Source organism: Chrysoperla carnea, chromosome 3, assembly GCF_905475395.1.
Source record: "Chrysoperla carnea chromosome 3, inChrCarn1.1, whole genome shotgun sequence".
Taxonomy (NCBI): domain Eukaryota; kingdom Metazoa; phylum Arthropoda; class Insecta; order Neuroptera; family Chrysopidae; genus Chrysoperla; species Chrysoperla carnea.
The window spans coordinates 3,398,522-3,542,700 of record NC_058339.1 but is presented as its reverse complement, the minus strand read 5'-3'; the positions used below and the strand labels follow the sequence as shown (position 1 = coordinate 3,542,700).

Here is a 144,179-nt window from a genome sequence, read left to right as displayed (position 1 = left end):
GCGAGTGAATGCTCCTTGTTCAAAAGGGCAGGGAGGTTGCCTGGACGAAACGGAAGAGCGGCAATGCATCGACATGTTGAATCACGCGAGTGCGTATCTTTAAAGTGGCGATCAGCCAAAGTATCTAATGGATTAGATGGGATAGAAACAGAAACTTCTTCAGTTTCCCAAAAATGTTGAAGCTGATTACTAATTTGACCAGTACTCAGAAGTGAAATGGGTTGAGTAGGGGGTTGCCCTCAACAGGACCGATAATTAACCACCAAAAATACTATTAATAGCGGATGGAAATCCCTGAATGGGTTGTGAATCCGTACAGGATAATATTGAGGGGAATAAATCAGCCCCTATTAGAAAATCCACGGAGGATGGATCTGTAAAATTGGCTATCAGCCAATTTGAGTGAATCGAAGTGCCTGATGACTTCGTGAGACAATTCGACTGAGAGTAAATTTAATTTATTTTATTTTTTTAAGTTGTTGACATGACATTTGCTGTTGTAGAAACTTTTATGTCGGAATATTTGGACTTCAAAACGCACGAAACTGTACCCGGACAGGAGATTTCCGTGGCGCCAACATCAGAAATTTGAGTTGAAGTGGGTTTAATAGGTAAACCCAGAGCACGACAACATGCTAGTGAAATGAGCCAGAGTCCACAAGTGTCCGAACGGAACAATAATTACCACTAGGGGTATGAATTAAAATTTGAGCTGTGCCCAGTAAGAACCCTTGAGGGTTTTGGGCATACGATGTGCAAGATAGCGCCGGGATTAGCGCCGGGGTGTCATCACCGGTTCTGCGAGGGGATTGAAGAGCCGGAATGGACGTGTTCGAATTCGAAACGGAGGATTGAACCCCTAAATGAAGGCTAGTATGATGTTGGTTTGAATCACACTTGCAACATACATTTTTTGAAGTACCTTGGCTTCTTAATTGAATGAGAACCCAAACAGTTGAAATACCGATTGAGTGATTGTACATAACGATATTTATCGAACAGTTCCATTTTTAAATACGATGGAAAATTTGCTAGATTATGTTTCCTTCCGCAACGTATGCATTTTGAGATTTGAGTGTTGTGTTTTAACGAAGATTTGTTTAAATTATGAGAGGTGTTTACTAAGAATGATTTGGGTTTTCTTGTTTTTGAAAACGTTGAGTTACTAGTGCTAGTAGTGGGTGATTGTTATTCTGTAGCGTTGTGGTGTGTATTGAATGAATGAAATGTTTTAAAAATAAAAAAATTACTTTATTAACAATAAATTCGCTACACTATTTTTATAACAACTTTAATGTATACTATGGTTCACTATTTGTATTACACTTTTTGTTGTTCACTTGAAGACTTCCTAATTAATTCTGTTCTTGTATCGCCGACTCTCACGCTTTATATACACATCGTAAGGATGTCTAGAACCTTCCAGCATGTACGTTTAGAACATGAAGAATATGATGGAACTTGTATGAAGCATAACGATACGGTGTCGAATAATAATTATGTGTACGCTAGAGTGAGATGCATATTGTTCTAGCATTTACTAGAAAATGTATATTGTGCCGCGCGCGTGTGTGTGTGTGTTGTTTGACGAAATGTTTATATCGTCGGTTTAAATTTAATAATTATATCGACGGATTATGTGTAAATTGTGTACATATAAAACTCATCACTACAATTCTAAAGAACGAAGCAGATTTGTAACAAAAGTAATTAAGTGAGTATATGACGGAATCTCCTTGTCTGCATGACGAAATTCAAATTCTCGGCGGATGTTAGCGTCAAGATTATTTAATGTTAAATTAAAAAAATGAAATCAATCAAATCTGGAAGATCCATGGAACGAATAGACTTTACAGCGGTTTCATAAGTGGTGAGAAATAAATTTAAGTTATTTAAGTTCTGGCTTTACGCCTTTTTTGTTGTAGCGAAAACGTAATACTTCGTGAGCCAACGGATAATTCTCGCTGGTTAAAGCGAAACCGGAAATTACAGCTGCCGCATCACCCTTCAACGAAGTTTTTACGTAACGGAATTTTCAAATGTTGTCCATATTTTTTACATGGACGAGACTGTCAAATATAGAAATAAATTCTAACCAAGAATCTTTATCGCCATGAAACTGAGGTAAAGTAATTCGCTCTAAGCTATTGTCATGTTGAACATGTTTAACTGAATCAACCGATGTTGAATCAGAAACTTTGTCTGACATTAGTGCCTCCAATTTATGATACTGCAGCTCGGTGTTGTAAATGTCAACTGGTCATATGCAATTTGAGCTGAAACTATTTCGATTCACTTTCGATTTTCTTGTGTAGAATTAAATTTCAAAATATTGTTTTGAATGCGTTTATGATTTTCAATAAAGGATGGCACCGTTTTGTATAATAATTCACATTGCAAGAAATCGGCTTGCGAAAGATTTTTGACTGTGTCATAAATGGAGCCCACTTGTGCAAAAGCACTTTCACGATGAAGAATAAAGTTTTCCTTCACCGCTTCCATGCTTTCCCCATATTAGAGGAAGCTATCACTAACTTCTGCCATAATTGCGCTAAAAGACGAATAAAGATTTGAAATGAACTGCTGATTGACTTGAGAGAACAATCAAATGAAAAGTTATCAGCTACCAATTACTCAGACACTCAGTACAAATGAGTTAACAATTGAAAATTTTTTTTTTTTAAACCCGAAAACAACAATTTAAGTGAATGATAAATGAATTTAATTGACACCCTAGTTCAATAATTCAAGAAACATGACGCCGTCAAAAAGCATGTATGGCCCTCTTGAATACTTAAATTTTCAGAAAAATCTAATTAAAAGAAACAAAAAAAAAATTAAATTGATTGAAATCATTAAACAACCCAACCCAACCCAATGTATCAATGTAATGGTTGTATTTAACACAACCCCATGTATTCTAATTTTGTTTAAATGAAATTGAAATTAATAAAATTTATTGAATATATTGAATAAAACACTAAATCGTATGCGCTTTAGTGAAATAATTTTTGAAAGTTTTTGCAATAAACAAGTCGTGTTTGATACCAACATGAATGTTGTTTAAACTCTGACAGTTAAAAAAATACAATTTAAATATTTTGAATTGACAGATAGATGACTAGACGGCCATCTATTAGTCGATTAATAGAAGTGTTCACGCCAATTAAAATGGCGGCATATGTTGGTGGTTGAAAACACGGATTGTCTTTGCAAACTTGTTACTTCAAACAAAATAGCAATGAAATCTTGACAAATTTTGAATTATGAAATTATTGAAATTATAATGAGATTGATTACTTATGAAATTATCCAATACTGGATTGGAGAATATGGTTCGACTGGACCAAAAAGATGTTGGGGCAAATGTTCCCAAACAAAAAACGAACGGGCGGTGGACGGAATGAAATATGTAGTCACGTGTTGGTTATGCAATCTCGTGCACTATGAGGTCTGGTTGGGAAAATAGGATGGACAGCGGGGGTGATCTAAAGGAAAAATCAAACCTCAATGATTTAAGCTTTTCGAACGGTGCACATGGGATCACTACGATATATTTAGATTTGTACACGTTGGAAAAGATATAATAATTAATTTTATTATCGAACATGTGAAAGTAAACAATTGACTGAGTTAATTGTTGAAATACCATGCATAGACAGTGTTGATTACTCTATGACATTACACATGCATACATGTCACACATACATAACTAATATAACTGATATTCCCATATATAATACCTACTATACAATTTACTCCTAATTTGTGTCCTCAAGGGTAAACAGTGATGTTAACGAAAAAATGTATCAAACAAAAGTTGTTTTATTTTTTATAAGGAACATTTTTTATATTTAAACTTTGGTTCTATCTCTAACGGTTTACAAGATGGGTCCTACGAACTCATGACCCAATTGGCCTATAATGCTCATTTACGAACTCGACCTCACTTTTTACATCCTGAGTACGCTATAAAAATTTCATCTTGATATCTCTTTTCGTTTTTGAGTTATCGTGTTGACAGATAGACGGACAGACAACCGGAAATGGACTAATGTGATTCTATGAACACCTATACCAAAATTTTGTTCGTAGCATCAATATTTATAAGCGTTATAAACTTGGGACTAAACTTAGTATACCTTGCATATTACATATATGCATGGTATAAAAACACACCGGCTTGCACGTGGAATTACTCGAATCGATTTACCAAACACATCAAATTCAATCAGATAAATTACGCAAATTACAAAAATATGACTCATGTACGAAAAACACTTTTAATAGAGAATAATTAATGTTGGAGAAAATATGATTCTTCAACGAAGAAAACGATTCAATTAAAATTAAAATAAAAAATTTATTCTAAAATAATCGGACGGCCCTTGGATTAAAATTCTTATTGAAATAATCTTGGTTTCAATGTAAACTGTGTTTTAGTAGATAACTTGATTACATTACATTATTCCCCCCTTCTTTTCAGAGGAATAAGGGAAGAGCAGAATCCGAAAGCGAAGAAGAATGGTGCAGCACAATTCATTGGAGCAACGATCAATAAATAAAAAAATAATGCATTTTGACTGTAAGTTGATGCTTATAATCCACTGGGACATCGATCAGTGAATAATACCACTATAGCTGTGTAGCATCCACAAAAAAAAAAAAAAATGGTGCGTGCAGATCGCCCCCTTTGACATAACTGAGAGTATCTTTGTCCATGGTGTTAATAGATCATCATAAATGTGCATTCCGAATCTAAACATAATGACTCCCATCATCGGAGGCTCCTCGAATCCATTTTCAATCAATTTGGTACCGGAACCATTTTATAACACCGAAGATATATCTTTAAATTATTTATTTAATGTATATAGAAAGTTACATAATGCTTATGTATTTGAAGTAGATGCTTGCTTGTCGATGTAAATGGTCGAACTGAATTATTAAATTTAGATTCTTACTAGCTGTTAAACCCGCTTCGCTGGGTTGTTTTTGCACATTTAAATATCAAAATTGTTAAATGAAAGACTTTTTTTTTAATTCTCTCTGTGTGTACGGAACAGTAAGATTTTTTTGGCCGATCCCAATATTATGTCTACACTCTCTGTGTGTACGGAAAAGTAAGGGAAAGATCGATAGAAACCCATGGAACATTCCAGAATATTCGAGAAAGTTCAAGAAAAATCGATAGAAATCCATAGAACATTCCAGAATGTTCGAGAAAATTCTAGAAAATTCGATAGAAATCCATAGAACATTCCAGAATGTTCGAGAAAATTCTAGAAAATTCGACAGAAACCCATGGAACATTCCAGATTGTTCGAGAAATTTTGATAAAATTCAATAAAAATCCATACAACATTCGAGAATATTCGAGAAAGTTCTAGAAAATTCGATAGAAATCCATAGAACGTTCCAGAATGTTCGAGAAAATTCTAGAAAATTGTACTATTGACAGTGGGGCCTATTGTACTATTAGAACTATTTTTTTAATCTATTTCCTATGAATTCCTAGATCATTTTTAATTCCACCCCCACCAAACTCCCTTATTCACAATGGGAGCCTAAGGGCTACCCAATGGCATAATCCCCTACCGAAGGTCAATGGTTAGTTTTAGGGAAAATCGGGGACATACAAACAAACACTCTCTTTTTATATATATAGATTGAAATAATCTTGGTTTCAAGGTAAGCTGATTTTTAGTAGATAACTTGATTCCATTACAACTGGTACCATAAAGCTACTAAATTCAATGTTTGATAACTTGTACTCTTAAAGTCCCTTGTGAGCCATATATAAATTGTCGCTTTTAGACATAATTTTATCAGAAAACGATTTGGTAAAAATACTAATGTCTTTCAATTTCACTAACCATGCCCTCACTTAGTATCATTTTGTTCAAAATTGCAAACTATATTTAACGTTTTTATTTAAATCAGACATTTGCACGCATTCCTTATACTGGTTATACGTGTTTAATAGACTTTGAACTGGTAACATTGAATATGTACAATGTTCAATTCGTTATGTTTTTGGTGGAATTTGGAATTAAAAAACTAACATAAATCACTACCAAGTAAAAGATAGAAAATATAGTGCGTAACTTCTCTATTTTTATATTACATTTTTGCTACTCGCACTAAACCCAACGGACTTTAATTTGGAACTTGATCGGGTCACCATCGAAATTTAGTAACATCATCATCATTGTAAAAACAGCTTCGGATGGTTACATCATTGTAAATTTTAATACCACAACAAAAAATATTTTCGTAAATCGTACCATCATTATTGATTCGATATTCCTATCAACTACATCTATCTTGGAAATTGTACGTATTCGATTTAACTTATTTTTGGGTTTCATTAATAATTTTCTGAAATTAATCAAGGTTATAGACCAGGGTAGATAATTTTTGAAACCAAAAAATATTACAGTAGGATGAAACCCATTAGAAAAGCAGGGGAATATGATCAAAATGAGAGGAAACATAAATTACGGTCGATCCGAGTTGGGGAAGTGGGAGGGGGTGAGTTTTTAAGGGTAAAAAATGGTTTATCTTGATTTCCGGCAAAACTACAAGTTTTATGGAAAAAAGTTAAATGGCAAAGTTGTAGGCAATAAAAAGATCTACAACTTTTGTATTTGCAATTTTTTCACATAACCTCAAAATTTAGGTGAAAAATTCAAAAAACCAAGTTTTTGGTTTTTTATTTATATCTTATTCAAAAAAATTTTTTTTTATACGAAATTTGGTGAAAACTTACCTTATCATGTCCCAAATACACTGTAATTTATTTGATTAAAAATATTTATTTTTTCGCTTCATTTTAACTTAATATCAAAGAAGCACCCTAATTTTCAATCGAAAATTCTGACGTCAAAATATCAGCTTTTTTCAAAAAGTTTGGGGGCTTTTTGTTCGTTGAAATATCTACTTTCTGATGGTGTAAAAAAAAATATACATTACTATAGGAAATATTCTTAGAAAATGCAAAAAATTGAAAAAACCTCAAATTCGAATTTTTTTTTAATTACTATGCACAATTTCATCAAAAAAATGTGATTGCTGCAATTTTTTTTAGTTAAAAAGTTTATTTATTTTACTCGAATTACATTAATGTCATAGAAAATCTCATACAAAATAACTATACATGTAAATCGTACTATTGAATTTAGAAACTTAATTCTGATTACGTTATTCATTAAATTTTTTTTAAAAAACGTTAATCTTGTTATTTATAAATACCTTATCTGAAATTCTAATCAGTTATTCATTAGTTTTTGTCTCTTTGGAGGCATTTCTTCATCGTCAGATTCGACAAATCTTTCCAACTCTAGTTGATCGTCGAAATCTTCAAGACTATCATCTTCGTCTCCAATGTTATTTCCAGTCTGCATTGGTTCTTCATCCATAATTTCATCTCATTTACTTCCTCGTAGATTCTTTCTTCCATATTGGAGCAATTTTCAGAACCATGACAATTAGTGCATAAATTTGTGCATTTTAAACCATGTTTTCGGCAGCCACATTTTAAACTGTTACATCCAGTTTCACAGCTGCAGCAAATAGTTTTGAGCAATACTTCCGGAATTAAATCCTTTTCTGTAAATTTGGGCATAATGCCACGCTGATGTTGCTTCCAGCCCCAATCTGTTGCTGTCAATTCGTTACCCAACCAAGTTTGAAGCTGATAATATGCTCTGTAACAATGTTGTTCTGCTGCTCCTGCTGTGGGTGGGAGATTTGCCAAAATGAAGGATGATTTAATTTTTGCCAATTGATATTTTTGAAACCTTAATTGATTCAATGTTATTTTTTCTTTTTTACATTTATAAATAGATTTGATTAATTGTAATCCATTTTTGTTTTTTTCTTTACTTTCATCTTTTTTGTAAAAAACATTGGCCAAATTTGACATATTTTTCGCGTCTAATATAGAATTAACGATACTTTTCTTTCCTTTTCCGGCAAATCCAGATGTTGTATCGCAACCAGAAAAACAATGCAGAAATGCAACAACATTTTTGAAGGATTCATGTTTGAAACTATTAGACGTGAAAAATAGATCCTTTCCATTTCCAGAGCCTGGTTTGAGAAAATAAATGTCATGATTATTTGAATTTAATTGATTTAAAAGAACCAAAAGATCAATATCTTGATCCACAACTATAACAGTTTTATTAGTATCTCTGGCAACTTCTATCGAGGTCTTAATTATGTCGGCATCAGCATCTTCTTCAACTTGTTTACAGGAAAATTTTCGAATTTGAGGTTTTTTCAATTTTTTGCATTTTCTAAGAATATTTCCTATAGTAATGTATATTTTTTTTTACACCATCAGAAAGTAGATATTTCAACGAACAAAAAGCCCCCAAACTTTTTGAAAAAAGCTGATATTTTGACGTCAGAATTTTCGATTGAAAATTAGGGTGCTTCTTTGATATTAAGTTAAAATGAAGCGAAAAAATAAATATTTTTAATCAAATAAATTACAGTGTATTTGGGACATGATAAGGTAAGTTTTCACCAAATTTCGTATAAAAAAAAATTTTTTTGATTAAGATATAAATAAAAAACCAAAAACTTGGTTTTTTGAATTTTTCACCTAAATTTTGAGGTTATGTGAAAAAATTGCAAATACAAAAGTTGTAGATCTTTTTATTGCCTACAACTTTGCCATTTAACTGTTTTCCATAAAACTTGTAGTTTTGCCGGAAATCAAGATAAACCATTTTTTACCCTTAAAAACTCACCCCCTCCCACTTCCCGAACTCGGATCGACCGTAATTTATGTTTCCTCTCATTTTGATCATATTCCCCTGCTTTTCTAATGGGTTTCATCCTACTGTAATTTTTTTTCATTTTTTAGCATTTTTGAAGGCTTCGGCACTGGTCTATTAGTAAAATAAAACTATTTTCATGATATTTAGTTACTATGCAAATAGTTTCTGGGATTTTATTAAATTTAATTTAATCGTGTTAATATTCAAAACATTTTGTTAAAATTATTTAATCAAAAAATATTTTCTAGTATGGTTAAATAATTATCGATGTAGATTTTAACTTACCAATGATGGTTTGTCGTAATTTAACGTAGTACCAGCATGGTATTTGCAGTTTCTATGTTAAAGCAATGGTACAATTTTTTTTTCGACAGAATTTAACGAAAAATTAAATTTAAGAATTTAATAATGCTTACTATTAATTCCCAAAGTTTCAGAAATTTTGACCGTTTAAAATGGGAAATAGTTATGCCAACGTCCCAATTTCGATCAATTTACGTCAAAATTAATATCTCGAAAGTGAAAATTAATTTCTAAATTTTTTTTTTAGAATTGTATTGTATAAACATTTTTTTCTACTTTTTCTTCAATATATAATATTATCATAAAAAATAGTTGGAGAGACCGGACATTTTACATGCTTTAAATGGGACATGACCCTCAAAATCGCGAACTTTGTCTTTAAATATCTCGCGATCTAAACGGTCAAAAATTATGAAATTTTAGGAATTCATAAATAAAGCTATTATAAACCCGAGAAAAAAAATTCGGCCAAATCTGTCGAAAAGTGATTTCATGCTGGTACTACCTTAATTTAGTAACCCTTTTAACATTGTTTCTTTTGTCGAAAACAATTATTATTGAATTTTGTCTGGGGTTATACACGATTGCTGTATGGTTTTTTATATATAACCGAATCCTGTAATATTCAAAGATTTTTGAGATTTACGAATGTTAAAATGAAACTTGATTTGATTCTAAGTACATCATTCGTATTTCAATAATTTAATTAATTTTCTACTTATTTACTTACATTTATTGAATATTGTGAATGTATTTTCACTTTTCATATAGGATAGTTGTTTTTGATGTATGTAGCATGAAGGTTATAAAGAAGGAGAACGATCGCAATAGCAAATATTGTCCCCAATATTTTGAAAAAATAAGTGAGGCGCTGGGATCGCTAAGTTGTATCATTAAATGCGGGCTGTTGTGCGCTAATATACTACTTACCGACGACAGCGCGGCTGGTGGCTGAAAATGAACTATAAATTCTACAAATTTTCAGGGACAGGTGCGCTAATGCTTTAGTACATAGTGATCGTTCTCCTTCTTTATAACCAATTCATGGTATGTAGATTTATTTTGAGGTTAAACATGATCTGACGTTAGTTTAATGTGTTATTTGGTATACAGATATCTAAATTTGTAATATAATATTCAATTTTTATAGATTATATATATGTACGCTATTTATGTATTTATATTTTATTTTTGAATTCAAAAAACTATTTTAATATTTAATAGTTGCTTGTTTAAAAGATAATACAAGCCAAAATAAGTTGTTACAGTTTTCTCATATAAATAACTTATTATTGTTACAGTATGGTGACAATCAAATATATTTTTAGTCTTATTTGTGTATATATATCTTTTCAGATCCAATAAGTATCTTTAAAAGCGCTAAGCAAAAAGGATTTACGAACGTCTGTAACGAATCGGCCGGGCCCAGCGATTACCTTCTACGTTTATTTTAAGTATCTTTAAACTTAAATACAGTATGGTTCACTCTCCTAGACTTTCAAATGGGTTTTCTTATAGATTTTGGGACTTAGCATCAATATGTATGCCTTTACCAAATTTACACACCCGCATCTCATATAATATTACCACTTAATATTATCCTAAATTTACAACATATCATGTCCTTTAATTATTAAAAGATCCTGACTTTCAGCTATTTTATTGGATATTTAATTATTTAAAAAAAAAATATAAATTAAAAATTCTAAATTTAATAAACTGTCTAAGAAATAATTCTTTATTTTCCCTGTGACGTAAAGTCTAGTCTAGTTTGGGGTTAACATGTTCTAATACAAATACCATTGAAAAAGTGTACATTGATTTTTTTTATCTTGACATTTTTTGAGAACAATAATTTGTTTCATTTAAATTTAAAACAATTTATTATGTATTGCTTTATTTTGCACAAGTATTAATTTTCTCAAATAAACTGGAAAGAAATTCTTATTGATAAAAACTTTATTATTGTAATTATTATTATTTTTTATTAAAATGAAAAAGTTTATTCAAAGAAAATTTTATTATTATTTTAAAACTAATAGGAATAATAATTTAATTTCCTAATACAATACGTTCATCATATTTAATAATTATTTCTATAGTTTTATTCTCTGAATGAATTTGAATACCATTATTCCTATAAAAGTAGGAAATTTTATTTAAACGATTATTTAAAAAAGCCATACGCATATTTTCATTTGGCTTGGGAAAAAAATGCAAATTTACAAATTGCTAAGTCAAATTGTTTTAGCATATAAAGCACAAATGTACATTGAAAAATAAGACTGTTCTCTTTAACAACTAGGATTACATTAACATTAAGAAAATTAAATTTATTGTACACATTATCGTAAATGAAATCCATTGCCTTCATATTTAAAAAAAAATTTTAATATTTAGGTTGGAATTTATTTATAAAGGCAAATATAAATATATTAATGGTATTGATATGCTCTAAGGTGCGATTCAAAAAATACAAAACAAAATATTTACAAAAAGTATAACAAGTTAAAAAAAAATTATAGAACTTTTCTGATATTGCTTCAAGTTTACTAAAATTTACGATGTTATGAAAAGAAGCAACAACTTAGAATTAATAAAACAGTCTGATTAGTTTCTACTAGCCAATAGGATAAATAGAATGAAACATATTAACAAAAGAAAAATAATTATAAGAAAAGTAACGATGATATGAATAACAATAACAACAATATGAATAATGGTAACAATAATACCAATAACAATAATATGAATAACAATAACATGAATATCAATAACAGCAGTATGAATAACAGTAAGATGGATAACAATAACTTGAATAACAATAATATAAAAAAATATTAGCAACATCAATAATAATAATGAGAACAATAACCATATTAAAATAAAATAATAATAATGTTGAAACGTTTCACGGGATCAGTGTAAGTATATGTCACTTTTATTTAAAATAAAGCGCAAGTATTTAGCTACATCCATTATTAATTTATGATCCCCAACATTAAGAATGTCTTCAGAATTAAATAGGTTATGCCTGTTCAATACGTCTCGTTCGTTTTCTAAAGTGCCTTGACAATCTTCAATAAGGTGCTTAACGCTTTCATTTTTCCCGCACAATGGACATACTCGTACCCCTCCACTTTTAGACTATTAGAGATGAGGTGATTAATTTAGCCAATCATTGTGAAAAGCTAACATATCCAAGCATGGATAGATTTTGGTGATAAAATGAGAAAAAACAATATTAAACAACACAATGCTTTTATTCTTAAACAAATCAATAACTCAAATAATATTGTTCAAATTAATCAATGTTCAAACACAAAATAAATAATTAATTTAACACGAAATGTAATGAGCAGGAAATAATTAGTCCATCCACAATTAATTCAAACAATTACAATTAATACGCTCAATTGTTTATAGATACACCAAAACACATGGAATTCTCTTCAACACTAATGTTCAAAAAGCACGCGTAACTATAAGAAAAAATAGATTCACTATCGATAACTAACGATACACAAATTATAAGATTGTTCACAGAAAACGTAAAAATGTTACAAAGCACTTTTATACAGATAAACTAAAACTTTGCTGAGCGATGATTCGTTACAAAGCACTTTTATACAGATAAACTAAAACTTTGCTGAGCGATGATTCGATTGATTATATGTTAATGGTGCCGATTTTCAATGCTCTGCGCACTACGCACAGTTGTTCTTGTAGATGAAGAGGGTCAATTTCATTGGCCCTGCCATTTTGAACTAAATTAGAAATTGACGCAAGCATTGTTTTTAATGATGAAAGTCAAAAAGAAAATTTGAAAAATGTTATCTGACTTGAGTCAAATTTGAACACCGGACCTCCGGTATGGAAGTCCGATGCGGTGACAAGCTGCCACCACAGTTGTAAATAAGATTGTCGTAATCATCGCACAGATCAGAAGTGTTTCAAACGTAGACTATACCATTTAAAAGTGTAAAGTCTAAACTTGGCAGTTAAATATCAATCGCCTCTTTTAGCCACTCGTTCTTACGAACTCGACTTGTTGATTATGAAAACGGGGCACGATACTTACGGTGCTGTTTATATTATTAATAGCCTTCAGTTACCGATATCTTATAGTTTCGTTGTTATTTGTTTGAGATTTTTCGTGCAAAATCCTATTGATATATCGATTGCAACTTCTAGGAGAAAATGATTCGATTCAGTCATGTTACCCACTGTTATAACTTCTCCCAAATTGAACAAATCAGAACTTCTCCCAAACATAATCAAGGACACTTTTTCCATTTTTTAGAGATAAAAGTCCATTCACCACAAGCATCAACAGACTCTACCATTCAGCACTACTAATTCATTCTGTTTAATAAGCATAGTAAATTTTTTGCCGTAGTTGTTTTCAAGGACGTCCATACTTTGCCTTGGAATAATAAATTCATTTTCTATTGTTGCCACCAGCATATTAAGGTGATCACCAGTGGGTAGATTACCGTTCAAGCTAACCTTTTAGTCACTAGATCTATTTATAGTTCTTTTAAGAACTGATAATAGAAAATTAGGAATTAAAAAAAAAAAAATGTTGCCACCCAAATTTCTGTTATTACCATGTATTCCGTCCCAGCCACTTCCCATTCTAGCGTTAATATATTAATTAGTATATAGATTCTGAACATGTAGCTTCTAATAAATACAATATTGAAGGTGGCAGCACTGTGTAATCGATTTACTATCACACTTCCTCCAAAACACTACATCCTAAATTTTTCTTTACATTCCAATACAAGATCAAACATAATTGGGCCTGCTTCTAAAGTACAGGCAAATAGAGTTTTTAAAATAAATTTTTTTGAGAATAATCTGATTTAGATATAATATGGCCCATTTTGTTCGTAATTTAATTAGGAAAAAATCCATACTGGGGATATAGAATTTGCATCACGACCGCCCTTTCATTACAAACGCTCGCTAAACCCCCAAAAACGGTTATCATATTGTTAGACATATAAAATATAAAATAAATCTATGTAGAAGGTTTAGGCAGCCGGCGAATGTTGCTTTTCGCTGAAAATATTCATGTTTACCACTACCAAAATGTGATTAAAAAAAAAAAAATAAATGAATAAAAAAAACAACAACATGGGAAACAGTACTTTCATGGGGGGTTTTGGGGTCACTGAATCCATAATATCTAAACTCAAAAAATGTGCAAATTCAAAATGGCAGTCGATGAAAACTCTACTTCTAGCCAAAAATACACATTTCGTTAATATATTTATAAAACAATGATTTACTTATTTCATATTATTTCATTACATTTTATTTAATCAATGTTTTTTTTTTCTATTTTACTTTACTATTCACATATTCACGGTCATTAATTTCTGGATTATATCCATTATCCATCGATAGTTAACTTTGTACTATATTCTGGAGCAGGAGCAAGTAAAGTTATATTTGTTTCAATTTCATCTTCGCATTCAACGCCTTCTTCTTCTTATACTGCTGGAATCGGTATGTTTGAACAATTTCCTTGGCAATTAATGCAAAATACTCAATAATGAACCCCTTTCTTACACCACAAGAGGGGCAAATTTTAAAAGATTGGTTTTTTTTTAATTAAATTACGAACGAAATGAGCCGTGGTGTATCTTATTTGGACTCTTCTCAAAAAAATTAGATACTCGACCCTGATATTGAATAAATAACCTGGCTAATCAAATGACTTTGTAAACAAATCGGCGAGCTTCATCGATATCAGCTCTTTGGCTCCTTCACGTGCAGCAATTATTTTGGCTTCATTGGTCCTCAGTGGAACTCTTCTTTGGAGTTGATTAGTTCAGGAAACTGCTTCTCCAGATCTACGTGTTGTGGTATCACTGCCAAAATCAGCATCACTATATACTTTTACAGAATTTCCATCACTTTTGTATTTTATACAATATTGACTAGTACCTTTTAAATACTTAAAGATACGTTTTACGGTATGAGTATTATCGAAGGTAATAAATGAGAATTCTAGGATATTTGGAAATAAATTTCGATTTTTGCCCCAATTTCCTAGATCTTAATTATTCTTATTGTTTATGTTACTCGTTGCTAATTTGGTGGCGGACTGCACATTCCGAAGCGTTTTAAAATTCAATTAGAATAACCTTCTTGATTGATACTAATTGATTCATGATACTTCAGGTAATATAGAAACTCATTACTCTTGTCCATAATGAGAAGTTATTTTATTATTTAAAAATCCTTAGAAAAATAGGCAATGGAATTTCTTGCCTCCATTTCAAGAAAAACCGTTTTAGGCTTTATCTCCATAATCGTGCACTTAAGACCAATAATGTTAATAATCTATATTGTAGATAAATAAATTTACCTACCTTTTTTGTAAAACAATTTTTTTTACACTACTAACCGCATATGACTTATACGACTATGACGATTTACTTTTTGACTATTTGACCGAAATCTCTTCTAATATTTGTTTAAACAAGAAAATAATAATAACTTAACTTTTAAATCTATAAATTTTTGCAATATTATAAAAGATAGGAAATTTAACTATCTACAAAAAAGGTTATTACCATTTTCGCTTAAAGTGCACGGTTGCGGGGTTATAAGCCAAGGCCGTAACAGTTTTTCTCAAAATGGCGGCACTTCCCCCTCCAAATTTGTAAGGATTTTGTGTATTTACATTCAGTACGTTATAATAAACCTATTTTTAGAAAAAAAAAAACTCCTGTAAATAAGTGTGAAGAAAAATTCTCATTTATATCTGTAGCTGTAATGCAACATTAAGCGCGTTAAAGCAGGCCGTTGTACAAAATACCAAGTATCAAAGACTCAAATTCATCGTTCATTGCTTTTTTCCAATTATATTTTTTACGAGTTTTAGCTTGAAAATAGGTTTTTTGTTTTGTCATCATCATTTTCTTACAATGAATCTGATAGCATTGTGAAATCACCAAATGTCATTTCAATTTGGTTGTTTCCTATCAAGCGTTTTTTGTCGAAAATTGTTGTTTTAATTTTTACTTTATTATATTATAAATATAATAAAGTATTGTGATCGAAAAAAAATCGATATCGGGGTTTCAACGGAAATACACGTGAGGGTCCCTGATTCCAAAAGAGTGGTTTTTAAAAAATGTTGCGTCCGTCGGTATGTCGGTATGTCTTGTACCAAGCTGGAGCCTTCAATTTTCAACCGATTTTTCTCAAACTCGGTACATAAGTTCAGTTTGGTCATAATTCCAGACGATTGTTTCATTTTTTCCCTAGACTTTTTTTTAAGGGTACTTCCCTCTAGGCCAAAACAGGATTTTTGGGGGTTTCTCAAAAACGGCTCTAACGATTTCGATTAAACTGGGCACAAGGCTAGACCTTAAGGTGTTCCTAGAATTGGTATAAGCCACATATCCGGGAAAATTCGAGAAGGCCCACACTCTTGGGAAAAACTTTTTTTTGGGTTTTCTCAAACTTGGCTCTAACGATTTCGATTAAACTGAGCACAAGGCTAGACCTTAAAGTGTTCCTAGGATTGGTATAAGCCACATATCCGGGAAAATTCGAGCAGGCCCACATTCTTGGGAAAAACTTTTTGTTTGGGATTTTCTCAAAAACGGCTCAAACGATTTCGATTAAACCAGGCACAAGGCTAGACCTTAAGGTGTTCCTAGGATTGGTATAAGCCACATATCCGGGAAAATTCGAGAAGGCCCACTGTCTTGGGAAAAACTTTTTTTTGGGTTTTCTCAAAAACGGCTGTAACGATTTCGATTAAACTGGGCACAAGGCTAGACCTTAAGGTGTTCTTAGGATTGGTATAAGCCACATATCCGGGAAAATTCGAGAAGGCCACACCCTAGGAAAAACATTTCAAAATACAGGAAAATGGGATTTTCTAGGGACAGGGTGTTGTGACTGCAGTGAAACTTCGTATCAGGATTTATATCAATAAGGTCTTGGTTTGATATAACTACCCTCTGGGACCCCTTGCCCTGGAGCCGTGGAGCCAAAATGAAAGAATAGAATTGGTTGCTTTCAATCAAAATATAACAAGAATAATATATCAATTTAATAATAAATTAAAGTCCCTTCTGATGTTTCGGACCGTTTATTTTCATTGTCGATATTTATATTCATATCAAATGTGCAATGCTTTAATAATTCCAATATTAACATATGGAAACGAATTGTGGGTTGGAAATAGTAATAACTGAGGTCTAATTTAATCGTAAGTTCCGGACGCGTTCGATTACTATTTTTACCGTCGACATCTTATTTTCGGTGTCTTCAATAATGCCCGTCGATTTATTAATAATTGTATCTAAAACGTCTGTAGGTTTTGTTGAAATAATGAATAATTATTCTACACAATATTATATCTTTGATTTATTAAAACAAAATTAAACCGATTTTTAAAATAATACAATAAAAATACAATAAATAATTTGAACTTGACATACGAATATTTTCTTAGAACTAAATTTCGGAAAGTTTTTGTGTCTTCTCGATTTTGTGGTGGTCCCCTTCTTGATTAGTTTCCAAGTTTCTAGAGTTTTATTGGTCGAATTGTACGTCGGCCTGTTATATTTGAGCTGGAAGTTGATCTTCTGCGATTATTTATTAAACAAGTTTCTGTTGTGGGTTCGTAAGTTACTTCTGATGATATCGGTTGTACTTGGTTGTGCTTGTTTTCACCAAAAAGACAATTATAAAAATTGAATGTGTCTCTATTGCCGCCCTTTTTACATGGAATGAGACAATTAAATAATTTTGATTATAATTTGATTAATACTTTGATGATTCCACATTTGTAGATGTAATAAAATAATAATGCTCATAATAAACCAATTCCACCATAACATGCCCATTGATATGTCGTACTTTCATATTTTATAACAAATGGTTTATTTAATTGCGTTTGTAAGTTTTGATCCATTTGTTCCAGTTAGTGATGAGTATATTTGATGTCATTTAGATTCAGGTACTTGCAGTAATCGTCTTCAAGGATATCTACTTCAGGAATTTGTATGTAAGAGAAAATATTTTTAATGGATATTTCAGGTTGTAGGAGAATATTGGTCGTGATTAGTCGACAGTTGTTGGTGATTTTCAATAGTCCAATACCATATATTGTTTCATCTTTGTCTTGCCCATCAATACAGAGAAGGTTTCCTTTTGTGGGTTTACTAAGGACGAATAACCATTCATTTTCTGATACAGTTTGCCAAATTTCAGGAACTGCGTTGATTGTTGTTTTTTGCATACTTTTGGAATTTTTTGATCTTGTAGATCGAATATTTCCAATTCGCAGACGTTGTTCGATCTTCTTTCCATTATTTCCACTTTGGTACAAATTTAGGTGAGATGTACTAACTTGCAATTGTCTATTTTTTTTAGTTAAGCGAATTGACTTTTACTTCTACTAGAAATTATGTAAGGGTAATCAATTTCTATGTAGGGATAATGAACTTGAATTTTTATGATGAAGAGTATATTCCATTATAGTGCGATTGGAATTTTGATTAGTACAACTCATAAATCGTTTTTCATAAAAGACTTAGTTTCCATTATTTTGTAATAATTTTCAATGTTTTCAGGATTAACTTTGAGTGGCAATTGAAATTGCTTGAGAGAATTTAATTCTTCTATTAAGCTCGTGGGGTTAATGATATTATAGTCAACAATACCATGTCGAACTAATGTTAGTGTCATGCTATACTGTTCTAGTTGCCTAAAATTAAGATCATTTAAGTGTTTGATTAATAATAAGTGGCCTAAAATTTCTAATTGTAGATGGTCATTATTAATAACCTGAGTAGAGTTATTAATAAATGAATTAAATGTTTGTACGTTTGCATTTAATTCGCGTTCAGTGTCTTCCACGGTAGTAAGTGTTTTGTTTAAAGTATTCATTGTTTCTGATAAAATTTTAATTCATCATGAGATGTGTTGTCTTTCTATCTTCGATTAATGAATTAATAGAGTTTGTATAAAATATACCATCATCAGCTGATGGGGATCCTACTAACCATTTTAATACACTTGAACCGGCATTAATTAAACCTCTTTTTTGTATAGTATGGCTATATGTTTGATGATGTAATTGTATAGACTTTAATAACGTTCTTATCTCTTGTATTTGTTGACTTAATAATTTCATTTGTAATATGCATGTTGCTGCGTTAGAATTATTATGAGGTGTCAGGTTACAGTAATTGTAAGATTTTTGATAATGCTTTGTAGCTAATTCTAAATTATTTTTAAATATAGTAGTATTAGTGTGGTGGATTAAAGTTAATTTTTGGCTACCTACTTTTGCTTAGCCTAGTTTCTTGAAATATATGCCCGATGATTTCGGTATTTGTTCCACCAGTATGTCTGTCATCACGTGGTGTAGTAGTATCGATAAAAATCAATATTTTTCACATCTTCATCTGAAACATACAGTTTCACATTATTCATGTGATATGTTTTTTCACACTTTTTCATTTTAATTGTTACAGTATGTGTTTCAGGATTGACTTTGGATATTTGGAAAAAACCTTTATATCTTTCGGAAAGTTTACCGGGTGTACATTATACTTCCTTAACTAATACGTAGTCGTTTATTTTAAAATTTCTAATTTCGTTGCTTGCTGATTTATCGTACTGTTGCTTATTAACTTGTTTTGATTGTTTTAAATTATTTCTAGCTACTTCTCGAATTTTCTTAATTTTGTCTTGTACCTCTTCTGAAAATTTTTCCTAAGTTTTCCCTGTTACTGCTTTGTTGAAAGACATTGGTATATTTGGTTCAATTCCAAAAACTAATTTAAATGAAGTTTCATCTGTTGATCTGTTTGCGTGTGTATTATATGAGTAGGTAGCCAAATACAACATTTCGTCCCAATTGTCCATTGCTTCGTTAACTAGTTGCTCCTAATGGATTTGCTAACAAAAGTGGCTGGATGCAGGAACAAGATTTTATGTTATACATGCAACATTTTAAGTATACAAAACCAAGCTAAGACAATCGTTTATTAGTAATATTGGACAATCATAGCTCTCACATTAGTCTTCCTATTATTAATTTTTGCAGGGACAATTTCATCACAATATTATCCTTCCCTTCACATACTTCAGATAAGCTACAACCGTTGAACAGATCAATTTTTGGGTCATTTAAATCAAAATTTAACGCTACCGCAGATCTCGGGATTGGAAATTCTCCTGGACAACTCATGAATATTTGGATTTGCACGAATTAGTAAAGACTGCGCTAGTAGCATCAGCAACTGTAGCTAATATAACGACTGGGTTTCAATGTACGGAGATATATATCCTTTTAATAATTAAATTTTTAATGAAAATCATTTGGCTCCTCCTATTGTTACAAACATTTCTTGTGAACCACCACTAAATGAATCTTAAATGAGTCTTAATGTTTGGTTAAAATCTACCATCCCGGAGAGTGTATATTCCGCCATAAATGACAATTTAAATGTCTTGGGAATATTTTTGAAGGGAACACTAATTTCTTCTTCACTGGTATTATACGTTTCTATTATGATGAACCTTCCTGTAAATAATTAATAAATATACGCTTGCGCTAGCGATAAAATACGCTTGCATTATTTATATAAAACTGAATTTTTCTATTAAAATAATGTAATTTTTTTTTTTTAATTTGTGAAGTGTGAGTACTTCATGACGTAAGTCTTGCAATACGTGTGAAAAAATTATCTTAGAATGATACGCACCTATTTCCGAAATTGTAGTGGTTTCAAAACCTTTACATTCTTGTTGGCAGCATCTTCGCAACCCTTCGATGGTAATACTTTTTTCTATTTCAGAAAAATTGCCTTCTAAAAGTTCCGATAAAGTAACAGGTTAAATTTACAAACATTTTCGTTTTTCTTCATTGCATTCGCTGCATTTTGACACCTCTTTTAATGAAGGATACTTTTCAAACAATTTTCTACATAATGTGCCTTCACTGTGACTTCACATTTAATTATAATTAAATCGTTTGTTGAGTTTAGATTTTCAAATATTTCTCGAAGGATTAACGCTCGCAATTAATAAGATCAAAAAATTTTAAATTAACATCTATTTTAATTTAAAATTTGAATTTAACATCTATAGAACGGATTTATTCTGTGGTAGTAAGGGAAGGGCATGCATAGGTTTCACTGTAAACGGTAGACTTTTTCGTAAATGTTTTACCGGATTTTTAAAGCACAAAAATAGCAAGTTATTCCCATATATTCACTTTTTGGTGTTGTGGCTTTTGTGCCTTCATTACGATTTGGGGGGGCCACCGTGTTGTCAACCTAGCCCCCCCCCCCCCACCTTTAATTGTTCATTCCTGTTAATCGGCTTGAGCAACAAAATCGGGAATAGAGCAACTAATTAGCACATAAATAGCACTTAAGTTTTTAGTTAGAGCCAATTTGGTTTGTGAGGGGGGGGGCTAGGGTGACATGGGTTAAATGTAATTATGTATTTTTATTAAATATAAAATAAATTAATTTTTATAATAAATATTTTGTATATTATTTCAATATTTATTATTTCAGACTACAATACAGTTGCAGTTTATGTGCTTTACATTCCTACCACTCTGGGTAATGTAATAATTGCCCCTTCCAATGTGGCAATTGTTACAATTGTTACATTCACAGTTGATGTGTAATATTTCTATCACTCTAGATACTGTAACAATTGTCCCTTAAAATGTGGCAAATGTTAAAGTCACAGTTTAATGTGTAACATTTCTACCACTCTGAGTGGTGTTGTAACATTTGACTTAAGGTACTGTTACAATTCAATTGTCCCTATTAGTGTGATAATTGTTACAGCCCCACCTGGGAAACAAAATTGTAAATAAAATTTTTCTTGTGCATTATTTCGAATTTACAATATCAATTATGTAGCTGATAAGTTATGGTATTTTGTCCCTAAAACACTATAGTTCTATGATCACTCTATAAAAAGTTATGTTTATTTAAACATTTTTTTAAACTAACGAGACACCTTTCCCCTACTATTAAATGTAATAAACGATGCCGTTTATCAAGACAGTTTGATAAACCAATTAGCTTCTCCTGAAGGTTTTTAAAACGCCTACGCTCATTTTTAAATACTTGTATTATGTATGAACTTTGTTCGACTGGGGTACAATTATCATGGTAATTCTAGTAAAAACTAACTGAAACAACAACTCCATTTTTCATAAAAACAGAGACAGTATTGGAATGGTTTTCTATTATTTATCGAAAACTACTGCAGTTTTTATAATTTTACAAAATTTACATTATATAACCGTTTAAATCAAAAAATCAAAAAATAATTTTTTTTAAATATAATAACATTTCGGAGACATACGTCTTTATCTAACACGCGTTGTAATGAAATACGCTAAATTATTCATTCAATTTTTGTTACAACCATATATATGTCGTGTCCCAAATATACTATACTTCGATGATTAATTCCCAATCACTTTTGCCCGAATTATAATACTCGAGAACGACTTGGCAATCTTGTTAAAAGATGAGGAGGATCGCCACTTTAGTTTTTTCGAGAAACGTTAGAAACGGCGCTCTAATTTAATCGTAAGTTCCGGTCGCGTTTGATTACAATTTTTACCGTCGATAATTTATTTTCGGTGTCTTTAATAATGCGCGTCGATTTATTAATAATTATTCTATCTAAAAACGTCTGTAGGTTTTGTTGAAATAATGAACAGAGACTATATCAGTAAGAAAGACCATTCACTTTAATAGGCAACTTTTATGCCCCTTTTATTTCACCTGAACGTTCATAGGTGGCTTAATTATGAATAAAAACCATAAAACGCCCAGAGATGTCACTAAAAATCAATATACTACACAAAAAAACCTCCATAGATGTCGCGTTCATTCACAATTTATTTTCTTTTTATTATACTCAGTTATTTGAATCATGCTAAAACTTGTGTTTATTTAATAACAAGTCTATATCATTATCAATAAGTTTTCGATATTTTCTTGAAATAATGAATTCTCAATATAATAATTGTGTAGTGTGTAACGCTACGGAGGAAAATGGATGTATGTTTTATTTTCCAAGAAACGAAAACAGGCAAGTACAAAAAATTTCATTTCTAATATAACCTAATTGACAAAAGTAGTACAAAAAAATTGCATTTCTAACCTAATTGAATGTCATTACTTTCGAATAATATTTCTTTTAACTTATAAATCAAATACCGAATATATTTTTCTATGCATATGTCGGTTAAAAATCGGCATATTGAGTTAAATATTTTTAGAGAACCTATTACTAGCCTGAATTATTTTTTAGGTTGATGTATGAACCTGCCATTGGACTACATTCAAAACTATTAAATAATCTGTTGTTTGTTGAGAAACATCATCAAATTCAAATCAATTTACTTTAATGATACAATTTCGATTTTCAATTTGGTTAAACAAAAATCACATGATCACTATAATCTAAGTAACGTTTTGCAGTAAAAAATTAAAGGTACTATTATCTTTTTTACTAAGAATATTGAAGAATTACGATATCGCAAATTTTTTTAAAAGCTGTTGGTGAGACTTTAAAATTAATAAATTTCATTGTTTGGATTCAAATCGAAATTTTTATGTTCGGACATCTAATAAATCTTTATTAAAAGATGTATTCCATCAGTTCTAAACAAGAAAATTTTCTAGATCGTGAACTTGTTTCTTTGAATTTTCTGGACCAAAATGCATTTGCTATTGGAGAAAGTAGCAAGATTATAAATTAAATAGCGAATATAATCTTCCGCTTAAATATAGAATATATTTTTAGAGTCTATTACTAACCTAAATTATTTTTTAGGGTTGATATATCAACATGCCTCTGGACCAAGATCAATTCTATTCAACGGGCGATACATCCCTATTGTTTGTTTTTAAATATCACCAAATCCACCTGGAGTCGGTCTTCATGCTTCTCAATTTTAGTGAGTGTTTTAGTGGCTCAATTTAAGTGAGTGGTTTAAAGCCAATTATTGTAATTGCTGTATTTTATTTTTATATTTAGAAAAATATGTAAAATTAATTTTCAAAATTCTTGATATTTTCATATCAATATTTCTTTTCTACATATCAATTTTTTATATTTTTCATTCTTTTTGCTGTGTTCACGTGTCCTTTTCAATTATTTTCATTTTATTTTAATCCAAAGGATTGAGGTTTTTTTACGCGGTTTTCCTCTAACCACGAATAATCATTATTTCTTTTCTTTATGTTTCTTATGATTTAAATATTTTTTACATACTCTAGAAACAACATTCAATCAAAATTTTAATTATTCTTGGTTGGTTTCCACGATTTTTTCTTCGGCCGCGAAGTATATTCCTTAATACGGAAATAAATTATTTAAAAAGAATCTCTTTGTTTCAATTTATTATTTTCAGGTTCATCACAAAATAAAATGGAAAGTTGATTTTTAAAATACATTTTATACTTAATTATATATCTATCCAATTAAATTTTCTATTTTTAGACTTAGTCCATTGAAATGTTACATTGACTGAACATTTTTGGGAGGACGCGATTTTATTTGTGGAACATGTAGGGCGGGTCAATACAACCTTAACCCCAAGTTTGTGGGGTTGGCGCCCTTGTCCCCCGCCCGCCATCTTGAAAAAAGGGGTGGAAACATATTTTTAGCTGTATCTTGTAAACTATTGATTTCTTAAAAAATTTGTAAAGGCATAATATGTAGCAAATCTTTGTGGCTTTTGTTTATGTGACTTTTTGCGATAAACTTAAAATTTAAAAAGTTATGAGCAAAAAAGTGACAAAATTTTGTCAAAAATTTCTTTTTATGCTTATTAACTTTTTTTCCTGCCATTTTATCATAAAATTAGGTCAGAACAATATTAAAGAGAATACGTTTATGAACATTTCCCCGCCAATTTTTGTTAATTTTTATCATAGTTACAGCGCTCCAATATCTTCTACTTAAACATATTATTAATAAGATTTTAAAATAGAATAGCTAGCTATCCCATTCTACTCTTCTTCGATGGTCCAGGTTGTCGTTCAGATTCTCGAAGTTGTGGCTTAGATTCTCCAGGCTGTGGCTCAGATTGTAACTCAACATCGAATGTGAATGTTTGAGGAATGGCAGGAGTTAAAGTACTTAGTACCATTTCTCATACCATCCTCGGCGAATAATGCTAACGGAAAAGGTGCTAATTCATATGCTAGATATTGTTTCATGTCACCAACAGTTTCTCTTGAAATGCACATACGTTGGAATAAAAGTAGAGGATTGATGACGACAGGGGATTTTTCTACTTCAATAGTACTTGTCATAGCACTAAAAGGAAGAATCTTCGACTTGCGATTGAATGACAGCTTTTGAAAATCCGATCCTATGATGTTTGTCATTAATCCTTCTCCTATTTCAATAGCACGGTGACAATTTATCATTTCAGATGCAACAATTACATTAGCTATACAGATTAATTCATGACGATCTATAGTAAAATCATGGGATGAAAGCCAATTGTCAATTTTTTCGAGATCTTCATTGTCACGTTGAACACGAGAATCCCTGTAGTCAATATGCTGTTCTGAAGTATCCATCGAAATGTTACAATATTCTGTAAGCTGTTCGCAAACATCTTGTAACCGTACCATTCCAAGAGTCCATGATGCCAACGTACTCTCAGTTATGCCACGCCCATGTGTTAATCCTCCAGATGATTTGAACATTCTCATGAGAGTTTGTTCAATAGTTTGGTCTGACATTATTCCGCTCCAAAATTTGTCTGTCCGTCTAATAGTAAAACATCCCTTAGCAGTGAAAGAGTGGTATTCTTCAGGTGTCATGATTTTATCAAGGCTCAACATATCTTGTAGGTAAAGTTGACTTGACTTAGCGTACAAGAAATGTCCACTTGAATGGAAAACTGGGAGCATTTTCCTTATCGTTTCTAAATGAAGAGACTAATTTCCAGATCGCTCTGCTTCGATAAAATGTTTTAAAAGAGTCACTAATCTGTAATATTGGATCCATAAGGTGGTAGTTGGTCCTCTATTCTCCAGCATGGTCAAAGTTTCTTCAAATTTTGTCGTTATCATTTCGAACAAAGGATTATTAATTGATTCTAAGATGTTGGTTCGATCAATATCAGTAATAGCATCATCGAGGAAATCACGTTCTTCATCAGTGAACTCCATTAAATCCATAATTATTTTGCTTATCGACAAGTGCACCAATATATTGTTACGACGTAAATGCGTCTATCGTGTGTAACTGCTTTTAGATCGATCGCTCCTACAGTATTAACCTACATTTATATATATATTACTGTATTCGTTAGTTACTAAACTGTCAAAGTTTCAACACTAGTGACTTTCACGCTATCAGTTTGTTTGGAACCAGACATGCTTTCATGTTCAGAAATGGTAGACAGTGAAATGGATATTCGGAGGGTATCACTCATGTGTTGAAGGTTAGATCAACTTGGTTTTTTTTACCGAAAGTACGTTACCCAAGATGGAGCAAGCGTAATTAGTTTTGTTTAAAATGTGGAAACATCATCTCTAAACATCTGATTCAAGGTCTGATTATATTTTTTAATTTCGTTATGGTTGTGATCGCCTGGTTCGCGTGTTGTTAAAACACGAAGCATTTCTTCTTTTTTTTAACCTAAAATAATTTAGCCACGTTTTGTAAAACAGAACATGCTGTATCCAGGGAAATCTCACATTTCTTTGAACAAAATGCGATATTCATGCTCGAGGTTCATATTAAAAATTATCGCGTTTAAATATATAAATATAGGAATTTAAAAGGCTACATGAATAAATTTAATGTATTAATATTTTTTGTTCGATGTTTTGTAGTTGCGTAGGGTAAACTTATTCATAATGTACGAGCGCTATCGTATTTAAATAAATTTTATTAGTTGTTGATATTTTAATGTGAAAAGTTCTTTGGCTTTTCGGTTATTTTTTTTAGTTAATATAAATATCGTAACATTTAAAAATTTCAATTGTTTAATTTTAGTGCTAAGTTTAGTAGTTCGTTAAAAAATTGCTTTGGCTAGTTTTTAGTTCATATAAATATTGTAGCAGTAAAAATTCCAATTCTTATTTTTAGTGTTAATTTAATAGCTCGTTGATAGTTTGTTTTAGCCTGATGTTTTTGTTAATATAAATATCGTAACATTTAAAAATTTCAAATGTTTAATTTTAGTGCTAAGTTTAGTAGTTCGTTAAAAAATTGCTTAGGCTAGTTTTTAGTTCATATAAATATTGTAGCAGTAAAAATTCCAATTCTTATTTTTAGTGTTAATCTAATAGCTCGTTGATAGTTTGTTTTAGCCTAATTTTTTGTTAATATAAATATCGTAACGTTGAAAAGGTTACAATGGTTAACCGTTAGCTCCGATTGTAAAAGTTAGTGGTTAAATTTTAGATTAATTAACTGTCAAGATAAATATCGTGACAGTTAGGTCAAGTTTTGATAACAAAAAATGTTTCATTGAAAAAAGCAAAAATATAATATTTGGATGTATGTATTGATACTGTTAAAAATTGCTATCAGTTGTTAAATTTGTTATTCTTGTACGTGGTAACTAACTTATATTGATTGTATAATAAATGTCAAATTCGTTACATTTAGTTATTTCTTTGGACTGACCTTCGTTTACGTTGCAGGTATTTTGAAATACTAAAACCATAGTAATGCCCAGGGATTCCTGAACGGGAATTAGGTTGGCGGGTAATTCCTCTGGAAAAGGGTTGTTATCAACCCCTACTAGGGCCCATTTAAAGACCTATGCCCGTACGCTAAAGCTGCGCTAACTCTGCGAACCGTTTAACATGGTAATACCCGGTCTTAGAGTTCAAACGCTCTTCGTAATTTCGAATCAATAAATATCAATCAGATAACCCAATTTCCGTGTAAATTCTTTTTTGTTACATTTGATACCAGAGCCAAATGGGCATTACTCTATTAATCTTATTAATTTTAGCAACGTTGTCTTAGAGTAGGCATAATACTTATTTTTTCAAAGAATTTTTCTAAACATCCTTTCATTTATTTTCCGAGGTACATGGTTGATTATATTTTGCGGTCCAATAGTTAGATTTTTTAATGAAATACGGTTAAGGAGTTCCAAGCCAAGATGCCTGAAACAGCGAACGACAGCATATCCAGCGATTCCCGAAGATCTGCAACAGCATCTACTCTTTTAGTACTAACACAGAAGATGGACACCCTAGTGGATTGCGTCAATCAACTTACAGCTAACGTTTTACAACAAACCAACAATGTCTCAAAGATGAGTATTAAAAATAATTCTGACTCTCTTATCTTAATACGAGAATTGTCGACGCGTATACCTACGTTGAACATACTTATTTCTAGTTCGGTTGTAGATTTTTGTATCGAGGTCGAGGATGTAGTTAATTTGAATATACTTAAGCAAGATGTACTTCTTAAATTTTTAATGTCAAAAATGTCGCCTGACTCTAGGCAGTTATGGTCCTCATTTATTGTTCAGGATTTGTCGTGGGGTGTCATTAGACAGAGACTCTTGTCATTATTATCCTCGTCTGAACTTCATCAGGTAGTCGACAAAAATATCCGTAGAAAACAAAATCCTAACGAAAAATTTTTTACATTTGCATCGGATATTCGTAGATACGCAAGAATACTCTGCCCTAAATTTAGTCCTGTAGAAGTCATTGAAATTATATTTTCACATCTTAATCATTCTACATTTGATCTATTAAAATTACATTCTCAACCAAATAGCTATGATGAATTGGATAAGCTCTGCGTCAAGGTTGAAGAAATTCAATCCCGCGTTAGAGATTTTTATCAAGGTTCTGAGCTTGCAACTTCATGTCCGTCTGTCAGTAATTCGTCAGGTCATACGCTGTCTGTAGCTAATAGTATGCCTAAGGTCGACACACCTTCACCGTCGACTACAGATTCGTCTGCTTTACCAGCCCATTCGGCTATATGCAACGCTAATGCGTGCACTACTTCGGATCAAAGTCCATGTTCCTCCATGACCAATAATGTTGTTTCTCATGGAAATGCCCCTCAGGCTACGTGTAGCTCTTTATGTTACACTTTAACGGGACATAATTGCCCAAATAGGGTTTCGAATATAATTTCGGCCCAAACGTCGAACGCAAATTCGGTCTGTGGATCCGGCAATAGTTATTCTTGTACTCGAGATAACTCTCAATGTTTAGTTTCAAACATCAAGAATTGTAATTGTGCTAATGCTACGAGTAACTCTCATCCTAATAATTATCGTTCTGTTACCTGTGCCTACTGCAAAGTTAGAGGTCACCATATTTCGGAATGTCGTAGAAGACGATATAACAATTCCCGTTACTCGTATTCCAATAATAATCATAGCTCCTCAAATGCAAACGTAAACGCTCAATCTTCGAATAACAAGCCCTCTATTGCCAGATCCAATACACCGAATCCAAAAAACTAGTTACTGAACCTCGATATCCTCGCGAAAACAATACATCCATAGCAAAACTTCCGTTAGTATATGTAGATTTTTATAATGATCCATTTTTAACCCTACTCGATTCAGGGAGTACCTTAAATTTAATCTCTTCAAGATGTTTTTATAAAATTTTCGATCCGCGTTATACTAAAGTTAATGTATCTAAAATCGAAGCATATTTACCTGGAGCTCTGTCTTTAAAACTGAACAAATATTCGCTCTTACATTTTAAATTAAATTCGTATTCCTGGACTGCTAAATTTTTCATTACTGAGTTTTTACCATACGATGTTATCATTGGGTCCAATACTATGTCTAAATGCGGTATGTTATTAGATTTCTCAATTTCACGCGTAAAGTTTTCATTTAATCTTGCTGCATCCATTCCTTTTGAAAAACAAGGATTTGTTCAAAACTCTATTGCGCTTATTACGGAATTTCAGGCGGATTTAAACGATTGTCAAACTAAACGTCTCAACAATATCATTAATAGTTATCCTATGGTTCTCACCAAAACACCGGGTCGCGCTAGGAATTATGAGTACAAAATCATTTTAAAAGATTTCGAACCAGTACGAAAGGGTCCTTATTATTTGCCTCCAGACAAGTTACCTTTACTTGAAGAACATATCAATGAGTTAGTTGATTCTGGGATACTATTCCCATGTCAAAGTCCATACGCCTCACCAGTATTCTTCGTAGCTAAAAGTTCGGGTGGTGTTAGGCTATGTGCCGATTATCGGTTCTTAAATGCAAAAATTCAGTTCGATCCCTTTAGTTCTTGTAAAATGAATACTATTTTTAACAGTTTAGGCTCCGCAAAATACTTCACTATATTGGATCTTAATCAGTCATTTTATCAGATTCCGTTGACCCAAGACTCGCAGCACATTACCGCAATCATTACTCAAATTGGACAATACGCGTTTTCCGTTTTACCCTTCGGTTTGGTAAATTCAGCACAAGGTTTAAATAGATATCTAGTCAGAGAGTTCGCTCAATTTAGACGAGAGCAATTTTTCTTACAATATTACGATGACTTAATCATCTATAGTTCGTCCCTGGATCAGCATATATCTCAAATTGAAAGAGTTTTATCAAAATTTAAAGAATTAAACCTAACAGTGAATCCGGATAAGGTTAAATTTTGCATGACACGTTTAAAACTTCTAGGTCATATCGTTTCGAATCAAGGTCGAATTCCTGATCCGGATAAATGTTCAGCTATTATAAATTTAGCATTTCCTAGAAAACTTAAAGACCTACAAAAATTCATTGGTATGTGTGCCTTCTACTCAAAATTTATTCCAAATTTTAGCTCAATAGTCGCTCCTTTGAACGCTTTAAAAAAGAAAAACGCAAAATTTATTATAGAGTCAGCTCATTACGAATCTTTTGAAACGTTAAAAAAAGCGTTAATTTCACCACCGCTATTAAGGTTTCCTGATTTCAATAAAAAATTTATATTAACCACGGATGCTAGTTCCAAAGGTATAGCCGGCACCTTGAGTCAGGATTTTGATGATGGCAGGCATCCAATAGAATTTTTTTCAAGAAGACTCCAAGGCGCAGAAGTTCGATATTGCGCTCATGAACTTGAACTTTTGGCAGTCGTAAAATCATTAGCACATTTTAAAGATTATCTGTTGGAGAGGGAATTCGTCCTTGAAACGGACGCTAGATCATTAATTTGGATATTCAAACAACCACAAGCCTTCAATAAACTTTCGCGCTGGATACTCCAGATGTCACGGTTTAACTTTACCCCGATTCATGTTCGTGGTCAAGACAATTTTGTAAGTGACGCTCTGTCACGTTTATTTGATGATTGTTATAAAAATGTAAAAGATGAAGATACTTCAGAATCCGACCCAGTCGCTTTATTAAATACGTTAGTTCATTCGAACCCTCAAGGGTATTTGTCTGTTCGCGAAGCACAAAAGCTTTCGGAATATTGTAAGTCCGTTTATGCTGACATTAAGTCAGGCAAAAATGTCAAAAACTTCTTTATTCGTGACGGTTTACTTTGTCGCTTCGTCGGAAAAAATCGTAACAAAAGAATCGTATTACCAAATACTATGTTGGGTTTTATTCTGGAGTATTTTCATTCTACCATACACCACGGTACTTTAAAAACTTACAGGGACATTGCCAAGCGATTTTGGGCTCCCGAATTATTTAAAACTGTTAAGAACTTTGTGAGTGAGTGTAAAATATGTGCTTCTTCAAAACCATCGAACTTACCTGGTGCTCCAAATCTGGCCTTAATTCCCCCAGATGAAGTGTGGTCCCACCTCTATATAGACTATATTGGTCCCCGTATAACATCTACTGATTCTTCACGTTTTATTCTAGTTGTTGTGGACGCTTTTTCGAAGTATGTAATCGCAAGAGCTACTCGCAGATGTACAGCTGAAGTTACTACGAAAGTTTTAAGAGACATTTTTCTGCAATATGGATTTCCTAAATTGTTAACGTCAGATAACGGATCGGCTTTCAAATCACAAAAGCTTGCAGATTTTTTAATGCAACATGGTATTAAATCTGTTTTTACATCAAATTATAACCCGAAGAGTAACATGTGTGAAAGGTACAATAAAAACCTTAAAACAAATTTAACCGCTATCATGAAGCAATGTAAACTTCAACATAAAATGTGGAGCGATATGCTTCCATATGTGATCTACAACTGTAACAGATCGTATCATCAAACTACAAAATGTACTCCAGCGGTTGTGTTTTTTGGAAGAGAACTATATACCTCTCTGGATCTGTCTCTTAACATCGATTTGGGCGAAGAAAAGCCAAATTTATCCGTAGTTTTCAACAATTTAAAAAAATACTTCGTTAAAGCATCAAAACCCACGTTAAACTATGCTTCAAAGTTTCACGTTAACCAATCAGTCATGGTCAAGAATCACTCTTTAGTTTCTACAACAGAACTTGACAAAAAGTTTATGGACAAGTATAGTGGTCCTTATCAAATTTTAAAGTTTACTACGCCAGTGTCTGTGGATCTTCAAGAGATCGGCTCCAATTCCATCAGAAGGGCACATATCAAGGACATTAAACCGTATGGAAGTGTTACATAATTTAATCTTGTTTAAGCTCCTTCAGAGATCATTTTAATTTAACTTGCCGTGGATGTATTATATTTTCTTGAAAACAAAGTTAATTTATGTTGGGTATGTTCTTACGAGTTCGCGAGGCAGGTGATGACAACCAATTTCTTTATTCTTGTGTACGTATGTACATATATATATATATATAAAAAAAAAAAAAAAAAAAAAAAATTTTTTTATAAAAAAAAAAAAAAAATTTTTTTTTTCCCTTAACCCGCTTGGGATGTTACGACGTAAATGCGTCTATCGTGTGTAACTGCTTTTAGATCGATCGCTCCTACAGTATTAACCTACATTTATATATATATTACTGTATTCGTTAGTTACTAAACTGTCAAAGTTTCAACACTAGTGACTTTCACGCTATCAGTTTGTTTGGAACCAGACATGCTTTCATGTTCAGAAATGGTAGACAGTGAAATGGATATTCGGAGGGTATCACTCATGTGTTGAAGGTTAGATCAACTTGGTTTTTTTTACCGAAAGTACGTTACCCAAGATGGAGCAAGCGTAATTAGTTTTGTTTAAAATGTGGAAACATCATCTCTAAACATCTGATTCAAGGTCTGATTATATTTTTTAATTTCGTTATGGTTGTGATCGCCTGGTTCGCGTGTTGTTAAAACACGAAGCATTTCTTCTTTTTTTTAACCTAAAATAATTTAGCCACGTTTTGTAAAACAGAACATGCTGTATCCAGGGAAATCTCACATTTCTTTGAACAAAATGCGATATTCATGCTCGAGGTTCATATTAAAAATTATCGCGTTTAAATATATAAATATAGGAATTTAAAAGGCTACATGAATAAATTTAATGTATTAATATTTTTTGTTCGATGTTTTGTAGTTGCGTAGGGTAAACTTATTCATAATGTACGAGCGCTATCGTATTTAAATAAATTTTATTAGTTGTTGATATTTTAATGTGAAAAGTTCTTTGGCTTTTCGGTTATTTTTTTTAGTTAATATAAATATCGTAACATTTAAAAATTTCAATTGTTTAATTTTAGTGCTAAGTTTAGTAGTTCGTTAAAAAATTGCTTTGGCTAGTTTTTAGTTCATATAAATATTGTAGCAGTAAAAATTCCAATTCTTATTTTTAGTGTTAATTTAATAGCTCGTTGATAGTTTGTTTTAGCCTGATGTTTTTGTTAATATAAATATCGTAACATTTAAAAATTTCAAATGTTTAATTTTAGTGCTAAGTTTAGTAGTTCGTTAAAAAATTGCTTAGGCTAGTTTTTAGTTCATATAAATATTGTAGCAGTAAAAATTCCAATTCTTATTTTTAGTGTTAATCTAATAGCTCGTTGATAGTTTGTTTTAGCCTAATTTTTTGTTAATATAAATATCGTAACGTTGAAAAGGTTACAATGGTTAACCGTTAGCTCCGATTGTAAAAGTTAGTGGTTAAATTTTAGATTAATTAACTGTCAAGATAAATATCGTGACAGTTAGGTCAAGTTTTGATAACAAAAAATGTTTCATTGAAAAAAGCAAAAATATAATATTTGGATGTATGTATTGATACTGTTAAAAATTGCTATCAGTTGTTAAATTTGTTATTCTTGTACGTGGTAACTAACTTATATTGATTGTATAATAAATGTCAAATTCGTTACATTTAGTTATTTCTTTGGACTGACCTTCGTTTACGTTGCAGGTATTTTGAAATACTAAAACCATAGTAATGCCCAGGGATTCCTGAACGGGAATTAGGTTGGCGGGTAATTCCTCTGGAAAAGGGTTGTTATCAACCCCTACTAGGGCCCATTTAAAGACCTATGCCCGTACGCTAAAGCTGCGCTAACTCTGCGAACCGTTTAACATGGTAATACCCGGTCTTAGAGTTCAAACGCTCTTCGTAATTTCGAATCAATAAATATCAATCAGATAACCCGATTTTGGTCATAATTTTTTTTGTTACAATATGTGCACGCACAGCTCTACTGTAAGCATGTCCAGATATAATGTGCTGAACACAGTTATCTGCATAAATTAGTTTGAATATATCCTCAAGTCCACTGCCAGACATTATGTACCCAATTCCACCAATAAAAGACATGAGTAAATGAAACCCACCCAAACGAACGACAACTTTTGAAAGATCTGAAGTAGCATCTGCCGCTGCAGTAGTATCTCGAGCTTTCCAATATAAGGGTTGATCAAACGATACAATGCACGTTCTTTGATTGGAAGCTTTACATTTTTCAATCGAAAGAAGAAGTGACGTTAAAATGGTGTCATAATCTGTTGGAGGAGCGTTTATAAATGGCAGACATACAATCCTACTTTTTGGAAAGGTTTTTCAGCAGTAGCTTCAATCATGAAGCTGTTCCATCCACCAATGTTCAAAGCAAAAGACCATTTACCATATAGCCACATTAAATCACAAGGGCGAGGAACAATTTTTTTGGCTTGTAATGTAATGTTTTCAATTAATGAAAAACCTTTATTTTACCCAATCCAATTGTTTTGCCTTTTGAATAGGACGCAAGAGGAACCAGTCCTAAAGTAGATTTCGCTGAAGCTGGTAATTTTTTTGAGACACGTGGTAAACTGCTATCAGCTTCAATACTATCATGAGGTGTAACACATTGAATACTACCCATCGCATGAAAAGTATTTTGCCCATCAATTGTGTTGCTGTTGAAATCGGCATTGTCAAAAACAAATTGCGAGAAGGCATGAGGTAAAATATTACGTGGAGGACGAAAAGCACAAGAATCTTCGAACAATGAAATAGAATTATAAGATGCAGAGAAACCTAATGTTGATAGAACGTTGATGAGATTACTGGAACCATATTTTTTTATATAAAAAAGATCCAATTCCAAGTAGTAGCGGTGAAATGAATGAAGCAGGTCGAGTTGCTGCAATGATAGAATGAGCAATGGATGTACATTTCCTCTGTGCTGTAGCCAATGACTTACGTTTTGATTGACAGATAATTCCCGAAAGTAGAACTGATAATGATTCAGGAATTACAGAATTAACTTCTTTTAAGAAATCGTCTGAAGGTGGATAATTATTCGTTTCATAGGGCCGTGAACGTATGTCTTCCAAAATAATTGCAGCTGCATCTCTGACTTTTTGCAATCTCTCTTCTTGCGGATCATTTTTTTTAGGAGATGATTTTTTCGACATTGCTTTAAATATCACACTTTTGAAACAAACAATGCTATCTTGCCTACTTTCGGTAAAGATAACAATGCCATCCTTATACTTTGCTTTCAATCGTTCAACGATCGTACGCTTCTCTGGAACGTAATCTCCCTTAATTGATTTCATCAAATCTGTAATTCGAAATTGGCACTCTTCACTATTTTCATGCAAATAAGCAAAAATATCCTCCATGACATTGTCAATGGTATTCTTGCGATCATGATGTCTATGTTCTTTTTTCCATTTTTTTGCATACAATTGCTTACTACAATCCTTGTGATACCGAGCTTTAATATCAACTAAACTGGAAACATTAGCAATACGATCAGCAATGCTCTTTGCTTCGTCATCCGAACGTTTCAAAATAAGATCCAAAATGCTTTTTTTTGTATCTTCATAACGTACATGGCACATCTTTTTATGACGGCTGTGACGTAAATTACTCTGATCCTGGATTTCTTTGCCGCAAATAAAGCAATTGTGTGAGAAATCAAAATCAGTATTTAGGTTTTCTGATACTGAAGACGATGAACTGCTACTACTGAGACGACTAACTACATTATCTGTTCGACTATCACTATAATAATGGTAGCAGGGAATATGAACAGTTACTTCAGAAACAGTTTTCAAAAATAATTCATTGTCCACATCGTTTTTGGCTCTTGCTCGCTGAAGCAAAGTTTGAACACCTCTAGCTTTCACAGTCCGAACTCTAATGTCCCCAAGAGGTTTTTTTACATATAAAGCAATCACTCATGATTCACACAGAAAATCACAATTTTTATAACTAAATGAAAATTTTAACACACAAATTTCTCAATATTTAAGTAATTAAAATAATAATTAAAACAAAATTTGTTTATAATAAATATAACAAAATGATCACCATGGTTTTATAAAAAATTTTGACGTTAGTATCATTACCTTTTAGCAGAGTTATCATGCGCATTGATAAACCCGGTCAACTTTGGAGCACTGTAACTACGTTAAAAATTAACAAAAATTAAAATTGGCGGGGAAATGTTCATAAACGTATTCTCTATAACATTGTTCTGACCTAATTTTATGATAAAATGGCAGGAAAAAAAGTTAATAAGCATAAAAAGAAATTTTTGAAAAAATTTTGTCACTTTTTTGCTCATAACTTTTTAAATTTTAAGTTTATCGCAAAAAGTCACATAAACAAAATTGTAGCCACGAAGATTTGCTACATATTATGCTTTAACAAATTTTTTAAGAAATCAATAGTTTACAAGATACAGCTAAAAATATGTTTCCACCCCTTTTTCAAGATGGCGGGCGGGGGACAAGGGCGCCAACCCCACAAACTTGGGGTTAAAGTTGTATTGACCCCCCTACATGTTCCACAAATAAAATCGCGTCCTCCCCAAAAATGTTCAGTTTGGCCCTAAAATTGTAACATTTCAATGGCCTAACTTGTTAGACAAAATTAGTGTGTTCAATTATACAAAAAAAATTTTGCACTTCAAATCTTTTCAATAAAACAAGGAAATGTTTTTAAATGTAAATTTCAACCAAAATTAACTAAATAATTTTACAATATCGGTATATCATGAGCTTAATTTTTATTTCTTGATAAATTGTCTATTTGTCTTTAATGTTAATTTTGATGTGAATGACAAAATACAGCTCAGAATATTTTCACATTTAATTACTAATCTGTTCACACGACAAAAAATTTTATATTCCTAATGAATAAAATAAACCAAATTTGAACACAGACTCCAAAGACTATATAATTTGAGTTATTAAAAATTGAATACAGGAAATAAAAGATAAAAATTTAAAATGTATAAAATATATGAGCTTGTATGAAAATTGTATTTATCCTATTTGTATGACATTAGAAAACTTTTAATCTTTAATTAACTTTGAAAAATTATCTAAAAAATTCAATTTTAAAAATTACATACAACTTAATTATTATAATTGAATTTTAAAAATAAGTTTTCAAAGCTAATTAAATATTATAAGTTTTCAATGTGATGCATATGGGATAAATACAATTTTTTTGCAAGACAGTAACCCTATTATTCAAGGTGAGAACCTTATTATATAAGGTAATAAAGAGATCTATATAGTCGATTATGCTAATTTAGTTTGCCTGTATATTCGGAGATGGCATTCGATGGCATGCGATAAAAATTAGCATTGACTTTCGGTTCTGTTTTACCGATATATTCTCTGTCATGAATTATTTTACACAATTCTTCGATTTATTAAAACAAAATTAAACCGATTATTAAAATAATACAATAAAAATACAATGACATAATTTGAACTTGACAATACTTATATATAATCCTAATATATATATATATATATATATATATATATATATATATATATATATATATATATATATATATATATATATATATATATATTGATGAACAACTGTTCATCATCCAATTTTCTAATTGAAAACAATACCTCAAAATTACTTACTACGTATAATATATAGGAGGTGTGTTCAATACTAATGACAATAAAAGTAATAATATTTCATTTTCATAATATTAAAGGAAAAAAAAAATTATTACAAAATGAACTTAGTACTTAGTTCTAATCTATAATAAAGTATTTTATGTTATTTGAAACTCGTTGAAAGATAAACAGAATAATGAAATTTTTTTATTAATAATACTTTATTTTTCATTTAGACTCCTAAATTTCATTTTTTCGGGAAAAAGTGAACCAGGTAAAATTTATTTTACTTGGAGGTACAGTACATCTTACAAATTGGATTTTGAAAAAATGTTTACCAGCAAAAGTTGTTATTATTTTGTAATAGAAATGAAATGTATTTTAAATTTCAAATTAAAGGTATATCAAATTTCTCCTTTGTGGAAATAATGGAATAATTTTTTTTTCTATATTAATTTACGATTCACAAACGGATATTTATGAATATATTCCGAATTTAATTTTAAAAAAAATTGCAGGGCTACTTTATAAAGCTAGTTAGGTAAGTGAATTGTATAACGATTTCGTTAAGTGTAATTAGTTTTGAAAAGTGACGGGCTCGTTTGTCTAACTTGTTTTACTGATCTTAATGAATTGTATCTGCGCAATTTTCAATGAATTAATTTGAATTACTCAATAACTAATTAATGACAATAATTTTTTAGAAATTCAGGGCAAGTATACTCATTGTTGCACATAAGATGGAACAAATTCCATCTTGCCCTCAGCTCGCTTTGACACACTGATGTAGTGTCTATGCCATTTTTTTTAAAGAAAACTGATAGAGTAAAATGGTCTGATATAGATATGAACAATGCTATAGAAGAGGCTCGAAAAAACAGTAGTAGAACCACTTCAAGGCACTTTAATATACCTATTGGAACTCTACATCGAAATTTCAAAAAATGATTTACAAACAGATATTTGATCGATTTACAACAGTTTTTAGTGGAGAAATTGAAAGACACATAGAAGTAGAGCTTCATCTTTCCCAATTCATAGTTCTACAAGCATAATTAGATGTATTGTATTCAATAAATCTAGACTGAATGGTTTTATGATAATCTGTGGGTAATGATGTAAAGATTTTTGGGTAATGATGTAAAGAAATGGTGACCGCTGCTGGATTCGAACTCGGAACTAGTAATCACTAAAATAATTTAAGCTAGCGCCTTAACGGCCACAGCCATGTACCACGCTTGACAAAAAGACATAACATAAGATATATATTCAACAAATGTCATTTATTTTTCATAACTTTTAGGCTGCGCAGTACTAAACGCAACCACTTCCGGCAGCCAGACCGCCCAAGCTCTAACAGAAAGAGCAAGGGGAACAACATATCATAAAATCAGCAATAATAAAATTCTTTTTTTGCCGACGTTGCGAGCTCCTGTACCAGTCATTGTAGGTCATTTAGCTTACTACGGTAATTCTTAAATCTTTTGACAGAGAAAATATGTCTCTCCTCAATGGCCTAGAGTTTGCATCTGTGGAAGTTCATTTTATGATTTTGTGGAGGAAAATTCTTGAGTACAAAATAGTCTTATCCAAACAAAAGATGGTATTATACTAACTCAGAAAGACGAAAAAGAAAGCACACCACCTACGGAATTACAAAATTAAAAAGAAACATCTGTAAATCTAAATTTAATCGTTGGTAATGGAGGGTGCTGTTTTCTTATCGCCCAAGGATATACGAACTATACCAATGTAGATAAAAAAGGTCAATGAAAAAAGTGAAAATTATTATTAAAAACCGATATTGAAGATTCCTAAAACCTGAAATTTAAAATACTTTCATCTTTCCTCCCCTTACCTTGCCTAAAAACCATGCACGATTTTTCTGAATCCAATTCGCTGGTTTCTTTTTTGCTTTTCTCAGATATTGGTAAAAGTCATTATAAAATATCTTAAAAAGTACTCAACGCATTTTTTACGATAAAACGATTTTTTGAATTTTAAGAAATTATTTTTTACCTTTTTGTTCAGCCAGTTACAAAATGTGTTTTAAGTTTTTTTAAACCACTATTTATTTTGTGTTTTTTTAAACTATTTTAATTATTTCTCAAAAATTCAGTATAAATATGGTGGGAGCGCAAATATATGTATATGTTTTCCGATATGGAAATCTTTATTCCTGAAAATCCTGATCAGGATAATCAAATAACCTTATTAAATTATTGTATTGTCATCGGTCCTTGATAAGTATGCCAAATTTTGTATGTTAAAAACCGTTGGAGCTCTAGAGAGAGTCCCCCGATCGTGTGCTAGCGGTCCGTGTACACAGTAAAAAAAAGATAACTGATTTGAAGTTACTCAGGCTGTAAATCTCGTCATTTTCATCCATTTTTGTTTGAATATTTTTTTGTCAGGCCGCAACATAAAACCCCTGTAATTTTAGGCGTTAAGTGCACCAAAATACTATGGCATCGTTTTTTATCCAAAATGAAAACGAAAAATACAAGAAGTTCTATTAAACTATAGATAAATTCAAGATGTCGATGCATTCGTTTCTTCTACTATATTATATGACTTTCAATGACCTTCAATTCTGATGAAATTGTGGTGAAAACATCGAATGTTCACGATACATTTGTGATGTGTGCAAAACAGAAAGTATATAAACGAATATTGAACCGAATTTCATCATAGTGAAACGTAGAGAGTCTGAAGTCAGTCAAAAGACATTTTGTAATAATTTGATATATAAGATGACTTGTAGAGTACACTTTGGTATGAAGCAATGCTTACAAATAATTGGATATACATTTCATGTTTTTGGATTAGCACATCATTATTTATTTGAAATAACCACTTGTATTAATTTAAAAATAGCAAAAACTATGTATTACATATTATGGTTATTTATACATTTTTCCTTAATATTTTACCATGGATTCTTTTTACGAGCTCCAAATGCTAAGAATCATGTAGACGACAATTTTTTCTATATGGTACAAGTGTATGTATATATACCATTCGAAGTTGCAGCTTTTGCAGGTAGTACAATCATTATTTTTGATAAAATTATTTTTGATAATTAAATTCTGGTCAGCAGAACTTTTCTCGCAGGCATTTCCGCAAATGTAGATTTTGTTATGATAGAAATTTTTTTAATAAACCGTTAGAGCAAACAAAATTTTGATGTAGGTGTTACGACAAACAACAAAATTTTGATATATGTATTCATAAAATCACCTAATAAGCCCATTTCTGTTTGTCAGTCCGCCAACACGTTAACTCAAAAACGAAAAGAGATATTAAGCTAAAATTTTCATTATAAAAAGTTTAAATAGAAAGATATATATATTGTCCTTTAAATGAAAATAAACAACATTTCCTTGAAACATTTTTTCGTAAACATCAGTTTTTATCCGTGAGGGCGCAATTTAGGTTTTAAAAAATATTGTTTGTACACATATATTGTATTGAAATCAAGTATACTTGTTTTGTGTGGATTTATGTGTTTATTTATTACGATGTACACTGAGGAAGTGAGAAGAAAGATACTCTTATTACTTTGTGTGTAGGAGTTACTATCTTTCTTTACTTCCATGGTAGTTTTCTGATTTTTATTCGGCTCTGAGATCGTTCAGTTTTGTTCGTTCACTTGTTGCGAACTAGTTCGTTCTGTTAGTTCGCTAGTTCTGTTTATTAATAATATTAAAAAAAAAACTTTTTTTTTTATTTTTTCAAATATAAAACACAAACGTATATTCATATTAAATTAATGTCTCATAAAATTACTATTATAATTAAAGAAAATTACAATTTTTTATTTTTGGTACACAAAATCACATTTAGAAAAAAAATACAATTATTTATATTAGAAAATAAAATAGAACATCTCTCATACTAATACTAATATCAACTGTAATTAATTTTTGATAAATCACCCTTAGAGAATAAAATAAAATTATTTATATTAGAATAGAATCAGTCAACAGACAGACTTCTATATAGAATAGTAAGTGAAGTACGTTAAGATATCACAATTATTTTGTTTAGACAGACGTCTCACAATTGATAATACAGTTTATTTTTACATATTACTAAAAATAACAAAGTAGAAACTATGTTCGAGCTTAATAATTTTCAACGTTGACTAATAATTTTCCCTGCCCCTGAAAACACTCGTTCACAAGGCAGGGGTGTTGCAACGATGATAAATCTTTTTTTTTGTCCGGCCCATTTCCATTTCAATTTTTAATACTGTCAGTTACATCTTTGACCTTTGTTATTTATCTAATAGTGTGACATGTAATCCTGTCAGTAAGCTTGGGATTTAGCATAGACCTTTCCATTCTTCTCTGGAAAGTTCTTAATTTTTTGTAATTTGAAATGGTCAGAGCAGATGTTTGACTGCCATAAGTTAAGATCGGAAGGATACACGTATCCCAAGCTTTTCTTTTTAAAGAGCTATTTAATTTGCTTTTGAAAATTTCTTTTTGGGACCAAAACTTTTTCCATTCATTCGAGGTATTTTAAAATATATTTACTCGCTCTATTGTCTCATGCTCTAAACTAAGTCTGAGAGTGAGGCTATCTTGAATTGCATTTGACATCCATTTGGTTTTCTGAACATTAATTTTGAGTCCTACGAGCTTACTTCGATATGCTAATTGGTTTAAAATTATTTGTAGATACTATCAGAAAAAAAGTACAATACCGTCTGCAAATTTCAAGTTTGATAATCTCAACCCATCAACCTTTATACTGTGTAAACGTCAATTGAGTAAACTAAAGACGTAGTTCACAGCATTGAATAATTTTGCTGATAATGGACCACCTTGACATATCCCGCGCTTCAGACTAAACTTTTTTCCTTATTTTTCAGTTTTAACTTCTGCAGTGTATCCTTTATATAAATTTTTATTATTTTTATAAATTTATTTGGGACACTTACACGTTAGAAGTTTACATTAAAAAAGAGAATTTTGTCGAGAGAAATGTGAAAAATCGATAACGTGAGGCCGCGCAGCGGCTACCGAATATTTATAATAGAATAGAATGATATGATTCAATTATTAAATCTGTTTGCAAAATTTTAGTAAAGCACTCAAAAATTAACAATTATGAAAAGTTAACAATATTTTTATTAATTTAAGTCATGAAAAATAACGCGAAGTAGCTCGGAAAATAAATATATAATATAATTGTTTTAATTCAAAGAACAAAACAACGTTTACAGAATTTTATTGAAAGGGTTGTTGCAAATATTATAAATATGGTATTTACAAAAAGATGTGTAAGCTAATTGAAATCGAAGGCATCTGTACGATTTATTTGAGCACGTTTTACACGTGCAACTTGTTAAGAGTGCGTTTATTGCTGAAAATATGTTCGCAATGAATTAAACGTTCATTTTCCAAACAATTGTCAAAAAGTTTTGGATTTAATGTAGCGCAACTCGAATTGAACAAATTTATTTCCAAAAAAGTTGAATGCCATGCGTGCATGCAAATTTGTTGTAGCACTTGTTAAAGGTAGCTCTGTAGTCGAGACAAAATTAAAAAGCATTTTGGATCGAAGCACATCAAATGAAGGATATATTATTTTTTTTACCTCTGAGATATTTTAAAAAAATCAATCAAAGAAGTAAAATGGAATATGTATTGAAAAATTCATTTGAATTATTCTTTTTTTTTTTTATGCACCATGTGCAAATGTCTCAAAATATTTAATGGGAACGGCACCGATCGCACTATGTTTGGTTTCTACTTTTCTGGTGTAATCTACATCAGTAAGATGATACAGAGCTGGAAGAACTGGGCTCAATTTTAGACTTATTGGTTTACAACCACAACTCTTTTTTTCACCGGATCTGAATTGAATCCAAAGTTTCTAAAATTAAATTCATTCAATAGAAAAGTTTATATTTATTTTTAATTTATAAATCAAGTTTTATTTATTCTCCTGTAAATTCCTCGTTTAAAACTTTGAAAAATAATAAAGAATAAATTCTAAGACATCTGTTTCTGCAGACAGTACAAATATTTCAGTTTCCCCGGTAGTACACGATTGAAAAATATGCACTATTATGCGAGAGTCTACCATTTCAATATCACGTCGTTGTAAAAGTCAATAGGAGTTAGAATCCACAGTTAAATTAGATTGACAAGGTTGCTCATTAGTTGCACTACATACAATGATACTGTTCGGTCACGATTCTTTACCATTAGCAAAAATAAATTTGTGTATAAAATTTTGCAGTAATACTTTATTTTTAATTGATCCCCAGAATGGACTTCTTCTTTTGGCACTGAAACATTTTCGCTAATGCCATGCATCTCAATAGAAGCGTCTTTGCACCTTTTTAATCTCTCATCAAGTTTGATGGAATGCTCAAAATACGAATCAAATACAAAATCAATTCGACGTACATAATCTTTTGAAACTGCTCGTATTCAATCACAAAAAGCAGAAACAAAATCGTGAAATGTTGAAGGATGTTTCCATTTTATCTGTCTGATCTCAACATTGCATCAAGAATTAGAGTGCCATTATGTGAATTATCGCTGAATTAAGGCTGACTATGATCTTCTGATAATTTTTCCAACTCACTAACTAAACTACTTTTGTTGGATTATTTTTTCATTGAACCAACTTTGTTGAATAAAGGATTTTTTTCAATCAATTCAACAAAGAATAACTTTTCTAAGTTTAAGTCACGCTCTTTACCTAATTCATTTATTTTTTGCGCCATTTGATTTTGTTTTGCAAATGAAATTACTTTTTTTAACCAAGAATTTTTTTTGTTGCGCAGAAGTAAATGACGGTATCTAAGTTATTAAAATAATTTTTTTATAGCTTACTAGCCATTTCAATGTATTCCTTACATGATTCATTTAATGAATCATTGAATCATTTAGAGAACCAATTTTAAAGACTAACATTCTATCTTTCAACCTGCTTTTCCTCGCTTAGCCCGCCCTCTAAACATCAACTTCACTTACATCCGTTTGAAAAATAACGCTGAATTTGACCTTGGAGTTCGCTGTGCTTCTTTAAAGAATGAAATAAAAAAAAGTTATACAGTTAGTTTTATCTCATTCGCTTGAGATAATGATTGATTTAGTTTTCACCAATCCACTAAGAGATTTAATTTTTATCTCACTTATCCCTACCATATACTGCAATATACACAATGTCAACTTTGAAGATTCAAACGCTACCCTTTAACCCGCTTGGCTGCGCTTAGTCCGCCCCATAAAGATCAACTTTACCTATAACTCCTTGGAAACTAAGGCGGCATTCGGTGATGGAGTTTGCTGTACTCTTACAAAGAATGAAATAAGAGAGTAATACACAATACTTCTGTCTTAAACCATGAGCACGTATTTCAATTTGTTCATTCCAACCTTAAAAAGTGATAAAATTTCACATAAACTTTCACCACCTATTTGACTCTTGAAGAATGAATTTTTTGAAAATAGTATGTAATACAGTAACCTTTGTTTTGAACCATGAGCTCTGATATCATTTTTTGCATTTCTAACTTCAAAATTCATAAAGTTTCATGCATTATCTTTCTTCTGATACTAAATTCGATTAGTTAACAGATTGGTGTAGATCTGTTAACACCATATGGACAAGTGTAAATCAATATAGGTTACTACATCGATCTGTTAAGCAATCTAATTGGTATCAGAAAAAAGATAATTTTATTACGAAAATAATGGTATAGGCTTGCCTGTACAAAACATGGAAAATGATTGCTTAAAATTAATTTAATTAAAAATAGTCATCAACACTTTTTGATAGAAAAAATATTCAAAAGAGGAGTGTAAAAATCAATAAAATTTCGTAAAAAATAATACTCATCTGTTTATCAGATGGGTGAAGATCGACTCCTGATATCGCCTCTAAGACCACTTCTTTAAGTGCACACTTTTGTCATTTCTCGATCTTTTCTGCTGGTTAAAAGTATACAGCTGTATAATCATTGTTTCAAATATTTCGTACAACGATAAATAGAGTTACAGACTTTCAAACTATAAAGAAAGATTCACTACATAACACTTGGAAGAAAGAATAATTAAAATTCTCTGTAAATATGATAGACCACATGAGTTTAAAAAAAAAATTATAGTAACATGAAAAATATGCATTCGTTGGTTTCCATATACAAAATTCGCATTTCCTTTTTAGTCCCTTCGGGGGTGAATTTTGGAAAATTCTTATCGGATGCCTACGTCATACGAAGAACACACTGTCCAAGTTTCAGGTCTCTACGACCAGCGGTTTAGGCTCTGCAATGATCCGTCAGTCATTCAGGACAAAGCATTTTATAGATAAAGATAAATAAATAATTTTAAATTAAGAATAAAGTATTGTTAACTTTTCATAATTGTTAATTGATGAATGTGTAAAAAATTTGTAAACCCATTTAATAGCTGAATCATTTTATCTATTCTATTCTATCCTGAAATACTCGCCAACCGCCACGCGGCCTCGCCTGATCTGTAATCTGTTCTCTCGACAAAATACTATTTTTAATATAAATTTAAATGTTAAATATATTATGTTAACGGGTTTATTCTCGTAAAATTCAATTTTAAAATCAAATTTAAATGATTGTATTGGGTCAAAAAATCGAAAAAAACCTAATTTTTCAACTTAAATTGTTAAAAACAAAAAATTGACCAGGAATTCGACCTGGTATCTTCATAATTTGGTTTCAGCGACCCAAAAAACATAAAGTAACGTCATGGTATCGAGGTGAGCTCGCAAAAATGTTCAAATGTCACCAACACCCGTATCATTTAATGAACGTGCTTCGCAGGTTCAACTAATTATAGTCTTCATACTAATTATAAAGATATCAGTTAATTATGGAAAATAAGTTTTTTTTTTTTTTTCTTTAATTTAAACGAAATTTTAAATTAAATAACTTTTTTTTTCTTTTTTTTTTTTTTTTTAATTTAAACGAATTTTTTTTTTATTCAAATTAAGTGTTACTTCTATGAAACCAATCAAAATGATTATTCTGAATAAGTTTTTGGATTGTGTTTCTAAAAAAAAATTAATTAAGTAAAAAAAAAGTGTCTACTATCAAATCGCATTCAAAATTATTTTAAATAGAATTAAAATATTTTTCGACAGATTTTGTTTGCTTTAGATTTTTCACAAACAATTTAACTCACCAAAATTAGCTCAGTTGGTTAAGGCGTAACCAATTCCGTCCGCGGTGTTCTGAGGGTAGTTGTGATGGGCTGGTGTAGTGCATGTTATATGCATGAAGGAGGTGTACTCAGCTTCTGAAATTGAGGAGCTGATAAATGAAATTATCAGCGGAAAGGTTGTAAAACACATATTTGGTATCACAATAGGCTCTATAGCTTAAGTTACTCTTTGGCTTTCGGGGACAGCCAATATAACCTAACCTACCTCTTCAAATAACGGCAATGCTTTTATGTCGTTGAATTCAAAGGTTCCTACATTCCAGTAGTTTCCCGAGTAGTTACATTATGACTACCTATTCAAAACAATTGAAAAAACGATTTCTTCTATATAAAAAAAAACAAAATTATTTAATTGCAGGAACAGTTTTTCCATTTTACTTTAAACGGAAAGCGGTAGATAAATTTCTAAGAAATTTAATAAAATTAGAAAAAATGCTGAAAAAAGTAAATATTCATTTGAATTACGTTTTTATGAGTATTTTTTATGTAATTTTGTGGATATACGCTGGATTACAGAAGTTGTATAAGCCGATTTTCGATGTAGTTTCTGACAGATTGAATACTTATAATGTAAAATTTAAAGTTCAAGATTTCATCATTCATAATATTTATTTGGAAACAATGATAATCCATACGCAAATTTTTACTATATGTTATTTAATATTCTTAAGCTACTCAATTTATTTGATCAATAAAAAATTGGACCAATCTATTAAAAATCAAAATATCGCGCAAATTGAAAATATAATTGAGTGCCATAATTTTATGAATTATACTAACTGGTTATTTTTGAATGCATTTTCAATAACAATCATGGCTAATATGAGCGATTCATTTGTCAAGACTTTATTTTTATTATGGTCATATCTATATGGAACGATTCAACAAGAAGCAATATTAAGAATATCAACATTTTTTATGGGGTCAATTTTAACGATTGTATTTTTTGCTAGTAAAGCAATTTTGGAGGTAAAAATATAATAATATTATGGATTAAAATAATAATTATTAGTTAATAATGAGTCTTAAGGTATTTCCAGCATGGTATTTGCAATTTAAAAACGTTTAAATCACGAAATAATTATGCTCACGTTCCCAATTTTGGAAAATTTACGTCAAAATGAATATTTCGAAAACGAACATTAATATCTAATTTTTTTTTTAAATATCTAATTTAATTTATTCCATAACAATTTCCCGGAAATTGGGCCTCATCCCGGAATTTGGTAAATAGCCTTTAAGTTCGTCTTGTTCGTTCGATTAAATTTAAATAATAGTCTAGTGTAATTAAAATTTTGTTTCAAGTCCTAATTAAATGAATTATTAACAAGTAGCGACTAAGTGGAAATGTGAGTTTGGGGTGTAAGTAACATAGTAAACAACAATTAACAACGCGTAGCGGAAAATGATCAACTAGAAAGTTTTTTGTAATAATTAATTGTAAAACTTTTGTAAGGAACTTTTTTCAACTTAACCTCAAATTCCATGAGAAAATCGCGAAAAACTGGTTTTTTCTCGATCAAAACAAATTAATTTTCATGAACCTTAGTGAGTTTTTTTTAAGTGTTTCTTTTTAACTACAGAAAATCATGAATTTTTATGAAACCAAAAAAAAATTTTTTTGAGATTTTTCAAATTTCCCGTTAAAATTGTTCATTTTTCAACGACAATATGTTTAATGTTTTAAACACGTAATTGAAGTTTTTTTTCCATTTTCATATTCTGCTTGGGCTTATTAAAGCTGTTGAAATGTCTATTTTAAAATGGTCTATCTACGTGTATGATTTACTTTTCATTCAACCGCTTAAAATCCTGAAAAAGCAAAACTACTTTTCGCCAGTAAACACGATTACTCCAAAACGAAAAGAGATATCAAGCTAAAATTTTTTTGACGCGCTCAGGACGTAAAAAGTGAGTTAAAGTTCGTAATTGAGCAACATAGTTCAATTGGGTCTTGGATGTGTAGGACCCGACCCGTCTTGGAAACCGTTAGAGATAGAACAGAAGTTGAAATGTAAATGTAAAGAGTATTCCTTATTAAAAAATTAACTACTTTTGTTTGAAATTTTTTTTTTTAAACATCACCGTTTACTCGTGAGGGTGAAAGTTACATAATAAACATTAAAAAAAAGGAAAGCGCAATCTTGGTCAATTATACATTTTAAAATGTCAAATGTGAAAATTTTTACATTTATTAATTTTTTTGCAATGCCTTACACCTTAGAAGATCCATTTTACTACATTTGCGAAGACTTACATTTTCTTATTTCCTTGATTTTAAATAATCGTTAAAAATCAGTTTAATCTTCGGTCAAATTGTACATTTAAAATTTTTTATTACGACGTTCAGAGCCATGCAGCCGGGCCTTGCAACGTATACGGTTTGGAAGACCAATAGCTTACTCATGTATTGGGTCAATGTTATCGATAAAATGTGGTGTCAACCTTGCTCAAATTTCTGGCTGTAATAACAGGTGTAGATGTAGGAAACATGGTTGGAAATGTACTTCTTTGTGTATAAAATGTTTTGATAATTGCTCAAATAGAGAAGTACTAACATTTGCACATGAAAGTGATTCAGATACGGAAGGCATATATTTGTAAATATTAACAAATATTTTTGATATGAAATTATAAATTACAATTTATATTGAAATTCAAAGGTGTGTTTTCACATAAATAATGAAAAAAAAAATTGACAATATTGAGAAAGTGTGCACCGAAAAACGGCATAAAGAAAAATCAAGCCCAAGCATTTTATAGATCATACAAAATATACATGTGAAGTATAAATTTCAAATATATCAAATACATTTATAGGTTCTTATGGTTTGGAGCTCTACTTTGTGGAACATGTTTTAATTAAATCAAAAATACAATACTTTGCTTATTATAAAATCGCTGGAATAATAAGCAAAGTATTGTGTTTTTGACTTAATTTAACATTTATAGGTATTTGATACAATTCAGATAATGTATACAAACTATTTAATGTTTCTAATGTAATTTTCACCTTCACGGATAAACAGTAATGTTTACGAAAAAATGTTTCAAACAAAAGTTGTTTATTTTTACATAAGGAATAATTTTTACTTTTAAACCACTGTTCTATCTCTAACGGTTTCCAAGACGGGACCTACGCATCTAAGACCCAATTGACCTATGTTGCTAATTTACGAATTTAACTCACTTTTTACGCCCTGAGCACGCCATTAAAATTTTAGCTTGATATCTCTTTTCGTTTTGGAGTAATCGTGTTTATAGACGAAAAATCGTTTTTTTCGGTTTTTCAGGATTTTAAGCGGTTGAATGAAAAGTAAACCATACACGTATAGACAGACCATTTTAAAATAGAAATTTCAACAGCTTAAATAAGCCCAAGCAGAATATGAAAACGGAAAAAAACATCAAGAGAGTTTGTCGTTGAAAAATGAGCAATTTTAACGGAAAATTTGAAAAAGCTCAAAGAAAACATTGTTTTACGGTTTCATAAAAATTCATGAATTTTATGTAGTTAAAAACACTTTCATCAAGGTTCATGAAAATTAAATTTGTTTTGACCGAGAAAAAAACAGTTTTTCGCGATTTTCTCATGGAATTTGAGGTTATGTTGAAAAAATTTCCTTAGGAAAGTTTTACAATTAATTATTATCAAGAACTTTCCTGCTGATCATTTTCCGCTACGAGGTCATTTTTTGCCCTAAATCGCAAAAAAAACTTTTTCAACCCCTAAAATGAACCCCCATTTCGTTATTTCCAAAGGTCTCGAGTTTAATTGTTGTTTACTATGTTACTTACAACCCAAAGTCACATTTCCACCTAGTCTCTACCTGTTAAAAATTTTATTGCTCTCAAAACCTTATTACATTGGGCTATAATGCTTTCTATATAAATTCATTATATTAGTTAATTTCTTTAAATTTTTTTTGTATATAAGCTCATATCTGCAAAATAAAGTGCATAGTTTTTCCGTGACTATCTATACTAATTATTAAATTAAATTGTGCTAAAACTGATTTTTACAAATTTGCGTATGCATGATACTCTAATTTTACTATAAGAACTCTATAAATATTTTCAATCATTTTATTAAATGTATCATAAAAATTACTTTTAATTAAATAAGATTTCGAAACTGCCCAAAAGTCTTTTGAGGAATACACTATTAGATTCCATTTAACATATAAATTACACAGGTTGGATGGACCATAAGGTAAGTAACGAAGAAAATAGCGTGAATAGTCCCGTTTTATTCGTGTAATTTCAAATATAATCTGCAAAAATCGAAATCGTTAATATATTTCTAAGTATAAAATTTTAAAAAAAAAATTCCAGCGGATGAGTTATGGTAAAATTTATTTTGTATTTCGCTTTTCATTTTTTATTAGTTGATTTAAACCTCGAAGAGAGTTTATCATTTATTCAAACACACATTTAATAAGATGGAAGAATTTGTTTCGAAATTATAGTATTCTGTGTTGCCATCATTAACATTAACAGAAACTTTTTTAAATATGCAGAAATTATTTTCAAAAATAAGTTACAACACTGTAACCATAATTGTGTGCAGAATTTGGTGCTTTATACTCTTGATCTCATAACTGAGTAATAGCACTTTTCTAATTTGCTATTTGTGAAAACTAGAAAATGTGATTAAAAACGTTTTTTATTAAAAATAATTTAATCTCACTTTTAAAATGTCCTGTTTTATTAATGCTAGTTTAAGGTCACTTTTAAAATTTTCTGTTTAGAAATACAAAAAATTATGACAATTTGTACTGTGTTAAAAACTGCTTAAAAAAACTCTGCTTTTGGACTAAGAGATAGAGACTTGTTCTGCTCGTGATCAATAGTCCTTCCAATGTTGTTGTCAATATGTAAAGGGGGTGTGGGGGGACCTTTCCGGTAATCAAAGGTCAAATCACTGATGCGGGGGTGCAGTATGCGAGGGTGAAAGTGATAATCTGCTCGTGATATGTAATATGTCCGCCCTTTTTCCAATATAATTTACGTCACCTAAGAAGTGAAAATCGAAGTGGAGGGATGACTAGGTCTTGCCTAAGGAGTGAAAAAAAAATTATAAAATCAAATTTTTGTTTTGAAATTTCATAAATTAGGGCGAGGGAGATGCAATTTATGGACATCTGTTAATAATAATGTAAGTAATGTTAAGTTTGGAGTTTTTATTCAATAGTATAATTGCCTATATACATTAAGCAATATATTATGTAATAAACAAATTCTTACTAGTCCTGACTAATATTATAAATCCGAAAATAACTCTGTCTGCTTGTCTGTCTGTGTGTTAAGCAATCACGTCTTAACCAAGGAATCGATTTAAATTAAATTTGGTACAGAGATAGTGTAGAGTCTGAGAAAGGACATAGGCTACATTTTATTGCGAGAAATGGCTATAAGGGATTGAAATAGGGGACACAAGTTTGTATGGAAATGAGGTAATTTTTAAATCTAAAAGCTTGAAACTTATTTTTTAGGCTTTATATTAGATACTAGCTTTTGCCCACGGCTTCGCCCGTGATTATGATTCATTTTAATGTATTCCATAAATGATTCATTTTTATTCAACTTTACTTACATAACGTTTGAAAACAACGTGACATTCGTCCATGAAGTTCGCTGTGCTTCTTTAAAGAATGTAATAAAAAAGTGATACAGTATACTTTTCTCTCAATTGCTTCTCATAATGATTCATTTAGAGATCTAACCTTTATCTCACTTATCCCCTTTATTTACCGCAATTTACACAATGTCAACTTTGAAGACACAAATACTACTCTTCAACCTGCTTGTTGTCACCTAGTCCGCCCTTAAAGGTCAGCTTTACTTACATCCTGTTGGAAAACGAGGCAGAATTTGGTGACGTATTTCGCTGTGTTCCTCTAGTTCCTCTGTTCCAAGAAATGAAATAAAAGTGTGATACAGTATACTTTTTTCTCAAAACATCAACACATATATTAATTTGTACAATCCTACTTTAAAAAATGACAAACTTTCTTCCCTATTTTAGCCCTTTGAACAATGAATTTCTTGAAAAAAGTAAGTAATACAGTAAACTTTGCTTTTGAACCATGAGCTCATATATCACTTTTTGCAATTCTAACTTCAATAATAAAGTTTCATGCAAACTTTCATCCCTACTTTGAACCCCTTAAAAAAATACATTCAATAAAAGAGGCGGTGTATGATTGATCTTCACCCATCTGATAATTAATCAGATGAGACAAAAAATTTTTTAATAAAATTTTCACGTTTTTTTTTTGTGTGTGGCTATTTTTAATTAATTTTAATCAGTCTTTTCCATGAACCCAAGCCAATACCATCATTTTCTTAAATTAATTATCTTTCTCCTATTAAATTCAATTGGCTAACAGATCTGCACTATATAGGTAACGGCATCGATTTGTTAACCAATCCAAATTGATATAAAATAAAGTTCAAAAACTAAAATCTCGACTTCTACAAAATCATGCTCTAAAAAATATGAAACAAATGGCAGTCCGCCACCAAATTTGCAAAGAGTAACATTCACTAGCTACTTCTTACTGATGATGACTACTTGGTACTCGAAAATACGTATTTTAAAAATACAAAAAACTGATCTAGGAAATTGGGACAAAAATCGAAATTTATTTTGATGTCACATAGCCTATAACCATCGGGCAATCAAAATGCTTCTAACGATACCTCATTTTTAAAATTATGGTCAGTAGTTTAGAAGCTAGATAGGAACAGATGAACATACATACATATGTACCAAACACATAGCCCTCGCCATTGTATAGTCGGGAATAAAAATAAAAGGTAATTTAATTACGAAAATAATGATATAGGTTTGCCTGTAAAAAAACCCTTCATGGAAATTGGTTAAAATATTGGTTAAAATTGATTAAAATATGAATTATAACATAGTGCTTATGAGAGAAAAAAAAATTTAGTAGATATTTTATAGAAACGTTACTCTATTAGTAGTTGTATATTAAATATTCTTTCTAAGATATTTGATTTTTTTCAAAATATGGATGGGTTTTCTCTCGACTTTTTCTGCCGATTAAAACCTAAAATATACAGCAGTATAATCATCGTTTCAAATATTTCGTACAACGATAAAATTAAGTTTCAGACTTTGAGATTATAAATAATGATTCCAAACATACCGCTTGTGAGAAGTAAAATTAAAATTAACTGTAAATATATATAAACCACATGAAGTTAAAAAAAACTATGATAACATGACAAACATGCATACGTTGATCTATATTTGCCTACGACACACAAAGAACACAATCTCCAAGTTTCAGGTTTCTACGATCAGCGGTTTAGGTTGTGAAATGATCCGTCAGTGATTCAGGACAAAGAATTCTATAGATATAGATAAAAAAAAGCAACATTCAAAGTTTCTATTCTATCCCTTGGGGGGGGGGGAGCAAAGATTATATGGGACAACGAGATACGTTGGTCCAATCTACTTTAAATTTTGCATAAACTTTTTTTAACAGAATTAAGTAAATTAAATTTAAGTTTGGCTGTTTTCAAAAAAATAAGAGTTCCGTTCCAAAAAATTAAAACCAACGCAATTTTGAACAAAAGAAGGATGGACAATGAAGTGAAGATGGCCAATGAAGGGAAGATAACGAGCAGAATACGTCTGCATCTCTTAGTTCATTTAATGAGCGTTCACGGTTAACTTGACCACAATTTTTGTTTAAAAAAATGCACTTTTATATACTATCAAGCATCATAATTAAGAATCAAAAATTAACCTGAATCAGAAACTTTTTGTTACGAGTGCGTCATCTTAGTTTGTCTTACTTTGTCTCTGTTTGTCTTATTTTATACTATAGCTATTTTTATTAAAATGTATTTTATTTTATAAATTACCAGTTTTGAGGTACTGATTAATAAAAATTTTGCACCTCATTCAACGATTCAATATCATATATTTATTTATTTGATTCGATGTCTTTGCGAAGTCCAAATCTATGCGAACTTGAATACAAAAGTGGCTTAGTAATAACAAAAAAAATTTTTTTCAGCTCAGAGAAACGGAATAAGTCTCTTGTTATATTTCTAAATATCTAAATAAAATGGTTTTATTTGTTTTAAAATGTTTGTATCTTTTTTAAAGGAAAAGAGAACGGTGCAAAAATTATTGAAATTGACTTATGGTGAAAATTCATCTTTAAAATCCAAGGTATATATGTGCTCATTTGTTATTTTAATTGTTTAGTTGTATAGGGGGAGGGAAATTGCAACATTGCCATAACTTTAAAAATAAATGTACACCAACAAACGAAAATCAAGGAACCTCATGTCCATTCACTTTCGTGTCTAAAACTTCGCAAAAAGCTTCTTTATGCTTACTGAATCAGAAAAAAGCGCAAATTTATGGTTTCTTTCTATTTAAGTTGATTCAGGCCGGAGCTGGTACCGTTTGGCCTCAAGTAACCTCATTTTGATGGTAGACTAAAAGGGCAAACCTACAAAAAAAAACTATGAATATAATATAAGCTTGGTGATGCGAGAGGGTGAGGGAGAAAGTCGTACCGAAGCTTCCAAATTTGGATGCTAGTGTAGCTGCAGTCGCTTAAGCCAGACGGGAAGTTTGAAAGGATTCTTATCTGGGCTAATGGTTCATATCTTGTCTGATGTTTCTTATCCCGGATAATGCTGGGGACAATGCGGTAGCTTAAAATTGGTCTTATCTTTGATAATGGTAAGTTGCACTTCAGTTCATCCTATGGGATCATTGGTGTGAGGGGAATTTGAAATGCACCATCCATGTCCCTGAACGAGTTTTATCATGCATATTTATATAAGAATGTCGTATTACTTATTTACGTAGAGAAAAAATATGCTGAGTCCATCTTATTTAAAAAAAAGAAAATATTTTATAACATACGGTCACGTGTATTGAATTTTATTTTAAGCTGCCACAGTGTCTTTGAACAAGTTTCATCATGTATATTTACATAATAGTGTCATATTAGATCATCTGCATTAGCTGAGCCATCACCTGCATTGGCTAATTTGATAAATATAAATAAAAATATCATATTACAACATGGGTTTAAAATTATCGGTTACACAAATTTCTTTGTATTTCAAATCCAACATGTCTCAACAAGAATGAATATAAACATTTGGTTAATTAAAAGATTTTTTGTATGGTAGCATTTTATTTTTAATAAATTGATAAAAGTTGAATTCTGACTTTTATTTAAAAAAATTAATCTTAGAATATTACATCCGGTGATGCATATCGAATTATTTTAGTTAAAATTGTCCTTCATGACTGCAGCGCCACTTACATTTTAAGAGAGAATCATTAGCTGGGATATGCAACATAAGCCGAGATAAAAACCATTTCAAACTTCCCGCCTTGCTTAAGCGACTGCAGCGTTATTTTACGTTATATTAGTGTCCGGCTTACACCAAAAAAGTATTCTTAAAAAAAAAACACTATTTACATTATGTATTTTGCATTTTCAAAAACCACTTAAAATTTACTTCGAAAACAGTGGGGAGTGTCATGGCGACTTGAATGACATAAAGCATTACATACAATCGTATTTTGTATTCAAGTTATAAGCAGTTGTGATCAAGTAACCTGCTTCATTCTGTTAAAATGTAATGTTGTTTACATAGCGTTTCATATGGCGCGACGTAATACTTTCACAATACATCTGATTGGTGTTTGCTGTCACGTGACCGGATGCATAATTTTACTAAAATTATTTTCTAAAAAAAAATAATCCTTATTCTTCATAAATAATAATTTTGTGTTTTGTTATCTACGTGTTATGATTAATCATTGGAAACTTATCCAACTTATTTATTTTTATATCTACCATAACTAGATCTGTAATGTATCGTATTATATCAATTAAAGTTTATTTATAAAAGTTAAATATGATTTCAGATATTGTCACAAGTATTACGAAGCACAAATCAAAGAATGTCTTTTCAACCTTTCGGCGTCACATTATCATTTGCGTTTTTCTTTGAAGTATGTTGAACAATCGTTGTTTATTATGAGACAAGAGCTTGTTATATTTAATTTATTCATCCAAAAAAACCTTTGAGAAAATTTTAATTTTTCGATAAATTTTCAATTTTTTTCACCCGTGTAATATTATAAGTACATTTTTTGTTTATAAATTTGATATTTTCTCTTTAATCATGACACTTTTAATTTTAGATGGTTTCCGGACTTTTTCAAGTATATTTCATTGTGGAAAATTTGTATTAAATGTAAATATGAAATTACGAAATGGGGTAATTTTGGGAACTTGGAAAACTTCTTGTAAATGTGTTTGGAAAATCAAAGTCCTTCTGTAAGATGTTCCAACTTGTAAGAAAAAGATTAAAGTGGATTATGCAAAGAAAATTAGAAATTTTATTTTTTCAATCCTAATTATGGAGTTCCACAAAGTAAAGCTCTCTACAATTAATTATTTTAAGATATATTTGGCACTCTTTTTAACAGACTATGTATGTATGTATGTTGACTACGTGGTAGTTGAAATACGTGTTTAAATAATTCAAAATTGTTCTGCGAAATTGGGAAAAATCGAAATAGAATATTCGAGTTCTATTCTTCGAGTTCTTCTACAGTTTTGTTACTTTTCTAACACCTTGTATAAAAAGCTCTCTTCTAAATTAGATAAATAAGCATAAATACTTTCTGCAATAATTTTCATTTTTTTAATATATTGAAAATGGATTATTATATATATGTATAATATTTAAACGTTATAAACTTTGAACTAAATTAATTATACTTGTGATTCATTACATTATCGAATTCTATATTCTTAGAATTGATAAATAATCGTTTTAATAGTAAGTAAAAGGCTGATGTTCTCAAACTTCGGATTATTTGGTTACTCAAAACTTTTCATTCAAATACTAAAAATAAGGTAATATTTTCTATTAAAAATCTATAGAGTATAAATAGATGCTTCCATTAGTAATTTTAATAACAGTTATATTAATCAATTTTCAATATATTAAAAAAATGAAAATTATTGCAGAAAGTATTTTACTTATTTTTCTAATTTAGAAGAAAGCTTTTTATACAAGGTGTTAGAAAAGTACCAAAACTGTAAAAAAACTCGAAGAATAGTAATATTCTATTTCGATTTTTTCCCCAATTTCCCAGATCAATTTTGTATTAATAATAATAATAATGGGGGTTTAACCTCCGTTTTTGTGACGCATGTCTAATCACAGAGGCCACCAATATCATTATTTGTTAATCTTTATTTATTTCATTACAAACATATTTACAATTACATTTTTTATGTGGGTGGAGTCGGTTACTTCGTTCTTATCCAAGCGACGACAATGTGATCAACTCTGCACTCCCATTAATTACCAATTGTTCACACTGCCGCTGCCTGGATTCGAACCCGCAACCTAAGTCTAAATAGTCTAACGTTCTTAAACTAACTAATTAATTATTTGAATTTGTTACAAAATAATATTAAATCAATGTAATTCAAATATAGGTATAAACTATAGCATGGAAACAGCCTGAAATAAAACTCATGCAAGGTGCCAATAATCAGGCAAATTAATCAACATTTTTTTTATTTAAGCAACTACATTAACATCGCTGAATAAGTATAATTAATTTTTTTTAAATATAAGTTAACTGACATATACCATTTACAAAATATATTTTTAAATTAGATAAAATTAAATATACATGCACATTTTTAATTATTATATATCTATGAGTATTGAAATTTTCACAGAATAAATCAAAACACTAGTTATGTAATAAAATGTTGATATGTCGTAAAAGTAAAGGTTAGTTTACTACTAATTAATATTTCTTTCTAGTGCGATTAAAAATTTGATAATACACGATAGCATACATGAGCGCTGCCAGGATTTAATTCATGGGGGTGCATCTTCTTCTACACTTGGGTTGGTCGAACATTCGACTATTTTCTTTTACTTTGGATACCGAAAAAATTTTTGCTTTGCACCTTTAGAAAATTACCTTCAAATATGAGATATTATTATTTAAAGGAAGTTCCTCCTCAACAAAAGTCCTCCTTTTCATTTTACCTCAACCCATTATGAAACAAATGAAAACAAACAATTGACTGAGTTAATTGTTGAAATACCATGCATAGTCAATGTTGATTTCTTTATCACATAACACATACAAAAATGTGACACATACATAACTGATAATCAAGTATAGTACATATTATAAAATTTCAACCTAATTGGCGCCCTCACGGGTAAACAGTGATGTTTACGAAAAAATGTTTCAAACAAAAGTTGTTTAATTTTTGATAAGGAACATTTTTTACATTTAAACTTTTTAAACTTCTATCTCTAACGGTTTACAAGATGGGTCCAAGATACGGACCCAAGATACAATTGACCTATGATGCTCATTTACGAACTTGACCTCACTTTTTACGTCCTGAGTACGCTGTAAAAATTTCAACTCGATATCTTTTTTCGTTTTTGAGTTATCGTGTCCACAGACGGACGGACAACCAGAAATGGACTAATTAGGTGATTTTACGAACACCTATGACAAAATTTTTTTCCTAGCATCATTATTTTTAAGCGTTACAAACTTGGGACTAAACTTAATATACTATGTATATTTCATATATACATGGTATAAAAACATTATGTGCACTACCAGGCATACGTAACATGAATACAATAGTTCTTTGTTTTGTTTTTGATGTGGATTTTATATCTATATACAGGGTGGACCATTTTAATCAATGATGGCTAATACCTCGTTTTGTAGCTAACCAATCAAATAATAATTTAAACAAAAACTGCAGAGGTTGATGAGGGATATCATGTTTTGACATCAGATTGGATCTAGTTCTTAGACTTTCTTGATATAGCCAATTTAGATCCTAAACGGTAAGAGATAGAATAACACTTTGAATTAGAAAGTTTAGTCTAATAAAAATTAAAATTTTTCATGCTTTAGCTAATCTGATGTCAGAGCATGATATCTACTCCCCCCTTCTCATTAAAATCCACAATTTTTGTGTAAATTTTAAGTAATTTTTTAATTGGTTAACTACAAAACAAGCTATTAGCCATTGTATATTAAAATGGCCCTAAGTAGTTCGATTTTATAAGGCAACTTGAAAGAAAAATCACAGATCAAAATTGGTTTCGAATGAGTAGTTACTAGTATATTATAGTAAGGAAAGTCGATTACATAAATGTGAGTTGAAACAGCAACAGTATTATGCAATTTAGAAACTTATGCCATAACTTCAACCATAAACTTCTTGTGCTTACTGCTTAACTCATTCTGAATTTGTAACAGAGATTTGCCTTTTGTTTCGAAAACACAAAATATGGTAAAAATTATGCTACCAATCATTATTATAGCACACAGCCAAAATGTTACAAACATATCTAGAGCCTCAGAAATAACAGAAAATAATTTTATTACAGCAAATCCTGTAAGTGAACCATACATTGTACCCACTAGAGCAGCAGTACCTCTTAAGTTTGTGGGAAATATTTCACTTAGGAAAATATACGATAATGTTCCAACACCACTCGGCTGTGCAATCATGAAAAACATTATTGATACCAATGGTAACCAACTGATAGAAGTTACATCACATTCAATGTAATCTTTTAAGAAAAAATATAATCCCACAGAAAATAATGCTACTGCTGTTCCAGAACAAGAGCTAATTAATAATGGCTTACGACCAAAACGATCCACAAAGTAAGATGAAAAACATCCCGAAAGTAATTGAACAATCCCACAAACAATTGCTGCAAGCGAGGCAGGTATAAAAGAATCAGTTTCTTCAAAAATGTTTTGCATATATCCTTGAATTGGGCCAATTCCACTGAAATGTTGCATTGTTTTGACACCTAAAATTAAATTGCATCAGTATTGATTCGTTTATGATCGTTTGATGTATGATACTAGCGAAAAAATTATAATACTTTCGCTAACACCAGTTACTAAAGCAATGCTATCTACTATAAGATAAAGTTGTAGTAATTATGTATAATGTTTTGTGTATACACATCACTATTCTAATACGATCTAACAACAAATGCCAACAAATGCCAACACGTGCCAACTCAACATCTAATAATTGGGAATTAGTAAAACTAATAAAAGAGATAGGTGTGTAGAAGCAAGGTACACACTTGTTTATAACCCGTAGACCGAAGATTTGAATGTTGCAAACGGCAGTTGTAAATTTTTACAAACGGAGCAGATAAGAAAGATGCATGGATAATACAACCGTCTATTCTCACTATAGTTTTATAATAATTTCCCTTTTCTAGATATGCAGTTGTCATCAAAAAGTCATCTGGAGACATTCTGTCAACTAATTCTATATCAATGTAATTGTAAAATGGATAAATAGAATAATAGTAATAGTAATAAATATAAATATCTGTTCTTCTGAAAAACGGAAGTGAAATCGCATAATTGTTCTTAATCATGAGTTGTCTTTTTTAGTATTTCGTATAACATAGTAATAGGCCATATCGAACACAGTCATATCGAACACTAAAATCGCAAGAAAACAGCTAGCCTTGAATTTTTAATATGTTGTTAGGACCACTACCAGTAGTGTATATCCAAGTTTGCAGCTTCGAAAGACCTGTGCTTACTTCACAAAACTCGAAAAACCTTGAAATTTTTGCAAAAAATCCAAAATTATGCGTTTTTTTCTCAACTGTCTAAAAATTTTTCGAAAAAAGTGAAATTTTAATACTCTATTTTCGACTCTGATATCGGAGGAAATACTCATTTGATGGGTGAAATCATAGAAAAAGATGTTATAGGAAATCTAATTAGCTTTAACATAATAATTCTTAATATCTACTACTTGCTGAAATTTTTTTATATGTAATAGACGATCATAATAACCGATTTGGGTTGGCAACCTTTTTTTGAAATGTTCCTTATCGCACGTTTCTGATTTGTTAGCGGGCGAAGAGGCTAGGTGATTGAAGTCCACTTTTTTCCCCAAATTTCAACACCGCCCCCCTTTCTCGAAAATGGCCGTTCTGTCATACACATGTCCTTTGAAAGAAAATGCTCCACGTCGACTCTTATTAGGAGCTTATTTAACACGCGGAAGAATGCTGGAGTTCATGGATTCTTTGACGCCCCCTATCCTAAAATACATGAAATGTATGTTTGAACATGAGAATGATAAGTAGAGCTTTGGGAATTTGGTAAATATGAAACATTAATTATGAGTTATGGTTAATTATGAAACTTTAGCCTTCCTTTCCTTAATGATCTTGAATAAATAGAAGTAGAATAAATAAATAAAAAAGTGGAACTTAATCCTTCTCCAATATTACCCGAAACGATACTTATACTACTTATACTATGTTCCGCTGTAAGAAACTTTTTAATCATTCTAATTTGAGACCGTACAAAACTATCAAAACTGGTTTTCAATTAATTAGGCTAAAAATTTTTGTATAGTAATTCAACTTACCTAAGAGTAAAATCATAGCTTTTCGAGTTATTGGTTGTTTGAATAATTCGATGACTGATGTTTTATTTTCCATTTCGGCATCAACACCTCGTTTCATTGTATCCATTTCATTCTCTAGTTGTTTAGCATCAGTTAAACCACGAAATTTTAATAAACATTTCATAGCTTCATCTCTGTTACCTTGCCTTAATCTGTAAAATGGTGTTTCAGGCATCCAATAAAATGTGCAAAAAAATATAAACGGAATTGTAGATAAAATCAATACGAAAGTTTTGTAAGGTACGTATGGACCAATACACAAGGAAAATAGCACGCCACAATGATGCATTATCATTAATAAAGCTCCAACACGCCCCCGGATAGCTGGCTCACAAATTTCTCCAATATATAACGCGCAAACCTGTTTAATTAAGAATAAAGATAATACTATTACAAATATAATAATAATCACCATGTCATTGAAATACGATGCTTTTACGACAGGCCTTCAAAAACTTATTTTTTTATTTAGTATCAGAAGGAGCCTAATTTTGAGTATTCCAAGTGAAAACAATACTCTCAAGATATGTATATAAAGTTCTTGGATTTGGATGGCTGTAGTCTTTATATAAATACTGATGGTTGCAGTAAGTAATATATTAACTTATCGGCAGCCGAGACGCAATAGGAGATATTCAAAAGTTTAGCAACGTCATTTAACTGCGCTCAATGTTTCCAAGAATATGTGTATTTTGTGGCTCGTTTTTCTCTGTTCTGTATTGCATGTTGGTGTGCAGGCTTTTTTTTGCTTCGATGTCTGTAATGTGTTTCAACCAACTACAAGTCATTAAATTCTTTCAAAATTTTAAAAATCGCAGCGGTGATTAGACTCCTTTAATTTATTTGTACATGCATGTTGAATATAACTTCCTGCGCGCTCATTATTATACAACCCAGAAAACTGAGACAAAAAAACAGTCGATCTGCTTAAAAAATCCAAGAGAATTTTTCAAATATCTCGTAAACTCGTTAAGTTTTTGACAGTTGTGTAACCTGTTATGAAATTTGTTTATGAATTAATCTATATATATAAGAATGGAAGCGGACTGATCGATCAACGAAGGCAGTTATGCGTGTACTTTTTTCAGGTCATAACGACCAATCGGTTCTAAGGCCACATTACGGTTCTATGTTATTACTTTTATGAGCTTTTTCCAGTTAAATATTTCGAAAACTATTGCTTCTACGGAAATTTTGTATAGAATCTTTTTTCTATAAAATAAACTCATGAACAAATTTTTAACAACTAAAACGTCCATAAATTTAATAGTTTACGAGATATTTGAAAAGAACTAGTTTTCGCGACCTTTTACCATGAATAAATTTTTTTGCGCTCATGATTTGCAATGTACTATTTATGAGTCATTTCTTGCATCCGAATAAAGCTAATTCCGGTGAAAAAACTTCACTTGGATTTTTTTTCGCTGAAAAAACATTATTTTCCCCTTTTATGAAAGAAAATAGAAAGGTCAGTTATGTATTAAAATAATATCAGCCAGATGTCAATCACGGGTCCCTTTACAAGTTTTTTGTTCGAATGTAAAATTTGGAAAATATGAAGCTTTTATTTACAACAGTTACGTTCTAAGTTTCACTTTGACTATTAAGTTTTCATTAAACATTGGAGTATTCACATTTTTTTCAAATGAACTCTAAGAAAACAATCCAATTGTCTCACAAAAGACATTTACTAAAATTAAATTCTCCAAGTTTTTCAATAAAATAATTGCTATTAATTTCGTATTTCGATATTTTCTAATATAAGGGGGATGAACTTACCGCTGATGCTATGGCACCACCACCACCGGCAATCAATCTGGCAGCAAGTAAAGTATAACAGTTGTATGAAAAATATGTTATTATCCAAGCCAATAAAAAGATAGGTCCAGCTAATAATAATGTTGGGCGCCGCCCTATCATATCAGCAAAAGTTCCCGCAACTATACACCATGGTGCAGTACCTAATGCATAAAAGGATACAACCCATCCCCAGCCGGCGTCAGTGCATTTAAATGGTGTTTCATCATCTTTTAATTTAATTTGAACAGGTGAAGCCCAACCCACAAAATTTCCAGCTATAAACATCACTGTGGTCGCTATAAATAAAACAATCTCTATAAATTAATCGTTTCTATTAATTATCTTGACGGAATCATGTTCTTGATTCACTACTAGCATTCAGATTTTTAAGTTTTGGACAAAATCTGAATCAAGCTTGGGCGTCATTTTATCCATCTTAACACAAGTACGCCACCCTTTGCTTGCAAGCTTGTCCCAATTTAGAGTTTGTTACGACGTAAATGCGTCTATCGTGTGTAACTGCTTTTAGATCGATCGCTCCTACAGTATTAACCTACATTTATATATATATTACTGTATTCGTTAGTTACTAAACTGTCAAAGTTTCAACACTAGTGACTTTCACGCTATCAGTTTGTTTGGAACCAGACATGCTTTCATGTTCAGAAATGGTAGACAGTGAAATGCATATTCGGAGGGTATCACTCATGTGTTGAAGGTGAGATCAACTTGGTCTTTTTACCGAACGTACGTTACCCAAGATGGAGCAAGCGAAATTGGTTTTTTTTTAAAATGTGGAAACATCATCTTTAAACATCCGATTCAAGGTCTGATTATATTTTTTAATTTCGTTATGGTTGTGACCGCCTGGTTCGCGTGTTGTTAAAACGCGAAGCATTTCTTCTTTTTTTAACCTAAAATAATTTAGCCACGTTTTGGAAAACAGAACATGCTGTATCCAGGGAAATCTCACATTTCCTTGAACAAAATGCGATAATCATGCTCGAGGTTCATATTAAAAATTATCGCGTTTAAATATATAAATATAGGAATTTAATAGGCTACATGAATAAATTTAATGTATTAATATTTTGTTCGACGTTTTGTAGTTGCGTAGGGTAAACTTATTCATAATGTACGAGCGCTATCGTATTTAAATAAATTTTATTAGTTGTTCATATTTTAATGTGAAAAGTTCTTTGGCTTTTCGGTTATTTTTTTTAGTTAATATAAATATCGTAACATTTAAAAATTTCAATTGTTTAATTTTAGTGCTAAGTTTAGTAGTTCGTTAAAAAATTTCTTTGACTAGTTTTTAGTTCATATAAATATTGTAGCAGTAAAAATTCCAATTCTTATTTTTAATGCTAATTTAATAGCTCGTTGATAGTTTGTTTTAGCCTAATGTTTTTGTTAATATAGATATCGTAACGTTGAAAGGGTTACAATTGTTAACCGTTAGCTCCGATTATAAAAATTAGTGGTTAAATTTTAGATTAATTAACTGTCAAGGTAAATATCGTGACAGTTAGGTCAAGTTTTGATAACAAAAAAAAAATGTTTCACTAAAAAAGCAAAAATATAATATTTGGATGTATGTATTGATACTGTTAAAAATTGCTATCAGTTGTTAAATTTGTTATTCTTGTACGTGGTAACTAACTTATATTGATTGTATAATAAATGTCAAATTTGTTACATTTAGTTATTTCTTTGGACTGACCTTCGTTTACGTTGCAGGTATTTTGAAATACTAAAACCATAGTAATGCCCAGGGATTCCTGAACGGGAATTAGGTTGGCGGGTAATTCCTCTGGAAAAGGGTTGTTATCAACCCCTACTAGGGCCCATTTAAAGACCTATGCCCGTACGCTAAAGCTGCGCTAACTCTGCGAACCGTTTAACATGGTAATACCCGGTCTTAGAGTTCAAACGCTCTTCGTAATTTCGAATCAATAAATATCAATCAGATAACCCAATTTTGGTCATAATTTCTTTTTTTGTTACATTTGATACCAGAGCCAAATGGGCATTACTCTATTAATGTTATTAATTTTAGCAACGTTGTCTTAGAGTAGGCATAATACTTATTTTTTCAAAGAATTTTTCTAAACATCCTTTCATTTATTTTCCGAGGTACATGGTTGATTATATTTTGCGGTCCAATAGTTAGATTTTTAATGAAATACGGTTAAGGAGTTCCAAGCCAAGATGCCTGAAACAGCGAACGACAGCATATCCAGCGATTCCCGAAGATCTGCAACAGCATCTACTCTTTTAGTACTAACACAGAAGATGGACACCCTAGTGGATTGCGTCAATCAACTTACAGCTAACGTTTTACAACAAACCAACAATGTCTCAAAGATGAGTATTAAAAATAATTCTGACTCTCTTATCTTAATACGAGAATTGTCGACGCGTATACCTATGTTGAACATACTTATTTCTAGTTCGGTTGTAGATTTTTGTATCGAGGTCGAGGATGTAGTTAATTTGAATATACTTAAGCAAGATGTACTCCTTAAATTTTTAATGTCAAAAATGTCGCCTGACTCTAGGCAGTTATGGTCCTCATTTATTGTTCAGGATTTGTCGTGGGGTGTCATTAGACAGAGACTCTTGTCATTATTATCCTCGTCTGAACTTCATCAGGTAGTCGACAAAAATATCCGTAGAAAACAAAATCCTAACGAAAAATTTTTTACATTTGCATCGGATATTCGTAGATACGCAAGAATACTCTGCCCTAAATTTAGTCCTGTAGAAGTCATTGAAATTATATTTTCACATCTTAATCATTCTACATTTGATCTATTAAAATTACATTCTCAACCAAATAGCTATGATGAATTGGATAAGCTCTGCGTCAAGGTTGAAGAAATTCAATCCCGCGTTAGAGATTTTTATCAAGGTTCTGAGCTTGCAACTTCATGTCCGTCTGTCAGTAATTCGTCAGGTCATACGCTGTCTGTAGCTAATAGTATGCCTAAGGTCGACACACCTTCACCGTCGACTACAGATTCGTCTGCTTTACCAGCCCATTCGGCTATATGCAACGCTAATGCGTGCACTACTTCGGATCAAAGTCCATGTTCCTCCATGACCAATAATGTTGTTTCTCATGGAAATGCCCCTCAGGCTACGTGTAGCTCTTTATGTTACACTTTAACGGGACATAATTGCCCAAATAGGGTTTCGAATATAATTTCGGCCCAAACGTCGAACGCAAATTCGGTCTGTGGATCCGGCAATAGTTATTCTTGTACTCGAGATAACTCTCAATGTTTAGTTTCAAACATCAAGAATTGTAATTGTGCTAATGCTACGAGTAACTCTCATCCTAATAATTATCGTTCTGTTACCTGTGCCTACTGTAAAGTTAGAGGTCATCATATTTCGGAATGTCGTAGAAGACGATATAACAATTCCCGTTACTCGTATTCCAATAATAATCATAGCTCCTCAAATGCAAACGTAAACGCTCAATCTTCGAATAACAAGCCCTCTATTGCCAGCTCCAATACACCGAATCCAAAAAACTAGTTACTGAACCTCGATATCCTCGCGAAAACAATACATCCATAGCAAAACTTCCGTTAGTATATGTAGATTTTTATAATGCTCCATTTTTAACCCTACTCGATTCAGGGAGTACCTTAAATTTAATCTCTTCAAGATGTTTTTATAAAATTTTCGATCCGCGTTATACTAAAGTTAATGTATCTAAAATCGAAGCATATTTACCTGGAGCTCTGTCTTTAAAACTGAACAAATATTCGCTCTTACATTTTAAATTAAATTCGTATTCCTGGACTGCTAAATTTTTCATTACTGAGTTTTTACCATACGATGTTATCATTGGGTCCAATACTATGTCTAAATGCGGTATGTTATTAGATTTCTCAATTTCACGCGTAAAGTTTTCATTTAATCTTGCTGCATCCATTCCTTTTGAAAAACAAGGATTTATTCAAAACTCTATTGCGCTTATTACGGAATTTCAGGCGGATTTAAACGATTGTCAAACTAAACGTCTCAACAATATCATTAATAGTTATCCTATGGTTCTCACCAAAACACCGGGTCGCGCTAGGAATTATGAGTACAAAATCATTTTAAAAGATTTCGAACCAGTACGAAAGGGTCCTTATTATTTGCCTCCAGACAAGTTACCTTTACTTGAAGAACATATTAATGAGTTAGTTGATTCTGGGATACTATTCCCATGTCAAAGTCCATACGCCTCACCAGTATTCTTCGTAGCTAAAAGTTCGGGTGGTGTTAGGCTATGTGCCGATTATCGGTTCTTAAATGCAAAAATTCAGTTCGATCCCTTTAGTTCTTGTAAAATGAATACTATTTTTAACAGTTTAGGCTCCGCAAAATACTTCACTATATTGGATCTTAATCAGTCATTTTATCAGATTCCGTTGACCCAGGACTCGCAGCACATTACCGCAATCATTACTCAAGTTGGACAATACGCGTTTTCCGTTTTACCCTTCGGTTTGGTAAATTCAGCACAAGGTTTAAATAGATATCTAGTCAGAGAGTTCGCTCAATTTAGACGAGAGCAATTTTTCTTACAATATTACGATGACTTAATCATCTATAGTTCGTCCCTGGATCAGCATATATCTCAAATTGAAAGAGTTTTATCAAAATTTAAAGAATTAAACCTAACAGTGAATCCGGATAAGGTTAAATTTTGCATGACACGTTTAAAACTTCTAGGTCATATCGTTTCGAATCAAGGTCGAATTCCTGATCCGGATAAATGTTCAGCTATTATAAATTTAGCATTTCCTAGAAAACTTAAAGATCTTCAAAAATTCATTGGTATGTGTGCCTTCTACTCAAAATTTATTCCAAATTTTAGCTCAATAGTCGCTCCTTTGAACGCTTTAAAAAAGAAAAACGCAAAATTTATTATAGAGTCAGCTCATTACGAATCTTTTGAAACGTTAAAAAAAGCGTTAATTTCACCACCGCTATTAAGGTTTCCTGATTTCAATAAAAAATTTATATTAACCACGGATGCTAGTTCCAAAGGTATAGCCGGCACCTTGAGTCAGGATTTTGATGATGGCAGGCATCCAATAGAATTTTTTTCAAGAAGACTCCAAGGCGCAGAAGTTCGATATTGCGCTCATGAACTTGAACTTTTGGCAGTCGTAAAATCATTAGCACATTTTAAAGATTATCTGTTGGAGAGGGAATTCGTCCTTGAAACGGACGCTAGATCATTAATTTGGATATTCAAACAACCACAAGCCTTCAATAAACTTTCGCGCTGGATACTCCAGATGTCACGGTTTAACTTTACCCCGATTCATGTTCGTGGTCAAGACAATTTTGTAAGTGACGCTCTGTCACGTTTATTTGATGATTGTTATAAAAATGTAAAAGATGAAGATACTTCAGAATCCGACCCAGTCGCTTTATTAAATACGTTAGTTCATTCGAACCCTCAAGGGTATTTGTCTGTTCGCGAAGCACAAAAGCTTTCGGAATATTGTAAGTCCGTTTATGCTGACATTAAGTCAGGCAAAAATGTCAAAAACTTCTTTATTCGTGACGGTTTACTTTGTCGCTTCGTCGGAAAAAATCGTAACAAAAGAATCGTATTACCAAATACTATGTTGGGTTTTATTCTGGAGTATTTTCATTCTACCATACACCACGGTACTTTAAAAACTTACAGGGACATTGCCAAGCGATTTTGGGCTCCCGAATTATTTAAAACTGTTAAGAACTTTGTGAGTGAGTGTAAAATATGTGCTTCTTCAAAACCATCGAACTTACCTGGTGCTCCAAATCTGGCCTTAATTCCCCCAGATGAAGTGTGGTCCCACCTCTATATAGACTATATTGGTCCCCTTATAACATCTACTGATTCTTCACGTTTTATTCTAGTTGTTGTGGACGCTTTTTCGAAGTATGTAATCGCAAGAGCTACTCGCAGATGTACAGCTGAAGTTACTACGAAAGTTTTAAGAGACATTTTTCTGCAATATGGATTTCCCAAATTGTTAACGTCAGATAACGGATCGGCTTTCAAGTCACAAAAGCTTGCAGATTTTTTAATGCAACATGGTATTAAATCTGTTTTTACATCAAATTATAACCCGAAGAGTAACATGTGTGAAAGGTACAATAAAAACCTTAAAACAAATTTAACCGCTATCATGAAGCAATGTAAACTTCAACATAAAATGTGGAGCGATATGCTTCCATATGTGATCTACAACTGTAACAGATCGTATCATCAAACTACAAAATGTACTCCAGCGGTTGTGTTTTTTGGAAGAGAACTATATACCTCTCTGGATCTGTCTCTTAACATCGATTTGGGCGAAGAAAAGCCAGATTTATCCGTAGTTTTCAACAATTTAAAAAAATATTTCGTTAAAGCATCAAAACCCACGTTAAACTATGCTTCAAAGTTTCACGTTAACCAATCAGTCATGGTCAAGAATCACTCTTTAGTTTCTACAACAGAACTTGACAAAAAGTTTATGGACAAATATAGTGGTCCTTATAAAATTTTAAAGTTTACTACGCCAGTGTCTGTGGATCTTCAAGAGATCGGCTCCAGTTCCATCAGAAAGGCACATATCAAAGACATTAAACCGTATGGAAGTGTTACATAATTTAATCTTGTTTAAGCTCCTTCAGAGATCATTTTAATTTAACTTGCCGTGGATGTATTATACTTTCTTGAAAACAAGTTAATTTATGTTGGGTATTTTCTTACGAGTTCGCGAGGCAGGTGATGACAACCAATTTCTTTATTCTTGTGTACGTATGTACATATATATATATATATAAAAAAAAAAAAAAAAAAAAAAAAAAAAATTTTTTTTTTTATAAAAAAAAAAAAAAATTTTTTTTTCCCTTAACCCGCTTGGGATGTTACGACGTAAATGCGTCTATCGTGTGTAACTGCTTTTAGATCGATCGCTCCTACAGTATTAACCTACATTTATATATATATTACTGTATTCGTTAGTTACTAAACTGTCAAAGTTTCAACACTAGTGACTTTCACGCTATCAGTTTGTTTGGAACCAGACATGCTTTCATGTTCAGAAATGGTAGACAGTGAAATGCATATTCGGAGGGTATCACTCATGTGTTGAAGGTGAGATCAACTTGGTCTTTTTACCGAACGTACGTTACCCAAGATGGAGCAAGCGAAATTGGTTTTTTTTTAAAATGTGGAAACATCATCTTTAAACATCCGATTCAAGGTCTGATTATATTTTTTAATTTCGTTATGGTTGTGACCGCCTGGTTCGCGTGTTGTTAAAACGCGAAGCATTTCTTCTTTTTTTAACCTAAAATAATTTAGCCACGTTTTGGAAAACAGAACATGCTGTATCCAGGGAAATCTCACATTTCCTTGAACAAAATGCGATAATCATGCTCGAGGTTCATATTAAAAATTATCGCGTTTAAATATATAAATATAGGAATTTAATAGGCTACATGAATAAATTTAATGTATTAATATTTTGTTCGACGTTTTGTAGTTGCGTAGGGTAAACTTATTCATAATGTACGAGCGCTATCGTATTTAAATAAATTTTATTAGTTGTTCATATTTTAATGTGAAAAGTTCTTTGGCTTTTCGGTTATTTTTTTTAGTTAATATAAATATCGTAACATTTAAAAATTTCAATTGTTTAATTTTAGTGCTAAGTTTAGTAGTTCGTTAAAAAATTTCTTTGACTAGTTTTTAGTTCATATAAATATTGTAGCAGTAAAAATTCCAATTCTTATTTTTAATGCTAATTTAATAGCTCGTTGATAGTTTGTTTTAGCCTAATGTTTTTGTTAATATAGATATCGTAACGTTGAAAGGGTTACAATTGTTAACCGTTAGCTCCGATTATAAAAATTAGTGGTTAAATTTTAGATTAATTAACTGTCAAGGTAAATATCGTGACAGTTAGGTCAAGTTTTGATAACAAAAAAAAAATGTTTCACTAAAAAAGCAAAAATATAATATTTGGATGTATGTATTGATACTGTTAAAAATTGCTATCAGTTGTTAAATTTGTTATTCTTGTACGTGGTAACTAACTTATATTGATTGTATAATAAATGTCAAATTTGTTACATTTAGTTATTTCTTTGGACTGACCTTCGTTTACGTTGCAGGTATTTTGAAATACTAAAACCATAGTAATGCCCAGGGATTCCTGAACGGGAATTAGGTTGGCGGGTAATTCCTCTGGAAAAGGGTTGTTATCAACCCCTACTAGGGCCCATTTAAAGACCTATGCCCGTACGCTAAAGCTGCGCTAACTCTGCGAACCGTTTAACATGGTAATACCCGGTCTTAGAGTTCAAACGCTCTTCGTAATTTCGAATCAATAAATATCAATCAGATAACCCAATTTCGGTCTAATTTCTTTTTTGTTACAAGTTGTTATTTATAAACTAAGATTTTATTTTATACAAACCAACAATCAATTTTGTTGGTAAATATTTTTTCGAAAGTATAAAAAAGTCACCACAAAGCGAGTGCAAAAATCTATCTGTATTAATTTCTGCAAGCTATTTCTCCGCAATCAATTCTTCGAGGAAATGTTTCGGAAAGAAGTTTTAATGGTTTTTTATGAAGAAAAATTGTTATTTAAAAATAATTGTGGTCGCAAATTTATTCATCAATTTAAAGTCTTGACAGTATTTTTTATTATACTTAATTTATTTATAATTACTCTAGAATTAATCCTAATTTTTCTAGCCAGTCTTTAAGCATGCTTTGTAGAGGTCTCAATCTTTTAGAGAATCCAAACCTTTCTAGATAAAAGTTGAAAAAACGACTTTTCATAGCTTTTCAAACATAAAATTTAACTCTTTGTTGAGAAAACATTTTTCAATGGCACAGTTTTAAGGTGTATGCATATAAAAGGTAAATTTTTATGAACTGCTTCTTATTATTAATCATATTTAAATGAGCTTTCCCCCAAAAAATTCGTATTCAGCAAGTCAAAATAATTTTTTTTAAATTTGCCTTGTTTCATCAAAATAATAGTGCTTCTTTGGACAATACAAAGCTTTCCCGCCTTTTATATGACTGAGTTGTGTTTTGGATAAAAATTATACTAAAATAAAGTTGCGTTTAGTAGCAAAATATCTTCTGTTGAGTAACGCTTTCCGGAAACAAACAAGTCAATTTTAAGTTACATACCAAATAAACCAGCCAAATATTGATTACGTTTATGTGGTGTTTCTAATACCAACGTGAGACGTGATATCACAGATACTTTTTTCTGTTTTTTTTCCATTTGATTAAATTAATTCAGCAAAAAACTTCTAAATTTGGCTTGTTATTCCATTATATCCACTGACTATACAATATTAACATTAACGTTATTCAATTTTTTATCGTTAAATATAAATCAAATATGTTCTACAAATATCAGACCCCATTCTTTGTTTGAATATTTTCATCAAGATTTTTTACTAAACTTTTTGTAAAAATATTGTTTTTTTACAAAATAATATTTTATTTTTCAGTTCAGTTCTTATCGAGAAGAAAAAAATAACTTTCTATCAGAAAATGAACTGAAAAATAATATATATATATATATATATATATATATATATATATATATATATATTGACAAATATCTTGTCTAGTAATCTTAATTAAAAAAATTGAAAGAAATACACTCGAACCCGGACCTCTTGGGTTCAATGCACTCTTTGTCTAGAGCTCGAATGGTCCAATTGGTAGAGCGCTTGGCATGAATCCAAGAGGTCCGGGTTCGAGTGTATTTCTTTCAATTTTTTTAATTAAGATTACTAGACAAGATATTTGTCAATATTTAGTTTACGCTAAATATGTATGTATCATATTAAAATCATCAATTATAATCGTGAGACTTTGATGTAAATGAATATCGTATACATGATTAAAAGTACACAACACAAAAAATCTTTTAATTCATCATCAAATATGTAACTCATTCGGGTTATAATAGAAAGGTACTGGTCTAAAATCCGTGGGTTATATCCATCACGACTTTAATTTTAGGTTCCTATGTAATGATGCATTATTTATCTTTAATTATGATTTAATACTTTTTTTTACAAAATAATATGATGGCCCTTCTTGAAAGTACTCAATAAAATTAGATAACATTCTCCAGTTGTTGATAATAATCAATGTATATTCATTGTTTATATTATAAGAAGGTTATTTCGTGAAAAGCAAAATCAGAAGCTACGTAAAATAAAAACAATAAAAAAAAATACAATACAATTAAATCCACTTGGAAACCAAATCCGGCGTTAAATAAACCGTGTAGCTGGATATATTTATGCCCACAGGGAGCAGGATGAACAACGAAGGACAGTTAATAGTATAAAAAGGCCTCCGACAATACTGTTCTTGTTCAAGGGTAGATATTACGGATCTTCCCAAAAAGTCACGTTTTCTTGGGATCATCTTTAATTTGTTTATTACTTTTATTGTTTTATATCGTTTTTATTATTTTTTTTGTAAACATTTTTTTCATTTAAGAGGGCTCCCGGACCCCCAGCTATGCCCCTCCACCTCACAGGGGCTGAGCCGCTCGCAACCCCAGCGGGGGCTTCTCCCCATACACTCCCGATTACTTTAAAACTATATAAAGGATAAGTGATAATACTGACAATTATACAATTTTTCATTCGGTACAAAAAACGGCTTGAGCGATTTCGGTCAAACTCTAACCAGGTCTAAGTTACATAATTCTGCGTTAAATGAAACTGGTCCCATGCCAATATCATCATTTGTTTTCGAGATACGCGAGGCGAAAATTGAATCCGAACATACATACATACATAAATACATACATGTGCACACACGGACATCCTTTTAAAAACCATACTATTCGACTCTAAAGGCCTTGAAACATGGAGATATGTTAAAATTTTCAATTTGCAAAATCGGAACCATTACAACAACTTCCACAGGGAAGTTAAAAAAGGTATGAACTTTCTTTTTATTATAAGTTATTTTTCGTGCAAATCATTTGAAACTTTTTACATTTTCAAGGTTACTTTTTTCAGAAAACGTCAAATTTTTCCGTTATTTAACGTTAAATACTTTTGATTACCTTTTTAGCTTAGAATTCATCACTCTGTCGATTCCTATTTTAATTTTCAGCATATACTTTCCACCCCCTAGAAGGGGTGGTTGCCACCCTCTGTGTAAAAGTACCACTCGACAAATTTTGTTTCTTGAGGTCTTATCACCTTACCGCAAAAATTTCAAAATCGTTGGCAGGTAGAATTTTGTGTTCTGTATTAAGAAACGTAGCGTATTTCCATCCTTCATTCAAATCAAGTGAAACAAGACAATTTTTCAGCGAGAAAACCTTTACTCGCTGCAAAACAAAAATGGTCACAGATTGAAATCAAAAACCTTTACGCCCGGCGTAGTCATTTGTAACTTGAAGCTTATAGTTTGCACTTAAAAAATTTTCTAAAATCTTTTTATGGTATGCATCGCGTAATCGCTCATAAAATGAAATTGAAAAATATAAAACTTCGGTACTCTGCCCTCCTAAAGAATCGCCTCCTGCTAACCCTTTTCCTAACCAAAAACTTATAACAAACTTATCATCGGAACAATTTCCTGCTCCAGAACTTCTACTATTGCAGAAAAGTTTGAAATTTGCCGTACCACCAGTCACCAATTTAGTTGCAGACGTGGAAATAGCAATTAAACTTGTTGATGATAAATCCAAAACCCAAATTAGAAAAAATATTTTACCTACCTTTAAAAATATTCCATAGAGCCAGGACAAATCCGTTAAAGATGTCCATAATGTGATTAAGAATTTGAAAGCAAAATATGTTTTGTACACAAAAGCTGATAAAGGTAATTCATTGGTTATTTTAAACAAAGCTGATTATTTCAGCAACGTGCAAAAAATAATCAATGAAGGACCCTTTCAGTAGTGGAAGAAGATCCGTTGCAAAAAATGATTAGGGACGTTCAGGGTACTTTAACGAGTTGCGTCAATCTCAATGCGAAACGAGATAGATTAAAATATCAACTTTGTAATCCATCTGTTCCTAGGTTATACTACTTACCGAAAATTCATAAATCAGACAATAGTTCTAAATAGTTTCTGGCAATAACGCTCCTGCCCTTAAAATTGCTAAATGGATTGTTTCGGAACTTAACAGACATCTGCACTCCATTTGAGGGTGCCCCAGATGCCCTAGAGGTGGCTCGGCAGCAAAAGCTAGACAAATATAACCAACTTACTGCTGAGTTATCCTCGAAAGGCTAAAGGGTCTCATTCGATGCTTTTGTCGTAGGTTCGCTCGGATCCCGATTAGCACAGATACGCAGACCATGGCACGGTTGATGGCGTAAGACACAATCCGCTGGTCACGTGACATTTATATCGAACACCTAACCGAACAGAAACAGTACCACGATCAGCCTCTGTGACCCTGCACACAGGTATTGGATGGCCCGAACACCTGAGCCATCCCCCCCACCACCATCTGTGATATCAAGTGCTTATGTGATATGTGTGTGCCGTGCGTGTAAATCCTTTTTTTTTCTTTTCTATAAACTGTGATATTGACATTACTATTTTTTTGCTTCTTTTAATGACTTTTTTTATTCAAAATTATTTATTGTTTTTAAAATGTGTAGTCCTGTTTTTTTTATCTACTGTAAAATTCTTTTTTAACGTGTTTTTTAAATGTATATTTTATCTATTTTATTTTACACTTTGTTTGATTATCTTAAGTTTTAACATGCATGTTTTATCTATTGTATCTCTTAAAGATTATTACAATAAACGATTAAATCTACCTGCAACAAAAAGTTTCTCGATTATAAACAATTTGGAGCTAGTAGATAACATTAAGGATGTTGTTTTAGAACCCCAAGATAGACTCATTTCTTTTGACGTCCCTGCTCTATATCCCAGAGTCCCAATCGAAATGACTTTAAATATATTTGAAAATTGGCTCATGTATAGTGCTGTCAACAGCGAAATCGTCATTGAATATTTGTCGTTGACACGACTTTCTATGAGACAAGATTTTTTTGTTTTCAAAGGGACCTATTACAAACAGATCCAGGGTACCTCTATGGCCAACCCACTACAGCCGTTTCTAGCTAATTTATTCATGAGTCATTTAGAAATTAAATTAAAGGAAAAATATAATAATAATTTTCCAAAAATTTTCAGTTTTAACTCTTTAATAAATAGATGGTTAAATATTCCACTTTCTAAATCTTCTTATCTTAAGGAATCAAAATACATTAAAAACGTTGTCGTTTTTAATGTATTTTAATCGGTTACTCAACCAATGTAGTAGATTCTATCCTCCGAAAATGCCAATGGTGTAAAGGAATTCGAGATACAATCTCCTTTGTGAAAGTTTCCGAAAAGAACAAGTGGACTAGAGTTATATTTAACCATCACTGTAATAACAAGATAGATAAAATTTTAAACAAATCTGGAATTTCAGTTGGTTTTACATCTCAGAAATTACAACACCTTGGGTCAAACCAAGGATCCAATTCCGGACGCCCAGAAATCGGGTATCTAGAAAATTTCTTGCTCGAATAGTCCTAAAATTTATTTGGGGCTGACCAAGCGACAGCTGTCAATCCGCGAAAAAGAACATATAAGAGATGTCAAGAATTATTGAATCGAGAAATCTTGCATTGCGGACCATGTTTTAAATACAGAACACAAAATTCTACCTGCCAAGTTAATTAAATCTGTTAGACATCACAATAGTTTAGATGCTTACGAAAGCATTTTAATCCATAAAGCAGGCAGTAAGACTCTGAACTGGGATGAAGATCCTATACCTGACTGTGAATTGATAAAATGGACAACTGTTAAAAGTCAAGCCACAAAACAATTCTCGTCAGTTATAGCGAATTTGGACACACCCACCTCACAAACGATACCAAATTTTATGTATAAATTAAGGTCGATAAAAGAATTTTTCAAATCCACTAAATAATTTGTTGTGAAATGTTTACAAAAAGTTTGGTGGAATTCAGAATTTTTTTCTTCTAATTTGTGATAATTTTTGTATTTTTATGTTTGTAAATCATTACTGTAATTGTTGGTAATGTTTTGCTTATTTATTTTTAATTTTGTAATTTTGTGTAATATGTTTGTAATGTGTTAGTTATATGAATAAATTTTACAACTGACGATGATTGCGTTGCAATCGAAATATCGATATTTAGCGACATGTAAGTCCCTTGTATGTTATTTAATTGTATTTTTTTAATTAGAATTTCTTAATATACAATATTATTTCGAAATTCATCCTTGTAGCTTTAGATCGTGTTTTGCGATTTTATTTGCTTTTTTTGTAAGATTTAACTGACTTATGGTGATTGTAAACCTACAGTATTGTAAAAAAGTTTTGGTTTATTGCACGGTACATACATACATATCAACCAAATTCATGCTTTGTAGTAAAGTTATTTTTAGCTTTACAATACCACTCAACTAAAAAATATATAATATATTGTATGCAAGTGTTGCTTATAAATTTGATAATACAGATACCGCTCTTCAATCATCAATACATAAATATAGTCGTCTCTGTTCACCAAATGAAGGATCTTTGATGAAATCATAATTAAATTAAACTTTTGTTTTATATCATCCACATCCTTATATTTTTATGGTATTAAACTACAGAAGTATCCAATTGAAAAGGATAACCTATATGATTCATAATTTTTTCAGGCCAAATTTGAACGATAAAATAATAATATAAAATCAAATGATCTAAGAATTTTTTCTTATTTTTGGAAACTTTGTTAATTAAAAAATGTATTAAAAAAGTTTTATTGAAATCCCTTGTTTATCTCCTTAAAAGAAATGAATTAATATATATTCACGTAAAAAAATTAATAATTCATTTAATAAATCTATTATTTATGTATACAATATAAATTAATCATTATATTTCAAATGTATTTAAAATAAAAAATACAAAAAAATCAAATATAAAATTCAATAAATTTTCTACACTCATCAAACCAAGAACCTTCAATCCACGGTCATTGATTTTTAGTGTCCGACCGAAGCTTCGGCTTCGGCCACCTTCGGCCAAAAAAAACATTTGATCAAACATTCGGCTTCGGCCTGAATTCAGGCCGAAGCCGAAGCTTTGGCCGAAGGTTCTTAGCAAACGTCGGAATTGAACGAATTGTTCTAAATGTTATTATTTTGAAATAAATTTCAAGGTAATTTTTTTAATCATCTTTAGATTGACTTCTAGATCAACTTCTCAAGATCATAACCTCTAAATCAACTTCTAGAGACCAACTTTAATATTAAAGTTTTAAAATCATGTTTTTAAACCTTCGGCTTCGGCTTCGACCAAAAATCGACCTTCGGTCGGACACTATTGATTTTCATTGAATATAAACCATCAGTACAAAAAATGCTCTCTTTGTAGATATCAAATAGTTTAACAAGTTGCCTAATTCTATGAAATTTTAGAACTGCTCTAGTACAATATTCTAGAAAATAAAAATCACTGACTTCACTTTCTTCTTATTTATACTGCTCTGTCCTTAAGTATTTATTTATCTTTAATTTGTACATTGTTGTGTGTATATGTTTTATTCTACTGTACATTTTATATAAATTTGTGGTTTTTTCTTTTTCTTATCTAGACCTATGCCCAGATGATTTATATCATCTCGGTGGGATACTGGGATTTTCTGGGAAATAAAAAACCACAAACCAGGTTAACCCTTGGCGACCGTGTCAATAAAAATAAAACAAAAAAGTATATTCATTTGGAAAACGAACAAAGGCAGACATAAAAAGCCTGGGCGTCATAACCATTAAGCAGTAACTTGAACTAAACGGTTATTGGCTTTATTACTTAACTCATTTTGAATTTGTACCAGAGATTTGCCTTTTGTTTCGAATACAAAAAATATGGTAAAAATTATACCACAAATCATTATTATAGAACACATCCAAAATGTTACAAAAATATCAAGAGCGTTGGAAATTACAGAAAATAACTTTGTTACAGCAAATCCTGCAAGCGAACCATACATAGTACCCACTAGAGCTGCAGAGCCTCTCAAATTTGTGGGAAATATTTCACTTAAGAAAATGTATGACAACGTTCCAACGCCAATTGTTTGTACAATCATAAAAAGCATTATTGATACCAATGGTAACCAACTGATAGAAGTTACATCACATTCAATGTAATCTTTTAAGAAAAAATATAAACCAACAGAAAATAATGCTACTGCTGTTCCAGAACAAGAACTAAGTAGTAGTGGTTTTCGACCAAATCTATCCACAAAGTAAGATGTAAAAAAACCGGAAATTAACTGAACAACAACACAGACAATTGCTGCAAACGAGGCAGGTATAAAAGAATCGGCTTCTTCAAAAATGTTTTGCATATATGATTGTATTGCTGACACTCCACTGAAATGTTGCATTGTTTTGACACCTGAAAGGAAATTTCAAATTTTGATTTTTAATTTCATTTTACATATATAATTTATCTAAGTGTACTAAATAAAAATTAGAAGTCAATATACAAAATAATTCGTTACAGTATTCGTTTAGCAGGAAAGAGTCGATAAAGGAGTTACAAATTTTGGGTAAAAAATCCAACAGCTGAATGTTTGTCGGTGAAGAGGGGTGGGATTAAAAGGGATGACAAACATGTTTTTGCGATTTACGGCGTAATTATTCGTCCTATCAAAAAACGTTAAATATAAAAGTTCTAGGCAGTAAAAAAATCTAGAACTTTTATTGTTATCATTTTTTAACACTTTAACAACTTCAACATTTTCGAGTAAAACGCAAAAAACCATTATTTTGGTTTTTAATTCTTTATTCCTCGAAAAAAAAAAATGCAATCGTTATGTAATTTGGTAAAATTAAATCAATTTGAATTCATATTAGCCTGATATTATTTGGTTTTTCTAAGTTCAGTAGTTTCTGAGAAAATCACGATTTTTGGTAAAAAAGACCTCTTTTTTAAGTCGCTCAAAAATGTTTTTTTTAAACCATAGGCAATTTCTGCGACAACCATTTTCTTCTCAAAGACATTAAAATTCATATAAAAAAATAAAAATATATTACTGTATGCCTGTATGCAAAAAACTGAAAAATTATATGATAATAATAGTCAAGCCTATGTAGTGTTGAGCCGGGTTAGATATCTAGATGGACTAATAATCAGAAGTTTAGATTACCGTAAGATTGATGACAAGATTGCGAAATTTACCCCTTATAATCATAACTAAAAAGGGTAAAACAAAAAAAATAAATTTAAAAAAATCAAAAAACCCGACTGAATAAAAAGTAATCCAAACTTCATAACAAAAGAACTGAAAAGAAAAAAACAAGTCCAGCAGTTTACATAGCGACTTTAACAGTCGGAACCCATTAAAGTCTATACCTGATCAAATCTTCCTAATAATGGGTCCTGACTGTTAAAGTCGCAATGTAAACTGCTGGACTTGTTTTTTTCTGTGCAGTTCATTTTTTATGAAGTTTGGTTTACTTTTTACTCAGTCGGGTTTTTTGATTTTTTTAAAATTATTTTTTTATTACTTAACTGGTTACATATAAAACACTTATCATCACTTGTAAGTACTCCAGTTGATCGCATCGTTTTTTGCTTGTGGCGAATGCATACTTGTTGACGGAACACAGCGATCTTTTTCAGCGTTATTTTTGGTTTGTGATATTTCAACGCGCCTTATTTTTCCTCAATAAACTTGCAAACAAGTCTTAATAAATATCTTCCCGAGTACTCGAGAAACTGGAGAAATCCTGGTCGAGAAAATCTTTTTTACATATTTTTTTATGGATAAAAATCAAGAAAATAGCGATTTTTCAAATATAACGAATTTTTTACTCGGAGACTGGAGGGTTTAGAGAAAAATGTCTAAGAACAATTTTTGCTATTTTGTTAATTTTAACCGCAGTTATACAATAAAATTTTTTCCGAAGCGATTCAGTCAATATTATTTAGTGTAAAAAATATTATTTAAAAAAAGTATTAAGTATTATTAAAAAAAAAAAATTAGTTAAAACAATATCCGGTCAGGCAACCTTAACTTTTGCGTTAAGGAGAATTATTTCATTTTCAATAACGGATTTTTCCGGAGTTCTAAGTCTTTTACAACTATTTTTGTAAAAGACAGAATCTGAAAAGAATGGCAGAGGTCACGGATTCCTTCGCCACTTTAAAATATAATTTTTTTCATTTTTACCAAAATATTAATAAAGGGTATTTATCTCAGAAAAGTTTTCGAATTCCTGACTCAAATAGAATGTAGTAATTGAACCTACCTATTAGTAAAATCATAGCTTTTCGAGTAATTGGTTGTTTAAATAATTCGATGACTGATGTTTTGTTTTGCATTTCAGAATCAACACCTTTTTTCATTGTATCCAATTCATTGTCTAATTGTTGATCGTCGGTTAAACCACGGAATTTTAATAAACATTTCATAGCTTCATCTCTTTTGCCTTGCCTTAGTCTGAAATATGGTGTCTCTGGCATCCAACAAAATGTTATAATAAATATAAAGGGAATGATGAATAAAATTAATACGAATGTTTTGTAAGATACATATGGGCCAACAACGTACGAAAATAGAACACCACTATTATTCATGATCATCACTAAAGCTCCAACACGTCCTCGAATAGCAGGTTCACATATTTCTCCAATATACAAAGCACAAACCTGTTTATTAAAATGAGCGGAATAAATATGAATACAATTAATTCTAATCATGAAAGAGAATAAGTTTTTGGCGTTCATAAAGAAAATTTGAAAACACCGGAAAAATATTTCAAGTTAATCGAGGAAATAAAATCGAAAAATCAGTATCACCTGGTTGACTACTAGTCAGTTGATTTTTATGAGAGATGTTAGAAAGTGTTTGCCTGAGTGTACTGAAGAAAATTATATTCATGCGATTGTTCGATTTACGCCCATACGGTGGGACAGAAGCGCCCTACTGCCGGACACCACATTCTCTTTATTTAAAATTTTTTTAAAACTTGAATTTTATATTTGAGCAATTTTCAGTATTTTTTTATCCTTGACATTTTTTCTTTACCTCGCCGTTTTCGAGATATGCATCTGAAAATAAAGAGGGGATTTTCGCCAAAAACTCATTCTTAACGAAAATAAAGATGCAAGATCGCGACTAGAATAATTTTGAGATGTTTGAACGCAGTCTTTTTGGCGCTTCTCTGTTAATGACGTATTAATATGTGAACTGTCAGTTGGTGACAGTTCAATGTACTGTTTATTACAGGTGTAATACCATACAATATATAAGTAATTATTACTATACAGTATGTCAACAAGTCTGACAAGAAACTTACTATGACATAAATAAAATTACGGGAAAAAATATTTGAATCAAATTTAAATTTCCGGAATATTTCCTATTTGTAATGATAAATATCTGAAAATAATTCATGATTAACTTACAGCTGATCCAATAGCACTACCACCACCAGCGATCAATCTGGAAACCATTAAAGTGGAACAGTTGTATGAAAAAAATGCTACTGTCCAAGCCACTAAAAAAATAGGTCCAGCTAATAATAACGTTAGACGTCGTCCTAAAATATCAGCAAATGTTCCAGCAAATATACTCCATGGTGCAGTACCCAATTGATAAAAGGATACAGCCCATCCCCATTGGTCTTCAGTACAATAAAATGGTGTTTCATCATTTTTTAATTTTATTTGTACAGGGGAAGACCAACCCATTACATTTCCAGTCATAAACATTGCTATGGTTGCTGTAAATAAATTTATATCTATAAATTAATTTAATACATACTAATCTATGGCACGCCATTTTACTATTTAAAAGGCTAATTTTTATCGAGAAAAAAATTAATTAATTATTTTTTTCAATCAGAAATTTTATATTTTATATTTTGTAAAATAAATCTTAGTAAAAGAGAGATTGATATAAGATAAGATGAGAAAAGAGAGAGATAACATAATAAAAATGTATTATTATTATGTATCATCATAATAATAATGTATTAATATGATGATGATACATAATAATAATATTTTTTTATTATGTTATCATCATAATAAAAATGTATTATTATTATGATGATACATAATAATAAATCAGTTAATTTTATTTGAATTAGATTAAAAAAAATAATTGAATTAAAATTATGTACATAATGGAAATAGAGAATTAAAATTATGTACATAATAAAAATGATTGAATTAAAATTATGTACATAATGGAAATAGAGAATTAAAATTATGTACATAATAAAAATGATTGAATTAATTATGTACATAATGGAAATAGAGAATTAAAATTATGTACATAATAAAAATGATTGAATTAAAATTATGTACATAATGAAAATGATTATTATTATGATGATAACATAATAATAATGTATTATTATTACGATCATTTTTTTTCGGACATTAAATAGTAAAATGGCGTGCCATACTAATCTGTTACTCCCATCAGTGCTATAAAACATAAAAAATAATAATTTAAAAAACTAAAAAACACGCTTTTTTAACTAGCTGAACTAAAAGGTAGAAAATGATTTCTTTAAATTAAAAAAAATCATTTTATCATAAAAAAGCGTGGAGTGCTAAATTTCAGTTATTGTAAATATTTTATAGACATATATTGGCAAAAGTAAAGTCATTAGAAAATATCTTTAAAAGATCCCCACGCTTTTTTACAATAAAATGATTTTTTTGAATTTAAAGAAATTATTTTCTACCTTTTAGTACAGCTAGTTACAAAAGCATGTTTTTTTTGTTTGTAACTATTATTTATTTTGTTTTTTTTATTTTTATACCATGTATATATGAAATATACATAGTATATTAAGTTTCGTCCCAAGTTTGTAACGCTTAAAAATATTGATGCTAGGAAAAAAATTTTGGTATAGAATTGCCTAATTAGTCCATTTCCGGCTGTCCGTCCGTCCGTCCGTCTGTGGACACGATAACTCAAAAACGAAAAAAGATATCGAGCTGAAATTTTTACAGCGTTCTCAGGACGTAAAAAGTGAGGTCAAGTTCGTAAATGAGCAACATAGGCCAATTGAGTCTTGGATCCGTAGGACCCATCTTGTAAACCGTTAGAGATAGAACAAAAGTTTAAATGTAAAAAATGTTCCTTATCAAAAAATAAACAACTTTTGTTTGAAACATTTTTTCGTAAACATCACTGTTTACTCGTGTGGGGGCTAATTAGGCGGAAATTTTATAGTATGCACTATACTTGAATATCAGTTATGTATGTGTCGCATGTATGTATGTGTTATGTGATAAAGAAATCAACACTGACTATGCATGGTATTTCAACAATTAACTCAGTCAATTGTTTGTTTTCACTTGTTTAAACTATTATTTTCTTATCAAAAATTCAGTATAAATATGGTGGGAGCACAAGTAAAGACGTATTTTTTCAGATATAGAAATCGTTGATCCTGAAGATGCTGATCAGGATAATCAAAAAAATTTATTAAACTAACTATTGTATTTTAAATGGTCCTTGACCAGTATGCCAATCCGACGTTTTAAAGGGGATCAAAATCATGTTCAAAGTTTTCGTTACATACTAACCTGCATGAATTTTCAAAAAAGGACTTAAACTGAACTTTTATATTTTTGTATAAAAGAAATAATTTATCATTAAATTATTACGAAATTCTAATAGAAGTTCTCACGGTATTAATAAGATAAAAGTAAATGAACTTTGGTCTCGTGTGAGACACAAAAACCTGACACACATGAGTTGAAACTTTTTCGATTTTCATGCAGTTTCATAGTACTAGAAAAATGTGTCAAATACTTATTTTTTTTTTTAAATTCAATTTTTCCAGTTATTTTACGTTAAATACTCTGAATTTCAATCGCCAATAACTCGAGAGAGTATTGACTCTCTGAAATATACTTAAATGACACTTTTTGCTTAGATTTTATCGCTCTATCGATTTCCGTTGTGGGTTTCTTCATATATTTTCCCACATCTTAGAACGAGTGGTTACGTCTAGCTGGGCAAAAGCACCAATTGGCACCATGTAACTTTTGATCTAGAGGATAAATAAAGCTTAATCCCACATTTTCATTCAAATCGGTACTACAAGTCAAAATTTAGAGATTTCATCTTTTTTTCACCTCTATTGGAGTTATAGGCAAGCAGAGATACGTATTTTGTCTTTCATGAAACGAATTCGGGAGCACATCGTTACGGAACATAAATTATAATTAACTTACCTAAGAAACCGGCTAAATATTGATTACGTTTATGCGGTGTTTCTAACACCAACGTAAGCCGTGATATCACTGACACTTTTTTCTTTTTATCTTCCATTTGTGAAGATGTCATTTAAGAAAACTTTATTGAAAATTTATTATTGCAATAAATAAAAATATACTGCAATAATAATGTGAAAACGATTATTAAATTTACTATCATTGAATACAAATCACAGTTGTTCTACTATTATCAGAAAAAGTTTTCTATTGGAATACAATCATTTCCATAATAAAAGTTATTGGAAAAAATTGAACCAACTTCATAACATAAAATGCATAATATAAATCAACAATTTACTTCAGACTACAGGCACTTTGCTAAATATAAGTTATTTTAAATCAAAAATGAAAGATTGAACTACTTAAGGTGGTTTCCCAACAGTTTTTAAAAAAAGTTATGGTTTATTGCACAGTACATACATTCAAATCAACTACAGTTCTTATTAGTCAACTACAAAAATATATAATATATTGTGTGCAAGTGCTGCTTATAAATTTGATAACATAGATATCGCTCTTCAATCAACAAAACTCTAACTATAGTCGTCTCCGTTCATCAAATGATGAATGGATCTTCGATGAACTCATATTTAAATTAAAATTTTGTTTTTATACCATCGGCAACCTTATATTTTTATGGTATTATTATAAACTACAATATTGTCTAAATATTTTAGATAGTTTTTTTTATCACACTCTCTAAATTTTTTGATATAGAAGTATCCAATTGAAAAGGACAACCTATATGACTCATCATTTTTTCAGCCAACTTTGAATGGTAAAATAATAATAAAAAGCCCGATGACCTAGAAATTTTTTGTGATTTTTGGAAACTTTATTAATCAAAAAATGTATTTATAAAGTTTTATTGAAATCTTTAGAATTATTCAATCCTTGCAAATCTTCTTAAATTAAACTGTTTGTTTTAAAAATATACTTTGTTTTTTAAATGCTCAATAAAACGCATCAATTATAGACTTGATACCTTGAGAAAATATGAAAATGAAATTAAAATTGTTGCCTATCTCCATTTAGCAAAACAAAGTTTAATATGTATTTTGTATGTATCTCTATGATGATATTGGGCAATGACGTCACTTAACTATATCTTCCTCTTTGTTTAATTAGGAATTTCAAACGTTCATATTTTGCGTACTTCACTTTTCTGCCCGTGCTGTGAGAATTATTCACCTGTAGTGATAAATGTAGTCAATATGCCTCTCATTCCATCCTCAGAATTAATAAAATCGTCTAGATCGTTTCTGAAAATCGTGACAAAATTTAAGTACAGCTGCAAAACCTTTTTTTTTTAAAGTCGGTCAAAAATCAATATATTACACAATAATTTATTTTGAAAACGTTTGCGAAAATATTAATTGTTTCATTTATGTTTCTATGTAATAACATGGAGTTTATCTTCCAATTAATTTGATTTGTTATTTTTTATTTACAAGTTAATATGGTGTCATTACTTAAAAGTACTTAAAAAATCAGATTATATTTTCAATGTTTTGATAATCGATATTAAATCATTATTTGAATTATGAGTATCTAAGTTGCGTAATTTCATAGTAATTGTCGAAGTTACATTCCTTTTAAGATAATACAAAAGTAGAACAGATAATAAAAATTCAAGGCGTTAGTGCGGGAGATGGCGTCATCACTGATGTCTACTTTCGACATGATTATATTAATCGATCACTCTAAAGTAATTTATTTTCAATTTTTTCATTATTATTTATATTATAAATGTATTGGCAGGAGATGAAACATTTTTTTTCTTTTATTTTATTACTCTCGAAAGTTAAGCCGGATAAAGGCCAAAAGGTTGCAATTTAAGGGGCAATACGATTTATATATATATATATATATATATATATATATATATATATATATATATATATATATATATATATATATATATATATATATATAGTGTGATTCTATCTCTTGTGTGTATACATTGAAATGTACAATACAATACGATTTATATATATATATATATATATATATATATATATATATATATATATATATATATATATATATATATATATATATAAATCGTATTGCCCCTTAAATTGCAACCTTTTGGCCTTTATCCGGCTTAACTTTCGAGAGTAATAAAATAAAAGAAAAAAAATGTTTCATCTCCTCACACTATACATATATATATATGTATAGTGTGATTCTATCTCTTGTGTGTATACATTGAAATGACCCACCCTGTATATTACATTATATTCAAAATTAAAAAAGTAGTTAGCGTTATATCTGGTATCGTACCCTTCGTGTGTGAGCTCGACTTGCACTTGTCCGATTTTTATTTTCAACTAAATATAATCATTGCTCTATTTGTATAAATCTTTTTATCAATTTCAATAAAAAATAACTAAATACATTACATACAAGTTTTAACAAAACTTGTATGAAACAAGTTTTAACAAAACTTGTATGTAATGAATGTAAATTTCTTAGAATAATTATGTTCATTCTATGTAAATAGTATAAATAGTAATTGAAGTTGTACTTTTAAAAGTGTAAATGTTATATAATTCTTAAATTCAAGACAGTAATGGAAAAAATGAAGAAAAAATTATCAGTAATAATGAAATTCACATTTTTATCTGAAACACCACATAAACGGAATCAATATATTGCTGGATTTTTGGGTAAGTTACATAATATCTCATATAAAATTATTTTCATTAGCATTGTTTAGTAAAATTGATAAGCAAGTACACACGTACTCACGAACTGAGAACTCTAAACTGGAGTGTTGACCTTGTAACTTAAATTCAAAATAAACTGCATTCAGGAGCGAACTGCATATTTGGAAATATTAATTCTTGATCATTGTGAGTAAGTAGCCTTCGAGTGAAAGCAGATCAGGATGCCTAATTTTCTCGATTTTCCCTCGAGAAGAGAGAAAGAAGAGAGATAAAAATATATTAAATTTAAAATGAAAATGACATATGATAAATTTACTAGTATTAAACATATACAGCTTGTCAACTTAAGTTGGCTCCACATGGGAAAATTTGTTTTATTATAAGGTTTACGAAAAAAAGTTTTTCTTTATAAATATATCTGCTTTCGAAAATATTAACAATCAGCTTTTCACTTTTATCATCGAAAGTATAAGCTATTCACAAAATTAAAAATTTCGATAGGAATGTTAATGGTCTAAATGTGTACCAAGATCCATTCCTAATTCTGTAATCAATCTTCAGCTAGGAACCAGAAGCGTCGAATATCATTGTCTACAGAAAGCCATCAATTACCATAATCGGGTTATTAATAGTAACAAAGGGTTGCAACTAATTTGTTTTAGTGAGGGAATGACAGTAAGCTTTAATGAACTACTGAATCAAAGACAATTATCTAGCATTGATTTTAAATCTAATAAAATATTCGTTAAGGTAAAAATTCAAGAGCTTGCAATAAAGGTATATTTGAAAGATATTGCCGAGAAAGAGAGCTTGAATTTTTATGCTACATTAAATCATTATAAACAAGGTGCGCTAGATATTTGAATGATTGTGATAGGAACGAGAGATATCTGTTTGCAAATTTTTGCATGTATGGTTTTAAATGGGATAGTATGAAAGTTGATGGCGTGAGAATATGTGTATTGTGTGATCGAAATAAAAGCATAAAGCATTTGTTAGAAGACTGTCAGGGAACCTCTGGTGCTAAAAGAGATGCTGTGAACAGCTTGCAGCTTAACAGTGCCCAAAAAATCTTAGGTAGATCTGATGGTTTATTAATACCGCCGGTTGTAAAATATTTAAAATTTATATATGAGAAAAGAAAATTATATTTGAATGTAATCCGCCCATGTTTTCTCAATAGAATACTCTGTTTTTTCGTTTTCCTATAACATATAATTTTGGTTTTAGAATCTATTTATTGATATATTTTTGTTTAAGTTTAGTTTAACTATTTCATTTTTTTATCCAGAGTGGTTTATGTTTATTTATTTATTCATTTAATATTCTGTTTTTGTTTAAATTGTATCTTAGTATTGCCTTTATGTAAATGTAATATAATTGATTTATGTCAATAAATATTAAATAAAATAAATATTAGAAATTGTGAAAATAGGGATGAAATTGCAACAAATAATATTATCTAAATGTAAATTACTTTAACTTTTAGATATGTTATATAGCATTAAATTTTCAATGTTAGACGATAATATATTAATATATGTATTAGTGTGTCGTTAATATGGTAACTAAACTCATGCACGAAGCGAAGAGTGTGTACTTGCAAATTGGGTGGGAAAAAAAACTACACAATCAAACTATCGGCCGACTGATGATTGCTAATGTTGCTAATAGTTACTGATAAACAGAATCATTATTTAAAAGCACTTATTTACAGCAACAATGACAATGTTTATGGCTGGAACATGCATTGGTTGGACTTCACCTGTACAAATCAAATTACAAAACAATGAAACACCATTTGAATGTACAGAAAGCGGTTGGGCATGGGCTGTTTCGTTTTTAACATTAGCTGGTGTTCCTTGGTCTGTATTTGCTGGCATAGTTACTAATAAAATTGGTCGTCGTCTAACGTTGCTATTAGCTGCACCTATTTTTTTAATTGGATGGATAATAACATATTTTTCATACAGTTGTTATACCTTATTAGCAGCTAGATTGATTTCCGGTGGTGGTAGTGCTATTGGTGCTGCTGTAAGTATAGTTCCGATTTTTAACGACACCGACCCTGAAATTATTGAAATTTAAATACAAAAACACTTTTCGAAAAAAAAAAATTGGAAAACGGTTGACCCTGCAGGTCATCCCTGTAACTTCCCGCTAAATATTGACTCATAACGTGTAAAAACTTTATCTATTCTGATGTTATATCCACTCGCATTTTATTGTAATTAGATGTGATCTTAGTGTTTGATAAAACACTATTTTTTAAATTTTCAAATCGCGATAACTTTAGAATGAATAAACCGATTTTCACGCGGTTGGTGAGGTTATTCCGAAAAACGCTTTTTTGGGTTTTCTTTCGTCAACGATAACTCTCGAACGAATCAACCGATTTTGACCGGACTGGTAGGGATCGACGTGGTTTTTTGATGTTGAGAGCTGATTAGTTTTTGGAATTAATCGATACAGCCGTTTAAAAGTTATTAAAAAAAAAACCACTTAAAAAAATTTTTGTTTTGCAGTTTTTTTGAGATTTCTCCAAATCTATCGGTTCGAATCGGTCAAAATCTAAGTTTGGTCAAGCCCTTTCGAATGGCACCAACCGCGATCAAATTGGACACGCCGTTCAAAAGTTATGAGAGGTTTACATACATCCACATACACACACACACACACACACACACTCATACATACATACAGCCATACAGACACCCTCGCGGAAGTAGTCAGGGAAGCTTCCTGGCACCTTAAAACGTCGAGATCTGATGAAAACTCGATTTTGGCAAAACGGGGTGAAAACAATAACTTCCCTATTTTCTTAGCGGGAAGTTAAAAAGGTGCGATAAACCATCTTTTCATTATGACTCCGTTAATTTTCATGCAAATGACTTGAAACTTCTTTCATTTTCAAGGTTTTTTATAATACTTTTGAAAGTGTATGACATACTTCATTCAAAAAACGTCAAATTTTTCAGTTATTTAACGTTACTCGAATCAAAATATATAATCTTTTACTTAATCTAATCACTTTGCGGCGCTCGTACGCCGGAACTATTGATTTTGGGAAAAATTGTAAAGACATAAACTGTACGAAATTTTCTTAGGTTTAATTTTGTATGTATATATTTTCCTCGTAAAATGACTCAAATAAGAGATATTTTCAAAAAACTGCTTTTCGACGCCATTTTTTCCAATATTGCAAAGATACAAGGTAGCAAAGTGGAAATTGGAAAAGAGCATCTCAAAATCTATAAAATCAACCATTTTCAAAACTCCCGGAAAACTTTTCAGGTAAAACTACCAGACGACTATACTATTATTGTTAATATTTGTGATTCATATTTGCAGTTAAAAAAGTTAATTCTTTTTCATTAAATTTATCAAGCTCAAATCTTTTTGATAGATTTGAGATAGCTTTCAAGTAAGTAGCTTTAAGTCAAAAGTCAAAAAGAGGAACCAGCAGTTTTTCAATGAAAATTTGTAACTTATAATTCCGGAAACACTTTACATGGAAACAGAAGCAAACACAGCTAAGAAAAAAAGTGGCTCAGAAGCAACAAAAAATAAAATAAAAAAATTGATGAAGAAAATGAAATAATTGGAGTTGACGATGAATATGACTTAAAATTTTTTTTTGTATTATTGCCAAATAAAAGGAACTTTTGAATTTAAAAAGTCTTTTGAATCAATTTTGAGCATAAAAATCCCTTCAAGTAATTTATCCAGAAATTTGTTGTGCCAACAACATCTTCATTAGCTTTTGACACAATAACTTTTTCCATAGTATTTTGATTCAATTTATACATTCCTTTTTTCCCGTAGGTTCTTTAGATAGACTACACAGAAGATGGATAGATACGAAATCAATTAAAATTAGCAAAACATTAGATGAACTTAAATTAAATTGAATATGGTTGAAATAAATTACCGTAAATCTTGCAAATAAAAGTTCTAAGGGAAAATTACACGTGATAATTTGTGAACAATTCGTTTATGGTACAGATATAAAAACTTGGTATCTCAACCAACTCTAATGATACGCAAAAATTCATGCACTCTTTTTTTAAGTTTATCACTATATTTTAAAATTTGCAAAACTTAAAATTTGCAGAAGCGTAAGAATATACCATTCAGTAACCATAATAAGGGCGGAAGAATAGCTATATCGGTTCTCATCTCCCTGGCGACGTTTTATACCCACTGATTTTTTCGTGTTTGTGCCACTAAATATAATTCAGAGTATTAAGAAGTTAATTCTGACTCTGGATTTAGATTTCCGATTTAAAAATATAAAAACATTCGTTTGTATCATTGAAAGTGGTATTGCAGAATTATTAATTGGAAAGCTCATGATTCTTTGCTTTCAAATTTTCATTACTTACTACTTTAATTTTACTATGTATTTCTGTATCACAAAAAACGCACATTTTTATACCATGTATATATGAAATATACATAGTATATTAAGTTTAGTCCCAAGTTTGTAACGCTTACAAATAATGATGCTAGGAAAACAATTTTGTCATAGGTGTTCATAAAATCACCTAATTAGTCCATTTCCGGTTGTCCGTCCATCCGTCCGTCTGTGGACACGATAACTCAAAAACGAAAAAAGATATCCAGCTGAAATTTTTACAGCGTACTCAGGACGTAAAGTGAGGTCAGGTTCGTAAATGAGCATCATAGGTCAATTGGATTTTGAGTTCGTAGGACCCATCTTGTAAACCGTTAGAGATACAAGAAAAGTTTAAATGTAAAAAATGTTCCTTATCAAAAATTAAACAACTTTTGTTTGTAACATTTTTTCGTAAACATCACTGTTTACCCGTGAGGGCGTCAATGAGGCGGAAATTTTATAATATATACTATACTTGATTTCAGTTATGTATGTGTCACATGTTTGTATGTGTAATGTGATAAAGAAATCAACACTGACTATGAATGGTATTTCAACAATGAACTCAGTCAATTGTTTGTTTTCACTTGTAGTATATATTATATTCTATATACATCCGTGCGTTTTTTGGCACAAAGATAAAAAACTTTTCTTATTACAGGTGAGTTCTTTATACATTGGTGAAATATGTGAACCTGATATTCGTGGTCGAATTGGAGCTCTAGTAACGTTCATGAATAATTCTGGTGTACTTTTTTCTTTGTGTGTTGGTCCTTTTGTATCTTACAAGACATTCATAATAATTTTATCAACCATTCCGTTCATATTTTTGGTCACATTTTATTGGATGCCCGAAACACCATATTATAGATTAAAACAACGAAGAAGAGATGAAGCTATGAAATGTTTATTAAAATTGCGTGGTTTGACTAACGAACAACAACTAACAACTGAATTAGAAATTATGAAACGTGGTGTTGATTCTGAAATGGAAAATAAAACATCAGTGATGGAATTATTCAAACAACCAGTGAGCCGAAAAGCCTTGATCATTGTGCTAGGTGAGTTCGTATGCGTTTTACAGTACCAAAAAAGGTATACAGCGTATGATCTGTATTTCCTATGCTCATTTCATTTTCTATTAGCGACACGAGCAAATTAAATATTGTCATTTTTTAACATTTTCAAACACATGTACTCACACGTACTGTTCTGACCATTCAATTTCCAATCAATGCTGTTCTCATTTACCAATATTTGTATACATTAATATTTTATACCGATAGAAAACAAGAAAACAAGAGCGCTGCGCGTAGCATGTAATGACAGTGATTTGACTCTGCTTTGTTTTACGTATAAAACTAAGCGTCGCGCTGTATACAAGACGCATAAATTTTTTATACCATGTATATATGAAATATACATAGTATTATACCATGTATATATGAAATATACATAGTATTATAAGTTTAGTCCCAAGTTTGTAACGCCTAAAAATATTGATGCTACAAAAAAAAATTGGTATAGGTGTTCATAAAATCACCTAATTAATCCATTTCCGGTTGTCCGTCCGTCCGTCCGTCTGTGGTCACGATTACTCAAAAACGAAAAGAGATATCAAGCTGAAATTTTTACAGCGTGCTTAGGACGTAAAAAGTGAGGTCAAGTTCGTAAATGAGCAACATGGGTCAATTGGGTCATGGGTCCGTAGTACCCATCTTGTAAACCGTTAGAGATAGAATAAAAGTTTAAATGTAAAAAATGTTCCTTACAAAAAAATAAACAACTTTTGTTTGAAACATTTTTTTGTAAACATCACTGTGTACCCACGAGGGCGTTAATTAGGTACAAATTTCACAGTATGTATTAATATAGGAATATCAAAGTCAATATCTTTTGTTATTTACATGAAGTCAAAAAAAACAAACGATTGCGCATCAACACTTGCGCATTATATGAGAATATCAGTTAATATTTCAACAATTAACTCAGTCAATTGTTTGTTTTCACTTGTGTTTATACTACATTTAGTAGCTGTTTAGTAATGTTTATTATCTATTCTATTCTATTCTGTATAGTAAATATTGTTCACCTATTTAAGCTTTGCTTCTTTGAAAGGAAAAAAAGGCGACAATCAGAGGTATTTATTGTGAAATGTATATTTATTTCATTTTATATTTGTTGAGTAGTTTAATTTAATTTTATCATAATGTTTTATTAGTTTAAACGACCACGATGTAATGTCTTGTTTAGTTTTACGAAAGCCGTGCAAGTGTCGAAAACTGACTGTTGTTTATGTTGTTAATATTTATTTGTATTGTTCAACAATTGTATTTTTATGAAATAAATATTATATCTAAATAATATAAACGGATTCAAAAAAATAAAAGTTCATCTTTTAAAAAGGGCGGCTTATCAGACAGGGCCTAGGGCGGCAAAATACTTAATCCGCCACTGCTTGTTTAAATATATAAGATTTGTTTATATTGTACTGATCGTAAATCACGCATTTTAAATACTCTTATTAATTAATGTTTTCTAAAGAAACTGTATTCCTGTTGCAGGTGTGAAAACAATGCAGCATTTCAGTGGAATAGCAGCAATTCAAGGATATATGCAAAATATTTTTGAAGAAGCAGATTCTTTTATACCCCCTTCTATTGCAGCAATTGTGTGTGGTGCTGTTCAATTATTTTCTGGACTGTTTGCATCCTTCTTTGTGGACCGCTTTGGAAGAAAACCTCTATTACTCATTTCGTCTTTTGGCTCTGCTATTGCATTATTTTTTGTGGGATTATATTTCTTTTTACAAAATTATGTTCAATATGATACGAGCTCTTACAATTGGTTGCCTTTGTTGGCAATAATGTTTTTCATGATTGCGCAGCCAATTGGTGTCGGTATACTATCTTTTATATACTTAGGAGAACTGTTTCCGACAAATTTAAAATCTAACGCTGCAATAGTGGCTACTATGTATGGAGCGTTTTCTTCATTTGCTGTTACAAAATTATTTTCTGTTATTTCTGAAGGTCTTGATATATTTCTGACATTTTGGATGTGTTGTATAATAATGATTGGTGGTATATTTTTCACCATATTTTGTATTCCGGAAACAAAAGGCAAGACTTTAATAGAAATCCAAAATTATTTAAACTACAAAAAAAATCAATCTATGCCGCCTATTATTACGTCAATTTTCGATATTAACGGTAATAGCGGCAGTCTTGAAAAATGAATGAGTACACTTTTCGAAAAGCTGAAGTTTAAACTCCTCTCAAAGTAATTTATTCACTTCCATCAATCCAATAATTTAAGCTAGCAGTCTCGCAGAATTGAGAACAAAATGTTTTTACGAATTAGCTAAGGCATTAGGGTTACAAGCATCATAGATAAATCAAAAATAAATCTATTTGAATCAATAATAATTTCAGATAACTTTCTTACCGACCAAAATACAAAATTATATCCTATAATCAATATATCTGAAAACGAAATCAAAATTCCTATCTCCCAGATATATATAATCGAAATTGAACTCAATGGCATTGGGGGAATTTAAACGATAATTAACGCCGATAATTCAACATTTTTACATGAAATTGATCCAGTAAATTAGTATGTTTTCGTAAATAAACCTGCAAAGACTGGAAACTAGCTTTTTGATATTAACAAAAAAAGAAATCGAATTGTTCGTTTGATTTGTTCTTGTTATAAAGCATTGGGAGGTTTTATTTTCAAAACACTCAGAACCGAAATGAAATAAAAAGTAGAGAACCGTAAGATTTATACCTCGGAATCCAAGCAAAGTCAATGAATATAAAAACTGAGGCAACTGCATTGCTTAAAGCTTACTTATAGAGTTACTGGCGATTGAAATTCGGCGTATTTAACGTCAAATAATAGAAAAATATAGCGCTTTTTGAAAAAAGTATATCGCACACTTTTTAAAGTACTATAAAAAACCTTGAAAATGAAAAAAATTTCAAGTCATTTGCATAAAAATTGACGGAGTTACGATTAAACAAAGTTTCTTTTCTTTTTATGTTTTATTCAGTACAAAAACTAATGAATTTATCACGGGAACTAAAATTAATGCTTGTCGCTTTCCAAGTAACTTTATTTAACTACTGGCAACAGGGTCAAGAAGTTCTAGGAGTTTCGGATAAATTTTTTTTGAAATATTGTAATAACTACGTGCAAATGATTTGAAACTTTTCTCATTTTCCAGGTTTTTATAGTACTTAAAAAATTGTACGATATACTTTTTCCAAAAACGTCAAATTTTTCTATTATTTGATGTTAAATACTCCGATCACTATCAGGTCTAAAATTTATCATACTTTTTTTTGGTAATCATAAATTGCATCTAATTCCAGAATTTCAACTCAATTCTTTCATTTTTTGAAAAGTTATCAGAGAAATTTAAAAATATGAGCTAACTGCGGTTTTCTTGAGATTTTGAGATTATTTTACTATTTTCAGAGTTTGATAGCAAGCCAAGTCGATGCAAAAATTCATGAAAACCAATTCTTTTTTTTTTTTATTCGCCTCAATTCGTTCAATAAAAGCAGCAATATTCGAGAAAACGTCACCAAATCAAACAACGTAAGGATAACTTGTCCCAAAAAGAAGATCATGCGCAACGTTCCGGAACCAGAAAACGGCTTTTCTCTGTTTTTTACAACGAAAGAAACTATTAAAAATTAGTCTTCTCCTAAAACTTTCCGAATTGATTATCAAAATCCGGCAGATTTACCCCTCTACGTTATTTACTTTATTTTTAAATAATTAAATAATTATTATAAAAAGTAAAAATTTAAAAACCACATAAATAAATGTCAATTAGGTTATTGGCGAATTTCGATAATATTTTTACTTTTTAGGAGTATAAATAATGGTTTCTACGCAAAGACATTTTTTTAGGCTATAATATTCCAAAATTCTTATACATAATTTAAAAAATATGTTCGTTCAATAGCCGCTATCTTAGCAACTGTTGCTAGCTAAAAATGAAGAAATCTGGGGTAAGATAAATAATTCAATCAAATTGGAACTTGTATCAAATGTTTCACAAAACCATTCGTTGAAGCTATCTACAAATTTTCAACTCTATTTTTTTTATAGTTTTGGAGAAAGTGGACACCAAAATTTTGTCTAATTTGCGCCTTCAAGGGTAAACAGAACAGTGATGTTTACGAAAAAACGTTTCAAACAAAATTTGTTTATTTGTTTATAAGAACCATTTTTTATATTTAAACTATTGTTCTATCTCTAACGGTTTACAAGATGAAATTCTACGTAAAATCGTATAACAAGTAAAAATAGACTTTCAAAATCTGTATCTCCGAAACTATTGGACCTATAAAAACCGGTTTTATCTCAAATTTTTGAAAATTTAAAAACATTCCACAATTTGAGGAAAGACAAGTACTTCCTGTTCAAAATCGGAAACAATTCTAAAATAAGATAAAAATTTTTGATGTTTTTCTTATTTTTCGGCATGATCCGGTCGTTTGTCATATATCAAAATAATATGTATCAAAAAAACAAAAATACCTGATTTGATGCAAGGTTCTCTCCCTTTCATGTATAATTTGACTGAATTAAAATAGATTGTAAAATATAAAAGATTTTCGATTAATTTTGCTTAAATAAAAATTATTGTATGTTCCTACACAAATAAATAACAACATAAAAATAAACAAAATGTATTTTTTTTTTTTAATTTTTTTTTTTTTTTTATTTTATTTAAGGTCGCTTTTAACGTCTAGGTCATTAGCGACCGCAGAGACTTATACATTATTTACATGTGTTATTATTAATACAAAATGTGTTTATATAATTAAGTCATTGTCCTCAATAAACTTGAAGAGACTCGGGAAATATTTGGGATCATTGAGGATATCCTTGGCTTCCGAGGGTAATCCATTTTTGTTTCGTTGATGATGGTATCCCTGACATTGTGAAAGAACGTGATTCACCGATATTATTGCGTTGCAGTGTTGGCATCGGTTTGGGTTACTTTTGGTTATGAGATGGATGTGGCTCATGTTTGTGTGCCCAATCCGTAATCTAATGATTGTACAATATTTTTGGCGGTCAAGGGTTGGTAGCTTGTCGAAAATATTATCGCGTATTGTTATGTGCTTAGTCGGTCAGAGTTGTAGCCATTTTTGGTTCCAGTGTTGCATAATTACATTTTTTATGTATTCTTAGCTTCACAATGTGTTACTGTTGTATTTGTATTTTTTGTATTTGTATTTGTATTGTTACTGTTGTATTTTTGATTTTTTCGTTAAAATAAATATTTAGTTTACAAAAACAAATAACAGTATAACAGTATAAAATTAAATAATTATTATATTGTACAAAAAAAAATTATTACTTAATTTATTTAATTTCCATAAAAATTTGAATTTATTTTCAAGTTTCAAGAATCCGTTTTCAAGTTGTCAAATGTGAATAACCATTTTTCAAATTTTTCACAAAACAATCATTCTTACGCCATGCCATATAGTATCTGGCTATAATAAGTCTCAGATTAGTTACTTCGTCTAAAAGACACTGCTCGTTACACTCATTGTATTTTAACAAAACCTATAAGTTATTTACTTAAATTCTTATAAATGCGCTATAAGTAATTCGGATTCATTATTCTGATCGATTAAATTACCGATTGAACTTGAAGCTTTTTTAGTACTTAACCGATTACCATCATTTGTTTTTTTTGAGTGTTTTTTTATTGTCCTCTGACTATAATAACGATTTTACTTATCATACCAATTTCAGATGCAAATTTTTTTTTTTTTCATACTTTTAAGAGCGCGATTCTGTCAGGGTTTAAGTTTTTGAAGTTTAATTTGTAACTAAAAGAATTAAATTTTTTCTTTCAATAGTTTTTATACAACCTCTCGTAGATAAGTGCTACCAGTTGAAATGTAAATAGGCTAAAAACCCAACAAATCGATTTAAACGAACTGAAATAATCAAATGTACTATTGTGTTGTTTGTGAATTTATAAAATAACTTGAATTGTTTGTTTTTTATGTTTATTACTGAAATCATTTTGGATTTCTAATAAGGTTTTCCCTTTGGTTTCGGGAATAAGAAATATAGTAAAGATTAAACCACCGATCATTATTATACAACACAACCAAAATGTTACGAACATTCCAAGGCTGTCAGAAATGACTTCAAATAATTTTGTTACAATAGTTGCAGCTAACGCACCGTACATGGTAGCTATCATAGAGGCGTTAGCTTTTGAATTTGTGGGGAATATTTCACTTATGAAAACATAAGCTAACGTTCCAACACCAATTGGTTGTGCAATCATGAAAAATATTATTGATACCAATGGCAACCAACTGATGGAGCTAACATCACATTTAATATAATTTTGTAAAAAGAAATACAAGCCCACAGAAAATAATGCTACTGCAGTACCAGACGATGAAACAAGTAATAAAGGTTTTCGGCCAAATCGATCCACAAAAGCCGACGCAAAAATTCCAGAAATCAACTGCACGGTACTACATACAATTGCTGCAACAGAAGGAGATATAAAGGAATCAGTGCCTTCGAAAATCTCTGACATATAGGATTGTATTGCTATCACACCACTGAACTGTTGCATTGTTTTGACGCCTGTAATAAAAGTTATAGCTCTTCTTATTTTTTTAGAATTATTAATATTTCAGTTTAGAGAATGTAGAGGTAAGGAACACAATCTCTATGTTTAAATAGTGACCCTAAAATTGCATTAAATTAAGATGGCATCGGTGTAGCATTGGTACCTACTATGAAATATACCGTAGACATAGGAAAAGTAGGGGCACAGTATAAAGATGTATAATACATTACTATAATACTATCTCACTCTCTAGTACAATTACACTTCGTCCCTTCTTCTCCTTTGTCCATGATATACATATCTTTTGCTACACTAGCGCCATTATAGCCAGTTGATTCAAACAGCCATATAGTATTGTGTTCCTTACCTCTACATTCCATAACTTAAGTTAATAAATATAATGTACAAAATGATTTTTATCTGAAACCTTTTGCAAACATGTTGTTATATTTTTACGATCGGCCACCAACCACTTTCACTGTGCGCATACTGTGTTAAACTATCGATTCTTGTAATTGTATTCTTGAGTGAATGTGCTACAAAATTTTTTTTGAAAATATTTTCTTGTGATTTTTTTCGAAAAAGCCAACAATGTGTATGCTTTCATCAAGAACAACACATTTCGTTAACTTTGCGAAACACCACATCTCGTTAACTTTGGTTTTTGCGAAAAAATTACAAAACTAATAGTGTCCAAAAATTTTTAGAAATGTAAATGTTTTAGGATTCGAAAGCAAATTTTTCGAAGTTTAGTAAGTTTTTATTAATGCATTGGTTTCCAGAAATCATTAGAGACGCAAGATATCGTGTGTCAGCCAACGTATCAGTTCACGGTTCATTTTTTCGATTCAGAGAAAAAAAGTGCTTAAAATTGAATGTCCTATCAGATTCCTCGAAGAAAATTGATTTTTTCTAAGAGTGAAATGTATTCGTTTTGTTTGTGTTATTTATGACAAATGCGGAAATGAAAATTGAAATTTTCATAAGGAGATTACAGTGAAAATTTAATTTAAAAAAATCCTTATAGTTCAGTTGTATGAACATTTTTGATAAATAATAAACAGCAGTTTAACGATTGGAAATGGTGAAGGAGTACATTACTCATTTGAAACCGGGTTTTTAAGAAAAAGAAAAAAAACAATTTGAATAAGAAAAAACTTAAATAAACTTGGCGATTGCTCTTTTCTCTCCGGGCATGGGGTTAAACTGAGTTACACTTCCCACAATTTACCGTGATAGGGTATATACTAGATGTGTGCAAAAGGTCATTTCAGCAAAATGATTTACTAAGTTTGGCGCATTTTTCGTATAAGGGAAGATTTATGAGACAAATGTATTTTTACCCAAAGCTATAATCAAAGCTCTTCGAGTCAATGGATTTGTAACTAATTCCATAATTGATGTTTTATTTTCCATTTCAGAATCCACTCCCCGTTTCATTGTTTCCAATTCATTTTCTAGTTGTTTTTCGTCAGTTAAACCACGAAATTTTAATAAACACTTCATAGCTTCATCTCTTCTACCCTGTTTTAATCTATAATAGGGTGTTTCAGGCATCCAATAAAATGTTATAAAAAATATAAGCGGAATAGTCGATAAAATTATTATGAATGTATTATAAGATACATATGGGCCCACAGACATTGAAAACAACGAGCCAAAATTATGCATGAACATTACTAAAGCTCCAATTCGTCCTCGAATATTGGGTTCACATATTTCCCCAATGTACAAAGCACCAACCTGTAATACATTATAAATTATAACCTGCTTCTATGATAAATCTATTGATGAGTATGGAAATAATAGTTCACCCTCGGAAATAAAAATAGAGGAAAGTTACAAGCAGCGTAGTTATATTATCTTTGAACAACAGATGAAAACAGGTAACTAATGACACACCATTGGGGAATGTTTCATTAGCTACATGTTTATACTTTTTAGGTACAATCACTAATTTCTTGTTACATGGTAACATAATTTGATTGTTTATTTCTTTATTTATTTTTAAGTGTTTTATGCTTAGGCGTTTCCGCGGTATGCTTAGGGTAGCGAGCTCGATTCCCACCATCGCAACAAAATTAATTTAATTAATAGTTGTGATGGGCTGGTGTAGTGCATGGTATATGCATGAAGTAGGTGCATTCAGCCTCTGAAATTGAGGAGTTGATGAATGTATTATCAGCGGAAAGTTTGTAAAACACATATACAATGGGCTCTATAGCCTAAGTATGTCCTTCGTCGACAAGCAATATAACCTAACCTAACCTAAATGTTAGTGAAAATGATTGCCGAAGGTAACAAAACCAGTTTAACTAATTAATTTTTTTTAAATTTAGCTGGATATTTTTACTGTGTGTGTAACTTAACTGAATATAATTAAATAAGTTTGAGAGCGTTAATTTGTGGAAGATATTAACATAAATAAACACATTTTATTTGCTTAAAATGCCCTTTATTTAAAATAAAGAAATGGAGTGGATTTTAAGCAAATCAAATGTGTTTAATTAATGAATATACATAGCTGTTATTTTTCCTGAAGGAGATATATTTTAACAAAATGGACTTACAAGATGTTTTAAAAGTCAACTTTTGCTTAAAACTGATAAAGGCATACTTTAAATTCGAAAGTCCTTTATAACATAGGAATCAATTTACGACACTTGATTTCTCTTATTTTGTGCAACAAATAAAATTTGAAAAAATTAGCTTACGTACTATGTTCACAATAGGGAATATTCATGAAATTTAAATTTGGTTCAAATTTTTTTTTTCCGTAACTTTATTGGCTCGATATTTGAACTAAACCATTAGTTTAATAATTAATATGTTTTTAATTAGTTAAAATTAATTAATAATTCAGTGAGAGAAATTCAAATTTCTAAAACACCGAACATACTAATACGCCATCAACAGAGAGCACTAAAGGACTGCGTTTAAACATCTCAAAATTATTCTCTATTTTAAATATTTTTTTACACTTAGTTAAAGCATTTTTAAACAGGATTTTTAAAGCATTTTTTATTATGTTATAACGATGTAAACAATGAATTAAAAATTATTTATAAACTTTATCATTATGTATCTAGAAAGTATAGCAACGTTATCTCGTTGTACCTCGAAAGTAATAGTTTATAACTGTGTGCTTATACGAACTAATTTTATTATTTTTGTGTAAAGAACTCAACGTAAAATTTTAATATAGTTAGGACACCCATTTACATATAAAAGAATTAACGTTTTTAATACTTACAGCTGTTCCTATAGCAACGCCACCTCCCGCAATAAATCTAGCAGCAAATAAAGTATAACAACTGTAAGAAAAATAAGTAATTATCCATCCAACTATAAAAATAGGTGCAGAAAATAATAGCGTCAAACGTCTTCCTAATATATCGGCAAACATTCCAGCAAATATGGCCCATGGAACTGCACCTAATGTGAAAAATGAAGCAGCCCACGCCCAATCACCATCTGTGCATTCAAATGGAGTTTCATGTTTTAGTAATTTACTTCTAGTAGGTGAAGACCATCCAATAAAATTGCCAGCAATAAACATTACCATGGTTGCTGAAAGTACAATTAATTTCTTTATCATAATAATTTATGCACTGAACTTAAAACCTCCCGAATTCAAACACAATTTCTAGAGTGGTATTTGTCAGGGGCATCTAAAACTTTGGATTTTGATATTTGTCTGGTTATATCATATGTATACTCAATATCTCAGTTTTTTGGAGCGTTAATGTTTGTCCGAAGAGAAAAGTCTACTGGAAACAAGCTTTCGACCAAACTTACTGCAACCATCCATTAAAAATCTCTACATGCTATTTTCTTTGGGGGAGGGGGTTAAATTCAGTACGTAATATTTTGTAAGTCGGAATTAATATTAGAAATTTAGTTTCATTTCGGATGCCAATTTCCATCTTATTTTACTAAATTATTATTGTTTAATACAATTTTAAAATCTTAAATATCTTTAGTTTTATCCATTTGAAATGTTATAAATAATAACCATAGTTCATTCTTCCAGCGTATTAATCTTCTTTTGAATTATATAAAAAATAAAAAATGCTTAATTTATTTACAAGCAACAATAGCATTGCAATTTTTTTTATTCGAGATAGATCGTCAGTATCACTTCCAGAAAAATACTCAAATAATTTTATTCAAGGTTATCCCTTACATCAATTATTTAAATCAGAGCATTAAATAATATTATGTATAATAAAATTATAATAATATTATATAAATAATATTATAATACGATAAATTTTGTTGTTCTTTCTTTTTGTTTTTCTACCGAATCTGATTTAAGAACAGGAGACGAATTTCTTATTCAAGTTTTAAAGGTAAAGCTGAAGTCAAGACATTTGACGAATTACGACTCTAAATGAATTGTCATTCGTCAAAACACTCCACAGAAAATATTCCGTGTACATCAGCGTCTATAAAACTGCATATTTTGAGGCATATTTATTTTGTCTATTGGCAAACTAATTTTTTTAATGTGGAGTTAAATAGTATTAATCCCGGAAATTTTGAATGGGTAAAAAATGATAATAATGATTTGTTGGGTAAAAAATGGTAATAATGATTGCCTGAAAAATTATCTGTAATGAATTGGTGCCCTGCTGCACAATCAAAAAGTGCACAACAATTTATTGCATTTGTTTAAATCCAGCCACATCTTATTGCGTATTTTGTTCTTACAAAAAGAATAATACACGTGAAAATAAATATAATCTCACTGATAAATAAAAATAAGGTGATTAAAACGTATATCCCCACTCTCTCGAGACCCTTTGTAATTAATAAATATCCTCTAGTCCGCAACAATAAATGCGACTAATTCGAATACTGGCATCTAAATATAAATGATCATATCTTCTTATTACTATACGTAAAAAACGTTTCAGCAAATTACATGTACATGTAATTTTTTCGTAGTATTTCATGAATTTGAACCTGTGTAATTTCCTTTTAAACAAAATTTGGGTATTTACTTAAATGCTTAGACCTTGAGCTTGATAATGAGATGTCGGAATTTTCTATTTTCATTAGAACCCGAGATATAAGCGAAAATGTCTAAAAAATGCTATCTTCTCCTTTTTTCCGCGCAAGTTTTGAATAACTTTTATTGTAATTAATATTTAAAAAAATTCTTTCGGCGGGTTAATTTTAGAGAATAATATTATCCGTTTTCACTGTTAAAAAAATGCTTGCCTAGCGTGATTGGTAGCTTTATTAATTGTTTATAAATTATAAATTGCCTATAAAAAGTTACTGCACCGTATTTCGAAAAAAAGACCTAAATTTTTTGATTCAGCAGAAAGGAATACACCGAAAACCATAGGTCGTTTTCTTGAACCTCAATCGGCCACAAAAACCGGCTCAACGGCCATATTATTACGGCCATATGTTGTTAATTTCGTCTGGATCCTCGAAACTTTGTCCCCTTACCGCGTTCCATAGAACCACTATAATTTGTATGTTCATCATAAAAAAACCGCAGTGGTGGATTTACACTAGGGGCAGTCGGGGCTAGTGCCCAGGGCGGCAAATTTTCTAGGGCGGCAAAATTTGGAAAGTGAGAAAATATTTTCAATACAATATATAATTAACTTCTTTTAAATAAACATTTTATTTTTCAAGAAATATAATTTATGCATTATGTATCAAATCAAAATTTTGTATATTATAATATAGGAAATTTAAGTGAAAACTATTAAAATAGTTTAATTTATTTATTTCCATCAAGGTTTGCAAAAATAAAATTTGATATTTTTATTTTCTGGAATTAATAAATTCCAGCAATATAGTTTTTTTGAAGAATTAAAAATATTTTCAAATTATCTATGTCCTTTTGATTCTTAATTGATCAATGAATTTTCCTAACTTTCTTGTTACCACAACTACCTTAAGTTGAATTTATATTAGATTTTTGGTAGTCCATACAATATTACAATAAATATTTAAAAAAAAATAATAAATAATTTTATTATTGGTGTGTAACTACAAGTTTTATTATACTATTTCAAAACTTGTAGTCTAAAACACCAATAATAAAATTATTTTTTATTATTTATTAATTATTTATTTATATACGTTTTTTAAAATGTTTCGAAACTAACCCTATGGTAGGCAAGTGAGTTGGGAGATTTTGGGAAAAGCGAAAGGCTTAGTCATTTTTCTAAAAGTTTTTTTTTTATGAGATCAGATTTCTTCTTTTGAAAACTCTGTATAAATTATAAAAAAGACTTACATAAAAAACCAGCTATGTACTGATTGCGTTGATGTGGGGTTTTGACCACAAATGAAAGATGCGATATTATCGATACTTTTTTCGCTTCTTTTTCCATGTTTTGAAAGAAAATATTAAAAATATTTAAACAAGTAACTCAATGTAAAACAATAAATATGATGTGCGATTAGCAAAATTTGAGTTTTTACACACTTCAATAATAATTTGTTTTCTTTTTATCAGAATAAGTATTTTCCATTATTTCACGTTTCCACTATGATAATCATGTGGTGAAACTTAATATTTTATTTAACAACGTTTTTATACCATGCATATATGAAATATACATAGTATATTAAGTTTAGTCCCAAGTTGGTAAAAATAATGATGTTAGGAAAAAAATTTTGTCATAGGTGTTCATAAAATCACCTAATTAGTCCATTTCCGGTTGTCCGTCCGTCCGTCCGCCCGTCTGTGGACACGATAACTCAAAAACGAAAAAAGATATCGAGCTGAAATTTTTACAGCTTACTCAGGACGTAAAAAGTGAGGTCAAGTTCGTAAATGAGCATCATAGGTCAATTGGATCTTGAGTTCGTAGGACCCATCTTGTAAACCGTTAGAGATACAAGAAAAGTTTAAATATAAAAAATGTTCCTTATCAAAAATTAAACAACTTTTGTTTGAAACATTTTTTCGTAAACATCACTGTTTACCCATGAGCGCGCCTATTAGGCGATAATTTTATAATATGTACTATACTTGATTATCAGTTATGTATGTGTCACATGTTTGTACGTGTAATGTGATAAAGAAATCAACACTGACTATGCATGGTATTTCAACAATTAACTCAGTCAATTGTTTGTTTTCACTTGTTACGTAATGTTATTGTATCGTTTTCAATGAATTTAATGATACTCAACTATAGAATACACAAAACAATGAAGTCCACTTAATAAAATCAGATTAAAAAATACGCTTCTTGTTAATTTATTATCTGTGAACTGCAATCCTTTTCCTATTTAGATAAAAGGAAGCTCTTTTGTGTAAATAATTTTCGTACCCTTTTGCGTTTTCTCACATTATCCAAATATTACAAAATAGAATTGTAAAGATTTCTTTTACTGGAAGAAAACATTTTCCTATTGAAAATTTTTATTAAAAATACATAGTGGGTAATGCTACTTTTGTGGCAATAAAGTTCAAATAAAACAATATTTTTTCAAAATTTAGTGGAGAGCCGTAAAATTCGACTGCATTGTTTAATGGTTACTTAAAGAAGTTAAAAACAAAGATTTGTGCGATCTTGCTCAGGGGTGGGGAGCCACCACTGCTTGGGGATGGAAAAATTTATGTTAAAAATGACAATGGTTTTTATAGGAATTCCATGAAATTAATATACTTAATATTATTATAGACATATCACAAAATTCGTTCAATAACTTTAAATGGTAACCGCTAGGATGGCAAGTTCGCAGACACTTTCAACAAAAAATAAGGCGACAGGTACAAAAGTAGCAAATTCCACTTCATTGAAAATATTAGATTAGGTTAGGTAAGATTTTATCACCTTAATTAGCCCTTACTAGATCTACCGACACCCTCATATTCTTGGAAATCTAACACAATAATGTTATATGCGTGTGAATTGTGGAGTATACCCAAAAAAGTCATAAATTTAAATAAACTTATGTTTATAAATATATATTTTCATATATTTATATTTTTTGACGCATTCAATACAATTTTAAAATGTTTTTATTTATTTTTTTTTATTTATTTTTTTTAAATGTTTTAATTATTACTTATTTGCTTGAATTTTTTTATGGGCTCGAAGCCTAAGAGTATTTTACATTAGCTCACAAAAAAAGTGTATGTGTGTGTGTGTTTTTTTTTTTTTTTTTTATTTTTTTTTTTTTATATATATATATATAGCGAAGGAAATTCTTTTACGAATCTCTGGCTTTGATGTTTTGCCTGGTATGTCGGACTCGGACATTAACTTAAGATGACGTGTTAATGCTAATACCGACTAAAACTTCCGCTATCCTCTGAACTCTGATCCCCCACGGTATCCGCCGTTAGGCATTAGTTCGTGGGGGGAGGATTTAGCTACTGCTTTTTCTTCTGCTAGCTAAGATGTTATTACTTCTTTCTTCTAGCTGTTGTCATGTGCCCTACTTCTTTCGATGGAACGCAAGCCTATGAGGACTTCTGTTGCAAATGTGCTGATGGCGTTCCAAGAGGCTCTTGATGACAACATTGCTTCTACTAGTGTCTCTGGTTGAATACTCTGGTGTAAGATACTTTCGAGTTTATCACGCTGCGTGTGTGAATACTCACGTGTGTGTGTGTGTGTGTGTGTGTGTGTGTGTGTGTGTGGATGCATGTAAACCTCTCATAACTTTTTGAACGGCTTGTCCGATTTGATCGCGGTTGGTGCTATTCGAAAGGGCTTGACCAAACTTAGATTTTGAGACCGATTCGAACCGATAAATTTCGAGAAATCTCAAATAAACTGCAAAAAAAAAATTTTTTTTAAGTGGTTTTTTTTGAATAACTTTTAAACGGCTGTATCGATTAATTTCCAAAACTAATCAGCTCTCAACATCAAAAAACCACGTCGATCACCACCAGTCCGGTCAAAATCGGTTGATTCGTTCGTGAGTTATCGTTGCGAAAGAAAACCAAAAAAAGCGTTTTTTCGGAATAACCTCAAAATTTTTTGTTCTATCAATTGAAACTTAAAGATTCTTCATGAAGCTTCAAAAACTGCGTCGAATGTCACCAACCGCGTGAAAATCGGTTTATTCATTCTAAAGTTATCGCGATTTGAAAATTTAAAAAATAGTGTTTTATCAAACGTCTATGAAATTTTTGAGCTAGAAGCTCAAAAGCATCGAACATCTTCATTTTTGAGCTCAGAGAACTACCGATCGATTTCAAAAACTAATCAGCTCTCAACGTGTAAAAACTACATCGATCGCCACCAAGTTGGTCGTAATCGGTTTGTTTGTCCGTATTATATCGTTGTCGAAAAAAAGCGATAAAAATCATTTTTATAAAAATGATTTTTTTATCAATAATGCCATAAACAATTTTTTAGAAAAATTAAAAATAATTATTTATGCCGTAAGTTTACATACTTGAATGACAAATAACTTGAATAACATCAGAATAGATAAAATTTTTTACACGTTATGAGTCAATACTTAGCGGGAAGTTACAGAGATGACCTGCAGGGTCAACCGTTTTCCAAATTTTTTTTATCCATTTCATTCATGTTACCTTGAGCATTTCTTATTAACTTTTGAAATAAGTACTTTTTCTCTCCTTTGGACTTAATTAACCGACTTCAAACAAAAACGGAGGAGGTTATCAATTCGACTGTATTTTTTTTTTTTTTTTTGTTACCGCATAATTTTCGACTGAGTGAACCGATTCTGGTGCTTCTCGTGTGGTCCCATTTCAATTTGGTTCAGTTCTGACAATGGCATCCATGAGAAAACCATATAAGTCTTAAATTTGCATTAAGTATGTTCTCAACAAATGGGCGAATAACGCAAAATCATGCCAACCGATTTCGATGATGTTTTTTACATTGAAAAGGGCTTACTTCAGAAGTAGTTTAATGACAGTTTGGTTAGGTTCTGATTATGAGATCCATGACAAAGTGGCAGAACTCTTCAATTTTTTGGAACAAATTAATGATATGCGGCCAAATCTTTCATAGGCTATCCGGATATTTGAATTATCTACCGTAACGTTGTTAAGGTCAAGTAATTGTCATAGTCGAATATGATGATCAAAGGAACTCCTTGACGGCTTACAATAAAAAATGCGATCTGTGATAGAATTTGTAACTGAATATTGAATATAATCAAATTGCAATCCGCTTACGTCCTTTGCTGCATTGTTACATGACGTAAGCATTCTAATTGCACTATTTAAGGTATGTTATGTTCGACCTGCATTGTCGGTAGACAGATTCCGTAGTCTCGTTATTTCCGTCAACGATCTATCATCATGTGGTTTATTTAATAGTTTGTTGGCGTCCAAATCTGATAAAGCTATACCTTCCAAACTTTTGACACGACTTAGTGCGACATATATTTGCCCTTTTGCAAAGTTTTTTTTACCAAGGTCGATTACAGCTTTTTCGAGGGTGGTACCCTGTAGTTTATGGACTGTAACCGCCCAGCTTAATATTAGAGGCAGCATACGGCGTTCCACATCTGGTGTGCGCTATACTTTCGGCAGTTTGTAAGTATACGCATATCAAGATGTCTTTAGGTCTTACATTAAAACGCGTAAAATGAAAGAAAAAAAGGTTTCCGTGATAATGGAAATCTCCTGTATCACACCATTCATATAGGTTTGCCGGACCTTTCTTGTTAAAAATCATTATTAGTCGCTCGGATTTTTTCTGAATAAATATAATATTTCTAACGATATATAATTTATTTAATATATTTTCGGTCTTTGTGCCGACCACGGAGCTTATAGGATTGGTGGCTCCTGGACTATATAGAAATTTCATCAAAAACAAAAATAATCGAAATTAGGTAAACAAAAAATGATAAAAAATAAATTTATTTTTGTTTGAATTAAAAAAATTTTTTTTTTTAAATGACAAATTACAAATTAATTATAAAAAAATTTAAAACAAAAATAATGAAGATAAGATGACGAAATAAAATGAAGAGTAAAAAAGTGAAAATAAAATAGAATCATGCGTTGTGTTTCAATTGAATGGCGGTATTTTCTGTAATTTTATGTTTTTAGAAAATTCGAAATCAATTTCATTGAAATTCACATAATAGAAAGAGATAGAGAACATTTTTAAAATACAAAGCCTTTATTTTAAATGGACATGGCCCTGTATAAATGGAAAATTTCGTATATTTTGAATTCGCGTAGTTCACCAGATATATGCATTTCTTTCGTTTATGTGTGGTAATTTTCTTTTTCTGTACAACGTGAACTTTTTGTTTTGTTCAATAAATCAACAACTTCTTCCAAACACATGTTTGAATCGACTTTCTGAAAGTTATAAAATATAATATAATATAAGTTATACAAAGCCTTGTCTTTCGAAAAATTTAGTTTTTTTGATTTCATTTTGAATATACGAATAGAGTGAAAAGGATTTTAAAAAAAAAAACAAGTGAAAACAAACAATTGACTGAGTTAATTGTTGAAATACCATGCATAGTCAGTGTTGATTTCTTTATCACATTACACATACAAACATGTGACACATACATAACTGATAATCAAATATAGTACATATTATAAAATTTCCTACATAACTGATAATCAAGTATAGTATATACTATAAAATTTCCGCCTAATTGGCGCCCTCACGGGTAAACAGTGATGTTTACGAAAAAATGTTTCAAACAAAAGTTGTTTAATTTTTGATAAAGAACATTTTTTACATTTAAATTTTTGTTCTATCTCTAACCGTTTACAAGACCCAATATAATATAATGCTCATTTACGAACTTGACCTCACTATCGATTTTATCTATAGTTTAATAGAACTTCTTGTATTTTTATACCATGTATTGTATATGAAATATACATAGTATAATAAAATAATGATGCTAGGAAAAAATTTTGTCATAGCTGTTCATAAAATCACCTAATTAGTCCAATTCCGGTTGTCCGTCCGTCCGTCCGTCCATCTGTGGACACGATAACTCAAAAACGAAAAAAGATATCGAGCTGAAATTTTTACAGCGTACTCAGGACGTAAAAAGTGAGGTCAAGTTCGTAAATGAGCATCATAGGTCAATTGGGTCTTGGGTCCGTAGAACCCATCTTGTAAACCGTTAGAGATAGAACAAAAGTTTAAATGTAAAAAATGTTCCTTATAGCAAATTAAAAACTTTTGTTTGAAACATTTTTTTGTAAACATAACTGTTTACCCACGAGGGCGTTAATTAGGTGCAAATTTTATAGTATGTATTAATATAGGAATATCAGTTGTGTGTGTGTGTGTATTTAAAAGTGAATATCTTTTGTTATTTACGTGACGTCAAAAAAACAAACGAGTGGGCATCAACACTGTCTATACATTTTTGTATGTGTTATGTGATAAAGAAATCAACACTGACTATGCATGGTATATCAACAATTAACTCAGTCAATTGTTTCTTTTCACTTGTTTCGTTTTTAAGTTATCGTGTCCACAGACGGACGGACGGACAACCGGAAATGGACTAATTAGGTGATTTTATGAACACCTATGGCCAAATTTTTTTCCTAGCATCATTATTTTTAAGCGTTACAAACTTGGGACTAAACTTAATATACTATGTATATTTCATATATACATGGTATAATTATACTATCTATTACCTCATTGTTTTGTCGCTTATTATCAAATGTTTTAATGTCAACAGTTTTTGGTCTCAAGAACGGTGCTAAATATAAAGGATTCACATCCTCAATTTTATTAAAACCAGTAAAATAACTAATTATTAAACCAATCACTATTGTGAATATTGTACCCATTGTAGTGTACAATACGAATGTTATTCGATAAACAAAGAATATATTCCTGCAAAAAAAACAAAAATTATATATTATTATTTTTTTTTTGAAATGTTAAGCTGAGAAATGCTTACGTTTCGTCATAATCGTCCAGCGTTGGCGGTAGGGTTATAGGTTCTGTAATATTAAATGTGCAACCATCAGTGAAAACAGGTTTCTCTGGGTAATGTATATTAGCCGATGCTATCATGGCTTGACTACTAATCCATCCCATAAAACACAGTCCACTTAAGCCTGCATAAAATGCTCCCTAGAATATCAGTGTATGTTAAAATGCTTAGATTAAACAGGAGACGGCTAATTAAGCTATGTGGTAAAATACAGTGGCGTAGCGAGCTTAACTCTCAGCCGGGGCACAATGGCCTCTTCACAGAGCTTGTCTCGAATTTCGGCTAATTCAATCGCTAATGATTCAAGATCATATCTAACATAATATCGTTATCAGACAAATCACGAAAGGAGATAATTTATGTAACCACACAGCGTAGATGCCATAGCAAGTGTGGGCAGACACAGGTCGAATCAGCCCTGCTAGTAGAAAAGACGTGTCATTTCTGTTATGAATATAATATTTCAAATTGATTCAGACTATTAGTCTTCCTTTTTTCCTTTTTATTTACGAATTAACATTTATTATATTACACTGGCACCAAATTTAAAATATATCTTACAGAAATCAATTATAATAAAAATAAAAACTATTAAGCAATTTTTGGTTTACGGACCATTGGGTGGCCTTTATGAGTAGCGACCGGGTATGATACACTCCCTTTCCCCACTCGCTACGCCACTGGTAAAATGAGTCGCTAGGTGATAAGAGAGAACGAATCCAATAATATACAATAGAAGTGACCAACCTTCGTGTAGATAAAATTTACTTTTTATCTCAAAACGGTCCAATTAGGGAAAAAATTCGGTCTAGGTGCGACCCGAAAGGTCCCCACGACTAACTTCCCAATAGAAAGGATAAAAAATATCAAATGTTATAATATTTATAATTTTTTTTGTAAAATTTTTTTTTTTTCATTTTTCCGGAGACCGTTCAGCGGGGACTTCGAGGCTAAAAAGTGGTGGTTGTTACTTTTAAGCCCAGTGAAGCGGGCGTGTATGAAGCTAGTCAGTATATATAAAAGAAGCAAAGAATTTATGTTAATTAATTTATGAGCTCAAAAACTTTAGTGCGAAGTGAAGCTCATCGAAGTCATCCAAAACAACATTTCCTAGAGCAAGTAGAAAATGAACCAACTTATCATCACATCTTATCTATATTGATGTATCAATTTCACTCAAGTTTAAATATTCTTTCGAAACTTCGAGAGTGGCTTCATTTCAGTGTAACGTACAACGTATATATTTACGAAAATTGGGGCGTTTTTTATATGGAAAACATGTTAAAGAAACGATCCATTGAAAAATATGAACAACCTTTTGCTTTTCTCGAATGCAAGATAAATTAATAATATAAGATAGAATAATAGTGGCCTACAAAAATATTGGGCTCTTTGGCGTGACCTCCACTTCCAACATTTCAGAAAAACCGGCTAATTTTTACAGAAATATTAGTAAAATTGAATGCTCATACTGGCCTACAAATTTGATGAACCGTTTCCTCAGACCTAAACCTTAAACATGTCAGTTTAACGACTATATGTTTTATTATAAACATTTGTAGGCCACGAAAAAGTATAAGTGTTCATAATAAAACACATAGTCATTAAACTGGTATGTTTAAGGCGTAGGTTTTGTGAAAACGGCTCATGATATTTGTAAGCCAGTATGAGCATTTAATTCTACTAATATTTATTAAACATTTCTGTAAAAGTAACCCGGTTGTTGATAAATTTTGTACACTCGTTTTTCCGGCATGTTGGGAGTGGAGATCGCACTAAAAGATCCAAAATTTTTGTAGGCCCCTATTATCTTGCAGTTGAGAAAAAAGCAAATGGTTGTTCATATTTTTTCAATAGGTCATTTATTTGACATGTTTTCCACATTGAAAACGCCAAAATTTACATGAATAAAACGTTGTAGGTTATACTGAAATGAAGCCACTCACGAACAAGCCAATCACCTACATTAAAGAAAAAATTTTCATTTATTGAAGTAAGGATTATATTTACCAAATCTTTATGTGTCTAGATTTAAACCACAAATTCTTTGCGAATAAAGTAGAGACAATTGCCAATTGAAAGTGAGATCCTAAGAAACATATGTACATGGGAATATGAAAACTTACCTTGGCATTTGCACATGGAAATAGAATACCCAATGTAAACATACCAAACAAAGGACCAAATGTAATGGATTCCAATGTTACGTTTAACTAGAAAAACAAATTGATATTTCAAAATAATAATCAATCTTTTTAAAATAATTTTGTAATACTTGTAATATTTGTCCCATTTTTGCTACTATAACAGCTAATCCAACTGTAAGAACTCCTGTAGCCAAAACCACTAATTTGACAATAATTTGTTCCTGTTTTGACGTCATTTGCTTAAAAACCGGCTTGACGCAATCTTCCAAAATCACCGTAGCTAATGAATTTAAACCACCCGATAAAGAGCTCAGAGATGCACTAAAAACACCAGCTAAAAATAATCCAGCTGCGCCAGGGAAACCTTTTAAAGTATCAACAACTAGTAAGGGTAAAAGTTGATCTTTTGCAGACACAACCTGTAAAGATTATGATTCCTTTTTTACATTTTTAAAATACTATACTACAGTTAATATAAATACAAAAGTGAGTTTTACTTAAAAAAAGTACTTAACGGCTGAAATTTTTAGGGAATGTTTAGAGGCATGCCCTGAGTTTTCGTATTCGTGGAGGAGGGAGAAAATACCACCCCGTGTCAATACAGGGGTTAGTTGGTTTTTATTAGTTATCTTTGTTGCTATCGCACGTACATTATTCAGTTCTATATATCAATTTTTTAGAATTTTGATTATCTATCGAATGGTGACAAAATCAAGATCGTAGGTCAATAAGGTCAAAGCTCAAATGTGAGAGGTAGTTTTCGTTTATTGATAAATACTGAATAACTTACATTTTTTTCGTTCATTTAAAGTTCAAACCTATTGTAAGGTTTTAAACCTATTACAGACACTAAAAAGTAGGCCAATAAGGCCACTGACAATGGCCAGTCAAAGGTCAAATGTGAGAGGTAGTTTTCGTTTTTTGATAAATACTGAATAACTAACATTTTTTTCATTCATTTAGACTTCAAACAAACTATCTGAAGAATATGAAGGTGATTAGATAGAAAAGGACCATGGTGAAATATTCGGAAGCAATGACGAATACGAAGACGGCGAAATCAAGCATAAAAATTTATCACAAATTTATCAATAAACGAATATTCATCAATAAACGAAAACTACCTCTCACATTTGACCTTTGACCGGTCATTGTCATTGATCTTATTGCCTTTTTAGTGTCTGTAAAAAGTTTCAAACCTATGATAAGGTTTGATGTCTAAATAAACGAAAAAACATGTCAATTATTCAGCCATTGGCCTTATTGACGATCTGATTCACCATACGATAGATAATCAAAATTCCAACAAAATGATATGTAGAAGCTGGCTGCACGTGCGATAGCAGCAAAGAAAACTAATAAAAACCAACTCTACCCTGTATTTATAGGGTATGCTCCCAAATACGCCCTAAAAATTTTAGCCATTGAGTATTTTTTTAAGTAAAATATCTTTATTTACTGTACTATTAGGCTTTTTTGTTATTACATTCGTTGAAACAGGATCGCAATTGAAATAAGTTGCATAAATAACAAGACCTGCACAAGCACACAATCCCATGAAGAGTGTTCTGACTATAAAAAATAACCACGTCACCCTAAAAATAAATCAAAATGCAGTTAAAATTCAAGAAATCGGTCCACAGATACTTTTGTAATAGTATAAGTTGTTGAATTCATGGAGCATACTTTTTAGCTTCTTTAAGGGTGGGTAACGATACGTATCTTTGCATCATTGTTTGAGTAACCATTCCATCACTGATTATATTAATAGCTCCTCCAACCAATATCGCAGGAAATGTTAATCGTTTTGTTAAACTTAATTCCAAGCTGAAGAAAAATAAGTATAAAATAAAATTATTTTTCGCTGGTTTTTGGATATTAATTCTTTTACAATATTTCTAATTTGCAACTAGTTTCGAATCTTATGAATCCTTCATCAGTCTTTCTACAAAATAATACTTTTTACATTTTTTTTAAATTTTTGTATTTTTTTCAGTAAAATAGAATTAAAAAATTTAATATTTACTTAACGTCCATTTCAACAAGTTTCATTTTAAAACAACATCCATTTCCATTAAAATTATTTTATGAACTAACAACAAGTAGCTTAAGAGGGACCTGCAAGTTTTACTATCTATATCGGTCGGTAATTTGAGACAAGTGCTGCCAATTATATGATAAAACGAGACCACATAAGCAATGTTTGACAAATATTTGTTCGATGTTTTCCACATACCGATTTTCTACTTTCTTGGTCTTTCTTTTGTACTGTCTAGGTATGCATAAGTAAAATTAAATTCTTACTCTGGATATTCCAATCTTCCGCTAGACATATTACGCTCGATTACTTTTCCCACTCCACCAACTTCCCAAGTCGCTTTAATTATCACCAATAACACTGAACATACCATTAAAAATGCGAGCAGGAAATCGGTCCATATGATAGCACGAATTCCTCCCTTAAATTAAATATTTTTAAATTAGTTTTTATTGATTTGAATGAATGAAAACTTTTAATAATTACCATGGAAGTGTAGAAAATACAAACTGCGCAGATAATGGGTGTTATAGTATGCGTTTTGATACCAGCTACTGTAAAACAAGGGCCTACAATTATGAAAAGTTTTAGAATAAATAAAAGCTCATAGTATAGATTGCCTGTATAGTTTATGGCTGAGTCGACAAGTTCAAATTGGTTAACATAGAAATACTGGTCGTTATAATACGTGTGATAGCTTAGTTGTATTCGGAATGATGTCTAGAAAAATATGCCAGAAGCGTTTTTCAGCCCAAAAATGCTAGTTATCAACAATTATCGATAAAAAAGGTATTTTGAAATACTATATAAATTATTTTTCAATTTTTTTAATCTGGTATATTTGTTTCTAGTTGATATTTAGTTATCGATCAATTAATCATGCACGCAACATCCGCACATATTCAGGCAGGCATTGAAGAAAATTTTAAGCACAGAATCGTTTATAAAAAAACACGCATATATGGGCTATTGGAATTTAAAGAAAAGCGGCTTTTTGTCGATAAAAGCGATTTTGTCCAAACTTTCCAAATTTGCAAAACGCCCTTCTTGGACATATTAAGGACTAACTTTCTCCTAAGTGTCGTTTAAAAATGTATTTTTATCAAAGAAATACGGACGCTTCAAAAAAAAAAAGCAATTTTTAACAGTTTTTTTCAATGAATTTTTTATTTGAAAATTTTTTGACATGTAACTGGGCTAAAAAATCTATCCGAAGTAAAAAGTTACCCATTTTTATTCGAAACTTTTTTTTAGTACAAAGTGTATTAAAAAAAACAACCTTAAAACACATTAAAAGTGGAAAAAATTGCACATTGAATTCTATGGAAAATTTCCGACATATTACATTAGTTGGTTTGCTGTACCTTGCCTTTAGCTCAACAAATTAATGTAGAATGACCAGTCTAGATATCATGTTAATTTATGATTAAAAGGTCCTATTTGGCAAGAGCAAATAATATATTTCGAAAAATTTGTTTTATTAAAACAACAACCAGCAATAATATTGGGTCGTTCAGACGCTAAAGAAATTTACGGGCTAAGTATCATAATAAATGAAAATTTTAATTTCAGTTGTTAAACTTACCTTGATTAAGAGCCAATGCCGGAACATGTATTACACATGGAAGCCATAATATCTAAAAAAATAATGATCAAACAAAAAAATACATTCAAATATTTAAGTAATTCTTGAATGGAGTCCTTTAACTTTTAATACGCACCATACAAATAATGAATAAAATGGATCCAAGACGTCGTAAAGACTTATCAAATCGTAGTTCTAAATACTAAAAAAAAATAAATAAATAAAAGAGTTCGTAAGAATAAGTTTGATTTTGTTGGCATTCTTGAAGATATTTAAAGAATTTAGTTCGATGATTTTATCTTTGGTGTACTTAGTGCCGGATCTTGTGAAGGCAGCCGGAGGGTCTCGAATTTAAAAAAAATTAAAACGAGGGTTCTTAACAATAGAAAATTTATGCCTAAAATCTCTATACAAGATGGGGGACCTCATTAAACAAACTTTCTGATAAAATATTTTAATGAATATCAACTTGTTTCTTATTCTATATTTAAGAGTGTCCACTACTTTGTTGCCCCAGGACCTTTACACCTTTTAACCCACCCCTGGGAATAATATATGTTTGTGAATAATAAAAATCGTTAATTTTATTAACTAATTATTGTGATAAGTTATTTAATTTCACGAACCTCAAAATTGGAAGTTAATCGCAAATCCATAAAAACTGGTAAATATATATAATTACCAATGATTCCCAACCATACATCATTTAATATTAAATAAAAATATTGTATGCCAAATACATAAACTTCGGCAGGTAATCCCAGAAATGATATTCCAGAAACCATACTAAAAGAAAATTGTTGTTAATCTTCTTTATTAATTTCAAGTTATTCAAAAATTATGATTCAGGAACTGGCTACGTTTTCCAGAGTGAATTATTAGACGGCTGAACTTTGGATATTTCTTTTCTCATTGGATTCTTCCACCAATGCGCGATATAATGCTTTGAAAAAGCAGTAAACGCCACAACTCACAGGTTCAAGATGTTTTTTATCTCTACCTAAATTCAATAAGTAGCAAATATACAAAATCCACCCGTCTTTAAATTAACATTTTCGTCACGTTTGCAGATTTCATACTATCCCAGTTCGCAAAACGTGGGGTTCGTTACTAGCCCATTCAGGATGAGTAGTTATGAATGAGCGTATAATATTGGATGCACGAACATTTTTTTGGTTATATTTTGTACGCCAAACTGATTTATCTACTAGAGGTCATTGAATTTCTGCGCTATCTGACCTTACACTGGTAGCTCCTTTATTGAAACACAGTTTTGCTCACTAAGTGGCCGTTCGCATAGGCTACAAAATTGATCTTTTAAGTAGCCGTCATCGACCATTCATATTAAAGTGTACGTTTTCAACTTTTTTATTCCATTTAGCATTATCTAGCATAATTATGCAATTTGCTCCATATGAACAAAGGTGTGCCGATATTGTGTGATTTATAAAAATTTTGTGAAATTCTTATCGTGTTCTGTAGTTAACCAAACAGAAACTATTCGTTTTGATTTCAAATATGGCGCCATATGTAAAGCTACGTCTTACTCGCGCGAATTGTGTACAAATATTCGAGGTTAGGAAAAGTTTTATTACTGTTTATCATGGCTGTGAAACAATAACAAATTAATCGACATAAAATGTTAACTATTTTTTCAATATTTTAGCAAATAGCTCAAATAGATAAGGAGATTTTCAAGAAAACAAATTAGATTTATCGCAATTTTAAAAATTTTTAATTCTGAGTAACTGAAATCTTAAAAATGTATAATTATCATACTGCCTTTATTTACAATGTAATTACAATACCGATAAATGCTGTGAATTTCCTTGAAAATATTTTTTAATTTTCTTCTATCTCATACTATTCAAAAATAGATGAGTATTGCCAGAACGAATGCAAATTTTGTTAATTCACGAGTTTCAAGTAAGCACTTTTAGCCCACAATTATTTATTTTCATGGCTGAGTGCTTTCCACTTAAACAAACTTTTGGTTTTTATGTTTCCTGTATAAAATTTAACAATGTATCCAGAAATGTGAAAAATTCTTGTTCAGCGACCCCAAAAAACCTTCGAGTAACGAGTTTGGACTGATTATATGACGAATTTCTCGAAAACTCCAGGAGGCAATGGGGATACCATTGCACCAAGTACCAATTCCGTCACGTTATTGTATGTCACCCCAAACTCCGGACCGAAACTCCGCTAGAAGACCCGTTTACCCTGAGCACCAGGTACCTCTGAGACCAATTCTCTCACAATATTTGTGTTCAGCGACCCCGTGTCCATCTCCGTGTAACAAGTTTGAAATAATTTTCATCACTATTAACCTAATTGTGAATTTAATATTTACGGTCACGTTTTTTTGTCTTTCTCGGCCTGTAGCGCTAATTATGTATTACAAAAAATTATTTCAACGGAAACTTAAAGAAGAGAAAATTTCCTAAATTACAAATATTATTGTATTACAACTTTGGCAAATATATTGTTCTGATATACTATTATTAAGGGTAATACATTGTATTTCCGTTCAATCAAATTAAATATAGTTTCAATTCATTAAAAAAACAGCATTATTAAAGTGCAATATCTCTTTCTCATATTCATACGTATACATATGTACATATGGGGCAACTTCTACACAATATTGCATCAAATATGTTATTTGTATTGCATAAAAAATTATAAAATGGGAATGGATATGAAATTTGATTATTCTATAATTTTTCATTTCTTTGCAATTTTAGGAATATTTTTTGCATATACTAATATATTTTAATTTTTTTATATGAATTAAGCTGTCTTTACGAAGACAATGACTGTCGCAGAAATTGCCTATCGTTAAAGAAAACCTTTTTGAGAGACTTTGTTTTATCAATTTCTCAAAAACTATTGAACTTATAAAAAAAAACAAGAAAATTCTAGACTATAAGGAATTTAAATAGATTCAATCATACCAAATTATATAACGATTGCATTTCTTTTCACGGATTAAGAAAATTAAAAAATTTTTTTCCGTTTTACTCGAAAATTTTGAGGTTATGTAAAAAAATGATAAAAATAAAAGTTATAGATTTTTTTACTGTCTAGAACTATTACATTTAATTTTTGAAGTGAAAACTTCTTTAGCGACGTTATGCACTTTTTGGTAGGGGAAAATGTGTTGGGTTCGCGTTACCGACATACTGTGCGCACGCCGACACCCTTATAGCAGTATATCTGTAGCTATACAGCTGCTCGGAGTGTCAATAGATGTGAAAACCAGATTGATGCTGATCATTTTAATTCAAATGTTTGTTTTCACTTCTATCGACAGTCCCTGTGACTGCAATTTTTTTTGGTAGGACGAGTATTTAAACCGTAAATCGTAAAAAACCCGTTTAACATCCCATTAAACCCCCATCCCTCTTCACCGACAAGCATTCAGCTGTTGGATTTTTTACCCAATATTTGTAACCCCTTTATCGACCCTTTCTCGCTGAGTTTGCCCTGTAACGCTGATTATCAATAAAAAAATAAAACTTAAAAAATTATTTTATTTTATAAAAAGTATTTGGAAAATACTTTTCCAATTAATTATCCAATAGTATTTTCCACTTGTATTTTGAATAATTTTTCATAAGTATTTTGATAACATTGAACATACCTGACAACAAGTGAAATTGTCACTGGCCATACAGTCATATTTTCACTCCCTATTAAATAATCTTCTACATTTTTCGATACTTTAATAAAGCCAAAATATACACCAATTAATAAACATATTAGCAACATTAAAAGAAACACTGCAAAATCTGCCCAAGTAAACTCATTTTTGGGTATGTCCATTTTTCTTCACAACAATACAAACGTATAAACAAAAATGAACCACAATGTAAAAAATTTATATCATTAAGTGATGTTTTCTGTTTGAAACATACTAAATGCAGTGAATTGAATGAAGAATTTATTAGTCGCATCCATGAATGTTTTTACTCGGGAGTCCTCAATAACAGTTCTGATTTTGATGATTTTTTTTTCAAAATGATTATTTTTTTCGTCGAGAATCCACCTTCAATAGAGCGAATTGCTGGCTACTGGCGTGATTTATATGAAAAGTCGACATGTGTAGATAAAAATATAAAAATATAAGACCAATCAAACTGTTCGAAAGGAGGGAGGTTCTGATTTTAAACAATATACAAAAAAAATCATTTTGAAAAAAAAATCATCAAAATCGGAGTTGTTACTGAGGACTCCCTAAGAACGGCTATTTTATGTATTCCTTTATCCGACTATATGATAAAATTTTTGAAATTAAACTTTTACCTTTGTTTTGTATATTGTAAACAATGATAAATGTTGAGCAAACTATTGTAAACGAATGAAGAAAAAAAATTTTAGTAGCCTCAAAATTTTAAGCTTCATATGAACGTATTTTCTACGTAAGTATAAAACATAGAAAGTTGTAAATTTTTACGTAGATACACTCGAAAAGTGTTTAATCGAAAAGTGTTCATGGTTATTATTTATTTTTTCCATGAACGCACGCCAATACCATTATTTTCGTAATTAAATTATCTTTCTTCTGATACCAAATTCGATTGGTGAACAGATCGGTGTACATCTGTTGACACCATATGTACAGGTATAAGCCAATATAGGTAACTAGATCGATCTGTTAACCAAAAAAAATTGGTGTCCTTCATGAAAAAAATTGTTTAAAATTAATTTAATTAAAAATAGGCACGAACTTTTTTCGATATAAAAAAAATATAATAATAGTGTTCAAAAATCAAAATTTCCTAAAAAATGTGTTCAAATCTGGTCATGAGATGGATCAATCGACCTTATACCTACGGTCTCTCTTAGACCTCTTCTAAGTGCACACTTACGTCATTTAAGAAACGATAAGAATTGACAGAACAGTCATATGAGTCAGTTCAGTTTCTTCTTTTATAGATGATTTTCAATTATAAAAAGCTGGACTGATTGATTTTCCTTTTTGGATAAGTGTATAATATTTATTTTTATGAACACAAATTGGATACCAATCTTAATACTTAAAATAGGAATTTGAACATAGTGTTCACGAGAGTAAAGATACTACAGTAGTTATTTTATAGAAACTTAACTCTATCGGTAGTTCTGCATTAAATATTCTTTCTAAGATATTTAATTTTGTAAGAAAATCTATTATACTGTTTTTCAAATTCCTTCTTCAAGATATATGTAAAGAGTCCTTATTTATAAATAGAAAGTCTCAAAGTCAAAGTCAAAGATGCAAACGTCGATCTATATTTGTCTATAAAATTATTAACATGGGTTTTCCCTATACAAGATTACATCCCCTTTTTCACCCCTTAGGGGTAGAGTTTTGGAAAATATTTTCTTGTCGGATGCCTACGTCATACTAAGAACTCACTATCCAAGTTTCAGGTCCCTACGATCAGCGGTTTACGCTGTGCAATGATTTATTTAGTATACATCTATACCTTTTATATGTATAGATGTATACTAACTTTAGACCCAAGTTTGTAACGCTTGAAAATGTTGATGCTACGAAATAATTAAATAATAACTAAAATTTTCGTATACGTTTTCATAAAATTAGTAATCGGAAAAAAAATAAAATTGGAAAAAATTGACCCGAAAAAAATAGCGGCGGCAAAAATAGACACGGGAAGAAAAGCGACGGCAAAATGAACCGGCAAAAACCAGACCCAGAAAAAATAGCAGCGCAAAAAATACACCGACAAAAATAGTGAGGAAAAAAAATGCGGAAATTGTTTTTTGATTACTCTGTATTGTTGTAATTACCATTTGGTTAGGAGTTCGTCAATTATAGAGGAGTCGAAGATTTATTCCTTGCGTTAAAAAATGGGATACAAAAAACAAGATTGCAAGATTACACAAAACATGTCTGTGGAAAATTGTGGAGACCGTTTTCTCCAAAACATACGTTTTATACTTTACGGGAATTTGTTTTTAATTCCTGGACGTGTGTTTCCTCAAAATGGAGATTTCGATTAACCGTCGAGATTGTACGGCTTCAGATCATTGGGCTTTGTTCTTTAGGGCTACGTTAAAGATGAAGTCTACGTTAATACTCCAGCAAATATTTAAGCACTTAAAGACAATATTAGAGCTGTTACGCACCAATAAAGAACTGCAATTGTGCGAAAATGTGATGAAAAATTTAATCAAAAGATTGGCCATATGCAAGACGTGCCGTGACGGACATTTGTCAGATATTCTATTCCAATACTAACCTCAGAGTTTGCACTTTGGAGTAAAATACAACATGCAGTTCTTTTCAGAAAAATATAGCGTTTTTTAAATTTAATTTAATTTCAATTTTAAATGACAAATTTGTTGGATTTGTTGGAATTCTGTTTTAATTAATATGTCTTTATCAGAATTTTATTAAACTTATTCATCAGAATAACTTAGTTACATTTTTAATGCTTGATAATTAATTTTTAAATAAATAAGTATTTTTTTATTCAACATTCTAATTCAGCTAGGATAGTTTTTAAGGTAGCTTTAGCATCACTGAAAACACAAAAACGCGCTACATTTATAATATACATATATGCGATAGGAACATAGTTCCAATCGGTTGTCCCATCACACCTCTCATTTTATTTATATTATCATTTCTCTGAAGTTACGAACGCGAGGTTTTGGCGTCACTTTCGTTTGAATTTATACTTTAGAAAAACCATTATCAGTTATAAAATTACACAAAAAAATCAAGGAACTTTTTTTCTTTTTAATTTTTGTAATCTTAAGGAAAAATAAATAAAAAAAACATGCAACTTCTCTATTATAAAGATTTATAGTACGAAACCTTATGTCTTTTGAACCAAAGCTTTGACACGAAAAATTGCCGAATACCTGCTACTAGTATTTGATACATATACACTTGTAGACATTAATTACCATTACTAAAGGTAAAAAAGGTATTCAATGTTTCTTCCTTTTATAAAAAAAAGGATTTATAAAAGGATACACAAAAATCTATTAAATAATTTTTAAAAATTGAAATTATTCATCTTGTATTCGTTATCCCACAACTTGATTACAATGATTAACTTGTAAAATGTTAAGTGAAATTAACAAATAGATAAAATTGATTAAAATCAAAATCATGTGATATGTGAAATATTATAAGCACAATCCATAAGGTGTCTATTTGTTTAATTTTTTATTCAAGGAAAATTGTTTTTTCTTAATTGCTTCATAAGCTAATATTTCGGAATATAAGAATTGATATTAATAATTTCTGTGAATGAAATGTCATATGATAGTTGTGATTTGATTTGATTCCTTGAAAAGGCATTTCAAGCGTTATATCATTGTTTTATTCTTAAGACGAAATAAATAGATAACGAAATTGTATAAAACCTATGGCCCAGTTTTATTTTTTCAATTTATTTGTGAATTAATTTAGTAAATTTAAAATATCATCATGATAAATATTTTATTTTATTGTATTTTTTCGATTTTAATATTTGCTGGAGGTAAGTTCCAAAATTTGAGCGAATTTTAATAATTATATATATTTAATATTTTTTGGTATGTATATCTTCTAACAATTTTTCAGACTGATTTATTCTTTGTACCATACGTAAAGGGTTTTTACATAGGTACGTTATGTAAATATTTTGCATATTTAAGCCATTTAGTTGGATCAATTCGTTAAACTTTGGGAGAAGACTGAGTTTCTTTTGTTGTAAAAAATACAGAAAAGGAGTTTTTTGGTTCCGCAACGATCCCTATGACATTCTGCGCAACAATCCCCATGACAGATTTTGCTAAGCTCATACTATGGTATTTACAACCCTCAAAATAGAGTGTTCATATGTTACCCATAATACCAGGGAGGGAGTCAAAGATATCTTTACCGTCTCAAAGAACCTCCGAGGCTAAAATAGAACAAAATAAATATGCATATTACGACAGTTTTACGTCAAGTCTTTCAAAAATTAGGTTACGCGGTTATACATAGTCGCCTAACGATTTTATTTATAGATATTCAATATAAATAGGCTAGACAATATATTAATATCAATATATATAAACATCTAATTAACGAAAAAAAAAATCGATGAGTGGAAAAAGTTGCCCTCTGTGTCTAGAGCTCGTATGGTTCAATTGGCTAAGGGACTTGGCACAGCGCTGGTGCGAGTGTATTTTTTTAAAATCTCTTTAACTAAATAATGGAGATTTTAATTAATATGTTAGATAGCTAGCTGGACTTTCGAACGAATTAATTTTAATTTTTCCCGGCCAAATAAAAAAAAAAAAAAGAGATGTTTAAATTTACTAAGCTTATATAAGAGCCTCTTAGTAAGGCTTATATAATATATAGTATAATAATAACGCTAGTCAGTATTCATAAAAGGCATCTGGTAGTCTTCCAAACGGGAATAGACTCAGTTTGGAGATTGTTTATATTTATCAACTTTCCGAATAATGATTTGTTTTCGATAACAGATGCAAAACCTTCAATCCACGGAAGAATAATAGGAGGGGAAAGTACCACAATTGAAGAATTCCCATATCAAGTAGCAGTAGAAGTAGATAGAGAGCTCTTTTGCGGTGGATCTATTCTTAATTCCACAGTCATTTTAACTGCTGCACATTGTGTAGAATATAATCTCAACAAATCGATAAGAATTCGAGCTGGAACAACCAAAAGAGGAAAAGGAGGTGTACTCCGAGACGTCGAAGCGATATTTATTCATGAATTATATAGTCATGAAACATTAGATTATGATGTGTCTTTGATTGTGGTAAGTTATACGATTCATATTTCTTACGGGAAAACTTTGATGATTTGATTAATTTTCGTCTTAGCTTAAAGAACCATTAGAATTTTCATCAGCAATTTCACCTGTTACACTTCCTAACGAAGATGAATATTTGGATGCGCCAGAAACAGGCGTTGTCACTGGTTGGGGAGTTATCGATGGGCCTTTGTTTCCAAAACAATTGCAAAAAGTGTATTTAGATATTTTTACACAAAAAAGATGTAATGAGTCTTATTCAGAGAACGTTATTACGTTGGTCACTCCAAGAATGATCTGTGCCGGTGTAAATGGGGAAGGTGACAGAGGCGTTTGTGGAGGCGATTCTGGAGGTCCATTAGTCTCTAAAAATAAATTACATGGTATTGTATCATGGGGTAATGAATGCGGTGGAAATACTTATCCTGCTGTTTTCACGCGCGTAACAGCAATACGCCAATGGATTAAAGAAAAAGTAAATTTATAAAAAATCTATTTCTACCTTTTTATTAAATACTTATTGATGTCTAAGTAAATTCTAAATGATCAATTTTATGGGCTTGCCCAAGTTTGCATTTCGATTTTTAAAACCATTAAAAAGTTTTATTTCTACCTAAAGGAAATATTTACATTTTGTCTTCAGTATAACCTAAGTTTTAAAAATTTTATTTGTATCATTTTTATGTATTTTTTGGAATTAAAAGCAATAAAAGCATTTAAAAAATATTTTTATTTTTTTTAACTTTATATCTTTTTATTTTTTTGTATAAAAATATTTTTTTTCGATAATTTTCAAAAATTTGTTCATTGTTGAATAAATGTAAAGATTATTAAGTTTTTATGCGCTGTATATATAAAATATATATCAAGGTATACTAAGTTTTGTCCCAAGTTTGTAACGTTTAAAAATATTGATGATACGAACAAAATTTTGATATAGGTGTTTATAAAATCACTTCATTAGTCAATTTCCAACTGTCTGTCTCCTCACCACTGTGACACCTCTTGTATACACTGGCAGGCCCAGGCGTTCAGCATGCTTGCCGTCTAAACAGTGTCCTGTAATAGCCACAACAACTTTGCTAACAGAGGCCCTTGGAAGTGATATAAGATCTTCGGAACGCCAACGATTGTACTCTGACCATATCTGTCTTGTAGTACCAGCAGAACATTCCTCCCTAAATCTAAGATTGGCTTTTTTTAAGATATCTTCTTTGAGGAACAACTTGCAGTTCGCAAATGGAACTCCCGGATATTTATTGATACTTGTGTCCGGCAGCATTGTGCATTTCTGATAGGCTCATCGGCTTCACAATTTCCTGTAATGCCCCTGTGTCCCGCTACCTACCCATTCAGGTTTACATTAATTTGATCTGCCAGCTCATTTAAGGACGAACGACAATCCTGTGCTACCTTTGACGTTAGATAGACTGGGGACTTCAACAATTAACTCAGTCAATTGTTTTTTTTTTACTTGTTATCTTCGAAATTCCCATGCGTGTTGAATAAATTTTCAAACGTGAACTATGACTTTTATTTTTGACAACACCATCAACCACCTTACAGTCCGTAACCCGTCATCGCAGATTTTAAAATCTCCTATATAAATCGATAGTTCAAAGTCATACGAAAAAGAAACTCTCGATATAAAATTTATAAATTTGTTAACCCGAAAAAATGTTAATTAAAAAAAAAATTAATGTTTTACCGTCATCGCGGTAAATTTAAACTATTTTCTTAAAAATAAATATTTTATATCATCTTATAAAACTAAATCATGAGCAGGAATTTATTTTTATTTCAAACTCAATGTTTAAGAAATAAAAATAAAAAAATAAAATCAAACCCATCAGGGAAGGAAATGATATTTCCATTAGAATGTGAAATACTTCCAATTTAGCAAAATTTATATCCAAATTTAGAAGATAAAATTGAGGGAATGTAATATTATGTAAAACGTAAATGAACTAATGTCAATTTGGCTAAAATCATAATTTTCTTGACCTCCGTAGTATGGCTTTTCCACATTTTGTTATTTTCTATATTAAAAGGATCAGATTATGTCAGGAACGGGACGCTGAAAATGTAGTCCCAATATAACAGAAGTGAGAAATGGAATTTTTAATAATGGCTTGTATAATAATTTTATAAATTGTTTCTATGCTACCGCGTAACATAACACCCCTCAAAGTTCGTTCTCCCTGGAGTTAAGATTGAATTTTCGGCTAGGGGATAAAGAAAAATTTTATTTTAATATAATTGACAATCTTAAAATTAAGAAGATTTCAAAAATTTTCACAATTCCATTTTTATAAAAACAAATAAAAAGGTGTTAATTAAAAGTAAAAAAAAAAAATGTTTTTAATACATAATGCTTTTTATTATCAGACCCTATACAACAAAAATACAACTTTAAAAAACAAATGAAACGCAAACTTAAGCAAAAAAAACATGTAAACTTGAGCATTTAAAATCTACTGACATCAGTATTTAATAAAAAGTTTTTTATAAATTAACTTTCGCTCGAATCCATTGTCGTATTGCTGTTACGCGCGTAAAAATAGCAGGATGTGTATTTCCACCGCATATTTGACTCCAGGATGCAATACCATGTAACTTATTTTGAGAAACTAATGGCCCTCCAGAATCCCCACCACAAATACCTCTGTCACCTTCCCCATTTACACCGGCACAGATCATTCTTGGAGTGACTAAAGTAATGACGTTCTCTGAATAAATTTCACTACATCTTTTTTGTGTAAAAATATCTAAATACACTTTTTGCAATTGTTTTGGAAACAAAGGCCCATCGATAACTCCCCAACCAGTGACAACGCCTGTTTCTGGCGCATCCAAATATTCATCTTCGTTAGGAAGTGTAACAGGTGAAATTGCTGATGAAAATTCTAATGGTTCTGTAAGCTAAGACGAAAATTAATCAAATCATCAAAGTTTTCCCGTAAGAAATGTGAATCGTATAACTTACCACAATCAAAGACACATCATAATCTATTGTTGTTGTATTATATAATTCATGCATGATTATCGCATCGACGTTTCGGAGTACACCTCCTTTTTCTCTTTTGGTTGTTCCAGCTCGAATTCTTATTGATTTGTTTGGAATATTCTCTACACAATGTGCAGCAGTTAAAATGACTGTGGAATTAAGAATAGATGCACCACAAACTTGCTGTCTATCTACTTCCACTGCCACTTGGTATGGGAATTCTTCAATTGTAGTACTTTCTCCTCCTATTATTCTTCCGTGGATTGAAGGTCTTGCATCTGCCGAAATTATATAAGCATTTTGGTAAAATTAATTATCGTAGTTTTTTAAATTAATTGGCGGGAAAGATTGTGCTGAATTTGTTCGTAAGCCCAGTTAGTTGTCTGTAATATTAATGACTATCTCCAATATTAAAATGTGTCGCATTTAAGATGCCGACACTCCCATATTTGCGTTTCTAATAGGAATATCGATTTGAATATTTGCACACCCATACAGATTGAAGGCTCACGTTTTTTATGATACTTAAAAGAAATCAGAACTTTCTACAAATTGACAAATAGGACCGATTTTTCATATTTTGCTTAGCGTTAGAGATATCGAAAAAATCATTTAAAAAAGTTCCTTGGAATATTTGTTTATACCCATAAACCGATTTTCATGATAAAATTTGCATTAATTTTTTTCATTATTTTGGTTGATATTCAAGAATATTACATTAGTTTTTACATCTCAGTGTAAGAAGTTATTGTAATGGGTCCGATTTTCGAAATCAAAATTTTCAACATATCTTTACGTTTCATAGTCAGGATAAGGCATTAACAGTAATTTGGAAAAGAAGTATGTGTGTGTGTGTTTTATCGTCGTCGATATCGCTCGAACAAAATGTGATATAGACTTAGTTGAGGTGTGGATCGATGCGTATTAGCGGCAATATGACCGAAAAAAATTTTATAACGGTTGAGGGAGTCGTTTTTTTAACATTTTTTCCTGATCGATATAGCAAGAACAAAAAATCATATCAACTTCGACAGGCTCTTTTCAAATTAAAATGTGTATTTTCTTAGGCTCTAGACTATCTATGTCCCTCATTTCATTTAAATGGGGTCAGTAGTTTAGGCGTGATTGCGTAACATACAGTCAAACAAACATAGTTACTTTCGCATATTTAATATAAGCAAGACTTTTTCAAATACGTCATAATTTTCGAACTTACCTCCAGCAAATATTAAAATCGTAAAAATACAATAAAATAAAATGTTCATCATGGTTATTTTTTAAATATACTAAATTAATGCACAAGTTAAATTGAAAGCATAAAACTGTGCCATAGGTTTTATACAATTACGTTATCTAATTATTTCGTCACAGCTTAAGAACAAAACACAACAATCATATAACATTTCGTTCACAGAAATTAATAATATTATTGCTTAGAATCAGAAATTATTATTCCACGAAACAGTGACGAAAAAATACTTGTCCCTGAATAGTAAATTAAACAGATAAACACATTTTATGAATGTGCTTATAATATTCACATGATTTTGATTTTAATCAATTTTTTTAAATTTATTATTATACTGTGTTTCTAACAGCTAGATCATTTACACAGTGATAGATAACATTAATTAAATGATATAAATACAAATAATTTATAAACGTAAGTATCAATATAGTATAACTAATATTGAAAAGATTAAATTAGAAAGTTTAGTAATATTATGATTAATATAATTATCATATAATATATATAACACAGCAGTGCGTAAGCGTAGATTAGTAAAATGGAAAATTGAAAGGTTAATGTATGATGATGTATGTGAAATGTGAATGTTTTTGCTGTGACTATATATACAGGACGTAAAATAGCCCTTTTTCACACCCTTATATCTCAGAAACTACTTAAGCTATAATGTTGCGCTTTTCAACTTAAGTAGATATATACTCTGGGACGACGTAAATCAAATTTCACGTTCACGGCTCTCATCGTTTCCGAGCAATAACGCGTCAAAAATGGGCCACGCCCCGAAATTTTGTCACTCACTCATATAAATTCATAGCAAAACTGAGAAATGGTATAAAGATGCAGTTTTCGTTAAAATTAATTAGAGAAAAATCATACCCCAGAAAAAATACCAAATATCAAAATTTTTAACGGGAAATGGGAAAAATCGCTAATTAAAGGTGCATTTTTAACCCCATTTAAAAAATCAATGTTAAAATATGAACCAATCAAATGGCTAGTTTTTCTCTGTATACACTTTGTATGGGAAAACTAAAATACGCTTATAAATTTGTTATTTATATAATTTTTATTAAATTTTTATTAAATTGGAATAAATATTAAATAAATAATTAAAAAATAATTGTGTATTTCAATATTTCCAAGTTAAAATGTTATAAAAATTAAATATATTATTTCAAAACAATAATACCCTATCAAATTCAAAGTACCATGTAGAAAACAGATTAAAATGATTTTGTCACATTAATTAGGAAAATTTTAATTTGCCTTTATATCAAAAAACCGTAAGAGATAGAACAAAAGAGTGGAAACTATGATTTGTTAATAAATTATCTCATGTACATAGTAAAATCATCTTTTTATTCTTTCTTACAGCGCCATAAAGGGGAGTATTGGGTTTGGTGAAGCTGAACCCTATTTTCATACGGCTACGTCCGTATTCCATGTGAAAGGTCTACTTTCTCTGGGGATGTGTGTTAACTTCGTTTAACACACGCTTTATGGACCCACACACTTTTCACTGACAATATTTATACCTTTAAAAATAGGTATTTATATCAGTTGAAATTTTGATTCCGATCAAAATTTCATTATCTGCCAATTTTACCCTAACCAGGGTTAATTTTTTTTTCTCTGCTACACGTTGATTGTACTATTTAACACAATTATAAAAAAATTTAAATTTTTTATTATTTTTAAATTATTTAAAATATACATACTGTTTCCTTATAGCAACAGGTTGGTGAATGAGCGTCCTTAAATTATTATCATTTCGGTGTTGATGGTTTTAATGCCAAAATTAAAATTATTGGGATTACAGGGAGAATCGAATTTACCGTGCAACGGAAATATTTATATTTTACAATTTATTCATTTTTATTTAAATTTGTAATTTTTTACAAAAAATAATAATTTATTTGTAAGATTATCTGTTTTGATCCGATCCGATTTGAAAATAACAAGTTGAAAATATCACTTAAATGGGTGCCTGATTTATAAGGAACAAATAAAAAAAGATATAAAAAATTGTATTTCGTATTACGTATTACTATTTCGTTTTTGAGACAAATACAATGATATCTTAAATGTTGAAATCCATTAAGCCACTTGATGCGAGGTAATAAAGAAATTTACAACCAAATATACATACATACATATATACATACAAGATACGCGCAAAAAACATAACCACTCCTTGACAGTCGAGTAAAAATGTTCCCTTTAAATCAACATTTGTTCTCTATAAGTATGGAATAAATTAGAGGAGGTGAGAATTCACAGTCAGAATTTACAAAAGTAATTTTTATTTTGTTAGTAATGCGTGTGTAAAATTTTAGTTCAAAGTTTGTAACGTTCAAAGTTCGTTTTATGCATTGGAATATTTAATCTTAAAATATGCCTCTTAAAAAGCGTCTAATTTTTTTTCTTGTTCACGTTCAGTCGTGATTGTGGTCGATTCTAAGAAGGTAATGATATTATCGTACCTTTTATTATCGCATCCATTAAACGCACCTTTTATTTTTTCCATGTTTTACCGTTCCCGCGATAGTGTATACACTGTTTAATTCGATTTATATACAAAAACTTTTTTTGGAGCCGCCTATCGACCATTTAATACATTTAATTATTTTAGTCGCATAAAGGAATACACAAAATAGCCACTCTAAGGGAGTCCTCAATAGCTCCGATTTGGATGATTTTTTAAAAAATGTTTCTTTTTATATATTGCTTAAAATCAGAAACCTTCCAGAGGGGGGAAAGGCAATATCTCGATTGATATATCAGCACCTAGCCTAAATCGCTAATGATAGAAGTTTAAAATTTCGAAAGGTTATTGATTGTGTCATTTAAAAATTGTGTCATGATTTTATATTGTGTCATTTAAGAAAGAATTATTCGAAATGTATCCCCTAAAAGAGTGAAATAGGGGATGGAAGTTTGTATGAAAACATATACAGATCTTCATTTTTAAGTTCACTACTTAACCGGTTTAAAAAAATTAATTCGCGTATCGAATAGAATGGTGCATTTTCAGCAATTATGTTAAAATACATCTTTTGTGGAAAAAACTCACGCAAGAGTGATTTTTTTATATAAGTTGCACAAATATTGCAAACAATATGAATAACTAGCAATTATCCACGTTATAGCCTTCAATTCTCTCAACACTTCCATTTTGTTCACTAATTAATGGATTTTAACTTTTGGTGCGAATCGCTAATTATTTTGAAAAGAAAATACGGCAATGTCACTTGCATTGTATAGATCGATTACGTAGTGAACTCAATTATTATTTTTAAAATCGGTTACGTAGTGTATAATCAAAAACCTCCTTTCCACTATTAAATGTACTTAAATATAGCCTATGTTATTTGCTGATAATGTAGCATTCTATACGTGAAAGAATTTTAAAAATCGGTTAGGTACTGGTTTATAAATATTTTTATACAAACTTTCATCCCCTATTTCACCTCTTTAGGTAATGAATTTCGAAAAATCCTTTCTTAAATGACTCCTACAGTATAAAATCAATATCGCCTCGAAATTTCAAACTTCTACTTCAAAACTACAGATTGTTCCGAGTAAAAGCATTCATTGATGCGACTTTATGTGTGTTTTAAAAAAAATTTAATAAAATTTGTAATAATATATATGAGTGAAAAACAAAAATTAAATCGCTTTCGGACTTGCCAAGAAACAAGTTTATATCATTTACTCGTTGACTAAACAGATATATAAACTTGCCATTGAAGTCGGGAAACATCTTAGATTAAAAAATGTTCCACAGAATGATTTCCAAACTGCAATGACAATTTTATTTATTAATCCAATTAATGTTCATATAAAGTGAAGGTATGAGTAACATATTCACATTTTCGAGATATCGCATTTTTTCGAAAAAGGACCGCTTTTGTAAAAACATTCCTCTTAGTCGAAGGACTATGGTAGAGCGGTTTCTCGGAGCTTAATCTCTTCGTCTAGATTTCTTCGAGAATGATATTTTGACAGCAAATGTTCGTTCCTACTATTTAAATTTGTATTCAATTATATCACGACTGGACGCGAATAAGAAAAGCAATTAGACTAATCCAATGAACAAAATGCACCGAACGTTTTAAAAATCACGATTTCGATAAGAACACGCTTAGAGTTTTAGAGAAAATTTTTAGTTTTATTTGTTCCTGATAAATCGCTTACCCATTCTATTGAACGATAATATTTTCAATTTGTTTATTTTCTTGGACCAAATCACATCATTTTACAAATAAATTATCTATGAAAAATTATTAACCTTAAAAAAATTAATTAATGTAACTAAATGTATGTTATATGGGCAAACTATTTATTTAATGGTCTACGATTTGGGCGATTTGGTCTTCTTTTCCTTGACGTTTCGTAGTGTAGCTTCAAACACGTCTTTTTTATCCAAGATTTAACTTCAGGGTCTGCTACATTAACAAAATAATTTGCGGATGTACATCCACTAACCCATGTTGCTCCAATCGCATATACTTTGTTATTTACAATAAACGGTCCTCCAAAATCTCCCTTACACAGTCCTCCCTCAAATGTATTATTCAAATTCATGGTACAAAACATATCATCACCCATAAAGTTATCGGTTAGTATATCACATTCATCGTCTGGCACTTTTTTCAATTTAATTTGTTGTAACGTGTTTGAGATAGAGCCAGCAATCGCTTTCTGGAATACAAACAAAACATCTTGATATATTATATGTAATATATACCTTGACTAGCGACCCGCCCCGGCTTCGCACGGGTGCAATGCTGATACTAAATACACTACAGAAAAACTGTGAACGTTGTATATAAAAACATAGCGGCCCGCTCTGGCTTCGCACGGGTATAAAATATATAGCCTATGTGATTAAAATGTGATTAAAATGTAATTATTTACGACATCACATTAGAAACCTCAAAAATAGCAGTACTTCTCCACTATTTAATGGATGTTATTATACATATAAACCTTCCTCTTGAATCACTCTGTCTATTAAAAAAAAACCGCATCAAAATCCGTTGCGTAGTTTCAAAGATTTAAGCATACAAAGGGACATAGGGACAGAGAAAGCGACTTTGTTTTATACTATGTAGTGATATGCATGTGTCTGCAGTATATGTATAGTAATATTAATACACAATTTAATCCCCCGCCCGTATCTATATTAATGTATAATTTGCCAAATTAAATCAATTAATAGTTTGCCCAATTAAATCAATTTACAATTAATTATTGTTTTATAATAGTCCCCAATATTCTAAACTGACACCTACTAATTTAAACAGTTTGATAGATCTGTGAATTCACAAATCTTTCTATTTTTCTTATGGCCATATCTCCCGAGTTAGGCCTCAGATCGAAATTTGGTAAAAAGCTTTTCCATTTGTCCTGATAAGCTTAATTTACTGGTTTAATTTTCTGCCATCAATAACAGAAAACGAACTGTATTTTCGAACAAAATTTTGGTATAGGTGTTCATAAAATCGTCTAAGTAGTCCATTTCCGGTTGTCTATATGTGCATCCATTTGTTAGCATGATAATTAAAAACAGAAAAAAGATATCAAGGTAGAACAGAAGGTGGTATATCAAAAATGTTCTTAAAAATAAAAAACACATTTTGTTAGAAACATTTTTTCGTAAACATCACTGTTTACCCGTGAGGGTGCAAATTAGGAAACAACTTTTATGTTAATTTTTTTCAAAACTATAAAAGATAAGTAGTTGAAAATTTGCAGGTAGCTTTAACTAGTGTTTTTGTGAAACAAAAGAATGATTTTTGTTAGACAATTCGTTTTGTTTGCTTGAAAATATGAAATTTGTTTGAAATTTTTTCTTTCTAGATATTAATTTTTTGAATTTTCAATGAGAAAACTAACAAATTGAGAATTTTGTTGACTCAAAGTAAAGTTTTGAGTCAAATATTTTTTTATGAGCTTAAATATGCAAGGGTGCATGAGTATTAAGTATATGTACACAGATTACGTCTAAGTATTATGCACAGTTATATGATTGTTGTAGTATGTTCTGCATGCTTTTATAAATTTACATTTATACAAATAAACTTACCGTCCAACCCCAACCAAGAACCGTTCCAATTTTATTTGCTTGTTCAAAATCTGCTTCAGTTGCAAACTTCAAAGGTTGAATGGTTTTGGACTTGCATAGTGGCTTGTTCAGCTAAAACAATCAAAATTGCTATAAATAAAGTTCATTTTCTTTTAGTTATTTAATATAAACGACTGCATACTCATTTCTGGTTTATATATCTACCTATATTCATTCATACATATTCATACATGTCATAGATTTTATATTAATTCATATTTATTTAAATTATATCTCTTCAGTAGGTAAACCAGAAATTATGATGCAGTCGTTTATGTTGAATAACTAAAGAGCAAAAGCAAAATAAATAAATATAAATATTTTACCCATATGTTTACCCAAAGTTTTTTTATTCCTTACGCGAACTATTAAATATGATAAAACCTACAGTAATTAATTTTTCGAAAATCTGAAATGTTTTAAAATTTTCTCTGAGTAATTTCGAAAAAGTCTTACTATTACTTTAGCTAAACTTTCATAAAATATCTGATGAATTCTGAAAAAGTCTTCCAGTGGAGTCCATAAACTTATAATAATGCAATCTTAATAAGTTTTACATAGACCCTTTCACACTTTTTTAGAGTATTTCAGAATTTTTCAGTCTTACTTATTCTTCTAGAACTGTTTTTCAGAACACTGCAACACTAAATTAGACTATTGGCTGAAAATAATGCCACCAGGGTACTGTTACCGTGCATATAGTCTTAAACATTCTTACAATATTGTACGGAGACAAACACCTTAAATTTTTTATTTAATGTTATTATTGTAAACTATTTCATAAAAGGAATAAAATCTATGGAATCATTATCTGCTCTAGTCAAAATTAATTTTATGCCCGTGAGCTAATAATAATGTTAATGCTCCTCTTTTCACGCGAACCTTTAGCCACCATTTTTGATAGTACTTAACAAAGCTTTTAAAGAATTATTTTTCAAATATGATTGCATTAATTAATTTTCTGAAAAGGATATCCGCTAGTTGGCGCAATTTCTGCGTTACCGCAATTTTGTTTATGTGATTTCACTTATTAGTTGTCTAACATAATGAACATTAAAAGAACATGAACTTACCTTGACTAACGCCACGTTATATTGCATGTGCTTATTATGATTAACGCTATAATTTGTATGAACAATCCCTTTTGTAAAGAATATTTTTTTTGCTCTGGGATCATCACGGTTTGTCACTCCAGCTTTAATGTATGCATTCGTAAAACTTAGAGTTCTATTCATAGTTATATCGTAAATATCGGGTGTAAGACATTTTGCATTTGTCAGGATAACAGTTGACGTCAATATGAGACCAGTACAACCCCATAAATTATCACCCCCTTCTTCACTGATCTCCTCGTTCCCTTCGCCCTCTTCATTAATTCCAGTCATAAATACCTAATATTTTAAAATAAAGAATTTATTAGGTATTATAAAGTTGTGCTAGAAGGGATGTTTAAATTCCACTCACTTTTTTTTACGGAAAACCCGGGGTGCTAAAGAATTCTACTACCGACAAAAATTAAATATAACAAAATTTTTCGGCAGACATTTGTAGAAAATACGGCGGATGATGGTAAAAAAATTTCTATCAAATTTAAAATATAAAAACCCGGTTTTGAACGAATGGATCAAAGGACCAAACATACATACATACAAAATGAAAGTCGACAAACTATGGTAAGTGGGGTATCGTTGAATAGATATTTGAGAATCCGAACTAAAAAGAGTAAAATCAAAAAAATTATTTAAAAAATCTAAAAACCCGACGGAGTTAAATATAAGCGGAAAAGAAAAAAACAAGTCCAACAGTTTACATAGTGACTTTGACATTCAGGACCCATTATTGGAAAGATTCGAGCCGGTGTAAATTTTAATGGGTCGTGACTGTTAAAGTCGCTATATAAACTGGTGGGCTTGTTTTTTTCATTTCAGTTTATATTTAAGTCAATGCAATTTAAAATAAATTTTATCCAAAATTTTTTAACGTCTCATTCGTAGTTTAAGAGCTATAGGCCAATATAGTACATTAAATAAGCCGAAAAATACCATCATATACTAATTTATCACATTTACTGGACAAGTGCCAATCGGGCTATGGCACCAAATCCATATTTCTGTATATTCCCAATTTTATTTGTTACACACGAGCCTAATGATTATCGAACGTTGACGGGAGTGCTGACATGTCAACTGCGCACGTTACTTACCACGTATGGAAAGTCCTTGATGTTTGCGTCTTTTCCCATTATAATTAAAGGTTTATTGCCAACGGCATACCCACGCTTTTCCTCATATCTACCATATCCGTCATCCTCGTCACCATAATATTGTCCTTTACCAAAAAATGAAGAAGTGGGGTTACCATAATAAATAAGTACAAATTATTTAAAATAAATTAACATTAAATTTTTAAATTTAATTAACACTAGATTTCCCGGACCAGACGGGTACGGCAAAGAAATTTTTTCTAGGAATTTTTTTCCTAAGTATAAGGGTGGAAACTTAAAAGAAAAATCCAATTGATAATTAATTCCTGGAATTTCTCATTAAAGTTAGTGGAGATCGTCAGATTTCTGTGGAAATTTCTCATTGGTTAAAATACATTATTGAATACAAGAAGATGTCTGAGAAGATTATTTTGTACGCGAGGACTATACATACATTCAACAAACTTTACAGTATCCGAAGCGAGATTGGAAGTTTGACGTTATTGTTAAAGCAAAGTATAATTTTAAATTAAATACTTTTAATCATCTACTTATAAAGTCATTATGATCCAGTGATAGAGATAAGTATTTAAAAAAGTTGGTAAACCTAGGTCTTGTAGCAAAATTATTAATGAACAGTAACTCTTACTTATTTTAGCAATAACATTTTCGGACGTCAGGATTGTGAACACAATTAATGAAAAGCAAAATTTTGCATTTACAATCATTTTTCACTTGATTTTCAAACAAAATTCACAAAAGATAAACTGTAGCTTTTCTCATATTTATTTCGCTTTTTAAAAGATTTCAGTTAATTAATTTTATTTCTAAAAATGTTTTATTTTCTAATTAATAAACAAAATATTGCAACAAATTAGGATTCTTGCGACAACGGTCGAGTATGACGTTGAGTTTTATAATTGGATCAAATATTTAATTGATTTTGTTGCGGTCAGTAGCAGAAACAAAGGAAGGGTATTTGTATGGTCATAATCACAATTATCTACTCACATCAAATTCTATGAAATTTTGACTTACTGAAGTTTTGTAGTAGGCATCAATACCACCCACGCCAAGTTTTAGCTTTTTACCTGCACAATAAAGATGTTCATATGTGCAGAAAAAAATGGGTGATTTCGGAAAAACGAACGATTTTCCACCGTTTTTTGCAATTTTTATGATAAAAGTTGTTATGGTATTTAGATACCGTAAAAATGAAAATGATTGACCAAAAACTTTAAAGTTTCTTTATTTATGAATCATTCTTTTTGGAAAATTCGTATTGTGAGACCAAAAATGACTGCAAAGGGACCATTTTAGACCAAAATAAGCATTTCAAAAAAATTTGTGACTGCATATGCCCCCCTCTGGGGCCCTATGCCTTTTTATGGTTGGTTCAGTTGGCTAAATGTTCCTTGAGGGTCTATAAACACGTTTCAAAAAGTTTCATTAAAATCGTTTGTGTACTTTTATTCTTCCCGGCTTATTAGTTGTACTATCTGTACGATTTATGAGAAATTACTATTTCAAACCAGTGTTTTTACCAAAAAAAAGTTTTTTTATTTTTATGAGTAGCTATAAAATTTGATATGACTTTAAAATTTAAAACTTAAGCTTGAATATTGATAAAAGTTTTTGATGTAAATGGTAAACATTTTTATAAGCACTTATTGACTAAAAAACTAACATTTATTTACGACTTCTTCATATAACACCACGCCATGTAAAAAGGGCTGTTTTTAATAATTAATTTCTCCTAAACCGGACAGAGAATCGACTTGAAATTTATACAGAAGGTGTATAAATACTCATTAACTGACACATAAAATTTCAATTTTTTGGTAACACTTTTCTTTTGCTATCGAAACTAATCTAACTCTAATTTGATGAGTCTACATCTTCTTTTTGCAGATCTCCATGGATCTAAAGTCTAGAAAGAACTTGTTGAATAATAGACCCAAAATATCACGAGAAAAAATTTTTCTTCTTTTGACATCATCAACACAGCCAAACAAGTTTTACACAGTTTCCAGAACCATCACTTCAAATTTTTTTACCGCGTAGCGACATTTTGGGAATGGGACGACTTGTTGAGCTCAAACATTGCAGGATGACTGTTTGG

General features: G+C 30.6%; 8 protein-coding genes across 8 annotated transcripts; 2 read left to right on the top strand and 6 right to left on the bottom strand.

Moving 5' to 3' along the window:
• Positions 1-25,225: 25,225 nt before the first annotated feature.
• LOC123294850 lies at positions 25,226-25,885 on the bottom strand. The gene has a single exon (XM_044876025.1). It carries the CDS (start codon positions 25,883-25,885, stop codon positions 25,226-25,228), a length of 660 nt encoding a protein of 219 aa, XP_044731960.1.
• A 34,864-nt stretch (positions 25,886-60,749) lies between these two features.
• LOC123294925 (facilitated trehalose transporter Tret1-like) lies at positions 60,750-74,288 on the bottom strand. The gene is made up of 4 exons (XM_044876122.1): positions 74,149-74,288; positions 64,923-65,239; positions 63,105-63,504; positions 60,750-61,503 (listed from the first exon to the last, which is right to left on the bottom strand). Exons 1-4 carry the CDS (start codon positions 74,243-74,245, stop codon positions 60,872-60,874), a joined length of 1,446 nt encoding a protein of 481 aa, XP_044732057.1. The 5' UTR covers positions 74,246-74,288; the 3' UTR covers positions 60,750-60,871.
• A 6,043-nt stretch (positions 74,289-80,331) lies between these two features.
• LOC123294924 (facilitated trehalose transporter Tret1-like) lies at positions 80,332-87,422 on the bottom strand. The gene is made up of 4 exons (XM_044876121.1): positions 87,258-87,422; positions 84,462-84,778; positions 83,303-83,702; positions 80,332-81,443 (listed from the first exon to the last, which is right to left on the bottom strand). The coding sequence occupies exons 1-4, from the start codon at positions 87,367-87,369 to the stop codon at positions 80,812-80,814; spliced, it is 1,461 nt and encodes a 486-aa protein (XP_044732056.1). The 5' UTR covers positions 87,370-87,422; the 3' UTR covers positions 80,332-80,811.
• A 2,395-nt stretch (positions 87,423-89,817) lies between these two features.
• Positions 89,818-105,317, top strand: LOC123294848 (facilitated trehalose transporter Tret1-like). The gene is made up of 4 exons (XM_044876023.1): positions 89,818-89,971; positions 91,689-92,005; positions 95,032-95,431; positions 105,262-105,317. Exons 1-4 carry the CDS (start codon positions 89,875-89,877, stop codon positions 105,315-105,317), a joined length of 870 nt encoding a protein of 289 aa, XP_044731958.1. The 5' UTR covers positions 89,818-89,874.
• A 7,697-nt stretch (positions 105,318-113,014) lies between these two features.
• Positions 113,015-121,479, bottom strand: LOC123294844 (sodium-coupled monocarboxylate transporter 1-like). The gene is made up of 12 exons (XM_044876017.1): positions 121,321-121,479; positions 120,831-120,896; positions 120,695-120,746; positions 119,596-119,663; positions 119,376-119,530; positions 118,758-118,898; positions 118,558-118,666; positions 117,200-117,490; positions 117,051-117,137; positions 114,889-115,064; positions 114,620-114,821; positions 113,015-113,296 (listed from the first exon to the last, which is right to left on the bottom strand). Exons 1-12 carry the CDS (start codon positions 121,477-121,479, stop codon positions 113,201-113,203), a joined length of 1,602 nt encoding a protein of 533 aa, XP_044731952.1. The 3' UTR covers positions 113,015-113,200.
• Positions 121,480-128,174: 6,695 nt separating this feature from the next.
• Positions 128,175-130,085, top strand: LOC123294940 (trypsin-4-like; the record flags this gene model as incomplete). Its single annotated transcript, XM_044876139.1, has 3 exons — positions 128,175-128,199; positions 129,176-129,474; positions 129,539-130,085. Coding segments are annotated over 3 exons (741 nt in total), but the record flags the coding sequence as incomplete, so codon positions are not given.
• A 1,739-nt stretch (positions 130,086-131,824) lies between these two features.
• On the bottom strand, positions 131,825-133,814 carry LOC123294932 (trypsin-1-like). Its single transcript, XM_044876130.1, has 3 exons — positions 133,692-133,814; positions 132,455-132,753; positions 131,825-132,390 (listed from the first exon to the last, which is right to left on the bottom strand). The coding sequence occupies exons 1-3, from the start codon at positions 133,741-133,743 to the stop codon at positions 131,974-131,976; spliced, it is 768 nt and encodes a 255-aa protein (XP_044732065.1). The 5' UTR covers positions 133,744-133,814; the 3' UTR covers positions 131,825-131,973.
• A 4,248-nt stretch (positions 133,815-138,062) lies between these two features.
• On the bottom strand, positions 138,063-142,815 carry LOC123294842 (trypsin-like). The gene is made up of 5 exons (XM_044876015.1): positions 142,707-142,815; positions 142,058-142,182; positions 140,928-141,245; positions 139,816-139,926; positions 138,063-138,428 (listed from the first exon to the last, which is right to left on the bottom strand). Exons 1-5 carry the CDS (start codon positions 142,783-142,785, stop codon positions 138,063-138,065), a joined length of 999 nt encoding a protein of 332 aa, XP_044731950.1. The 5' UTR covers positions 142,786-142,815.
• Between the last annotated feature and the right edge of the window lie 1,364 nt (positions 142,816-144,179).

Excerpts from the sequence above, each read along its gene's own strand:
- LOC123294850 (XM_044876025.1), bottom strand. The coding sequence starts at position 25,885 with ATGTCAGACCAAACTATTGAACAAACTCTCATGAGAATGTTCAAATCA.
- LOC123294925 (XM_044876122.1), bottom strand. The coding sequence starts at position 74,245 with ATGGAAAAAAAACAGAAAAAAGTATCTGTGATATCACGTCTCACGTTG. Across the intron at positions 65,240-74,148 it reads ATATTTGGCTGGTTTATTTG|CGACCACAGTGATGTTTATA; the intron begins GTATGTAACTTA and ends TTTTATTTATAG. Across the intron at positions 63,505-64,922 it reads GTGGTGCCATAGCATCAGCG|GTTTGCGCGTTATATATTGG; the intron begins GTAAGTTCATCC and ends TTAATTAAACAG.
- LOC123294924 (XM_044876121.1), bottom strand. The coding sequence starts at position 87,369 with ATGACATCTTCACAAATGGAAGATAAAAAGAAAAAAGTGTCAGTGATA. Across the intron at positions 84,779-87,257 it reads ATATTTAGCCGGTTTCTTAG|CAACCATAGCAATGTTTATG; the intron begins GTAAGTTAATTA and ends ATTTATTTACAG. Across the intron at positions 83,703-84,461 it reads GTAGTGCTATTGGATCAGCT|GTTTGTGCTTTGTATATTGG; the intron begins GTAAGTTAATCA and ends TTTAATAAACAG.
- LOC123294848 (XM_044876023.1), top strand. The coding sequence starts at position 89,875 with ATGGAAAAAATGAAGAAAAAATTATCAGTAATAATGAAATTCACATTT. Across the intron at positions 89,972-91,688 it reads ATATATTGCTGGATTTTTGG|CAACAATGACAATGTTTATG; the intron begins GTAAGTTACATA and ends ACTTATTTACAG. Across the intron at positions 95,432-105,261 it reads AGCCTTGATCATTGTGCTAG|CTGTTCCTATAGCAACGCCA; the intron begins GTGAGTTCGTAT and ends TAATACTTACAG.
- LOC123294844 (XM_044876017.1), bottom strand. The coding sequence starts at position 121,479 with ATGGTTTCTGGAATATCATTTCTGGGATTACCTGCCGAAGTTTATGTA. Across the intron at positions 119,531-119,595 it reads GTATTTTCTACACTTCCATG|GGAGGAATTCGTGCTATCAT; the intron begins GTAATTATTAAA and ends ATTTAATTTAAG. Across the intron at positions 117,491-118,557 it reads GCGATCCTGTTTCAACGAAT|GTTGTGTCTGCAAAAGATCA; the intron begins GTAATAACAAAA and ends TAATCTTTACAG.
- LOC123294932 (XM_044876130.1), bottom strand. The coding sequence starts at position 133,743 with ATGATGAACATTTTATTTTATTGTATTTTTACGATTTTAATATTTGCT. Across the intron at positions 132,754-133,691 it reads GATTTTAATATTTGCTGGAG|ATGCAAGACCTTCAATCCAC; the intron begins GTAAGTTCGAAA and ends TAATTTCGGCAG. Across the intron at positions 132,391-132,454 it reads ATGATGTGTCTTTGATTGTG|CTTACAGAACCATTAGAATT; the intron begins GTAAGTTATACG and ends TTTTCGTCTTAG.
- LOC123294842 (XM_044876015.1), bottom strand. The coding sequence starts at position 142,785 with ATGATTGTAAATGCAAAATTTTGCTTTTCATTAATTGTGTTCACAATC. Across the intron at positions 139,927-140,927 it reads ATAACGTGGCGTTAGTCAAG|CTGAACAAGCCACTATGCAA; the intron begins GTAAGTTCATGT and ends TGATTGTTTTAG. Across the intron at positions 138,429-139,815 it reads TTCTTGGTTGGGGTTGGACG|AAAGCGATTGCTGGCTCTAT; the intron begins GTAAGTTTATTT and ends TTTGTATTCCAG.